Source organism: Gymnoscopelus microlampas (assembly GCF_963454915.1).
Source record: "Gymnoscopelus microlampas genome assembly, chromosome: 17".
Taxonomy (NCBI): Eukaryota; Metazoa; Chordata; class Actinopteri; order Myctophiformes; family Myctophidae; genus Gymnoscopelus; species Gymnoscopelus microlampas.
In genome coordinates, this window is record NC_139954.1 from 9,066,660 (window position 1) to 9,171,659 (window position 105,000).

General features: G+C 41.5%; 4 protein-coding genes across 5 annotated transcripts; 2 read left to right on the forward strand and 2 right to left on the reverse strand.

Moving 5' to 3' along the window:
- Positions 1-11,863: 11,863 nt before the first annotated feature.
- cwc22 (CWC22 spliceosome associated protein homolog) lies at positions 11,864-34,680 on the reverse strand (the record flags this gene model as incomplete). The annotated part of the gene is made up of 21 exons (XM_084084100.1): positions 34,626-34,680; positions 32,853-32,901; positions 31,819-32,048; positions 30,495-30,745; positions 28,828-29,028; positions 28,567-28,695; positions 27,171-27,339; positions 25,792-25,845; positions 25,380-25,515; positions 23,967-24,173; positions 22,890-22,952; positions 22,663-22,767; positions 22,060-22,141; positions 21,467-21,527; positions 18,868-18,945; positions 18,533-18,685; positions 17,547-17,674; positions 17,287-17,388; positions 16,839-17,002; positions 12,185-12,510; positions 11,864-11,884 (listed from the first exon to the last, which is right to left on the reverse strand). Coding segments are annotated over exons 2-21 (2,709 nt in total), but the record flags the coding sequence as incomplete, so codon positions are not given.
- A 1,557-nt stretch (positions 34,681-36,237) lies between these two features.
- fam113 (family with sequence similarity 113) lies at positions 36,238-53,378 on the forward strand. The gene is made up of 12 exons (XM_084083811.1): positions 36,238-36,297; positions 42,872-42,953; positions 43,400-43,479; positions 44,068-44,303; positions 45,732-45,885; positions 47,009-47,240; positions 47,595-47,702; positions 48,853-49,009; positions 50,143-50,213; positions 51,655-51,708; positions 52,289-52,459; positions 52,901-53,378. Exons 2-12 carry the CDS (start codon positions 42,881-42,883, stop codon positions 53,026-53,028), a joined length of 1,464 nt encoding a protein of 487 aa, XP_083939937.1. The 5' UTR covers positions 36,238-36,297; positions 42,872-42,880; the 3' UTR covers positions 53,029-53,378.
- An 8,683-nt stretch (positions 53,379-62,061) lies between these two features.
- nup35 (nucleoporin 35) lies at positions 62,062-75,338 on the reverse strand. Its single transcript, XM_084085029.1, has 9 exons — positions 75,090-75,338; positions 74,401-74,571; positions 74,036-74,157; positions 73,837-73,885; positions 71,890-72,010; positions 71,616-71,685; positions 69,940-70,068; positions 69,115-69,267; positions 62,062-62,425 (listed from the first exon to the last, which is right to left on the reverse strand). Exons 1-9 carry the CDS (start codon positions 75,097-75,099, stop codon positions 62,348-62,350), a joined length of 903 nt encoding a protein of 300 aa, XP_083941155.1. The 5' UTR covers positions 75,100-75,338; the 3' UTR covers positions 62,062-62,347.
- Positions 75,339-75,906: 568 nt separating this feature from the next.
- Positions 75,907-101,120, forward strand: dnajc10 (DnaJ (Hsp40) homolog, subfamily C, member 10). 2 transcript variants are annotated; one of them, XM_084084055.1, is made up of 26 exons: positions 75,907-75,989; positions 76,440-76,779; positions 77,000-77,329; positions 78,515-78,677; positions 80,103-80,153; positions 80,296-80,378; positions 80,602-80,733; positions 81,136-81,229; positions 81,706-81,783; positions 83,019-83,062; positions 83,312-83,377; positions 84,111-84,176; positions 84,376-84,465; positions 84,783-84,893; positions 85,042-85,156; positions 86,186-86,313; positions 87,064-87,180; positions 88,054-88,155; positions 88,477-88,537; positions 89,285-89,379; positions 90,679-90,809; positions 91,456-91,509; positions 93,549-93,696; positions 94,188-94,310; positions 94,775-94,882; positions 100,136-101,120. In XM_084084055.1, exons 3-26 carry the CDS (start codon positions 77,123-77,125, stop codon positions 100,145-100,147), a joined length of 2,379 nt encoding a protein of 792 aa, XP_083940181.1. In that variant the 5' UTR covers positions 75,907-75,989; positions 76,440-76,779; positions 77,000-77,122; the 3' UTR covers positions 100,148-101,120. The 2 variants fall into 2 exon arrangements, with proteins under 2 accessions (XP_083940181.1, XP_083940180.1); XM_084084054.1 differs by having other exon boundaries at positions 76,440-77,329.
- The last annotated feature ends 3,880 nt before the right edge of the window (positions 101,121-105,000 follow it).

Below are 105,000 nucleotides of genomic sequence, written 5' to 3' on the forward strand. Positions count from 1 at the left end.
AAAAAAACATCTTACAAAATCAGTATCAGTATCACATACGAAGAAAATCTATTAAAAGAGAGAAACCAACAGGAATACAGCAGATTTTAAAAATAGCACAGTCAATCCGGTATGTAAGTTAAGATGTTATTGCATGTTTGATACAGCATATCAAGTTTAAGTTTCCTTCTAAAACAAGCCTTTCCCAGACACGCTCCATAATGAAGGCCTCACCTATAGCAGAGAGACTCTAGAGAGCCGTCTTCTCATAGCCAGCTGGTTCTGGGACTGTGTTCACAAACACAGGGCGAAGCCGCCAGACAGAAAAGCCCACTAGACTAAACCAAACGTCTGTATAAGAAAACAAAAACAAAACTGGAAATACCGCACGGCGGTGGCATGCCTTCTGGCAGCCAGTTGCCCTGCACGTCCGTGTCAGACTCATATCGTCTCTGTCGGGGGGGAAGCCTCATTATATCCAAAACTGTTACTTTTCAGGATTCAAATTAAAAAATAGCAAAAATAGCAGATCTGCTATTTTTTTTAATACTTTTATACTTTTTCTATACTTTTGTGTGATGCTGTGGTATGATCAAGCTCAGAGTTCTCAACGGGCCTGAAAATTAAGGCCCGGCCCTAACTGGGCCGGCCCGAACATGGCCCGAACATTTACCATAATGTTAGGCCCGAAAACCCCCCAAAAAACCTGAGAAAAACGTGTATATATATATATCATACATATTTTTTTAATTAGCATACATTTTCGGCCCGTCCGAAAACGTTGGGTCAGGTCGGTTGGGTTCGTAAAGTAGGGCATTAATTTACGAAAAAAACACAAAACGTTAAAATATGGAGATTGCCCGACAGCAACGATATACTCCAGACTCATATACTGACTGTAGTACATTATAATTATGTAGTGACTGAAGACTGTGAAGGAATTTAATGAACGTGTTTTGTGAGGTCAGACAGTGACCTTGACCTTTGACCACCTAACATCTAATCAGTTCATCCTTGGAGATTCCAAGTGGTTGTTTGTGCCCTTTAATGTCATGAAATTCCCTAAAGGCGTTCCTGTAGATATTTCACAAGGTGCATCCTAGCAGAGAGGCGCACTCAACTGTTTCTCGACTTTGCCAGAAAGCCGTTTACCTCCAAAGTCAGAAACTGGCTACCCCCCCCCCCCCCCCCCCAGGAGATCTCTGGTCACCAAACAAGGAACTCAAACACACTGGACATCCCAAGATACCGAACTGAGAGATACAAGAAATCACCAATCATATATACAGTATGTGCAGACTCTTAAATGCCAGTGGACTTTAGATATTTTATTTTATCTTTTAGGTTGTTTGATTCTTAGCTTAGACAACCGCACATTTTAGATTCAGATGTTTAGATTTATGGAGATTGAGGTTTTATATATCGTAATCAGCAAAACAATTCAGTTTTTATTGGCACCTGTCCTTGTAAACACGTGATCATGCTTAAAGCTGAATAAACATAAAACAACATAAAGAAAAAAAGGTTGGAGTGGACGGACAGATAGACAGAAGGACGGTCGGACTATTCAAAGACCTAAATGCCCCCCGGCACGGATTTCCGCCAGCTGAGGCATAATTAGCTGTCACATTGGAAAGAATCAACAAACAAAAACAGAGCAAATTGGGATTTGGCCATGCACAGACAATACATAGTAGCAGAGTACCTGAGCACCGTGACTGATCCAAAACGAAGCAAAGCTTTGGACTATGTACAGACACAGTGAGCACAGTCTCACCATCGCGAAAGGACGCCATAGGCAGACCTGGCTCCCAGGAGGAGACAGACTGTGCATCCACCACACTGCACACAACGATGAGGTGGAAACTGGGCTACTTGTTACCTGCCAACTGTACCAGATCAGAGACACATACTGTACTTCCCACCATTACAAACACCCAGAAAGAGTTTGAAAACATGACTAACAACTAAAACTCCCATATATGCTGCTGGGTGAAGAAGTACAGCGATGTGCAAACACATCTATATCCGTCCGTGGAAGCGAGGGTTGTTGCTGAGGCTGCGGACACACCCACTCCACCAGGTGCTGCATTGATTGATGCAAAAATAGATCTGTCACGTTATTCATATAAATACTAATGGGACTAGGGTAGGGTAACAAAAGGAAATTTTAGAAAATAAATATTCTTAAACTACAGCTTTTTTGTCATTAGTATTGCGAATGCACTGTCCCTCTGTGACTATTACATGTATTATTTATGGGCCACCGTGCACCGATATGGTTGTTAGACATCCCTGTTTGACATCCCACACAGAATTATAAATAGAATGTTAGGCCTAATTCCTTTAGTCAATTTTGTTTTCTGTTAAACAAAGATTACAATTTTAAATGTGTTTTGCTTTTCTCTGCCTACACGAGAGAGAGAAAGAATAATGTGTCGCTATTGCCGGTCTTATTAAAAGCCAAAGCCAAGTATTTCATCATTAAAACTTGGACTGTGTGGGTTTTGTGAGAGCGTCTCAGTCCGCGGTGCATCGACAACTCCCTGGTGGCTCCTGTTCTAACTGCCACAGAAACGGGTAGTGGTCATGGACAGTCAATTGTCCTTCAAGGCACACACTGCAGCGGCTGCACTGCTACAACATTCAGAGGATCGTTCCTCATTAAGGAGTCTGCCCAGCTCCTTGTCCAAGCCTAGGTCATTTCTCCAGGCTTGACTAATGCAACTACATCTATGCTGGACTGCCAGCATGCTCGCTCTAACCTCTTCAACTGATCCAGAATGAAAACAGCAGACCGCTGGTCTTCAACCTCCCTACATTTTCACATCTCTCCCTTTCTGTGCTCCCTTCTGGTTGCTGCCCGCATCCAATTCCAATCACTGGTGATGACCTACAAGGCAATGCAAGGGCACGGCGCCCCTTACCTCCAGGACAAGGACGTGATCCATCCCATACACCGCTTCCCACTTTCATAGATCAGCAAACACGTGACGTCTGACCTTCCCTTCACTGCAACACCCTGGCCAACGCTCCAGGCATCCTAGACCCTTCTCCTTCCTGGCTCCCAAGCTGTGGAAGAAACCACAGATTACTTGTTTATTGTTTATTTCAGATCTCCATTAGTCACTGTCTCAGCAACACTATTCTGGCTGGGGTCACCCAGTACAGTACAATTAAAAAAGCAAAAATAAAAAAAAAAGAACAAATATAATGTAGGCATACACATTCACACACATACCAAAGACAAAAACAGCAATTATCCTAAGCTTGTTGAACTCCATTTAAAAAACTTAAAATGTAGTACTATATGAATTCAATTCAATACAAAGGAGCTTTATTGGCATGACATATGTTTACATTGCCAAAGCAAGTGTCAACACAATAAAAACAGTTTAAGAAAATGGGGAAAGTATATATAGTTGGAGGGGATACAGCATTGTGTTAAACAGAGCTATGCCACATTGTTATATATATGTTATACAGGGTATAAAGCTTTTTGAAACAAATAGCAGCCATCTTTTGCAGTCACTTTGGACACACACACACACACACACACACACACACACACACACACACACACACACACACACACACACACACACACACACACACACACACACACACACACACACACACACACACACACACACACACACACACACACACACACACACACACACACATCAAACAACACCATTATAAAATCACAATAAAGCCAACAAACATACAAATGGTTATACATAGTAGTGCTTGTCTATCTTGAAGCACTACCATATAGGCTCCAACTCCGTGGCCTCACTTGTTTTTGGTCAATCTAATGTTCATTTATTTTCATTTAAATAATGTAAGGATTTTCAAATATGTTCTGAATGCTTCATATTGTTCTTATATTATATCATATCATTATATTTAACCATTTATTGCAACAAATGGAATACAGTTATACTTTGTCACATACTGGAGAGGTGAGAACCCCAAAGCAGGACAGCCGGCAACAGTAGTGCTCAAAACCCATGGCTGTGTGTTTTAATCCAGGTGAACAGAACATATATCACACACAAACAAACTGACATGATGCAACACTAAACAATGACCCGAGAAGGACTGACTCAGGAACAAGACTGCAAGACTAATATACACATGAGGGGTATGTACAAATGAGATACAGCTGGGGAAGACGTGCTCATAGAAATATGAAAACTAGAATATGAACATAACAGAAATACAAGACATGGACAGGACAGTTAAGGTCACCGTCACATACTTGGCGTTGATAGCACCGTTCTTAATATGTTCCATAATTTGAGCTAAGCAGCATGCTAAGTTAAATGTGAAACCCCCCATGGGCATACAAGAGCGAAGCAAGACATTGAGTCAGCTTAACTTGAGTCGTGTGCAAACTTGAATTCCAGTTTAACTTTGAAACCTTGCAACAGCAACATTGAATTTCAGTTTAAATTTAGAGCCATGCAGACGTTGAATTTCAATTTACTGTAAGAGCCATGCAAACATGACTTTCAGTTTAACATTCAGTTTAACTTTAACCCCAGCCAATGAAATGACTGACTATATACCATGTGGGGTAGTCCTGGATTATGAAGTTGTTTCGTAGATGGAAAATCTGGTGGTTTAATGCTGTGATTCTCAAACTATTTAAATTTCAAGGACCTCCAGTTTGACATGCATTAGACCACCCAGACCATGTGATACAGTTTTTATTTCTGGGACCCAAATCTATGTAAAAGTGTTAATTTAACTCAGTTACAGACCCGTAAGGGTACATTTCGTTCCCAACCATAGACCATTTACCTGGGGACCCCCTGGACCCCCTCAAGGACCCCACATTGAGAACCACTGGTGTACTGGCTTGACCATCATGATCATGTTAAAAAATTATCTCTGCCTTTTTTTTTTTATCTCTCTCTCCTCCTATCTGCGCAAACTGATATCAAACATCTGTCTTTTCATTATTTAACCTCCTCCCTCTCTCTAAAAAGACAAATCATAAACCGAATCTATAAAATGTATCAAATAAGGAAGAACTCACCTGATAAATAACCAGAGAGGGGAGAGGAGAGGAATAGAATAGAATACTTGTGTTGGCCATTTTAAAATCACACAGTGTCACCATACAAAAAAAGCCAACATGGATTTATACACAAAAAAGCAAAAGCTTGTTTCCATTGTGGTCCACTTGAGGAGAGGAGAGGAGAGGAGAGGAGACACACAGACCTGACTAAAGGTGGTCTCTCTTTCAGTTCAATTGTAAAACTCTTGATATGAATCATTCATAAGTATAGATGAACACCAGAAGCTGTGTGAGTTTTCACTCAGCATGGTTGCCATGGTTTCATACTTTCCCTTCAAAACACCTCTCCTCTCTCCTTCTCTGTCTCCACACACACACACACACACACACACACACACACACACACACACACACACACACACACACACACACACACACACACACACACACACACACACACACACACACACACACACACACACACACACACACACACACACACACACACACACACACACACACACTCTAGAGGGCCTTGCCGTGACTTCCCAGAATTCCTTGCTGCGCCAGGAGTCCCAATGGAGCCAATCCTTCAATTGCCAGCTTAGAGACCAATCAGGTCCTTCCCCTCCTCTGCATAGCCAACCACTCACAACACAGCACACTGTTATGACCCACTTCTCACACACACACACTTTCTCAACCTTGATGAAACATTCAAGGTCAAGCGGGGTAGCACACACAGAAAGCTGTGTGTGTGTGTGTGTGTGTGTGTGTGTGTGTGTGTGTGTGTGTGTGTGTGTGTGTGTGTGTGTGTGTGTGTGTGCGTGCGCGTGCGCAGTGACAGCCAGTCAAACACAGTTAGAGGTCAACTATGATCTGTCTCTCTACGGTTTTATATTCCCAGATGAGTTCAGGAACATCACACCTTCTAATGAACCTTCCTCCCATCTCCTCTTCTCTCCTCCTTCCATTTCCTCTCTTCTCCTCTCCTTGATGATTGTTCCTGATTTATCTTTTGCCTATAACAAATCTTTTGATGTGAACACCATAAGATGTGCATAGTCGTTTTAAGAATTGTTTAATTTAAAATGAATACAACTATTTTGTTTGCTAGTTTAGGACACTGGTTCTCAAACAAACCTATAAGGGTCCATTTGCAACCCAAGAACCCATGGTTCTCAATGATTTACTGGTTTAGGCCATTGTGTCTGCTGGACTATAAGTGTAAACTGAAAGCTGGGAGCAGCTTATCACCAATTTCAAGACAAGTTGTTTCCATCAACAGGAGAGAGTGACTCAGCAACATGAGCGCTAATGCTAAACCAGTTAGTGTGCTCATGTAAACATCAGTGTGAATGCAGACTACTGTCCACTCCAAATTGCTTAATTCTGAAGCCGAATAAGCCTTTATGTGAAAATGAGAACATTTAATGTTAACTAAAAAATACTTTCTCCCCATTTTCTTACATTTTAATTTGTAATAGATAAAATGCAATGGCATTTGATAGGTTTGTGCAGGGCCCTGGATACTTGCGAGACCCCCTTTTTTTGTTTCAAGCTCTCCCCATAGATATATCTAAAAATAGATTCTCTGAGAGGGCTCAAATTATTTCCAGCATCATATGAGAAGGGGAAAAATCCTAGAGTCAACTTTATAACCCTAGAACTCCCAGAGGAGGAAGGAGATATGGCAGTACCACATTCCTTCTACTTAGCTCAAATGAAGCCATCAATGCAGTGGTTCTCAAACGTTTTCATGTCAAGGACACCCAAATGAATAGGTATTCGGCCGCGGACCCCCATCTGAAAATGTTTTGTCGCAGGGACTCCCGTTCACATGATTTGTGATGTTTCTCTGTTAAACATTTTCAAGCTTGTAGATCTGCTATTTTCAAAGATTTTGATGCTATATCAATATATGCTATATTATTTTGCTGGGGACCCTCTGGATCCCCCTCAAGGACCCCTGGGGGTCCCCGGATCCCACTTTGAGGAGCACTGCATTAATGAATCTGTGCATCCCGGACTACCATGCCAGGTGGAAAGACATTGAATTGTCACTAATTAAGGATCCTTTAATTCAGGCGGTATTAAGCAATAACAATTTTGATCCAATCCATAAAAAGAATGCAAAACCCATCGATAAACTTTAAATAACAAGATTACAAGTGCATCCCATCACAATCACCTACCACGGCCATGCAAGATGGCGTTGCCCTAGTCTCGGACACAGCAGAGAACGTAAGGGAACTACTACTGGCAGAAATGCAGTGCAGGAAGATCGGTTTCAAGCTCAATGCCAAGAAAACCAAGATACATAATGGCATTCAACACGGAGGACAGAACCATCGTTACTGCCAGAAGGACAGTGCTCGAGGTAGTCGAGGATTTCAAATATCTCGGCGCATGGATTGCCTCGAATGGACTGCCTCGTCACTTACAGTACCTGGAATGCCTTAGGAGAGTGTGGAAATCCGAGATGGGAGATGACCTCAAGAGGCGGCTGTTTGTGGCTACAGTAGAATCAGTGCTGCTGCACTGGGCAGAGACATGGACGCTTCACAGCACATCAGAAAAAGGCCCTGGATGCCGTCAACATAAGAATGCTATGAATGGCATTGAAAGGACCGCATCAGAAACGTGGGCCTATACCTCCCGCTGGACAGGCTGGAAGAGGCTCGCAGGGCACTGTTGTCAGACAAATGGAACTGATGGTGAGCCCTCAGCCCACTGACACTGTGGGAGGCTGGAGCTACCCCAAAAGGCAAAGCTAAGAGGGGAAAGGGGCACACTACCTACACGGACACACTGTGGTGCGACTGCGGAGCTATCACTGCAGAGCTCCACACCAGTGTTGATTTCGTCGACTAAAACTATGATGGAAAATGTTCGTCGACTACCTTTTTTCACTGACGAAAACTAAATACAAACTATGCTACGATGACTAAAACGAAGACTAAATATATTGACAATTTCGTATTAATATTGACAAAAAGTCCTTTTATGTTGCGCTCGGGTGTTGCAAATAGCCGATCTACAAGCTTGTAGGGTCGGCTATTTTCAGCATGCAAACAAGTGTAAAATCAGCCAATACGACGCCATCAAGGCACCACCAAAATACATTTTAGTCGACTATAAGCTTATATTTAGTCGACTAAAACTAGACAGAAACAAAACAAACATTTCAGATGACTAAAGTATGACTAAAACTAAATGGCATTTTATTCAAAAGACTATGACTAAAACTAAATCAAAATTTGCTGTTAAAATCAACACTGCTCCACACCCTGATGCTGGATAGGAGGAAGCGGAGGGCAGCTAGTCTGCACCCTCACATTGCATCGTAATAATTAGATGGTGTGCCTATGATGACCCAGACTTTAAGCCGGAAAAAAAAAAGTACCCAAATCCGTGAAATCCGCACAAAAAAATGCACGCGCGCGTGCATGTGCCCATTGCCTGGGGGGCTAAGCCCCCAACCTAGTAGAGACCTAGCGATGCGTCTGCTCTGATGGTTTTATGTATGTCTGTTCCAGTCTTTTTGGTTCATTGTTTTACTCTTATGAGACAAACATTAGGAAAGCTGAGAGGGAGACAGTGTATGACAATCACTAAGAAAGCTGAGAGGGAGAAAGTGTAGGAGAGACAGACCGTAGGAAAAAATGTAAATGTTTATGAAGCACATTTGAAAACAAGTTTTGGCCAAAGTGCTGTAGAAGACAATAAAATAATAAAAGCAATTAGGCCATGAGAAAACTAACAAGAAAACCAACACTTAGAAGACTCTCAGAAGTATTTTAAAAACTGCAAAGAAATAGTGAAAATAGCAGATTTAATTAAAGGCTATTTCTTTGTACAACTAAATAGGACATAAGTGGTTAATTCATAATATATTTTAATACATTTGGGTCCCGATGAGACACAAAAATTAAACTTTTGGGTCTCCGATGAGAAGATTACCAACTACAACAATTGCACAAGAATTGTGTATTCTTTGCAACTTCAAATGTTAATTTACATGTGTCTGAACAGCTCTCGACAGATCCACACCTTCATATAGATGTCCTTTCCTTATGTACATGACCTTATTCAAGTGGGGACACAGAAGCTAGCCAGCCCTCAAGATTCACCTTTCAGGAGGCCAAAGGGGGAGGTAGTACTCCCTTACACAGATGACCGCCCCCTTCCTTTGACTCTCACCCCCCGACCCCCCATTGTTTTTCCGACTCTGTACATAGTGTTTTTTCTGTATTTTGTGATGATATTGAACTGCTTGGTGCTACTTTATATTTTTATGAATTGAATATCAAGGACCTCAATGGAAACAAGACCGCAAGGACTTTTTTGGACAGACCTTTTAGATAAAGTGTTTTAACTGTACTTGTGCCGTTTTTACATTTCTGCCTAATAAAATATTCAATCAATCAATCACAGAGCAGAATAAGGACCTGAGAACGCTATGAACCAGGCTACTGGGACATGTGGTTGTAAAAGGTCAGAGAGATAGGTTGGAAGATAGAAGAGCTTGTAAATCTGCTATTTTTTATATTCTCGCCTACGATGACATGCCCAAAATAGAGACACCAGGTTGAAAAGAGGTTAAAATACGAGCCACGGCAATCCTGACCAACTGTAAGTGTGAGAGAGGGGCCTGGCTAATACCAACATCATGGAACATTACAGTAGTCAAGATGAAAGCATATCGTTGCTGTCGGACAGAAAACACTTGTATCACCATTTTTCAACTTGTGTTTTTTCCCCCCCGTAAATTAATGCCCTACTTCGTCATATGAGTGTGTCGAACAAAAGTAGCAAAAATAGCAAATCTTCAAGCTCACACTTTTTTGAAACATTTTGAAAAGGTTATTCTAAAGGTCATTATAAATGTTGTAACAATGAAAAGCACTTACAATAGCGTTGTGACTAAATAACTACCCGAAAAGTAAGACTTTTGGACAAGGTTTCCACCCGACAGCGATGTTAGGCGACATCATTTGATCTCGGTCCTGCAAGGGGACATGTCTGCCTGACACACAGAACAGAAAACCAGTCAACAGTTTAACAGCGGGAAATAAGTTTAATGTTTACTTTGTTTTTAATTTTCTGCACCAAAACTTTACAATTTATCATCATTACCAAAAAAACATTTATCGACAAAGACAGCAACAAAGTGATGCTGTCAGATACAAAAATGACTGACATACTACTGAGAGAGAGCGAGAGAGAGAGATAGTGTGTGTGTGAGAGAGAAACAAAACAGTCCTTAACCACTTAAACTTTCTAGACATAGTAAACTGGTTTACTTTTTTCCGTCTAAACCAAATCTCGTCACAGAAAAATAGCCAATCTACAAGCTCACAACGTGTCACAACGTAGATCTGCTATTTTTGGCTAATGTTCCCCCCAGAATATAGATGCTGGGGTTAAAGTGGTTAATTCTAGTCTTTGCCTACACTATTATAGTACACTGATTCTATACTACAACTATACTAACAGGCTCTGTGGATAACTGTAGTCCTAGGTTTTCAGAAGGTGGCATACCGTGTTTCCTGTTCCTGATTTGAACATTAAACACATACAACATGACACCTTGACATTGCGTTTCCAGTTCAAATCTGAGCCAATCAAATTAAGCTACGGGAAAAATGAACCGGAACAGGAAACTGACATGCCACCTTCTGGAAACCTGGGAATACTAGTTATGCACAAAGCCTATTCTATACTAAATACTATGTAGAAGGAGCAAGCTCACAACATGGCCACCCCGGCTCGTCCATTGAGTTCAATGGACAGGTGGCGCCATCTTGAGAGGTCCGCGCTATTAAAACAAGACAGTGTGACGTCACGTTCTCTTTCTTGTACACCAGACTACACCTATAACTTATACTACTGTATACCATGGGTTTTCAACGTCAGGTCCGGGGACCACGAGGGGTCCAAAACGGACCCTTACGGGTCTGTAACTCTGAGAGCGAACAGATGGAACCAAATGTGCCCATTTGTTCACTCTCAAGAGTTAAGACCATTTTACAGTATAGATCGGGGGTCCCGGAGATGAACATTTGTATCAAATGGGGGTCCGTAGCCTAATGCACATCAAACTGTGGGTCCTTGAAATGCAAAAGGTTGAGAATCACTGTACTATATACTATACTAAGAGCTATAACTAAAGCTATGCTAGACTAGACCAGGAGGACTGCATGACAGATGGAAAAAGGAGAAACATATAGAGCAGTGGTTCTCAAAGTGTGGTCCAGGGACCCTCGAGGTTCCTTGAGGGCGTTCCAAATGGACCCTTTACAGTTCTGTAACTCTCAGAGTGTACATTGTGTGCACTCTCAGAGTTATGGGCGTTTTTGACATTGAATCGTTTGAGAACCACCATTTAGAAAAGATGAAAGAATAAAAAAACTGATGTTTTCATCTCCTCCGGTGTGGCGACACCTCCCTGCGTCTGTTCCTCTCGCGGTTCTCCTTGTCTCTCTCCTTGTCCTCCCTCCTGTCTCTCTTCTCTCTCCTCTCGTCCTCTCCTTTCTCTCCCTCCTTACATCTCTCTCCCCCGCCTCCTCCTCCTCCTCTCTCCTTCTCCCGGGACCTGTCTCTCTCCCCTCTTCCTCTCTCCTCTGGAGACTGCTCCCTCTCTTTATCTCTGATCTTTGGCCTGTCTCTCTCTCCGTCCCTCCCCCTGTCCCTCTCTCCTCTTCCTCTCTCCTCTGGAGACTGCTCCCTATCTTTATCTCTGATCTTTGGCCTCTCTCTCTCTCCATCCTTGCCTCTGTCTCTCTCTCCGTCCCTCCCCTGGTCTCTCTCTCCGTCCCTCCCCCTGTCTCTCTCTCCGTCCCTCCCCCTGTCTCTCTCTCCATCCCTCCCCTTGTCTCTCTCTCCGTCCCTCCCCTTGTCTCTCTCTCCGTCCCTCCCCTTGTCTCTCTCTTCGTCCCTCCCCCTGTCTTTCTCTCCGTCCCTCCCCTTGTCTCTCTCTCCGTCCCTCCCCCTGTCTCTCTCTCCGTCCCTCCCCTTGTCTCTCTCTTCGTCCCTCCCCCTGTCTTTCTCTCCGTCCCTCCCCTTGTCTCTCTCTCCGTCCCTCCCCCTGTCTCTCTCTCCGTCCCTCCCCTTGTCTCTCTCTCCGTCCCTCCTCCTGTCTTTCTCTCCATCCCTCCCCCCGTCCCTCACTTTCTCTCCGTCTCCGTCCCTCCCTCTGTCTCTCTCTCCGTCCCTCCCCCTGTCTCTCTCTCCGTTCTTTTCCCTCCCCCGAGGGTCCGTTTGTGCGGCCTCACGCTCGTGCTCGTCTGGGTCACGTGCACGCTCCTTCCTCAGGCGGGCCTGGGCCGGCCTCGCACCTTCATCCTCCTCGTCGTTGTCACTGCTGCTGTCGCCGCCGCGGCGGCCGGCCTGCTTCTTCTTCTTGGTCTTTTTGGCCTTCTTGGTCTTCTTGCTCTCAGGGTCTGATTTGCGCTTCGACGGTTTGTCTCGGCGTTTCTTGCGTTTGGAATCCGAGTCTGTAAAATATTAAAATGGTTTATGTTTAATTATTTAAATTCCTATGTTGGATCCTTCGTGTGAATATGTGGATTAATTTTCCTTCGTGGGTCTACCATGTGGATTTTAGTTGTTGCTTTTTCTCCCCAATGTAGTTGTTATGCCATGATTCCTCCCCACACACATTTCTGTGTTGTCACTGCTGTCGTATGCTACTGACTCACCTGCCAGTGAGGAGCCCCCACCAGGAGGAAGTAAAGCCTTCGTCCTACTCAACACTACCTGCTGACAGGTGCCGCCCCGCCCCCAGCCCGTAGGAATACGTGCAGTGACACATACCACCCTCCCCCCCGAACACAGGCCAATTGTGTTTGCATAGACCAGTGGTAGGCAACCCCAAGGCACGGGTGCCAACATTGGCACAGGGGAGGGTGATCACTGGCATAAGTGTGAGAGAGGGGATGATTTTTTGTTTAAATATAGCAAATAAAATCAAGTCCACGCAAATGTAATCCTGCACATAATTCTACATTCATTCAAACTCTGAACACTGACTGGGGGAGGGAGTCTGGGAGATAGGTGAGACTGATTACCATTACACCCTGATATGAAAGAAAATATTTCAAAAGAAGAAGAAATCAGAATATCAGAGCAATCACAATATGTTATTTTACTTTGATGTGGTGTTATAGTTAAACGTAATGTTGATATGGCACACGGACTATCAAGGAAATAAAAACAGGGCACTTCATGTCAAAAAGGGTTGCAGACCCCCGTTATAGGCGCTCAACAAAGACGGAAGCACCACGGCGGATTTGAACCCACGACCTCAGCGGATCGTGTGCAGGCGCTGCGCCACCCGAGCGACCTACCATATGGATCGTTACCTGTGAACGTTTTTTGCCTTATGCAATCTACCTTCTTATGTGGACCTGCCGTTGTGCTGCTACTTTTTGCACCTTACGTCCAACCTCAAGTACATACCTGCTGCTATGTGGACACCGATGCGTTGTCACTCTTATGTCAACCTCATGCACATACCTGCTGCTTATTTATCGTCTCTGTGGGGTGGAAACCTCATATCAGAAAGACTGTTACTTTTGGGATTCAAATAGAATAATTGTAGCAAGCACAAAACGCATCGCTTTGCGCCACGTTTCGAGCTTGTAGATCTGCTACTTTTGATGCTTTTGTGAGACGCTGTAGTATGATCAAGTAGGGCAATAATTTACAAAAAAAACACAAAAAGTTAAAATATGGAGACCAGAGGTGTCTGCCTGACAGTGTATATATAGATATCTTTGAGTTTCTTATCTTTGACATGTTTCTTTTTCTGTTTTTTTCTCATTGTTCTCCCAGAATTCCCCATCTCCTTTAACCAGTAACATGTTATTGATTGTGATTGATTCTAGGAATTAAACAGAAAATAATGGACCTACTGTAAGTTATTGAATCATGTCATTAAAGAAGTTTAGACTAGAGCACTGGTTCGCAATGTGGGGTCCGGGGACCGCCAGGGGTCCAAATTGGACCCATACGGGTTTGTAACTCTGAGTTAAATGATTTTACAGTGTAGATTGGGGTCAAGAGATAAAAAGTGGTATCAAATGGGGGTATTTGGTCTAATTAGGGATACACAATTATTAGAATTTTAATCGGTATCACGATTTTGGCTTCCCGCGATTCAATTAACACAATTGTCCGATTGTTGCCATCTTAAATGTGTGCTCAGCCCGTAGAATGGCTATGCAAGTAAAGCGCTCCCTAAGCTCTTGCCTTCAGGTTCCTGAATCTCAGTGCAGATGCGATGGTGGTGATTATTTTATTGATTCCCGCCGAGTGTAGGGCTTACAGTATGTGGGAGATGCCGCACAAAAAAATAAAATAAAATAACGCCCATCCCCCGTTCCTTGGTGCTGAGCCAAATCGCAAGAACAAAGCAGGGCACGCCACTCACTTGTTGAATGCTCCAAAGGTTTTTTATTTACTCGTGACAAACAGCAGATATATATATATATACGACGTTTTGACCCTTCCGGTCTTTTTATAGTATATGAGGTTTCCAGATGCCCGCACACATTCACAGCAATGTCAGTAATATATTCATCGACGTGAATGCGGACTGGCTTGGAAGCGGTGCTGTATTCAGTTTTCCATCCGTGCGAAGTGTCTCTTCCTCTCTCCCCCTACGCTGGCTAATGTATACTTATATCACGCTAGGCCCGTCACAATTATTACATAATCATCTAATCGCAATTATTTGAGATAATCGCAATTATTTTTGCATAATCGTCATTATCGTTTCCATGTTGAAAAATGTTCATGCATATTCAAACATTTTCCGTTGCGATGCGAGAGTGCGGTCTAGCCAAACATCTTCAAAAAAATTGTTGAAATAGCAGATCTACAAGCTCACAAAGTGTCGCGTCAAGGGGCATTGTGAGCCTGTAGACCGGCTATTTTCTGTGTATTTATTTTGGAATTTAACTTAGTGAGGTTCATGAGTTTACTCACACCCATCATGCAGGTACAATGAATGGAGTGAAATACTTTATAGTTCGCTTATAGATGTGCACTGAAGTAAATACAAACCGTATTTTAAGTCAGTCAAAGATGTGTTAATTAGTAGTAACGTGGCACAATATAAAAGTGAAAGCAGTGATCTGTTGGTTTAATTTAGAGCTAAGTTTTGGTATTTATTCTGGATAAGTCGATTTTATTTTCATTCAAAAATGTGTACATTAGCAGGAATGTACAGTAGCATAATATGAATGTGAAAGCAGTGTTATGTTCATGCCACTAAACTCAATGATTAATCGTGATATCAATATTGATCTCAATAATTATTTGAGCTATAATCGTGCAGTAAGGGTCCATTTAGACCACTGGTGTATGGCAAGTATGGCAGGTAAAAAAAAAAACATTAAGTTAACTGAAATAAAAACTAAAACAAAAAATGACTAACTGAAATTGTATTATGTGTATATAAAACCAACTAAAACAAGATTTTTGACAGAAAATGTCTGTCAAAAATCTTCATAAATAGCATATCGTCTCTGTAGGGTTAATTAATGTACGAGAAAAGGAAAAAAAGTTAGAATATGGAGAAGAGGTTTCTGCCCGACAGCAACGATATCTAAAATCTCACAACACGTCACATAATGACCATCTTTCAGCTATTTTTCTGACCTTATTGAATCTTGCCCCTGGCTAGTCCATATTCCCAAAACATAAAAGAAATAACACTACCAATAAAAACTAACCTAAAAATAAATCCTTAAAATAAAATAATAATTAAAATGATAATAAGCTTAACTAGCAAATCCGCTTTAAAAAACAAATCTAAACTAAACTGAAATTGAAATACTAACGAAATTAAAAGAATAAAAACGAATGAAAATATGCTAAACTATAACCTAGGGTTGCGTCGACGTCGCTGAGGGGGAACTAGGTCGTACAGGCTGTTGTCCAGAAGCGAAAAGTCAAAAGGCTCCTCTGCATCCTCTGCCTGTGTGCCCGTCTGCGTCCATACATGGAGATCAATGTATCTGTCGGTCTGGTTCAGCGTCTTGTCTGAGAGCAGCCATCCTATCTCCTGACTGGTCGTCTGTGGACGTCCTTTGAGTTTCTGACTAGTCTCCGTGTGAGGCCTGTCCATGGCTTCAGGCGCCATTTGAGGCCTGCCCATGGCTCCAGGGAACGTAGGGCTCTCCTCCTCCTCCTCCTCTTCCTCCACTCTGGACAGGCGCAGCAGGCCTGCTCCAGGCTTCATTTGAGCTCTGTTCATGGCTCCAGGGAATGTAGGGTTCTCCTCTTCCTCCTCCTCCTCCTCCTCCTCGTCTGTCTCCACTTTGGACAGGCGCTCTTCTTGTTCCATCTCAAGTAATTTACTCCTTAAATCGTCATGGAAACGTCTGTGGATCGCCCGCCATTTTCGCTCTTTGCCGACCTCCTCTTTATAAACGGCGGTTTCGCGGGCGGTATATAGGGGCCTCGGTTTCCCCCTATCGAGTGCCATTTGAGCTCAGCACACTCTGTTCATCAAATTATAATTTTTGCATTCTGCAGTGTGGCTCTATAAAGGATATTTATGACATCATGCTCTGACATCATCACCAGCACGGCGTGGCACTCATGTGAATATCTGACATTGTATTAATAATTACATTATTCATGCCCAAATATGGAGAGGCACAAGAACGTACTCAGTAGAGGAATGATGTCACTACAATGTCAGTATCAAGTCACATGAAAAGACGTGACTTCTCTCGTGTGTGTGTGTGTGTGTGTGTGTGTGTGTGTGTGTGTGTGTGTGTGTGTGTGTGTGTGTGTGTGTGTGTGTGTTTACCTGAGCTACTACTACTGCTGCTACTGCTGGAGCTGGAGGAATCTGAAGAGTCGGAAGAGTCCGAATCTGATTCGCTAGAGTCAGACGAGTCAGACGAATCCACTTCCTGGTTCTGAGTCATAATCATCTTAGGAGCGTTTTTCAGATGTTCTCTCAACTCATCACTAAGACAGACGGACAGAGACAGACAGACAGGTAGAGAGAGAGACTTTAGACTTAGAAACCTTTAGAATAAAAAAACAAACTGTATCTACAATTGTAATACATAAAAATGTCTAGGTATCCAAATAATTCATGTTGCCAAGATGTGCATATATATGTGTGTGTGTGTGTGTGTGTGTGTGTGTGTGTGTGTGTGTGTGTGTGTGTGTGTGTATTAAGAGAGAGAGTGTGAGTGAGTGAGTGAGTGAGTGAGTGAGTGAGTGTGTTTGAGTTGTGCGTGTCTTACGTCAGTCCTCCCAGGCCGATAGAAGTGAAGAAGTTGATGGCAAAACGAGTGTTTCTGGGATTGTCTCTGGGAAACATGCCTTCAAAAAAACATTGCAGTGTTCTACACACACACACACACACACACACACACACACACACACACACACACACACACACACACACACACACACACACAGTACATTTAGTGAATATATGTAAACAATTTCACACAGATTTTGTTTAATATAACCATCTTATCCATTTGTTTGTGATACATACGGGTCTTTGAGTCTGTCGTTGAGTTTGGGCAGACCCAGATAAGCACAGAGTTCCTGGAAGAGAATCTTGACAAAGATGCGACTGGACGATGTGGTCGTCTCTTCACTGATTTTAATGCACTCCAACACCTGAGAGGGAGACGGAGGGAGACAGAGACTAACTGAGTCACTATAGTCTGCATTTATGCAGCACCTTTTTAAAAGGTGCTACACAATAAACCTTGTATGTCCAAAACCGTTATTTAAGGAAATGGGGAACCTTTGTTATACAAATAAAGAATACACTTTATTTGTATAGCACTTTGCAAAAACAGGTTTACAAAGTGCTTCACTGAGATAACACAAAACACAAGCACATTTTACGAATGAACGCAGTCTAGCTGTCCATTCCTCTAATTATTAGTTTTTGTCTCTGGGGGCACACCACCTAATTTTAGGTGTAGAAACAGGAACTTAGTTTGGCTCCTCCCCTTTCTTAGTCCACTTCCTCCGGGTGCTTCTGTGTTTATTTTACAACAACACTACATGTTTAGGGCAGTGGTGCTGACAGTCTTGAGAGATTAGGTCATTTCAAGCAAGACTTCAAACTTCTTCTTTTTAATTGATAGATCTAGTTCAGCACGACTACTTTCCAGGAAGAGAAAGACTGTAGTTTCTAATAGCTTGGAATTCCCATCGATGAGGTCATTGGTAGGCAGGTTTCTGAACGATCCACAATCCACCAATGAGACAAAGAGTAGACGGAAATGGTGCCATCTACAGGATAATTTGTCCTCGCTAATGCTCATTATAAGATGACCCATCTCAGAATGAGCATTAGCGAGGACAAATTATGAGGATATGGTTGAAAATGGGTGGGCTCCTTCAAGTACAAATATTGTGCTGTGTGTGTGTGTGTGTGTGTGTGTGTGTGTGTGTGTGTGTGTGTGTGTGTGTGTGTGTGTGTGTGTGTGTGTGTGTGTGTGTGTGTGCGTTGTGTGTACATACGCTCCAGGGTACAGAGTCGGTGTAGAGGAGATGAGCGAACATTCTGGCAACGTTGCGAAGTTTGTTGGTTTCCAGACGATGGATGGTTTCATATTGTTCTGAAAATATCATCTCAAAACACTCCATGTAGTCCTTCTTCAACACACAGAACCTCTACGCGCACGCACGCGCACGCACACACACACACACACACACACTCTTATCAGTCATCAAATGACATTCAACAACGTCGGTAACACAACTAGAGATAGAGAGAGTGTGTGTGTGTGTGTGTGTGTGTGTGTGTGTGTGTGTGTGTGTGTGTGTGTGTGTGTGTGTGTGTGTGTGCATCTTACCCCAGCCAGAAGACCAAAGAACTTTTCATAAGTTCTCTGTTGAGCGCAACAGTCCAGGATCATATTACACAACTCTTTCTGTAAATAGACACACAAACACACATGGTTATAATACTAACACACAATACATGCACATTACTCAACTCCTTCTGTAAATTCACACAGTTACAATACTAACACCCACAATACATACATATTACACAACTCCTGCTGTAAATACACACACAAAAACACACATTGTTATAATACTAACACACAATACACACGCTGTAAGTACACAAACACGCTGTTACACTACTAACCAACCAACAAACAATACACCGTTAAACTAATAACCAAACAGACAGACACACACTAAATACACTGTTACACTAATCATAACCAACCAACAGACACACAATACTGTTACACAGCTAACCAATATAAATATAGAGCACACACTGAGTACATATAGAGAGTATACTTTATCTGACCCACATTCAGCCTCTCTCTCACACACACACACACACACGGCTGGGTGCTCAAAGACGTTAAAAGCAACCATTACCGTTACTGGAACACACAGGCCCTCAGGACAACCACACACACACACACACACACACACACACACACAACAGTAACACCTCAGTGAACCTTTTAAATCAACTATATAAAGAAAGAGGGGAGAGACAGAGAGACAGTCAGTCAGTCAGTCAGGCAGACAGACAGACAGACAGACAGACATGCAGGCAGACAGGCAGGCAGAGAGACAGGCAGACACTGGAGGCGGGAGAGAGATAGGGAACACCAACAATAATAATGGTAATAATAACAAGATATTACATTATATATTGATAAAAAGAGAAAGCACATAATTGTGTGTGTGTGTGTGTGTGTGTGTGTGTGTGTGTGTGTGTGTGTGTGTGTGTGTGTGTGTGTGTGTGTGTGTGTGTGTGTGTGTGTGTGTGTGTGTGTGTGTGCGAGACTTTCATTTGGTTTACATTTAGGCCATACAATTACATGATTTATTCATCATAAATTGAATATGAACATAAGCATTGTATGAGACTTTATATATGCTGTTAAAAGTTCAAATATGTGCAAAGCCTGAATTCACAATTCAAACCAATTCGAATGGAGTGTGTGTGAGATAACATCTCCATCTGCTGGTCAATGATGGGCCTAGCAACCAAGACTTGTTAAAAATATTGAAATTAAATAATTGAAAACAGTGTGGTGGTGTGTTGTAGTTTAGTTTAATAAAGATTTTGAGTGCTGCACTTTTAGTTTAATTTGTTTATTGCTATTTTCATTTCTCTTTTTTTTCAGTTGAAGCTACATTATGTAAACATTTTACAATCTGTATGATAGAATATTGTTTCTGTCTTAACCTCTCAACTCCATATATAACTTTTTTGTTTTTTTGTAAATTAACGCCCTACTTGATCATTACAGCGTCACACAAAAGCATCAAAAGTAGCAGATCTACAAGCTCAAAATGTGGCGCGAGGCGACACGTTTTGAGCTTGTAGATCTGGTACTTTTTCTACTTTTGAATGAGTCCTGAATAGTAGACGTTTTGGACATATGAGGTTTCCACCCAGCAGAGATTATATGTCAATACAATATAACTAACAACTGCAGTGGTTACAGTTGGCCTCCCTGCTCTTCTATTGAGACATGGAGATCCTGTCATCCTGTGGTCTGAACGGACTGATTTCGGGGGCAGTTTTTGTCATTTTATATTAATGTAATGGTCTGCCAATTCAACTCAGCAAATAGAGCCTAATTAACTTGCAATGCAAAACATGTGCAAAATGCTAGTCACTTTGGGCCAATATGCACGTTGTCACGCTGATTATCGACGAGTCGATAACATGGGTGACTAGAGCGACTTAAATGGCAATTAGGCCGTCTTCTAGTGGTTGCTGTCTGACCTATTTGTGCTGCTGAAAAGCAGCGATTCATAAATCATTTATGAGAGCTAGACGAAACTGCATGTGAAGTTGTGGATCGCACGAATGAACATTTAATAGCCGAGTTATGAGACAGAATCGACTACGTTTAGACAGCGTGTAGCGCGTTGCAGTCCCTGGTACTGAATGGAGTGGAGCAGTGTCAGCAATTGCGCATGAGAACCAGGTTTGAATCCCCCGGTAAAGTTACAGAGTGCAGCTCTAAGGCAAATAGTTTTTCATGGGGAGCTTTCTTTTTTTCTCTGTGGCACAAATTTTCTATTCAAATATTTGTATTGAGCAAAAAAAAATGGATGAAATACAGTGATTATAAAATAGGTTCAGGTTTATCAACTTTAAATAAGAGAAACTACATTTACTGCAAAACTGTGGTGACTGTGAATGTGTTCAAATTTGATGATTGTGCAGGCTTATGCAAAGGTTAAAATGTAATTTAGATGTCAGGTTCATTTGTAGGACCGGCATCCTATAGTTTGTATAGTTTCAATGTATATATTATACATTCTTTGATATTAGCCTGTTTAGAATGATGATGGTTTACCTATGATCCTAGATCACTATCTCTATGCATTTGATGCATTACCTCGTGTTTAATCGCTCTGGATTAAGCCTGAATTGTAACTGTAGTTGTAAATGTGTCTTACCGTCTGACTGTCAGGAAAATCCATCTTGATCAATTTGTGGGCGCATTCCTCAAAGTCCAAGCTACGAATGAATCAATCAATATTCATCATTGGTGCAAAATGCAATACATTACCACATATTTTACATATATAGAGAACATATTGGTAAATATACAAATCAAGAATGTATTTTGAAAAGGTGTGTATTAAATCATGTTTCCTTCAGGGAATTTGTCTGACTAACATAGTCTTGGTGCACCTCTGTCGCTTACTGCAGACACTAAACGTTAGAAAAATAGAAAAACTAAAGCGTAGACATGGGTCAATGAGCAAAAATACATGGTCCCTGTCATAGTGTTAAGAGACTCACTAACGCTATGGATCAAAGCTACACCTAGACTATGTTTTTTTCTGGGGGGTTAAACCCTGCAAAAAAAAATGCACGAGTCGGGTCGATGAACACCGTCAACCAAAATGCCCAACTTTTAGGACTAACTTCTGATTGTGGTATGGTAAACTGTGCTTTTCGATGTTGATTTAATCTGTGGGCCTATCAGGGCCAAAGCATGTACATGTGTGCGTGTGTGTGTGTGTGTGTGTGTGTGTGTGATTACCTGGACTGGATAGCGAGATAGATAGTTCGTCTAAAAGCCACCAGGTTTACTTCCGTCTGATCAAATATGGTCATCGTCTCTCCTGAACACAGACAAAGAAATGTTGAGTCTTCACGTCCAACATGCATCTAATATCTCTAGCATCTCTATAAAGTCTAATCAACATGTCTAACATAACGTCTCTGTCAAAAGGAGCAAATCTACAAGCTCATAACGTATCTCGCGAATCTGCTATTTTGTGTGACACTGTATTATCAAGTAGGCCGTTAATTTATGGAAAAAACACAGAAAGTTCAAATATGGAAATAAGAGGTCCCGGTCCCCACACAGATTGTAGATGGATTATAAACTAGATCAACGTTTCTCAACGTCTTAAGTGTACAAAGATGGAACCAAATGGACCCTTATGGGTCAGTAACTAAAAGTGTGTACAAATGGACCGTTGAGCTCGTAGATCTGCTATTTTTTAACTATTTCTTTTTTTAATAATTGTCTGTTAATCGTAATCCGAAGCAAAACGTTTGAAATAATTGTGATATTGATTTGCAGTCATACGGCCCAGCCCTAGTTGGGCCAGTTTATCAGTCATCCATAAATACATACCCTCTGTTCCCTCTACCTTCTCCTCATCATCATCGTCATCATCGTCATCATCATCACTGTCGCCTCCGTCCCCACCAGAATCACTGCTGCCTTCATCAAGGATCTCTGGAGAAAAGAAAACGGGGGGAAAAACTCACACAGTCAGATGGACGGACAGACAGACAGACAGCAGTAAGAGTTACAGTTATGATATGAATGTTTTAAGTTGTGATCAAACTTGATCTCACCTCTCTTCAGAGTTTTATATTTCTCCTCATTGGCCAAGAAGTCTGGATCCATCTTAAAAACATCTACACACACACACACACACACACACACACACACACACACACACACACACACACACACACACACACACACACACACACACACACACACACACACACACACACACACACACACACACACACACACACACACACACACACACACACACACACACGTGTTAAGTTAGTTACAATAGATCATAATACATTTGTTTATCAGGAGCTGCAACTAACTAGCCAAATGTCTATAACTTAAGCAACAGTTTCTCCATCAAACAGTATAACAGTATTATCAACACTCTACTAACTAGACAAGTTAGGTGTACAGTTAATCTCAAGGGGGCCCACAACTAACAACCATCTTACTATCTAACTACCCAAATAACAGTCTATTGAGTCTATTGAGTAGCTATATAACTGTCCAACTAATCAATTATATAACTGACCAGTGTAAACAAACGTTTAATTAAACAAACAAACATAAAAAAAACAAATTAACTGCCCAACTAACTAATTAAAGCGGCACTATGTAACTTTTGTCCAATCTGTATGGTAGAGTATGTTAATAACTTTTGGTTAATAACAATTGGGGTGGTTGTATTTTATCTCCCTGCTCTTCTATTGAGACATGGATATCCTGTGGTCTGAACGGACTGATTTGGGGGGCAGTTTTTGTCATTTTATATTAATGTAATGGTCTGCCAATTCAACTCTCAATTTAGATCGTGTCAAAGGTCATGTCTCACCTAGACACAGGATCTGACACGAATTTTGACCTGAAGGCCAATTAATCGCCTGAGCAAGCAGGCAGGCTTTATTAGCTCAATGGTAAAAATGTCAGCACTTGTGCAGGAAACCGGGTTCAAATCCGGGGTAAAAGAGGAAAGTTTAGTGCAGCTTTAAGTAACCATTCAAATAGCATGTCAAACTAAACACCATCAGGTCTAGACAACTAGCTGTGGCTAATTAACTTATCGATTGTGACATTGAACTGAGGTCATATCGCCCCCAGCCCGACAGACCTAAAAGCTAACTTACTGAGTAGGTCATCAGTGTTGTACTCGTCTTCCAGAGGCAGCATGTGGGTGAACTGGTCCTCATCGTCCACTAGGTCCAGTCCATCAGGGATCACGGGGTGGTCCTTGAAGCCGTCCTTCCGGATGGCGAACATGACCTCAATCATGTACTGAACTCTCTTGTCCACAGTCGACTCATGGAGGACGGTACGCAGGCGCTCAAAGATGGCTGCACACACACACACACACACACAGAAGATATTTCAATGACATTAACAGTCATTTAGTTTGCTTATTACTGCAGTATTATTACCAGTTACCGTTACTACTAGCTGGTCTACTTTTACCGTTTGTAATGCTACCGTTACTTAGTCCTCTAAAAATATGACTGTATACTAGGTAGGCATGCAACGGTTCAGTTAGCCCACGGTTCGGTTCAAACCTTGGTTGAAAATATTTCCAAAATGTTCCCTTTATTTGACTTATTAGCAATAAAAAAAGGTTTTCCTATTCAGACATATTCCAGTATTGTTTGCCTTTCAATATTTCCAAGGAAAAAAAACAACCTTATATCGTTGACTATACTTTCAGGCAAAAAAAGAAAATCAGTATGCTTCACATATGTGAGGGGGACAGTAAGCAAGGACAACACAAGGCAATACATCAAATGCATAGAAATAGTAATCTAGGATTATAGGTAAGCCAAGAACCTATCATCAGTCTAACAGTAGAATATCCAAAAAATCTATAATCTGTACATTGAAACTATACATATGCTATAAGATGCCAAGTCAACAATGACCTGGCATCTAAATTACATATTAGCCTTTGCATAAGCCTGCAAGGTCGTCAAGGCTAGGGCAAGTGCCACGGGCTAAGGTGGAGTCTGAAGAGGTGAGTCTTCAGATTACATGGTATATGTATATGGAGGTGATATGAGCCAGGTGTTTCAACATACGTGACTTGGTGTTGTTCTACAGCATTAAATATGCCAGGTCAACAATTACCTGCCATCTGTCTACATAACATGCCATCTAAATTACATATTAGCCTTTGTATAAGCCTGCAAGGTCATGGAGGCCAGGGCAAGTGCTACGGGCTAAGGTGGAGTCTGAAGAGGTGAGTCTTCAGATTACATGGTATATGTATATGACGGTGATATGAGCCAGGTGTTCAACATACATGACTTGATAAATATGATGATGAATATGGTGTAAATGACACTTACGGATTTCTGCGTGTAGGTTTATGAACTCCCTGGGACCGTTATGATAGAAACGTTATAGGAGGACTTGTTCGTCATCTATTTGCGTCTTAACGTGCTAAACCATGAATACAATTATGATTTCTGATGACCATATACCATTAATTCCTGTAATTATAATAATAATAATATTGTATACCACTGGTTCTATAAATAATATTTTGTGCATACCATTAATTCCTCTAGGTGAAACTTCAGTCAGTTTGAGTCCACACTCCTTCAGGAAAGCAATGGAGACTTCAACACTGTCGTCTGTGGGACGCTCCAGCAAGAGGGTTAACATCTCCAAACACAACACTTCATGGGCCTGAGACAGAGACAGAGACAGAGACAGAGAGAGAGATAGACAGAGAGATGGACACGGAGAGAAAACAGAAATAATGTATTTAAGTGTTCAGTGTACTGTAAACTGAACATGCTGTGAAAGCAGAGATTTCATGAGTATAATGAGAGGTAGATAACGTTACGTTATTGTGGTATAATGAATAGGTATTACATGTGTTTCAGTCATACAGTATATGTTTGCCACACAGATCAGACAGTGTGAGCCAATAAATGAAACCAACATTAGTAGATAACGTACCACGTTCTGGTTGACCAGGTGAGCTACGAACTTGGAGGCCGTGAGACACTGTGTCTGTAAACAAAACATCATATTCATCAACATTATTATATTAGAAATCATTACAATATGTCAATAGAGACCGAAGTTTGACATCACTGCCACTGTTTATTTTTGGAACACAGTTCTAATATGATGCGATGCTAAGATGACCCTATGGTATTTTCAATACAAAAAATACTTCTGTGACCCAGGGGATAGCAGAGTGACGTCAGGAGTCAGGACTTTGATACTCTATATACAGAAACTCTACAATATAACTCTACTGAATGTCAACATTACAATGTTGGCAGCCAGTAGAGAAATCCAAATGTCACTGGACTTAGTAGTGAACTTCTTAAGTAGTAACTAGAGTCATGCAGAGAGAGTGTCCCGCCATCTCTTTAGCAGTAACCAGAGCCATGTAGAGAGAGTGCCGCGTCGTCTCCGTGCTTCTCCAATAAACCATTTATTTTTAACGTCAATGGCAGGTCATGGAGACTCAATAGTCCAAGGAAGTTAGCATCAAACACAGGCAGTGCGGTAGATTTCAGTAGAGCAGACCGTTTGTGATGCACTTTTAAAGGGTAAGACATTTAATGACTTGAGTAATCCTTCAAGTTAAATATCCGTGTTTAGGTGACGGGGAGAGAGGGAGGGAGAGGGAGAGAGAGAGAGGTAGAGAGAGAGAATGATGGACAACGTCACAACTTGTCATCTCTATTTCAACCACTGGATGTCCTCAGTCAACAAGTTCTTTTGCATGAAAAAGCCTATACACTCGAGATATAAGTTTCTCCATTTCAGATACATTCACAGGAATTAGGCAGTAAAGAAAGTCATTTCGAGAAAGAAGCATCCCCATTGTGTCCTCTATGCATGGTGATTTCAGGAACCTCATCCAGAAGAGCTGGTAATGTCTACACTCTAGACATGGCATCAAAATGGATAATGGCTGGATGTTTCATCACACTGAACAAGCTTAGTTCTAATAATTCATTGAGACCTTTTTCATTCAGCGGGGGAAATTCAGTTTCACCCAGCTGAGGAGAGGAGTGTGGTGGGGGGGGCAATAGGGGGTTAAGTGTCTTGCTCAGGGACACTTCGACACATTCGCCTGGAATCAAACCTGGAGGCTTCCCAGGCGGGCTTCGTAGCCATTCAGCTATGGCCGCTCCTAAAGTTCATGCCATTAGACTAGATCACATATGATGTGAAAGATAGGCCACAATTATTTCTGAAAACCGGACAGCCCAGGATCAATTCTTTAGAGACCAGATAAATGGATATGGAGAAAGACAGATCAAGACCAAGACAGACAGATGGGTAGACAGGCAGACAGACGTCTGTCAGACATTTACCTTGTCGTTCCTCCTGTAACCCTTCCTGAAGTTAAGTATGAGTCGTTTTAGGATGAGTTCTCCGATCTGAGGGAACTTGGAGTTGATGATTCCAAGTACACCAGCATACACATGAGTGAAGATAGGAGAGGCTGCCTGAGCCTGTAGGACAGACCTGGAAAGCAGACCTCTGCATGGAGGGAGGGAAAGACGGAGAGAGAAAAGGTAAATAATTGAATTACTTATATACACATACAGTATTAGAGCACCTCTCGAACACACACACACACACACACACAGGAAATTATGCAGCCGTTACATATACTGTACATGCCCGTTTTAAACCTGTTGTCCCTATAGTGGGCAAATCTTCCAAAACAAAGGGAAAATACTTCCGAGACTGATTAAGGAAGGACACAACTACTTTAACATCATTGGGACGGAGAAGATCAACTAGCCCATCTGCTGTAAAAGCACTGTACACCCAAGTAACAGGGTGCTGGTGCATGTAAGATATAATGCAGGGTTTCTACAGGTTAAGGCAAGTTGGATTTAATGTGATTTATTTAATACCACTCAGAATTATATTTAAGATTTCTTTTAACATGTTTAAAACCTGTTTAATATCAAACATGTTTGATATCAACCATTAAAACCGGGAAAGCATCTGTGTCATTTTGGATTTTAGCGTGTTTCATTCACTGCATTGACATACTGCTGACAGTTCAGTTGCACAACATACTGTATGATACAGTTGCTGCATGATTTATTTGTATAAATATGACGCCATGCTCGCTAAGTTTAACCACTTGAACCGTTTAACACTCCATGCGTGTGATCACCCACAAACGAGCAGGGGCTGCCTGTGTGCGTCCAACAGCGTCCAAGCTCCAAACCTTGGCAGACAATGCAAGAAAAGTTATCTACATGTAACTTAAGGTTAAAGGCTGCACATCATCGGCAGATGTGGACAAACACGGGTGAGTCGAATGTCAGCCAGACAGCCTCTTGACAGATTGTCTTTATGTATCGTTTATACGCTGGTGCAATCGATGCGGTTACGTAGCCATCGCGCAGGTCTCACTTCTCACTCTCTAGACCAGTGGTTCCCAAACTGTTGTTTTGAGAGTGGTTTGAGTTACCGTATACAGTACTGACTTGGATCTACGGTATGACTGTATTCAGGAGAGAAAGCGTTTGAAGTACGCGAAGGGGGCTTTCTGCAGTGGCACGACTGCACATCCCTCAGTGACGCATGTACATGCATGTACAAGAAAATGCACAAATGTCCATCCGTGTGTGCGTGTGTGTGTGTGTGTGTGTGTGTGTGTGTGTGTGTGTGTGTGTGTGTGTGTGTGTGTGTGTGTGTGTGTGTGTGTGTGTGTGTGTGTGTGTGTGTGTGCATGTAATACGTTACCTTCCTCTCACTATGTTCTCCTGCAGTAACTCCTGGATGATCATGGCGATGTTCGACACGTTCACCTTATTGATCAATCCATTGATTGACTTCTTCAGAGCCTCCCAGCTCATCCTCTGATAGGCCAGGCTGAGGAAGGGGGCGGGGCAAACATGAGTAGGAATTACATCATTGTATTACATACAATAGTACAAACATGATGCATATGTGCAGGTACACACACACACACACACACACACACACACACACACACACACACACCTGCTCTTATCTGTGATTTGTTGTTGCATCAGCCTCAGTTTGGCAGGGGGAATATAGGCCCCGCCCGTCCTCGTTAAGATGGGATCAAGCTCCTCCTTCTTCTTCTTGACGGGCGGCTCTTCTCCCGCCCCCGCTGCCGGGGAGGGCGAGCGATCCCGCCTCCTGTGGTCCCTGTTGTCATAGCGATCGTCATGGCGGTCCCTGAAGACCAAGGACAGGACAAGAAATACTAAGACCTGAGGCCGATTCTACAAATGCCTTCTAAATCAGTATTTGGCCAAAGACCCCCCCCAAGATTTTTTCCTAAATGTCCAAAAATAGCAGATGTACAAGCTCGCAGCACGGCACAAAGTGACACACTGTGAGCTTGCTACTTTTGAGAACCACTGTTCTAAATCCAAACAGTTTTCAGAAAAACGTACAGTATGTTGCTATATATATAGCTAAAATCTAAAATTACACAGATGCTTTCCCGGTTTTAATGGGTTAACAACAGTAGAAAGACATGGGGAAGACTTCAGAGGAGTGTACTACAAAGTAGGGACGTAATGTCGATCATTTTCTTAGTTATTATTCCGTGAATTACTTTTTAGATTCATTGAATAATCGAGAAGCGTGTTATATCAAATATTGTTTAATATTTTTGTAAAAAAAACAAATATTATGATTATTGGTAACGGTCAATGTCAGTCCTTTCTTTGTAATATTTAAGTTTTTCGTCAAATCTGCCTTGTGCACTTTGTGTTCACAAAGCCTAAAAAGGCAAACAAACATGTTATTTTCATGGATGAGTTTTGTGTTTTCAGTGTTTTTTCACCAGATGGTGAAAAAACACTATCCTATGAATGAGGCTTTCACTGCCTGATGACGACAGACCCGGAATTCAATGATTTAAAAAAATATGTATTTCCTATGGGGAAAACTCTGTTCTTCTTGTTTTACTGCTAAATCAAGCCTCATTCAAATTAAAATTCAAAAAGGCGCTCGGGTGGTGCAGTGGTAAAGTCCCTGCCCACCACCACAGAGGTTGTAGGTTCGAATCCACCGTGGTGCATCCGGCTTAGTCGGGCGTCTATGCGAACACTATTGGCCCGTGTTCGGGAGAGGGAAGCAGGGAGGGTGATATTTGTCACTGCATGTAGATGTGCATCCAACAGGCTGGGGCGGCACCTGTGAGCAGGGAGTGTTGGGCGGGAAGAGTAGGACGCAGGCTCTAAGTCCTCCCTGTGGGGGCTCCTCACTGGCAGGTGAGTCAGTAGGATACAACAGCAGTGACAACACAGAAATGTGTGCGGGGAGGAATTAATTGGCATAACGACTAAATTGTGGAGAAAAAGGGGGTCAAAAAATGATTGGCTACTCTAAATTTAAAAAACAAAAGCCTCTTTCAAATGGCTGCAGCTGTGCAATGGATTACCCCATGCAGATAATGTTTCCCCCTATACTACTGGACCCCCGTGCGTGTAATGAGCCGATCTCCGTGAGGACGGCGGTCACGGAGAATATTCCATGATTTTTCAAAGGTACAGTAAAATCTCTCTTTTTCGCTGGCAGCAGTGGCACACTATTACACTATCACTCTGATAGTCAAGGAGTTAATTGAGTGAAAATGTATCGTCAGGTAAAATGAGTGAGTGACAGCCCTAACGTGCGTGCGTGTGTGTTACCAGCGGTCTCTGTAGCCGCCTCTGTCTTGGCTCCTGGAACGAGATCTGGCCCTGAATCTGTCTTGACTCCTGGAACGAGATCTGGCCCTGGATCTGTCTTGGCTCCTGGAACGCGATCTGGCCCTGGATCTGTCTTGGCTCCTGGAACGAGATCTGGCCCTGAATCTGTCTTGGCTCCTGGAACGAGATCTGGCCCTGGATCTGTGTTGTGGAGAACCGTCTCTGGCAATGCTCTGTTCATCTGGAACTCTCTGGAACAAACACAAACGACAAGCTGTGTAAATAACAACAAGGACCAGACAATTTAAGGAAAGCGTGCACCTGCTATGTTAAGATTTTCCATAATTTAACGTTGCATTAGTTGCATGAAGTCGATGAAATGCGTGAAATTCATGCATGAAATGGAATAGAAATATTAGAAGGACAATATAAAAAAAAAACTGAAATTGAAATGTTTTCATCCGTCTATTCTGTGCTGGAAAACATTCAACAACCATAACATAAAAAAAGAAGGACAATATCAGTCACCGGGAGTAGCCAGTCAACAGGTGTTTTCAATGAGTCTAAGGTCACTTCCTACATGTACAAGTGCTCTGACACTAGTAGTCTCGCATAGTCAGACAGTTTTGTGACATCTAAATTCAGTGAATGGCCTAAATCTGTGTGGAAACAATTAGGACATCTTAAAAACAACAGCTTCACAGAACCAATGCAAAGGCCGTCATATTTGGGACAGTATCAAGATTGGTTTTCAAAGCAGCTGGCGTAGGTATTTTTTTACCACTGGTTTCCTTCAGTGTCCAAGCCCGTTCATTGAATTTAGATCATTCCCCCAGATGTATCAGTAGGCGGCGATCTCAGATCGACTGTCTAAGTGAGACTACAATACTAAAGCAGCTGTGTCAAATTCATGGATTAAAGCAAAATAAAACCCTAACCCTAACCGAAAATGTTTGTATGACCAAGTTATAAATGCCTAAATGTGCGATTTGTGAAACAGTATGAAAAGGAGCCCCCTTTGCTTCTGAACATATTGCTAGTTTGAGCACTACAAATGCTTAAAATAAATACTGAAAACAGCCGATCTAAAAGCGACTCATTGAGAGCTTGTAGAGGCATTTTCGCTGCGCAACATGCTTCCACAGAAGACATGCTGGCTTCTATGCCTGAGACCAGTCGTGGCGACTGAGAACTTTAATCCATGCGAAACTGGCGGCCATTTGGAAGGGGGTCCAATCCAGCCCCTGTTCTGACAATTGTTACTTTTTTTTATTACAAACAATTACAGCAGCACATCTACGATGAACAAACCCTGACCTCTCACCTTGATCTGAGCCACACTGCTCCTTATCCTCCTCACCGTCCCCTCATCTTCATCCTCACTGCTGTCACTCTCACTGTCAGAGGAGGACGACGAAGAGGAGGAGGAGCTAGCCTGTCCGGGGCTAGCCTGGGGGGGAGAGGCTTTGGGTGTGTGGTCCGGAGATGGGGTTCCGTCTCGGGGCTTTCCCTGGGGGGAGGCATCCGACTGTGGACTGGCCTCCTCTTCTTTACCTGCAGAGAAAAACATTGTTCATTAATGTGGGTGGAGGAAGACAGGACGCTGACGAAAGTGAGGAGAGAAAAGAGATGGAGGGATAGACAGAGAGGAGAATAAAGATCGGACGGACTTTACAAACTAGTTTGGAAAGTCAGGACATCTGGGAGTGCAGGAGCGTGCGAAAAAAAAAGTATCAGACATTCTGAATGACGTCAAAATGTTATTATCACCTCTCCCTTTTCCGGAAGTTTGGATGTCAGAAGAAGGAGCATGTATTGCACTTAAGTGTTCAGCATGTTTCAGTCTAAAGACGTGCCCTTGAGCAAGGCACTGAACCCCCAAATGATCCAGTGGAGCTGCTCAGTGGCCAGCAGTATAATATAAGACTGTCGTTGTACTGGTCAGCTCCCAGGTTTTAATGTGTGTCCGTTTGTCTACGTATGTACAAAAGGGTAGAGCTCCTCTCCAAAGGTTTAACGGTTTCCAGCTTGAAGCACCCAGAGGCAGGGCGCCGCACCAAAAAATGCTGGGCGTCGGGGAGCGCTGAGGCGTGATGGTCAGGGAGGCGTCCTCCCAGCGGCGTCGGTGGCCTAGCGGTAAGGCGGTAAGGCGCTTACCACATATAGGCTCTAATGCAGCCTGACAGCGAGTCACGGGTTCAATTCCCGAGCCTGACAGCCTTTGCTGCGTGTCTGTCACTCCCTTCTCTCTCTCCCCGTTTCCTGTCATTCTTCACGGTACTATCCAATAAAGGCAGAAAAGTGGACACAGCCCCTTACTATGACCACTAGGATGAGAGAGAGGAACATTATACTGACCAGTGTGTTGTCTGTCAGGACTGGAGTTGCTTTCCTCTGGAGACTCCATCTGCAGTGCAACACAATTAAGCCATCATTAGTAATTATTCTTAATCATTACGCTCATATGTCTTAACAGCGCCAGATCTGCAATTGTCTAAATCTGAATGACTTGTTTAAATGGTGAATGATTAAGCATCTAACGTGTAACATTTGTAAATGATATATTGTTTTTAATTGCTCAATTTTAATTGCTTATACACTTGGAAATATCCTACCAATTGCAGATAACACATAATCAATGTATATTTTGTTTTACTTTTCACACATATTATTCATTAGTTTGGTAGCTACACATTTTTGGAGTGGATTCATGTGTTCAGATGCCTGTCAGATTATGAGATTATGCTGCAATACAAGTCTACAATATTTGCATACATGAGCTGAGGAGCTGACATGAGATTTCAGTGTTGGGTACGCTCATGTCAAAGTGATGACAGATTGATAAATGCCGACAATTTCGGTAAGATCAGCGTACACCCGTTTTTTGGTCTGCGCAAGCTTGATAAATCAGGCCCCTTGTGTCCAACAGTAAATTGTGATCCAAAATAACCCTTTATCACATCTGTAACGGAAGGGTTTTGGCTCAGGAAGCTTACGAGGTCATGTTAGAACCCCATTTGTGCGCCCTCTACAGATCCGGTCAATGGACATTTTCTATTGCCCGGATCTGTAGAGGGCGCAGCGGAAATATTTTACATTTTGGCCAAAAAGTGTATTTTAGATGTGAGGTGGGGGGCTCAGAGTGTTCCCACTTAATAGAGTTGGCTTTCAACTCCATAAAACCGTCTTTGTTTTGGTGAGTAGCGAAAGTGTATTTTTTATTTTTACTGCAGGCAATGCAGCGTCTGGTGCGAGCACAAAGAGGAGAACTCCTTCTCTAGGCTATGGACCAGAACTACATTTAACCGTGGTACACCACCACAGCTTAAATTTGAGCACCACAGTTTAATTTTCCTGTAAATTATTTTTATATTAACGGAAAATGGTTCCATCTTATATGCATTTAATATTTGTGACATAATTTCATAATACACATAATTATTTTCATACATGTTGAGATTTTCATATTTAAAGTAGACAAACTAGTTGAAATATGAATTGTCACAAGATTTATGCAAATAATGATGTGTATTATAAAATTATGTCACAAAAATTAAAGACATAAGATGGAAGATTCCATTGTAAAAAATAAATCTAAATAATAATAATAAAAATAAGATCAAATTTTGAGCACCAATTTTCCCCCCTTTTTTTTGACACACTGCTACGACTTCATCCTAGGGGAAACACTGGACTTTTATTTGTAACAGGAGTATTTCTACATTGCTGTGGTATTGGTACTTTTACTTAAGTACAAAAATGTGAGTAACTTCTTCCACCACTGCCCTCAAGGACCCCTGGGGGTGGCCGCGGACCACACTTTGAGAACCACTGGATTAATTAACCCAAATAACTAACAATCAGGTTTATCTCAGGTTTGACAGCTGGTTAACAGTGAACTTTAAAACAACCGGTTAACATAAAACAACTGTCCAAAACGCCATGTGTCTTTTGTGTAATGCTAATGCTAATGCTAAAGCCATAAGAGTGTGACTTTAATGAATAGCATTAAAGTTAGCGGCTGTCTGCAGGAACGTTATTGTTATTGTTATTAAATGGAAACAGCGGCGGTTGAATGTTTTAAACGCCTTTATGAATGAATATAAGTTTGAGTGTTTCGTGTTTTCTTACCCGAGTAGTTTTAGTTTTGACACCGAGAAGCTACGATCAACTTCCAACTTCCTGATACTGAGTGATTATCTTCCGGGTCGGGTCTTCTTCTCCTGCTTCTGATTGTGGTGGGGTTGTGACCGTTTTTAGGTACATACCGCCACCTATTTTACCGGAGGATTTAGTTGGTACTGCACACATTAAATTCACTTTGGGGGGCATTAAAGGGATATTTCACTTTCAAATAAAATAAACATAAAAAATATATAAAAGAAATGAAAAGAAATAATGGAAAAATCACGGCCCCTTCACGCATTAGAAGGACATTCTAATGCACAAGGAGGCCGTGGTTTTTCCATTACATAAAAGTGATGGAAAAAAAGTGGATACGTTTGAAATAACACACATCTTGTCACAAAATTATAATTCAAAAAGTACACATGATTAGAACATGATTGAACATTTGACATACAATTGCTACAAAACGTGTAAATCCAATAATTTTGGACATAAACAAGAAGATGTAAGTCTGATAAATAGCTTACTGTGTGCATGTTCAAATCCTGTATAGGCCTACTTTACATTACTGAAGACATTTTTCAAATGTTGAATTCTTTAACATTTTGCACAAAATAGCACCACTATGAATTGAGTTCAAAAGGACCCCATTTGAAACAAGCCAATCCATTGGGCTTTCATGGGCTTTTTAATCCTATTAGTTGACCTTGTATTTAAACTGTACTTTCATGTGCTTTTTTATGTAAACTTCTAAATAAAGTATTCAATCAATCAATCAATCAATCAATCAATCAATCAATCAATCAATCAGATCTGGTCATCTGTAGAGGGCGCAGTGGAGTAAATAAAATAATTTCCGTCCGGCGGACATATTTTATTTTCTGCCCCAAAAAAGTGTATTATACAGAGAAGATGGGGTCCCAAGAGGTTTTCCACCTGCCTGGAGAATAGACTTTCAACAACACAAAACAGCCTTTGTTCTGACGAGTAGCGAAATAGTTTTCTTTATTTTTACTACAGTTGAAGACCTCGCACAGTAGTGGAATATTCAGTCCATGGGAGGAGCACCGCTCCTCACAGAGCATAATCAGGGGTCTTCAACGTTTTCAGGCCAAGGACCCCCTCGTCGAGAGAGAGATGAATTGTGTTTCAGATTATACTTTTTTTGTTTACTTGGTCTGCTCTTTTTTCCCTCTACTACACCCATACCTCTTTGCCAAAAATAGCAGATCTACAAGCTCACAACGCCTCATGGCGTTGTGAGCTAGATCTGCTATTTTTGGCTAAAGTTCTCCTCAGAAATGGGATGCTAGGGTTCAAGAGGTTAAGGTAAAAAGAAAAATCATATCACACAAAGATTTGGCGGACCCCCTGTAGTAACTCTGAGGACCCTCTAGGGGTCCCGGACCCCCTGTTGAAGACCCCTGCATTAGAGAACTCGCTAACGCACTGGACCAGATCTAAGCCAAGACTAGCCATGGTTCACATGACGCTTGTGAATGACAGTCATGTTTCAGGGCTAAGCCAAGACAAGACTCAGCAACTCTCCATGGATAGAATGACCAATATGCCATGACGACGATGTGTCTCTAGTTGTGGAGAAGGAACAGTTGTTCCAATATTACAAGGACTGGACAGCCTAATAAACAAGGGAGGACAACAGGGGGATAAAACGGTGAGCTTCTTCAGGTTTATCTTTCATCAGCTGTTTTCAGCTTTTTCCCAACTTGGCTTTTATTGTTCCTCTTTTTCCCAGTGATGTAAAGTAACTAAGTACATTTACTCAACTGTAAGTACAATTTTGAGGTGCTTTACTGAAGTATTTCCAATTTTATATACTTTTACTTCTACTCCACTACGTCTCTGAGGAAAATATTGTGCTTTTACTCCACTACAATTATTTGAAAACAATAAATTACTCATTATTTTGGATTATTATTTTGGAGAAAATACGGAGAAAATGGCCACCAATCGGATTTAAATGCTTTTTATTGAACAATACGTAATATACGGGTACTTATGAGAGCCCATACATAAAAGTAACATCCGTGGCCATGGGCTAAGCACTTTATATTTGAAATGTTATGTAGATGTACAGGCCAAACAGGGAGAAAGTGCAAACACTATTGTGAAGATCAGCCATGGCTGACAGTCATGTATCAGGGCTAGTGTGGACTGGCGTTAAAGGAGTAGTTCACCCAAAAAACACTTATTTTCTATCAATTGCACACCCCATAAAGCCTTGAATTCATGGAGATTTTTTTGTTTTTGTCGCATTCCAAAGCCTATTTTTGGGTGAACTACTCCTTTAAAACTGTTTAGTTGCAAGGAGTTGCGAGTAGTTGCATTGGTGTGGTCTGGCCTCTAATGGACCGTCAATGTTTTTTGTTTAGTTTTTTCATTTTACATTTTAAGAATGAACTCCTGTGCACAAAAATGTATATATTCTTTAGATTTATTTCTCACAGTATATGGGTAAGATGTTATATGGAAAACTGATATTCCATGTATACTGCTAATATGAGTACAGAGTTCTGCGTTGAAGGGATAGCCCTTTAGCCAAGTAGGATCATGTGTAGAGATCAGAATGCTTCAGGTCAGACTGACCCTTTCTTGGCACAGACCAGTGGAAAAGAACATCGGCTATTATTGATATGATATGTGGTAATATGACGCTTTACTAAGGATATGCTTATCCTTGATTGGTCAGACAAACTTTCTTCTAGAACAATGGTTCTCAACCTGTGGGTCCCTGCATGCTTTTGGGGGGGTCCCCAGATGACAGTGAAGTGACAATTCAAGGACTTTTAATACCTTTACAAAATGGGGGGAAAGTCCATTACTGCATCCAAAGTAATCAACAAACTACACTATAAAAACTAGTCAAACATTGGCCAAATTGTCAAATAATATAAAATGTTTTGACAATAGCACATCCACAAGCTCTGAGCTTGTAGATCGGCTATTTTCACAATACTGCATTTATCTGTGGAGCCGAGTCAAACTAAATGTAATGCCTCAACTCCTACAATTCCAAGTGCTTATCAGGGTGGGGGGTCCCCAGTTCAAATATGATTATTTTGGGGGGTCGCGGCCTGAAAAGGTTGAGAACCACTGTTCTAGAAGGAAGGTGGAGTATTTAATGTGGATAAAAGACACTGTTCAATTTAGTCTTCAGCTTCTTCTGCTGCGTCTCGTGTTGTTGCCCGCTCCCGCCGCCTGCTCTTGCACCTGCTAGATTAAACCTAGGATGTTGTAAAGTATACTTCGTGCTGATGTTATATGTATGTTTGTTTGTTTTGTTTTTCGATTCCAATTAACTAATGTAGCCACTAATGTAGCTGGGTTCTGACAGGGCTGGGTTTGAGCCGGGTTCTTCTGACTGGGATTGAACTGGGGCCTGATGTGGCTGGATTTGAGCTGCATGGGCCCTGTAGGGCTGAATCACAATCAGAATCATCTTCTTTATTGTCACGTCACAGCTTTACAGGTCTAAAGTGGGTGCTCCATTGTAGTATTCCGTGGGAACAGAGAGGACAGGTAGAGTGAGCAGAAGAGAAAAGGGAAAGAAACGTGGGATAGAAACAGGTTAAATAAACAAAACAAAAATAGATACAGATCACCCGCTGCGGGTGTACAGATAGCTGTGACAGCAGGTAGTAGGCTACATGATGTTTAGAACATTAGCATAATATGCAGGAGTGTACGCCTAATTTACTAACATTAGCAGCAGCATATGCAAGTGTGCATGTTCTTTTAGAAACAGTAGCATCATATGCAGGTGTGTACAGTACATGTTCTTTTAGAAACAGTAGCATCATATGCAGGTGTGTACAGTACATGTTCTTTTAGAAACAGTAGCATCATATGCAGGTGTTAAGGAAAAAGCAGCTGCCCAGGTACAGTGTTCTTTATAGGTGCAGTTCAATACACCAGTTTGTGCAACAGGAAAGCCAAGGTAAAAAGTAAAACCACATATTTAACATAGTTAAAACCACCTCAGGTGAAACCATGCCAGGTAGAACCCGAAAAGGAAGTGTGAGTGTAATCTACACATGAGGGAAAGTAATCCAGCATAGGGAGACTAGACTGACATAAGGGAAGTATTCCAGCCTGGCATCAGGCAGTGTTCATGCCTTGTTCAACGGTCTGATCTGATGGTAGTACACACACACACACACACACACACACACACACACACACACACACACACACACACACACACACACACACACACACACACACACACACACACACACACACACACACACACACACACACACACACACACACACACTTTTAGTTACAAATGTTCGCTTGAAAATATATATATTCAAAGATTTGCACACATTTTTACTTTTTTTTTTTTTTGCAGATCTACAAGCTCATAGCGCGGCACTCGGTGCCGCACTATGAGCTTGTATATCTACTATTTTTTAATAGCCAAAGAAATCTAAAAATAATACAGTCAGATGCTTCCCCGGTCCAAATGGGTTAAAGAAATGTCACTGACAGAGTCCCTCATTTGTTCCCATCCTGCAAAACACCCAAATACAAAACATTTCACCAGCCGGGTGGAAACTGTACTGCTCAGAACCCAATTTTTAAGTTGAAGTTGCCCGGTTGCCCCGTCACAGTTAATAATTTATAGCAATTAAGTTATGTGTGAAGTGAACCAGACTCTGGTCAGGGTCCTTTGAGGACAAAGTAGCACTACTGTATGTGTACAGATATCTGGCCCACAGTCTAGCATCAGAAAGGAAGGTGATTCCTAAAATGCTATTATGATACTCAGGAAAGATAAACGGCAAACTTTGCGCAACCGTCATGTCTCATCTTACTCGTCCTAATAAGTGACGAGTTCTTTGTCACATGTCACATGGTTTGGTTCACTCCAATCTGGGATTCACCTAATTCTTTGTGTAGAGACAGGAACTTGGTTTGGCTCCTCCCCTTTCATAGTCCACTTCCTCCCGAGTGCTTTAGTGTTTATTGCTACTAAACAACTACATGTTTAAGGCAGTGGTGCTGGCAGATTAGATTAGGTTCACTCTGTCGAGACATCAGAAGCCAGTGGTTATTATTGTGCTACAATACATATTTACAATAACTACTCAAAGTTACATTGTGTAATTTCAAACATAATTATTAGAATCATAACTGCGCTTACTCACACTGTCTTTGACAATAATGTGTGAAGCCCCTCACTCATTATCAGAGAACCAGGGTTGCAAAAGTAACCTTGAATTTCACCCGATACACACGTTAACTGGGGCGAATTTGTTTTGGTTTTACCTTTATTAACCCTGGGGAGGTTGGGACGACTTGCCCTGTAAGCACTGAGATAACTTGCCCCAGAGTGACGTGTGATATTGACAGTTATCGCAAGCTTGCTTTATCAAAACACACCTTTTCCCTCCTCTAAGCTGTGCAAAAATGATATGGGTGAACATACATACTTATCACAGTGTTATTACATAAATAGTGCAGTTTATTTTTTGTACTTTTGTGTTAAAACTGTTCTCACCTGAGATTACAGTGACATAGACTGCATGTCAAGAGCTGAATGTCTAAATGAGCTACAACTGTTAAAAAAAAAAATCTACATTGTAGAAATGTGGGACAACTTAACCATTACAAAAATACAAAAATGACATTTTTGAAACCTTTATCTAACCAATAAAAACACATTTCAAGTGTGAACTGGCCAAGAGGCAGAATAAAATGACACGTCTTTGCCAAACATACACTACAAAACAAACAACAATAGGACATCCATGATACACATGCAGCAAATACCTAAAATACCTCCCCTATTCTGCAGCTGTTAAGTTTCATTTCTCCAGAAGCCCTTGAACAGAGACACACACACACACACACACACACACACACACACACACACACACACACACACACACACACACACACACACACACACACACACACACACACACACACACACACACACAGAGGGAGTGAGCAGAAGAAAGGGCGACAAAATAGAGAAAGAGAGAAGAAGACGATTATTTACAGTTCAACAATAATTTAAGTCATATTAAAAGAAAAAAGGCAGATAGCTGCGGAATCATCTCTCATATTCACTGTTAGGTAAGACCTTACTGTCTTTATCATGTTCATGATTTGTTGTGTTACAGAACATCGGTTTAACCTCTTAAATCCTCTATTCTTAGTAAAACGGATGTGAGTTAAAACTGTACTTGGACTGTACTTTTTTTTCCATCTACACTAAATCTACACCAAGCTCACACGTTGTGAGCTTGTAGATCGGCTATTCTTGGCTAATGCTTCCCCCAGAATATGGATGCTCACAACTCTGGTTTTAATGCTCTGTACTAATGTTTTGGTAAACAACATTGCAACTATCGATTATTTTCTTTGCGATTATTCTATGTATTACTTTTTTGATTAATCTGAAATTACTGCATCTCTATTACGATGATCAGCAGTGGTCAGTGGTGATGTGTGAATCAAATAAAGCACTGGTTCTCAAAATGGGATCCATCCGGGGGCCACCAGGGGGTCCTTATTGAGAGGGTTCCAGGGGGGGTCCCCAGCTAAATTAACATTTGCACACTCTCAGAGTTAATAAATAAGCATTGAGGATTTTAGGCTATATTGTGGTTCCAGTATATTAGTTCAGCTTTTTTAAACCTTTTTAATTTCAAGGACCCCCAGTTTGATACCATTTCTCGGATAGTGTACAAATGGATTTGTTAGGGTCCATTTGGTTCCATTGTGTACGCTCTCAGAGTTACATACCCGTTTGTGTTCATTTGGACCACCGGTGGTCCCCGGACCTGCCGATGAGAACCAGTGTTCTAGACAGTCAAGGTCAAGTTCTTATCTTATGTATCCAACCCTCCTTAAGACCTTCAAAAAGCCTCTCTCCCAGACAGAGATCTGTTGGACAGTTAACATCTCTATCCTGTTTGCAAACATTTATCATAAAAACACAAAGACAGTGGTTGTGATCACCTTTTATTGATTCATCTCACATCTTGGGTATACGAAAAACTAATTTAGAAGCATGCATTGTGGAATTTCCATATGTTTTGACAATCACAATATTATAGAGTTCAGATTTCACAACATGCAGGCCTGGTATGAATTGTTTTTAGTACTGCCTGGCCCTATATGACACAAGCTTCCCGCTTATCTTTGTGTGTAACTATGGTCAAGGTTTGATTTGTAGAAAAGAAAGCCCACAAAAAACAGAGGGGTGACATTTTCTTTTTAACAACTATATGGCATATTATGTCCCACAAAATGTATAAAGTTACTTGTTTAAGCAATAACAATCATCCTTCTATAAATATATAAACTCAGGGCCAGGGGGGTGATTCCCCCCTTGCTAAGGGCTTGACTGTATTACTATGTATAGGGGAGACAAATGACTTTCATTCTGGCATTTGTCAAGGCACCAAGGCGGTAGTAGCTCAGGGGTAGAGTGGCCGGTAGAGCGGCTGGATGGGAACTCTGAGGTTCCCAGTTCGATCCTGGGCTCTCCCAAAGTTAGTGTCGAAGTGTCCTTGAGCAAGACGCTGAACCCCTGTTGAACCTCCCGATGGCAGGTTGGTGCCTTGCATGGTTTCCTTTGCCATCGGTGGGTGAATGTACATACGAGTTCATTTGAGGGTGAAATGAGCTGTACAGTAGGTTCGGAAGTTCAAGCAGATGCTAGACGTCTTCCTGTCTCTCGAAGTTTGAGTTTGTGGCACACAGGAAATAATAGCTCGAAGTTTGAGTTTGTGGCACACAGGAAATAATAGCACAGATGCACCTGTTAATCTGTTCGCACAGCATAAACGGTTATGGTGTGCAAACAGATTAAGAGGTGCATCTGAGCTCGCAAGCATGCAAATAAACCTGAACTAAATGCATATATGCATCTAGACTAAGATAAGGAAGCGAGACAAGACACTTCGAAAGACGCAACACTTCGGCCCCTCTGTCAACCACAGCGTGCCCCCCCCGCAGATAAGGAACATCAAGTTTAAGTTTCATTATGGCAGGGCACCGTTGTCACCGTTGTCTGGACTCTCAGTCTGTTCTCCGATGCATGGTTAACTACTGCTGCTGTTGGACTTCAACTTGGGTGAATTTCCTCTCTTACACACATCATCCTTCAGACTGAGTGACCGATATTAGAGCATTTTCCTGAGAAGAATTATAACATTTGTCAATAACCAATCAAATGTAACGTTCTTTGTCTTTTTTTTGATGAACAGGTGGAGACGATGGAGTTTGTAAACCATGAGCAGGCCAGCCTTCTGTTGCGGGACAAGTTTGTGGTGGTGCTGGGAGACTCCAGTGAGTACAGTCCAACTTTAAATTAGGGTTGCACAATTAATCACATTTTAATCGTGATCACAATTTTGGCCTCCAACAATAAAATGAACATGATAGTCTGATTACTGACATTTATTGATCTGTTAATTAGCAGGAATGTGTAACACAATGTAAAAGTGAAAGCAGTGCATTCTGAGATGCACAGAATTTGCAGTAGGTGAATAAGGACAAAATATGATTTTGGCGTACAGCAGCACAACATGAATGTGAAAGCAGAGTTATGTTTGTGCCATTGCAATAAAAAAATATTTTTGTCACTAAAGTCAATGAATAACTTAATAAATAATCGTGATCTCAATATTGATCCAAATAATCATCTTGGAGGGGGAGGGGGGCACTATTCATAATGAATACTTTTACGTTGGTACTGTATGCATAAGTGGCACCATTGTGCTTGTATTCCTCAGTTCAGAGGTCAGTGTACAAGGACATTGTTCTGCTGCTCCAGAAAGACAAATACCTGAGCTTAGGACAACTGAAGAGCAAGGTAAATGGCAACTGAACTTACATGTAAGTACTGTCTCTCATTTTCTAACTTGGGTTTATTTGGTTAAATTTGTCTGTATATCTGATATAGTGGGTCCGAAAAGTTCTAGATCGGCTAGTTCCACTATTTCTTGAAAATGTCTGAAAATGTCTGAACATTTATCAACATGAAAACGGTTATGACGATTATGTAAAATTGCGATAATCTCAAAATATTGCAATTAGGCGATTATGTAATAATTGTGACAGGCCTAAAACATGCATTCACCCAGTGTGAAGCTGGAATAGATGAACCACCCTAGGGTACCTTTTCTGGGCATGTCACAAATGTCTGACTGTACCTGGTGCTGTTTACATTTCTGACTAATAACGTATTCAATCAATCAATCATGACGGGCGAACGTTTGCCGAAAATAGATCTCTTTGTTTCTCTCTGTTTGTCTCTTTCTCTCTCTGTTGCTCCAGCTGTCTCTCTCTCTGTTTCTCTATTTGTCCCCCCCCCCCCTCTCTCTCTCTCACACACTGCACTGCTCTCCCTCATATAATACGTGTATCTTTTCCGCCCCATGCTGCTGTTATGTGTGTTTAGGGTGAGTTGAGTTTTGAGCAGGACCGCCTGGTGGAGGGGGGCAAGCTGGGCCCAATGCACAACGGCACGGCGTACCACGAGGTCCGAGAGTACCGCTCCCACCGGAACCTGGTCCACTTCTACTTCCTGACCCGGATCTACTCCCGCTACATGCAGTGCATCCTGGAACACTTCCACCAGTCAAGCCACAAGCCCGACGTGGTCATCGTCAACTCCTGCCTCTGGGACATTACTAGGTCAGTGTGGTTCTCCAAGTGGGGTCTCCGGGGACCCCCCCCAGGGGGGGTCTCTATCCTGATTGGATTTGTTTGGTTTCCTGACCTGAAAATACGAAAATCCAAGAGCTGGAGAGACATGGAGACCCCTGTTACCGAACAAACACTTTATAATACACACAAAACCCTGTCTTCTACCCTGAGCCATCCCAGACTAGCAAAGTGTGTTGGAATCAGGTGGGTCATGGGCTTTAGGCCGAAAAGTCGAATCAGTTTCTTTTGGGAGGTCTGAAGCTTTTTTTTTTTCAGAGTTATTGAGATCCAAGAGGTGCAAGCATAGTCAAAACGGCATCGAAGTCAATTTGCGGTTCAGAACGTGGGTAGACGCAATTCTATAACAAATAAAGGTGTCGTTACTGATGGATTGCTAAGTAAATCAGAGGCTACCGGACAGATCCTTGGACACCGGCCAAACATCTGGGCTGCAACAGGGCCCTATACAAACAAAGGGAGATTCCCCCCATGACAAATGGTCTAGCCTGGTGCCATGAGTCAAATGCCAGACCGTCTGGCATCACATAGGACACTATAGGTATAACTTAGAAAATACATGCAAGACAGTTATTAAGACTGTTATGGAATGGTGGGATATTATAGCCTATTCACTTATGATGTTGCGTCACGCTAAGTAGATCAATGTCAGGATGACATTGAAACTGTGAGTCATGGAAATATGGCAAAGTAATAAATAGGACATCAAATGACAATGGGATATGAGTTATGCCAAGAAGTGAAGAAAGCATGTCAAGCACAAGAGTTTGGTCTGGTAATGATTTCTAAGTGGAGATAGCCACTTCACTTGGGGAGAGAGGAGGGGGACATGCGCTATAAGAACGCTTCGTGAAATGAGTTTCATTAGCTAATCTTGCATGTTGTTTTTTTTATATATTTTTTGACTCGCATCCCAGTCCGGGGCCCGCCTCCGGCTGGCCGACGTCCAAGAATTTCATGCAAGAAGAGGATGTAGATCTGATTAAATCAGGGCTCAGCTCAAGTGAATCATGTGAGTGAGTTGTTTTAGGTCTGTCCATGGTGGAAGTGCAAATAGCCTAATTAATTTAGTTTGAAAATGCATCATTATTGTGATTGTGGTTGTGGATTGTGGAAGCAAACCAACTTCAGTCCACACATTTTTGCGGGGGGTGCATATGGGGGCCCCATATGAGCTCTTGAAACGGCCCCCAGATCATTAAGGCCGCCCCTGCTAATCAACACGTTTCGTCTTCCACAGCAAGACATATCAATAATGCAAAAATAATAAAGTTGTGCGTGTTGGTGAGTTCAGGTATAATGCTAACTGTGTGTGTGTGTGTGTGTGTGTGTGTGTGTGTGTGTGTGTGTGTGTGTGTGTGTGTGTGTGTGTGTGTGTGTGTGTGTGTGTGTGTTCAGGTATAATAATGCTAACTGGCTGGAGGAATACAAAGTGAACCTGGACAGGTTCTTTGATAGGCTCACAGAGGTGCTGCCTCAGGAGAGCCTGGTGATGTGGACCCTCACCATGCCTGTCAGCCAGAGGATCAATGCTGGATTCCTGACTCCTCTGGTACAGTACTACCCACGTGTTACAGCAACATTTGACTTGGAAAAGTACAAAAAGTATTGACATCAATATACTTGCAGTAGCAAAGTGGCGTTCCAAGGCCAGTGTGGAGATATAATCCCATCTGGTCCTTGGTCTGCCCGGAGAGTAGGAACTAGTAGGTTACTGTATGTTTTCTTATAATGTAATAATAGATAATTAAGCTGTCAAATAATTGTAGTGGAGTAAAAAGTAGAATGTGTTTGTCTCTTGTAGGGGTGGAGGGGTTTTCTAAAATTTAAGACCCAAGAAATGAACTCCTAGAAGAAGACAATATAGTCAGAACTCAGGGTTCAAAAATGAGAATGGTCTATTACGAGATACACTGCAATGGAGTTGACATACAGTACTGCCCTGTCAGCAGCATACAAAGTCAACTGCCTATTCTTAAAATGCATGTGAAATTATGTGATATATATATATCGCATCATTTCGCATGCATATTGATTATTTTGCTAAAGCAACTCATCAGGAAGCGTCCCTGACAATTGCTTGGCATTAGAGAGAATAAGAGAGAGTAACAAGGATTTTTTGATCATGCGTCTACCATTCTGCCAACGATTCAATAACAACATATTTTACCGTACTTAGTTCTTTGGAAAACAGCTGATTTGGCGATTCCCGTTCCAAATATGCAGAGATACATGTATGGTAATCGAAGTAGTAGCAAAATATCCAGTGGCTTCTGATGTCTCAGTCAGACTGAACCGTGTGATGAACTGACAAACAACTCATCACTTATTAGGACCGTCATTTCCCAATATGACGGTTGCACAACGTTTGCCGTTTATCTTTCATTATCATAACACACCTGGGAATCATCTTCCTTTCTGATGCTAGACTGTGGGACAGATATTGTACATGGCTCTGTACACATAGTGCTCCTTTGTCCTCAAAAGACCCTGAGCAGAGTCCGGTTCACACATCCGTACACATGGTGTCAATAATCATTCACACTGTGTCCACAGGAAACAGGTGCATGTAAATGTCTTTGCCGGCTAATGTTCCCCCCAGCAGAACTCTGGATGCTGGGGTTCAGTACTTGTGTAAGATACTTAGTTACTTTGCACCTCCGCCTGTCCCTCAGGTGGCATACAGGGCTCGTCAGCTGGATCTGGATGTGATCAAGGCCAACTGTTTCAGCTGGGAGCGGGCCATTGTGTACGGGCTGGACGTGTTGGACCTGTACTCCCGCTTCCGCTTGAACCTGCAGCAGCGCATGGAGGACGGTGTGCACTGGGACCACCTGGCCCACCGCTGGATCACCTCCCTGATCCTGCAGCGCGCCGCCGAGGCCTGGGGAGTCCTCACCACTGATGGTGAGCTGGGGGATTTTAAACCCATTACCCAATTCTAAACAGTTTTCTGAAAAACGTATATTGTTATATCAGTGGTTCAAGGATATTCAAGGATTTGCACACATTTTCATGATTTCTTAAAAAAAAAAATAGCAGATCTACAAGCTTGTATATCTGCTATTTTTGAATAGCCAAAGAAATCTAAAGTGACACAGATGCGTCCCCAGTCTTAATGGGTTAAAGGAAGTCACAGGCTTTAATCATCCATTTCCAGCCTCTATTAAGGTGATGGTGATGATGATGATGATGATGATGATGATGATGATGATGATGATGATGACAACGATGATGACAACGATGGCTGTCTATCCTCAGATTACTTTTCTCCCTTCGGAGGCATCCATGGGCATGGTTTCCATGGCAACGCAGGTCCCTATCGTCTTGGCCCCAGTGGATTCTTCTCCTTCCCCTCAGCAGCAGGAGGTAAACAGAGCTTTTCCCATTACTCTATCGCTGTCTAGTTCAGTTGCCATGACTCACTCAATGCTAGTGTAGTGGCAGAAACACCTATGCAGGAGAGTAAGAAAGGCCTCTTGTGTGCAGAAAATTATGATTCATGATGAAAAGCATAAAAAGTAGTAGGAGTACAGATACTTTGTTTACTCTTACTCTGCTTACGTACTTAAAGTAAATGTTCTAAGCACGATTAACAAACAATGAGTTCACGTCTGGAAAAGTGTCCACGAAGGGAGAGAAGATGGCTCTCACAGGAGATTGATCGGACACAAGAGGCAGATCATGAGTTATACACTAGGTCAAAGTGAACTTATGGGGAAATTGATGTATTTGGTTAGATGCAGATAACCATATGGCCTAGTCACAAGATGGTTAATATTGCCTAATATTAAGAAATATAAGAAGAGGAGGAGGAGTCTAGGAGAGACCTATCACCTACTGACAGAAGGGGTATAAATATTACTAATGTGTGTGTAATCGAGGAAATTGAACGGAGGAATGGAACGGAGATGATCTTGAGCATTGCTTGCTTATGCTATGCTATTTGTATTGTAGCCAGCACTAAATAAAGCCTGAGATTGAAGATCCACGACCGACTGGTTTCATATCATTTCTACCGGTGAAAAGAATGCTTGGTCAACAGATATCTACTACTTCACTAGCCAAGCCACAACGGATTTCAGTCATTTGGATTCCACAGAAGTCTACGATGGAATCATGTCGTTCACGGACAATAGACAATCCACAAGCTCACAACGCGTCTGTGGCGCGTTGTGAGCTTGTATTTTAAGATGAAAGAGTAAAGTGTGCACACTAGCAATTGATTAGATTAAAGAGTGTTTGAATTGGTCAATCTAGCTATAGAATACGAATATGAAATGTTCAGAAGCATTGGATATTTCATAAAAGCAAAGGTTAAAGCCTCGATCTGCGATTTCTTCAACTGGAATGTACATACGTAGGTTTAGACAAATATGAACAAAACATCATCATAATTCTACATATTGTGCCAATTGTTTTTAGGAAACACTCAGTTTCACAAATTGGGACTTGGCCTAACAAAAGTTTTCAGTCATGAGATTTGATTTAGCTTTAAACCAATGCAAACTGTCCCCAGTGGAACTCGTCTCTCCTCCAGTGGACTTCGCCTCTTTCTCTTCTTTCTCCTTGAGGAGTATGGATGGGACAGATGGCATGGGAGGAGGGATGGGCAACTCCAAATCCGTTTCCACCTCCACTCGCATCGTCGGCGGCAAATGCACCCCCACCCAAAAGTACAGTTTTCTTCCTTTTTGCCAAAATGAGCTGACCTGGGTCAAGTTGCATATCGTTGCTGTCGGGCAGAAACCTCTTATCTCCGTATTCTGACTTTTTGTGTTTTTTCGTAAATTAACGCCCGACTTGATCATAATACAGCATCACACAAAAAGTAGCAGATCCACAAGCGACACGTTTTTTAGCTTGTAGATTTGCTATTTTTTACCCGACAGAGACGATATAAAGGATCTTTGCTCAATGTACAGTATGTGGTTAGCTGTCACGAATAGTGGTGGCTATTGACTTTTTGTGTTTTTTTGTAAGAAACAAGAAGTACAGTCACAAGAAACAAGAAGTACAGTCACAGTAAAACTTTCAGTGAACTTGGGTTCACTGAAAGTTTTACTGTGACTGTACTTCTTGTTTCTTGTGAGTCATTTTGAGTCTCATGCAGTAGTAGTTATGACCCATCTGGTACATCATGTGGCCAGATAGATAGATCGATAGATAGATAGATAGATAGATAGATAGATAGATAGATAGATAGATAGATAGATAGATAGATAGATAGATAGATAGATAGATAGATAGATAGATAGATAGATAGATAGATAGATAGATAGATAGATTGATTGATTGAATATTGTATTAGACAGAAATGCAAAACAGCGTGGATACAGTCAAACACTTGGTCTAAAAGGATAACACCAAAAAAGTCCTTGCAGTCTTGTTTCCATTGTGGTCCTATGGATATATAAATAAAACTACACCTGTTTTTTATAGCCCGGCCATAAGCGATGTTTTAACCCAGTTGTTCTCAAACTTTTTCATGTCAAGGACCACCCAAATTGATATATAGTGGCAGCAGTGAATTGAAAAGCAAGATGAAGTGATGTTTTTCTTCATTCGATTTAACTGTGTGTGTGTGTGTGTGCGTGTGTGTGTGTGTGTGCGTGTGTGTGTGTGTGTGTGTGTGTGTGTGTGTGCGTGTGTGTGTGTCTGTGTGTGTGTGTGTGTGTGTGTGTGTGTGTGTGTGTGTGTGTGTGTGTGTGTGTGTGTGTGTGTGTGTGTGTGTGCGTGCGTGCGTGCGTGCGTGTGTGCGTGTGTGCGTGTGTGTGTGTGTGTGTGTGTCTGTGTGTGTGGTCTACAGGATCAAGGAGAACGGGGCAGAGAGAATACAGAATGAGGAGAATGGGGTGCTGAAAACAGTCCTTATCAATGGTAAACACACCCACAGTGAAGATCCTCTACTGGCAAATGAGTTTTAGGCACTGTACCTAACCTCCAATGCTATATCGAACTTCTTGAGTTTCAGTCTTCTCTGATTAAAGCAAATCACACCGTATTTATAGTACAGGTACATGTGGGTGCACATGAAGAGTTGCACAATCAAATAGTCACATGCGCCTGACCATAGATGCATAAATTCTTGTTAAACAGGTGAAAGTCACAAGATTATGTTTTCTTTACAGTGAAAGAAATAGGCCTGTGGTTGGGTTGATGGGTTTCACACCATGGCTTGTTTATTATATTGAGGATTTCTCAATGATGACAGATAGAAGAGTTGAATTAATGGTCTTTATTATTGCCGTACAAAAGCTGTCGGGAATACTGTACATGCCCACCTGTACCTGAGGCATATCGTTGCTGTCATATTTCAACTTTTAATGTTTTTTTTTCACCTTTTGATTTTGGTTTCATAAATCAATTCCCTACTTTTTCCTACAAGAGTGTTGCACAAAAGTAGTGAAAATAGCAGATCTACAAGCTGACAAGCAGGTACAACGGTGCGATGCAACACGTTGTCAGCTTGTAGATCTGCTATTTTTAAAATGTTTTTTAATCATAATAAAAACGGTTTTGGACATACAAGGTTTCCACCCGACAGAGACGATTATGTTGTCTGACACTTTAGGCTCTCAAGCTTATCTTTCATTTTATCACACCCCGCCACTTACTGTATGTTGGTGAAGCGGTACAAACGCGACACAAAACCCAGCCAATCAGTGAAGCCGGCACCCAGATCCCTCCCAAACACACAGAGATTCGATGCGTCCTCTGGAGACCCACAGACAGGCAGATATTCATGGTTTTCCGCTCTGCACTGCACACCCCCGGGTCATACTCATATGGGACACACACGCCAAGTTATGCCTGGGACAGACAGACAGACGGACGGTCGGACGGACGGACGGACAGACAGACAGACAGTGCATTTTGAGAATTAATAGATAGTTTATTCTTACTACTTGGGTCGTTACATTCAAGTGTTACTGTGTAACACCCATTTTAGTATAGTCTTCTTGACGACACGTCCGCTAGCTCTGTGGTCCGCTAGAACTGCAATTCCCAGAATTCAGTTTGAAACAATATCATGAAAGTACCGCTCCAAAACAAATGCTGCGGGGTCCTAGCGCCGAGGATATTGGCATGGGATGCTAAGTTTTCTAAGTATTTTAGAAAGCTAAGTATGTTTTTATCGACTTCAAAAACATAATTAATGATCCCTGCGTACTTTTTGATGCGAGTGTCGGGGAAATGGCACTCACAACTAAAGAAATTGAGTTTTGAGAAGATGATATCAAAAATAACTTTTGTTTAATTGAAAGAAATTCCACTGTATGACTTTAACTATGTCATTTGACTTTACATGCACCTTCAGAGCCCATTAAACCAAAGCCGAAGCCATCCTGTGGAAATGGTGCACAAAAAGCAGGTAAGAAATGGCACCTCCAAGACAGTGGAACTTATCCCTAAGGGTGCGGTCACACCGAACATTAATTCTGCCTATGAGGGCGGATTCAACCAATGCTTTTTAATGGGAACAGAGCGTTTTGTTTTGCAGAAATCCGCAAATGGCAACAAACCGCTCCGTTCCCATTGACAGAATCCGCCCTCATAGACAGAATCAAAGTTAGCTTTGACTGCATCTTAAAGAAGCACAGTACTTCACCCATTTTCAATATGTCCTCACTAATTCTCATTCTAAGATGACACTACTGAGACACATTCGACACAGAGTGAGTCTGTCACTCTGTGTCTGTGGGTCCCCAGCAAAATTAGTTAACATAGCGTCACAAACATTTTAACCACTTTAACCATTATCTTATACTTGGCTATAAGTAGCAGATATACAAGCTCATAGATCTGCCACAAATCTTTGCTACTGAAGGTCCCGGGTCCGTGGCCAAAATACATTTTAGGGTCCATGACTTGAAAAAGTTTGAGAACCACTGCATTAAGGCATCATACTTTCACTGCCAGAGTTGTACTGATCGAACACTGTTCTCTTTTAGCAGAGACTTACCAGTCACACTACTATGACTATGAACAGTTCGCTGAAGACTCCGTCACCACAAACCATGAGTTCATCCCAGGCTACATGAGCTTTGACGGGGGTGAGCAGCGGCCGCCACACCCCCCCCACAGACCCCCCCAGCCTGCACACAGCATGGCGGCCATGTATGGTAAGTTTGCAGGCTGAGCACAGCAGTAGGACAAAAGGTTGAACATCGTTGTTGTCGGGCAGAAACCTCCTATCTCCATATTCTAACTTTTTTATTTACTTTTATAAATGAACGCCCTACTTGATCATACTACAGCGTCACACAAAAGCATCAAAAGTAGTGGATCCACAAGCTTGAAGCGTGGGGCGAAGCACGCGCGTTTTGAGCTTGTAGATCTGCTACTTTTGCTATTTTTGAATTTGAATCAGTAACAGTTTTGGACTTGAGGTTTCCAACCGACAGAGACAGATCTAGCTTGTATGCTGATGCTGCTATTTCTGAATAGCCAAAGTATAAAATATGGATAAAGAGGTGGTTACACATATGCGTTCCCGGTCTGAATGGGTTAAAAGGTGCGTGCCGCTCTTTCTCATCCTCTTGTCCACTTGGTTTTGTCCTCAGGTGTTCTCAGATACAGACCGTACAGCCTGCCACCTCACAGCTACGACATCACGTCTGCTTCCCAGGAAGGGCGGAACGAACAATACCACTCCTCTGTGACCAGGAACCGGCGAGCCAAGAGACACTAATGCAAGATGCAAGATGTCATACCGTCTCTGTCGGGTGGAAATCTCAATATGTCCAAAACTGTTACTTTTTAGGATTCAAATTCAAAAGCATCAAAAGTAGCAGATCGACAAGCTCGAAACGCGTCGCTTCGCGCCGCGTTTCGAGCTTGCGGATCAGCTACATGTGATGCATTTCTGTGACACTGTTGTATAATGAAGTAGGGAAGTAATTTCCGAAAAAAACAAAACACATAGTTAACTCACTGAGTGCCATTAACGTGTTTCACGCGTTTTTACCGCTATGGCGCTGGGTGCCATTAACGTGTTTGACGTGTTTTTGAAAAAATTGTAAAAAAATAAATAAAGTAAACTGTTTTTTTTTGTTTTGAAAAACATGTTCAGAACCCAAGAAATCGTCATCTGAAGATGTGCAGCTCCATCCACTCCTTGTTTAACTTAGAACTGAAAAAGGCTGTATCTCGCTTCCTAAGCACTTTTTGTTTTCTGTGAAAAAAACTCTGGCACTTTTCAGAATCAATTCTGAAATAATTCTGGCAATCCTGGCACTCAATGAGTTGTAAAATATGTTCTAACTTCTTACTTTGCCTTCCACCAGAGGTATCATTTCAGAAGAAAGAAATTGGGGGGTGGCAAAAATAAGTTACCACTTAATGAGATATTTCACTTTCAAACATGTTTGGGGACATTTTAACGTCTACTCTGGCTTTTGTGAACACCCCAGATAGTCAAATGTCTTGATTCAGTATTTAGTATTTTTTACCCCAGACAAACACCCTTCCTACACAAACCTATTGTAACTTCAAACTTAATTTTAACCATGATAGATTCATCACAAACACCCGTCTGTCCGTCAATTTACATTTTTACATTTTATTTAAAAATGTAAATTTTCCCAAAAAATATAAAAATAGATGAAAAAAGTAGGCTAATCGAAAAGCCACGGCCCCTCAGGCATTAGAAGGCCAATGTCAGTCACCAGAAACAAGGACGGGTGTTTTTGATTATTCTACAACATAAAAACTGTCTGGGGTGCTCACAAAAGCCAGAGTAGACGTTAAAATGACCCCAAACATGTTTGAAAGTAAAATATCCCTTCAAACCACATTTCCAGAATAGCAAAAATAGTGGATGTACAAGTTGTAACAATTTGAGTACTTTCATTTGTTACTGCAAGTACATTTAGATGCCAAGTAAAAGACTTTTACTTCCTTATTTCCTTTTTATATAGTGGTAATTGGTAGTTTTACTTAGGTAAAACAAAATCTTCCACCTTTTGTGAAGGGTCATTTTGGTAAAACATTTTGTCAAATGACATATTAAAAAAAACACACACACACACACACACACACACACACACACACACACACACACACACACACACACACACACACACACACACACACACACACACACACACACACACAGTTACATTGAATTACATTACAATGAATAGAAACATCAGTATTAGCGTCTATAGCCCATGTTTGTAGAACATTTTCCTTGCTAATAAATGGTTGATTATCATGAATTAATTAATAGTGGGGCATTCTGAAAACCTGTGCCTTTTCTCTTTATTAATTGTTTTACTTTAGACAATCTACCTCTAATCTACTTCTATCAGGTGTAATCATACTTGAGACAAGAATGTAATCATTGTCTTCAAACAATTGTGTTTGTAATAGCAACACAGACTGCTGTAATATTTTTTATACTGTTTGTCTTTTTGTCTCCTGAGCTCACACCAAAACAAATTCCAATCAAGGTCTCATCGAAATGCAGTGGGGAAAGTAACTACATACAAGTACAATATTTAGGTACTTTTTTCCCACCGTTGTGCCACACTGGGATTACTGTATCATCTCTTTTTTGGATGTTTTTATATTTTTTATTGAAACATGTTTCTCTGTGAGCCTTTTCTGTTTTATTGTGGTCGCACACACCCTGCTCTACTGTATCTTATGTAAGCTAGAGGGCAAACCTTAATATTTTATTGGATTTGTCTTTTTTGTTTACATTTCTTTCATTGCCAGAGGAAAAGGTTGCTTGTTTTTTTTATTTGATTGAATACTTTATTTGTCAGAAAGGTAAACAGCACATTTAGGCTAAAAGGATAACACAAGAAAAGTCCTGGGGACTTGTTTCCATTGTGGTCTCTTAATAAAGAAAATAGAATAAAAAAAGGTTTTGTGTTAAACTAAAACTTAGTGTATCTTACTGTATCGTATTGTCTCCTTTGTTATTATACAATCCTTATCACAGAATGTAAATAGATTAAAACATTTATATAATTCATATAAGAAAGGAGAACATTTGAGAGATTGGAAGGGTTTTAAATTGTGATGTTCATCTATTACAGACTTCTAATGCGCTCTGTGAGGCTATTTCTTTGTATTTGGTGAAATGTACTCATCTGTCGAGTAAATAAGTAATAAGTAATTGTCTATAAAGTTACAGGTGTGCAGAGACCACTGGAGGTCCAGGTGCTCAAAGGTCACAAAAGGGCACATTAAGTGCCCGTTTTTTGGGGGGAACCTTTTTTTTGTGGGGGGGGGTTCTCGTGCCAGTTCACACCAGATATGTAATACAGGGTGATCCCTCTGTACCAGGCCGGCGGGGGTCGGGCTCCTGACCGATGGGGATCTGATTTCCGCTTCCTGTCACTCTTTGCAAGTACAACCTGTTTTCAGACTCTACTAGAATTAGCCTATCACAAAGCCTTTTATTTTTAGTGTAAAAAAAATGTTCACCCAAACAATTGACTGTTTGTTGGTATTTGTCTGTTTTTTATTTTATTTTCTATGATTAATATTATTTTGGGCACTACTGTCACAAATATTATTGTTATTATTTGCCTACTGGTGGAGTAGCTGGGAAGGGGGGAGAGGGAATGTTTTATGTAGACAAAAAGATGTATTTCTAAATTTCTTTTTTGATGTGCATCCTCTGTAATGAAACTACAGTGCTCAATAAACATAACATAAAAAAAGAAATGTTGTACATAATGGAATAATGTTCTACAGTAACTTGGCCCATGCCATGTCATTCCTGCTATCAACCCCTTAATCTCTTCTGCCTCCTGTATCTCTACCACAAACAACCTAACATGTTAACTGTAAGATGCGGGCAAACCAACGCCAGGAGCCAGTTTACTTAAAAATCACATTGATTGGAAATAGGGGAAAGCTATTAGCCTGACTGTACAAACCAAGCTAACAAAAGCTCATGGAATGAACACACCTCAGTTTTGTGGCTAATCTCATTTGCGCAGAACGTGAAGTGTAAAAGCAACAATGTATTTATGGGGGAGTGAACTCACCATGCTTGCTGAGTGCCTATCTCTCGTTGTTTGCAATGCAGCTGCCAGATTAATTATGATAGTGAAATCATTATGATTTGTCAAATGTTCCTCTTGATAAGGGCCACGTGTTGAGCAGGCCATTACAAACTAAATATTTTCTTTTTAAAAAGCACTTTGGGCATCAGAGGCAAAGGGCCACCCAAAGAAAACTGTCAGTCTGTCTGTCTGTCTCTCTCTCTCTCTCTCTCTCTCCCCCCCTCTTTCTCTGCAGTTGAATGGTTTTTGATGCTTAATGAAGTATTAATGACTTAATTAACTTGGAGACTAGTTTATTTCATTCTTTCAATTTCAGGTTACAGTTTAATCAGAAATAAAATATTTTTTTGTTTTCACACGCAAAACATTTAACTGGGATATAACAATACAAGAATAGAATAAAAATATTTAATATTAAACATACACGCTGATAAAACATTAGGTTTTTATAGTTCAACAGACACAGTACCAAGAGGATAATATAGATTCACACACTTTTACAATGATCTAAGCCAGGGGTCTTAAACAGGGGGTCCGGACCCCTAGGGGGTCCTCAGAGTTACTACAAGGGGGCAGACAAATCTTTGTGTGATAGAACTTTTTTATTTTTTTATTAACCACTTCAACCCTATAGTATTAACCTGACTTTGCCAAATGGAAGAAGCTTGCGACACACATTTTGTTTCGCCCTCATCTGGCTGAGTCAGGTTACTATAGTATAGCATTTCTATTCTGAGGGGAACATTGCCCGAAAATAGCAGATCGGCTATTTTCGGCGAAGAGATTGGTGTAGAGGGCCAAAAAGAGCATACCAAGTACAGAGCCAAAGGTCAAGTTTACAAAGCATTGAGGGTTTTGGTTAAATGTATGAAAATACACACTAACTAGCTCTGGTCCATAGTGTTAGGAGTTCTCCTTAACTCCTAACTATGTGGACCAGAGCTACACATTAACATGAATCCAACATATTAATAGAAAAGATTTTTTTTTAATCAATAATTGACACAACACTGATGATTTTGCTGTCAAACAAATCTATGAAGCTGTCTATGAAATCTATGAAGAAAAAAAGATCTGCCACACAATTTTATGTAGTCGGAAGGTCCCTGCTTCATCGCCCTCTCAGCTAAGGGGTCCTTGGGCTGAAAAACGTTGATCTAAGACCCCTGATCTAAGCAATGGCAAACTACATTTCATAGCACATATACACCGGAAACAAATCACAAGATACATCATTTCTTAACTGTTGGACGGAAACCTTGCTACCACTCATGGTATTAGCCTTGGACCAAGACAAAAATAGCAGATGCACAAGCTCACAGCACTTTATACAGGTGTTGTGAGCTTGTAGATTGGCTATTTCCATAAATGACACACACCAAGGTATATAGCCTACTAAGCCTAGGGTTTAATAGATATACCGTACATTTGCACAGCTGACAGATGTCATTCAGATGCTGACTTCCACATCAGCTGCATAACTTAGCTTTTATCAAATATCCAAATTAGCAATGTATAACATATTATACTACACTATATTATAAAGGATCATTATAATGCATCATAAATAATACCATAGCATACGTACAGTATATACTTTTATATATCAAATTCAAATTGCTGCTGTATATAATTAATGGATACACTATAATTAATGGATCATTAAATTATATTCATTATCCCATAAATACCACATTCTATTATATTATTATTGTAAGTTATGACATGTCACGCTTTTGCCATCTTAGCCCCAATAAAATGAATCATTTTATTACATTGTATTGGGAGTATGCAAAAATATACAGAGCAATGTTACAGCACCATGTAGACATGTATATGTCTGTATATGGTTAGGTGCGTATACACTGTATATGTGGGTGTAGATATGTGAAGGTACATGTGTATAATATGTAGGTATATGTTTACATAATTATGTAAGTATAACCAGAGGTAGGCTAGGGCCCGACACGCTCAATGCTTCTCCCTGTCCCTTTTTCGGACACTTGGACAATGCTGTAGTAGCAGCATGTGAATGTTATGTGTCCAAAATCCGAAAATAGAAACAAACTGAACTGAACTGACCATAACTGTTGATGCCGATGCTTTCGAAAAAGTCAAATAATGGCCAATATATCTGCCAAACAGTGTAGCTCAGTGCACACAGAGGGACTTTGACTTTCTTTCTGTTGAAAACTGTTCCAAAAAAAGAAAAAATACCAATAACAATAGCTGGGCTTCTCTCCAGTTAGATTCTCTGGAGGTTCTTCAAAGTGTCAGATTAGTTCAAAACCATTCCACACTGTTCATTCAAGTGTGCATTCTTTGAATGTTTCTTTAAGGAACTGTGATGTCTGAAAAATTTCTTACACCGGTCACAGCAGTAGTAGTTTTCTGTGTGGATTTTCTGGTGAGAAGCTAGACCTTGTGAACTGCTGAACTTTTTCTCACACTGGTTACAGTGGTAGGGTTTTTCTCCTGTATGAATCCTCTGATGAACTTTGAGATCTGTTCTCCTTGCAAACTTTTTCCCACACTGGTCACAGTGGTAGGGCTTCTCTCCTGTATGAATTATCTGGTGACGTTTGAGATGACCTCTATGGCCGAACTTCATCCCACACAGGTCACAGTGGTAGGGCTTCTGTCCTGTATGAATTATCTGGTGACTTTTGAGATAACGTCTATGGCTGAACTTCATCCCACACAGGTCACAGTGGTAGGGCTTCTCTCCTGTATGAATTCTCTGGTGACGTTTGAGACAACTTCCATGGCTGAACGTTTTTCCACACAGGTCACAGTGGTAGGGCTTCTCTCCTGTATGAATTCTCTGGTGAATTTTGAGTTGACCTCTTTGGTTGAACTTCGACTCACACAGGTCACAGTGGTAGGGCTTCTCTCCTCTATGACTTATCTGGTGACTTTTGAGATAACCTCTATGGCTGAGCGTCATCCCACGCAGGTCACAGTGGTAGGGCTTCTCTCCTGTATGAATTATCTGGTGACGTTTGAGACAACTTCCACGGCTGAACGTTTTTCCACACAGGTCACAGAGGTAGGGCTTCTCTCCTGTATGAATTCTCTGGTGAATTTTGAGTTGACCTCTTTGGTTGAACTTCGACTCGCACAGGTCACAGTGGAAGGGCTTCTCTCCTGTATGAATTCTCTGGTGACGTTTGAGATTATCTCTATGGCTGAACATTTTTCCACACTGGTCACAGTGGTAGGGCTGTTCTCCTGTATGAATTATCTGGTGAATTTTGAGAGGACCTCTATTGATGAACGTTTTTCCACACAGGTCACAGTGGTAGGGCCTCTCTCCCGTATGAATTATCTTGGGACGTTTGAGACGACTGCTTTTCCTGAACTTCTTCCCACCCGGGTAACAGTGGCTATGTTTCTTCACATGTATTTGTGCAGGAAAGGCATCTGGGATAGAGAATGGGCGATAAAGAAACCATAAAATGATTAGAAATAGCATGCAAGCTGTGTTGTAATACCAACTGAATAACAACTGAATTCTTCTGATTGATAGGGCTCCAGTCTGTTTCATAGACTATAAATTTAACCAGTTAATACAGCCCAGCGTCCCTGTTGGGCAGAAACCTCCATGTTTCAACGTCGTTTTTTTTGTAAATGAATGCCCTACTTCGTTACTCTACAGTGTCACACGAAAGTAGCAAAAATTGCCGAGCTACAAGCTCACAACGCATCATGATGATGGCGTTTGAGCTTGTAGATCTGCTATTTTTGCTACTTTTGAAAATTCTTAAGTAGGTTTAATTGAGTATTTTGACATGAGTGTTGTACTATAAATAAATCACAATAGATTACATTTGCTCGTTTCTTTATGGTGGCTACTGCCTGATGTCTGCTTTGTGTTGCATTTTGTCTATTGTTTTTTCTGTTATATATTGTAAATATTCCTTGGCCCAGAATAGCCATTGGGCAATGATGCTGTTCTAACTAGTAAACGCTCTCTCTCTCTCTCTCTCTCGTCAAAGAGGAATCTCACACTCTCTCTCTTTCACACACACACAAAAATCTCTCAAGACAGAGTCTGCTAAAAACAAAGGGAAAAAATCTTTTTACAGAATGGGTTCCCAGATTTTGCACGCGCACGCATGCACACGCACACCAATACTCCCTTCACATTCCTTCTCTCCTGTATGAATTCTTTGGTCAGAGGCCATTCTCACTGCAGTCACACTGGTCTGTTTTATCCTCGTTTCATTTTATTCATGGCCGCTTTTTAAACTGCTATGTGAGTATGAAACAACCTCAATTCTGTGGTCTGCACGGCCAACCCTTGATGCTGAGTGCCAAGCAGGGAGACATTGGGCACCATTTTTTTTTTTGGTATGACCCTGGCGGGGGATTGAACCCCGACCTCCCAGTCTCAGAGCAAACACTAACCACAAAGCAGCTGAGATGGCTGCAGCTCTTATCTACAGTTGATTTTCAGCTAGAAGGAAGCACCATGACGGCCCACAAGGTTGGGAATTGCTGTTGTAGCCTATTGACAATAAAAGAAAACTTGAAAGTGACAAAAAAAGTACATACCTGTTCTGTGTAACTTTATTTCGGGGTTCAGCATTGCTTCCAGCAGCCTGCGTCCATGGTACAGTAGACCTGTTCTTCTCCTGACACCACTGAAAAGCTTCTGGAGACCATCTCTCTTTTTTAAACCCCTGACCAGCTCATCTTCAGTCCATTTGGATAGTCGGTATTTGAGGCACGGTTCAACCAGTTGGGACCAGAATTTACTCGACATTTTATCTAGTTCAGTACGGTAATGACGAGACAATTTGTTCGTACTACACTCACTCCCACTTGACTAAGACCTCCTGGACGCCCCACAGAGCAGCACATACTGTCACCCACTGTCAACCTCTGCTCCAGCCTCACCCCTCACCTGCCCACCTACAGCGCCACACGCACCCACATGATTGGCAGAGGAGACAGACAGACAGGCTTACCCACAAACCAGAGCTCACAACACCCCCCCCCCCCCCCCCATCATGGATGAACAGTCTCATCACGAACAATAGTCCAACAGTTTGATTCATTCCAAGGACAAACACAGCCTGATGTAGCAACATGAAGAATGTGAGTCAAAAGCCAGGCACCATTTCGACTTTGTGGTGTGTTCGACTTTGTGGTGTGTCAATAAGAAATAGAAGTTTGATTCATCAAATGATATCTTTACAGCCAAAATCCAAAAATCTGATCCACTCGTACAGGGATTAAATGTGTTGAACTCTTGGGCCCAGCTGGGGATATGTTCTTACAATCCTTTTGGTTATTTCAAAAGGTATAGCAGTGGTTCTCAAATGTGTACATTTCAAGGCTCCCCATAACTCTGAGAGCTTACAAATAGAACCGAATGGACCACATCTACAAGCTCACAACGTGTGTAAGGCTCCATTTGGTTCCATGTATACCCTCTCAGAGTTACAGCTCTGTAAGTGTCAATGTGGGCACTTACATTAGCTACACTTGTTGTCCGTTTACCTGAATTCATTTCATTTGACATCTGAAATAATAGTATGCCTCCACAAACAGTTTTAATTGACAATCTACTACAGGTGCAATACAGTAAGTGAAGTGAAATCTGGTGGGTGTCTGATACCCCCTTCTTCCCACTCTACTAGTACGAATAGAAGTATGTAGGGCAAAGTAAACACAAATACACACACTGTAGCTGAGTTTTACATGAAACTTTATTCTTAACAGATTTGATACAATAACAGAATAGGAAAAAAAACTAATTGACAAACACCGTACAGTTAGAAAATTCAACCATTAGAAACAAACATTTTGTCATGATTTGTACAAATAACATGCATGCACGCAAGCACACACACACACACACACACACACACACACACACACACACACACACACGCACACACACACACACACACACACACACACACACACACTAACAGGTCAGACATGGCAGGTATCCCAGGATGCACTGGGGTAAGGTCACCAGCCGAACATATAGGTCATGGCCTTGGAGACCACGCTGTCTTCTTTCCGTGGCGTCTGTCTGTCTGTCAGCACCTAGTGGCGAAAAGTAACCAAGCACATTTAGAAAATAGCAGATCGACAAGCTCAGAACGCTCATCACGGTGCAACACGTTCTGAGCTTGTAGATCACATTTTGAAAGAGTGTGTGAGAAATGGGATATTCTGAATAATGAGTACAGGCTTTTAATGTGAAACAGTTGTATTGCTACTTATACTTCAGTTAAGTAAAAAAAACATTATAATATCTGAGTACTTCTTCCACCACTGGTGGTTGTGTGCGTGTGATGTGGTTCTCAAGGTGGGGTCCTTAGGGGGAGGTTCAGGTGGGTCCCCAGCCAAATTAATTAATAATATAGCATCACAATCAGTTTAACCACTTTAAACCCATTATACATACAAGGTCACAACACGAAGCGATGTGCTTGTAGATCTATTCACAAGAAAATCTTGCGGCCAAATACATATTAACCCATTGTAGTGATTATCATATAGTGAGTGTGCGTTATACATTAGGTCATGGATAGACTTGCATGAAATATTAGGTAATGGAATGGCCTGCATGAAAACATGCTATAACTCATAACTGTATGCGTGTGACTTTGGCTAACCTAAACATGTCTTTAAAGGCCCTAGCACCTTTAACACATTGCCTGCCAGAGTTTTTCTAGAGCAGTCTGTAGCCTCTGCCAGGGTTTTTCAGTATTCTGACTAATCTTTGAAGAATATTTTGAATATGTTGTGCTATGACTATGATCACATGGAATATCTCAAAACAAAGATTAGAATCTCTTCTTTCAACAGAAAAAAAAGTGAGTTTGTAGCATGTTCCGTTCTTTTGCTATTGGTAGTTGAATATAGCTTGCTTTCACCAAAAACAGCTGTTTGGGAACAGAAACCAGAGAAAACAGCGTTTTAGTGAAAAAGACTCTTTCAGGCAGAAAATTGATTTGACCCTTTTATTTTGGCCTCCAGTGGCACATCACTGACATCAGACATCTGCACAGACTAACAACACTCAGAAAGTGCTTTTGAATAGAATTTTATATAGCTTTTTCACATTTCCACAATTCAAGTGCAAGCTTAGTTGTGTGTGTTGCTTGGCCCTGAAACTGAAACAGTCTGTAAAGTAAAACATGACACACAACATTGTGTGTGTGTGTGTGTGTGTGTGTGTGTGTGTGTGTGTGTGTGTGTGTGTGTGTGTGTGTGTGTGTGTGTGTGTGTGTGTGTGTGTGTGTGTGTGTGTGTGTGTGTGTGTGTGCGCGCAATACAATACAATACAATGAAATTATTTGGCATATGCCAGCTTTGAGTGGTACACTGTGTAGCATTTCCCAGCATGCATCGGGATCAGACAGCCTTTACACATGTACCTTGTGTCTTTACGCTCCCCCTTTACAGCACAAACCCTGCATCTTTTTTGGGCGTTCTTTTTCTTGCGGGAGGGGGGGATCGGGACAATTTCATGGCCAGCGACATTTTGATTCAACCTGTTTGCAGGGTCTAAGTATGGTGCCCTAGGAGTGCGTGGTGGTAGGTCTGGGGCAGGTGGGCCATCACTGGCTTGCACATGTCCCACGTTGGCCCAGGATTTGAGGACACTTAGAATGAAGGAAAACATGCATTTACAGCTGCCCTCCTCTCCCCACTTTTTCTTGTACAGGACAAACGCATTGAACAAACTGACCTGAAAAAGATAAACAACATATTTGCTGGTCCACTTGGCCGTCTTCCTGACAAAAGGATAATAACTGGTGTTTTGGTCAAGTTTGTCCACGCCATTCATGTGTTGGTTGTATTGTATGACACATACAGGCTTCTCCAGACCCACTTTTTCTTTATGGCCTTTCTGCCACACATAACATGTGTCCATCTCGTCCTTGTGGAGAGTGGTGAGCATACGAACAATCCGCTTGTCCCTCCAAGCCATCACCATCATTTCTCCATTGTTGAGCACCTTCCGTTCGCCTGCTTTCAGGCTGGCATTTGTTAGCTCCCTAATGGCTTTTGGTTCGCCTCTGTTCTTTCTCAGGGTACCACAGGCATGTATTTTCTTACGGAGAAGAAAGTGAAACATCTTTACGGAATTGTAAAAATTGTCCATATAGAGCCTGTACCCAAACCCTTCCAAACCATCGATCAGGAAGGTGATCGTGTCTTCTAGAGAAGAATATGTTCCACAGTATGGCTTCATATTGAAGCAGTAGCCTGTCTGGGAGTCACACAAGATGTATGATTTGATGCCATACTTTATTGGTTTTAGTGGGTTGTACACTTTGAAGGAAAGTCGCCCTCGCCACAGAAGCATACCTTCATCAATGCTGATGTTTTCTGATGGCATAAACATGTCTCGGAATTTGTTGGTGAGATAGGTCAAAACTGGACGAATTTTACACAGCTTGTCAGAAGCATCAATCATACTATTGTCAGTGAAGTGCAGAAAGCGCCAAATGAGTTGGTACCTGTTCCGAGGCATGGTTTTGGAAAAGTAGGGTGAATACAAAGCCTCATCAGTGGACCAATAAAGTACTAGGTCAGGTTTGCGTATAAGCCCAGTGAGGAACTGCAAGGCCAAAAAGTTCTTCATTTCCCCCACTGTGACAGGTTTCCACGAATGTGCTCTGCCATACGGATGCTCCACGTCCGGGATGAACTGCTCGGCGTACAAATTGGTTTGTTTGCATATCATCTCAAGCAGCTCATCAGATATGAAGAGCTCCAGAAAGTCCACTGGTTTGTCCGACTGAAGCTCAGCTGCACCATTGCGAGGACCCGGCGAAGCAGAGAATGGGATGTCCTCCCTCGGCTGCCAGTCTGTCTCAGACCACACATGAGCTTCAGCTGGAACACTCTTGCGGGGCCTACCACCACCTGTAAATTATAAAAATACCCAATTACCATAAAATACACAACAAGCTTGTAGATCTGCTATTTTTAGTGCACCACACAATACATGCAGAGAGAGTTAGCCAACTGCATCTACTGACATAGTAAATGCATAGGCTACATCGTCATCATAATCAAATACATCACATGCAAAGATAGATACAGAATAAATACATCATTTCATTTTATCAGTATTGTCCATAATGGGAAAACCAGGAATGGAAAGCTACTTGGATGGTCAGTGGAGACAACAGGGCAGATATCTACCGTGTGTGTGTGTGTGTGTGTGTGTGTGTGTGTGTGTGTGTGTGTGTGTGTGTGTGTGTGTGTGTGTGTGTGTGTGTGTGTGTGTGTGTGTGTGTGTGTGTGTGTGTAAAAATTATAGAAATATGTAATTACCACTTCTTTTACCACTGACAGGTGGTGGTACTGCGGTAGAAGAAGGCTCTGCCTCATCCAACTCCATGTCTGCAATCACAGTAAAATAAATAGTTTGGTGGTGGTGCATGACTTTATGGCACTTAGAATGAATGAGAGAAGACATTACATTTACAAAAAAGGTTCTTACCTCTGCTAAGGCTAACAGCAGACATAGGAGATGTGGGCTCGCCAGGAGATGTGGGCTCAGCACCAGCACACGCATCCTCCTCTGAAATCAAATCAATTTACAATTTAGGCATTAGCAAATACTCTTATACAGACTCAGAGCGACACATATACCATGCAGCTAGTGTCACAGTAAAATTACATCAAAGGGAATTTTGAAAATGCTTGTTGACACAACATGATGTTGAACCACAACAGGATGAAAACGTTTTGTTGACATGGCCTATTGTTGAACCATAACATAATGAAAACTATTGTTGACATGACCTGATGGTGAACCTCAACATGATCAAAACCTGTTTAGATAACCTGACCTTAGTTCCCTTTGATGTACATAGATCAGGCGGGGGGGGGTGTTGCACCTGGCCTTCCACCCCCCAAAAAAAAAGCCAGATCTACAAGCTCACAACAAGCTTGTAGATCTGCTACTTTTAGTCCACACAATACATGCAGAGATAGTTAGCTTACTGCATCTACTCTCATCATCATAATCAAATACATTACATGCATAGAGAGTTACAATAAATACATCATTTCATCAGGAAAACAAGGAATGGAAAGCTGCTTGGATGGTCAGTGGAGAAAAAAAAAGGCAACGGGGCACGGGGGCAGATAGATAGCTACCATGAGCGCGTGTGTGTGTGTGTGTGTGTGTGTGTGTGTGTGTGTGTGTGTGTGTGTGTGCGTTTTCACACAGATCTCTCCCACCCTGGTTCTCTCCATTGAATATTGAAGTATTAGTGTGACACACATACTGTAAACGAATCCAAGCGGCTGCCCTCCGCACCACAACATGCGCTACAGGTTGCGCATCTGTGAATTAGTCTATATGTCCGACCCTGTTTAGCTGTAGAGCCCCACACATACTTTCTACACATATCAAGGTGAAGCATGATAAAACAAAGTATGTATTCTTACCACTGGTAAATGGAGAAGTCGATCCCCTTGGAATTGGCTCCCAGTCAGAGCCCTGATCTCCGTCGGAGAAATCCAAACTCGCGTCACTCCCGTCCTCACTCCCGTCCTCGCCCTCGGTTTCAACCGGGCGACAATGGCTGTTGATTCGGGTACTTGAACGGAGCACCCGGCCCCCGGTGTAGACCTCCTCATCATCATGTCCCTCAAACACACACGGGGGTATCTCCTCGCGATCCTCGCGATCCTCGCGCTTCTCGTTTCGCTTCTCCTCTCGCTTCTCCTCGCCTTCGTCCACCTCGGAGTCCGTCTCGTCCTGTCGTGGAGGGGGGGGGGGTCCAGTAAAGTGCATTGTCTCATCCAGCGTTCGCTGGCGCGGACCAGGCTTTGGACCTCCTCGCTTCTTGCGGTTTTTTTTCCCAGCCATGTCTCAAGTGGTGGAGTACTTTCGCCTACTCCTCGCATGTGTGTCTCTCTTGCTGCTACACTCTCTCTCTCTGTCTACAACACGGTCGGTCACGCGGTTGATCACACAACTTTTCTCTGCTCTCCTGTTTGTTTTGGTTTATACAACTCCTCCCACTCCTGTGTGTGTGTGTGTGTGTGTGTGTGTGTGTGTTTGTTACTCCGATCGTACTGGTACAACTCCTCCCACTCCTCCCACTCCTCTGTGTGTGTGTGTGTGTGTGTGTGTGTGTGTGTGTGTGTGTGTGTGTGTGTGTGTGTGTGTGTGTGTGTGTGTGTGTGTGTGTGTGTGTGTGTGTGTGTGTGTGTGTGTGTGTGTGTGTGTGTGTGTGTGTGTGTGTGTGTGTGTGCCAATAAAGCCCATTGAATTGTGTGTGTGTGTGAGAGGGGCGGAGCAAGTCTCCTGCTGCGCTCTCTGGCTACAACAGGGCCAGGCCACTCGCTTGATCACCCAACTTGTCTCTCCTCTTCTCCTGTGTGTTTTGGTTTGCACAATCACTTGATTTTCAGGGCTGTTTTGAGCTGTTTGATTAATTCACATGATTTTTCTGGTTCTCTATCATCTAGAGGTCCTATATAAACGGACAGGTTGGGGAAGAGTGCCATATTTTGTAATCCACTGAAAAGACCTAAAGACGTATATATACGTCATTGGCACGCAACAGCTGATTTCTAAATGACGTATATATACGTCTTAGGCAGGCAATGTGTTAACATAGAGTAAATCATGTATTGCACTATGCTGAGGGTGCAAGGCTCTCACTGACAGAGGTACTTCAGAAGGTTAATTTCCTGTCTTATCTTGGTTTATATCAATTAGCGTTAAGACATAGTTTAGGAACATTAACATGTTCGCAGAAAGAACACAATTATCTACAAGGACCATCTGCTCAACTTCCGGTGGAGTCAGGGGGGCTTCCAATGCAGTTCCCAGATGCACATCGCTCCTTTTGCTGCTAGACCTAACTCTCACTTTGTGATCTCCACTCACTTCTTCTTGACCACACTGATCTGACCACATTTTGAAAGACTTGAAAGACCTTTGAGAAAGAAAATCATAACTATCAAAAATAGAAGATCTACAAGCTCACAGCACGTCACTTCATGCTGAGCTGTGAGCTTGTACATCTGCTATTTTTGAGAAAAACTTGAAAGAGTGAATCATTTTCTCTTCTGGGGGGACCCTGGCACCAAACATTTTCACATGGGGGCCCGCGTCCAAATACATATCATTTTGGGGGGTCCTTGACATGAAAACGTTTGAGAACCACTGATTTACAAGGCATTTGTAGAATCGGCCTCAGGTCTTAACACATCCACTGCCAGGCCCGTAGTCCTACGGGCCGTTAAATCCAACCGTTAACTGCCGTTCCCGTAGTCCTACGGGGCGGGTGTTTTCCCATGTTAAATCGTGCAGGTGCAGATTCCAGATTTTTTTTGCACTTCCGGTTTCGAAGGGGGCGGACCGGAAACGAAATAATACTGTTTCCGGTTTTTGTCCCGCCTCCGTTTCCTGTCTAGCGATCAACTTTGGACGCCATTATCTCGGCTTGTTGTTTTTCTCTCCGCATCCCCCATTGTAACGTTTTGCTCTCGTTCTCCAAAATGGCTGGTCGGATCGCGGCACGGTTTTCAGCGTTTTGTTCCGTCGGGTCCCGTGTTTGTGTCGAACCAAATGAACGCGGATTTTAAACGGATTTAGCGGGGCCTATGACGGAATCAAAAAAACAAAAAAGGTAAGAAATAGCTTGGCACTACGATGGACGTTCTGAGATTAGCCGTTGGCAGTGGATTAACGGGTCAATGTAGGGGGGGGGGGGGGGGGGTTGAGAATGGGTGATGTGGATTACCTGGTAGTCATCGCTGGAGGCTTTGTAAGCAGCGCTGAGCGGTCTCATGGAGGAGCGAGGAGTCGAGGGCAGAATGTGAGCAGGAGAGAGGAGAGCCGAGGGAGTGGGGCTGCAGATGGAGGAGTTCACTGCTTCTGAAGACTCCATCACACTCTAGAAACACACACACACACACACACACACACACACACACACGTTTGTATTAATAAACTTGTGCGGACTTCAACAATTCAAAACAGCAATGTTTATTATTTATTTAATATTTTCTAATACTCGATTTAATTATCTCAAGCCTGATTAATGCTCCGTCGTCGTGCGATGGCGTTGCACGCCGAGAATGGCAGAAAATAGCAGAACTACAATATCTGCTATTCTCTGCACGCCAATCATTAACCTAAAACTAACACAAAATAAACTAAACTAAAACTTTGCAAAAACACATTATTATTTTATATACCCGGTATATATATATATATATATATAAAATAATCTAGTAAACCCACTTTAAAAAACAATTCAAACTAAACTGAAATTGAAAACCGATTTTGAGCTCATCCAGACACTGATTAACTCAATGTAGCATGGTGTCAAAAGCTAAAGTAATTTCTTCTCTTACAATTTCACGCATTGCAATAGCCATTTGAGCAGTAAAGGTTTTACACTAGCGCGAGTGTGAGCCATGCCGAGCAGGGGTATGAACGGCTCATGATGGTCAGGTGGAAGCAATTCAGATTGCCTCGTTTCAGGAAAAAAAGAAGGTACAAATGAAATATAAATGAAAAGGAATGGAAAAAATGCTTAACTATAATAAGCTTGGACACTCACCTTGTCGATGCAGGGCTTCACTCCCACCATGAGCCAGTCTCCAAACACTTTGCCATCTTTAGACAGAGCCTTCCTGGCCTGCAGCACCGACTGGTACTGCAGATGCATCCAGTTACCTGGACTGGACATCTGCACACACACACACACACACACACACACACACACACATACAAGAGACATACACATACAGATTTTATGTTTTTTGTTCTTTTTACAAAAGCATTTTACAAAAATACCAGATCTATAATCTCTAGATCTAATATCCTCTTTAAGGATTTTAACGATTTCGATTCGGTTCCTATGTTTGAAAAAAAAAAATCGATATACTTTCGGCCTTCATTAAAAACATTTTATGAAGAAAAATGTAATCGTACTACATACAGTATTGCATACATATTATTGTAGTGGTTCTCAAAGTGGGGTCCAGGGACCATCTGGGTTACTTGAGGGGGGTTCCAAATGGACCCCTATACAGCTCTGTAACTGTGAGTGTACAAATGGAACCAAATGTACCCTTACGGGTCCATTTGGTTCCATTTGTACACTCTCACAGTTATGGTGGTGCTTGAAATTAAAAAGTTTGAGAAACACTGGTATTATAATTGTACAGCAGACGTGAAGTCCACATACCAGCTCTGACAGTGTGATGAAACCGGTTCCGGACACTAACCCTAATAATCTCACCACACTCACACAAGTGCTGATCTTGTAGATCTGCTGTTTTTCGATGAATGCTCTTCTGATTATGATGTGCCCAGACTAGGGAGAACACCTAGGGTTGTTGTTGGGCCCCAGAATAGGGATGCTAGGGTTGGTGTGGTTAAGGAATGCTGAACACATTAAGATAAGGACTGAGGCCCGTGGACCATAATTCTCTCTCATAACCTTGACTGTCTGGATGAAGTGTGAGTTCATGAGATCACAATGCAATGAACAAAGGTTCTGTTGTTGAACACGGTTTAAACTCCTTAAAAAAAGGTCCTGTACGGGATTTTGTGTGTGTTTTAAAATAAGTGTTAAATAGCTCTATATTGTGATAGTAATCATTTCTATGGAGTGTTTTGTCAGTACCGGGTCTCTCCAGTTTATTTTAGACCTGAGGTTGATTCTAAAAACACCTTCTAAACCCTGACATAAGTTTTCTGAAAAACATCAAATCTTTATCCCAAAAGTGTAAATAAATGTTAGCCAACAGCTAATGTGACACAGATGCTGTACCGGATTGAAAAAAGGTTTAACAACGTATAGGTTTAATAGGTCTAAATGGGTTAATAAACAGAAAATACATTTTCAGGTCGGGATACCAACTTCATCCAACCAGGAGAGAGAACTCATACAGGATGCAGGATAAAAAAACCTGATTGGCCAACCCGACCCGTCGGCTTAACCGATTGGCCAAGCTTCGCGCCAATGGAACAGAAAGTACTTCCACCGCGGAAGTTGTGGGTTCAAAAATGCACCGTCCGCGGTGCGTCCGGCTTTGTCGAGAGTCTATACGAACACCATTGGCTCGAGTTCAGGGGAGGGAAGCCGGGCAGGGAGGGTGATAATATCATTGCACGTACTCCTACGAGTGTTGGGTGGGAGGAGTAGGACGAAGGCTCTACATTACGTCTACGTCGTTACTTTACACCACCTGTTTCATGTGAAGAAAGCGTGTTTTGTGTGTTTCTTACCGTATGTTTGAGAACGTTTCCATACTGAGCAAACTGCAGCAAGATGTAGGAGGCAGACGCTGGTGGGAACCTAATGCACATGCACACACACACACAATCATTTTAATTACATTGTTTCCAATTGAAAAGTTCCATAATTAAAACGTATTTGAAAGAGTACAAGTAGTATAATCCTATAGCACTAGTAGTGGTAATAGTACAAAAAGCAGTGATATAGTAGCAGACTCAGAGAGTAATATATTATTATTATTATCTGTGGTAGTAGTATTTGTACCCAAACACAGTAACCCAGGTCTGGTCCAAATGGTCGTCGGACGACAGCGCCTCCCCCTGGCTGTAGAAGGGATCGACCTGAGCTGGAGACAGTATTGCCTGTCTGCATGAACTACTGGACACTACACACACACACACACACACAGGAAAAAACAGCTGATTAACAACGACCAGTACAGTTAGAATAAATTCACCCATTACAAACAAATATTTTGTCATGACTGGTACAACTAGGGATATTTTTGGGCTAAAGGTTTTGTTAAAATGTTAAAGCTCTGTATTGTGAATGATAGTATTCATAGCTTCGGTTTATCAACTTGTATCAAAATGTTGCTCATTTCTTTTGCTTTCATCATATCTTTATGGAAAATTCAACACTAGAATACGCACAAATGTTTATGGCTTTCATAATCCCATGAGCCTTAAAAACATAATCTTCAAATGTAATACCTACGGTCAGATTTGGTCAAATTTAAGACAAATTAAGACCTTAAATTCCCGATATTTTTTTTAAGACAATTGAAGACTTTTTAAGGACCCGCGAGATAATTCCACTTGTTTTTCCTGTGTCCTGTAAGGGTTCCCCTTGTGTTTACTAAAGAGCTGGAGAGACAGGGAGACCCCCGTTAGCAAATGAGCAAATACTTTATAGCAATGATTACTATGGTAATATAGTAGCCTCAAATCCAGACCGCTGCGCTTGTTAATTTTTTTCCTTTCACTTCTCCGTCTGGCTATTATCCTGCTTGAGCATGTTTATCACCTGCTTATTACACGGCCACTTAATAAAGAAATGTATAAATTGATCCAAAAGTAACAACGAAACAAAGGATTTCATTGCTTACGGTAATGAAAGCAGTCCATTAATTTATGCCAGGTGCCTCCACATGCAACGTGTCGCCTATAGCTTTATACGCTTTAAAAAACACATTCTTGAGGGTTATGTTTAGCTGTAAATGACATTGTGCGTTTGTTTACATGGCTGCCATGTTGGATACGGCACAAAATCAAGCAGCGCAGCAGGAGTCTCTGATTAGTCAGCGGCCTGGTGTTGAGCTCAGCGGTCATTACTCCAAAAAATAACACACCGCTGAATTCAGCGATTGACCAATCAGAATCAAGCATTCAACCAAGCCCTGTAGTAATGAGAAATAAAACTCCTTCAGGGTTGATTCAGTCGCCTCACTGTTCATTACAGCAAGGGTTCCCAACTTTTCAGTGCCGCGAACCCCCCAAAAAAAACATATTTGAACTGGACCCTACCCCCACGCTGACAAGCACTTGGGATTGTAGGCATCACATTTAGTTTGACTCGGTTCCACAGATAAATATTGTGAAAATAGCCGATTTACAAGCTCACAACGCCTTAGGCAGCTTGTAGATCGGCTATAATTTTGTTTTGCCTCCTTCTTATATTATATATCCACAAGTTTCCTAGGGTGTGTGGGCATCACTTCCTGTCGATTTGATCCAATCAAATCCAATCAAATCCAAAGACATCCAATGAAATCGACAGGAAGTGATGCCCACACAACCTAGGAAACTTGTGGATATATTAGACAATTTGGCTGATGTTTGACCAGTTACGAGGAGGGAAGTTTAGTTACTAGTTACTTTGCAGATATATATTATGTTATAAAACATACTTTAACCACTTTAGGCCTATTTTCTAAATAGCCGATCTACAAGCTCACAACACGTCGCATCGCGACGCTATTTTCAAACATTTTAGTACTTTTACTTTTAGTACTATTTTATGTTTTGATGCCAATACTTGTATACTTTTACTCAAGTAACATTTTGAACACAGGTCTTTTTATATATTCTTATACTGTGGTATTGATACTTTTACTTAAGTAAAATATCTGAGTACTTCTTCCACCACTGATATGTAGTGCCGGTAAGTACTTCTACTAGTAGGATTAGTACCGTAATAGAGTAGTATTACCTGTTCCTGGAGTTGATCCCAACAAAGGAGACTGGAAGACTGAGAAAGGCTGGAGAGACAAATAAGACAGTTTATTAAAATGTTGGACTACCTCCATAGAAACAAGCCCCCCCCCCCCTCCCCCTTGTCCCCCAAGGGGGCCCTGGACCTCAGGTTGAGAAACACTGCGCTAAACCATGTCTGAGTCTGCTGTTCTTACCTGTTTGTGTGAGCTGAGAGGTGTGGTCGGTGTGGCAGTAGAGGTCAGGTCATCATAGATACTGCGGATGGGCGGTGCTCCACTCTTGTCTTTGGGGGCGGGGACAACAGGCTGAGGGCCTCCTGAAGAAAAAAAAACAATAGTATAATAAATATAAAAACTATGACTTTCTTCTCTACATAAACAGACTATTACTATTCGTACTAAAACTAGTTATTTTAGTTGGTTACACGCTTAGTTATTATTACTAAGGATAGGAATAATTGTGCCTGTCACATTATAATTGTGACAGGCCTGTCTATTCATACTATTATTATTATTATTATTATTGTCATAATGAGATGTACAGTTGTTATGGTTGTTACCAGTGTGCTGAAAGCTCCTGTGTTCTGTGGTGGGTGTGGACAGGTTGAATGCTCGTGGTTGGGGGCTGGCGGGGGCGGGCAGGTCCCCCATCAGAAAGCCCGGCAGGAACTGGGCTCCGGGGCCCGGTTTAGGGGAGGTGGGGGAGCCCAGGGTCATGGGTTCAGAAGACGCTGCGGAGACAAACACCTCCTGTTAGCAGTGAGTGGTTTCTCTACTGACTCTCTACTAGGGCTGTCACTATTACACATTTAAGTCGACTATTAATTGATAATTGTCAATCAAATAATTGCGATTAACGATTTAATTGTGTGACTTTTAGGCCTTGCCAGTTGCACGGGCAGATATGACAAAAAAAACGTAAATACACAAAGAAATGACTGACAATGACCGATAAAAATATCAGAATATAGCCTATATTTAATATTGTATCACAATTTGTTCGTATAGTTAGTAATAGCCAATCTACAAGCTCACAACGCATCGAGCTTGTAGATCTGCTATTTTCAAACATTTTAGTACTTTTAATATAAGGTACTTAGTACATTTTGATACCAATACTTTTGTACTTTTACTCAAGTACATTTTGAATACTGGACTTTTACTTGTAACAGAGTAAAACATGAGTACTTCTTCCATCACTGTGAACAATATAAAACAATCTAAAAGTAATAAAGAGATGAAGACACACCTATGTCCATGGATGAGCCGTTAGCAGACTGGTGACAGTAAAACAATAATATCTGATGCTCGGTTATATCGGTTAAAACTTACATTAATCTAATCTCACACTGTCTGTCTGTTTGTTTGTTTAGTTTGTCTGACAACAGATGAAGAGTGTTTAAATCATAAAACGTCAGTAGAGAGAGAGAGAGAGGACTAATAGAGGACTGTAACTACTCGGCAAAAAAACAGATTTTTCAAACCAAACATGAGCGGCTTGGCGGCACCGCAATATGACGTCACCTCCGTCGCCTCTAGCGTGCGTAGCGTTCTAAAGTGTGTTCAGGGAAGCTCGTAAATTCAGGAGAGAGACACAAATAATACGTTATAAGGTAAATGATTTCTATCACAATATGCTTTAACCTTTTAAACCTTTTTAAAAAACAGGTATCAATATGAATACGCACAATGTGGAAATACTCTGTTGCAAGCAAACGTCCTGTATTCAAAATTAAAAAAGTAGGATTAAAAGTGTTGGCATTGGCATCAAAACATACTTAGCCAGCCTATAAGTAGCCTACTAAAAGTAAAAGTAATCGTTATGCACAATGTCTCATGATCTGCCATTTTCAAATAGCCAAAGTATATATAGGGCATGCTTTACAAAGAAACTAGTAACTAAAGTTTATTGTTAATTGCAATGAAGTAAAAGCGTATCATTTCCCGAGGGGTCGTGAACGTACCATTGTCTTACGTCACCACTTGTGCATTGCGTGCACACGTCATCACGTATCCATTGCGTGCATACGTCATCACGTGTGCATTGCGTGCATACGTCATGATGCCGGTGAGCCGGACACAGAGGCGGACACCAAGCTGCTGCAGCTGCTCTTGATTTCATCGTGATGCAACTTTACACAACACAATGGTAATTATTATGCTTCTAATTAGCGCAATTAACTCTTGCTGTTCAGAGTTTGTACCATAGAGTTGGTTTGTGCGCTTTAAATGTTATATCTGCCAAATAAACAGTTGTAAAAGTAGTTTGTATTAGCTTCATTTTTGCCAAAGTTCACTTTACATTTCTACTTACACTGTTCACTGTTTATTGTCAACTTTGTTTTATTTCACCATTCGGACTGTAAGATTGCGTAGCTAATGAGCTCATTAGGCAAATGTTTTTATTTTCTTTCCTCTTGTTTTTTTTAGTTATGCTACAATAAAACTGACTGTCTCTCTGTCTCCCTGTCTCTCTGTCTGTCTGTCTCTATCTCTGTCTCTCTGTCTCCTTCTGTGTCTGTCTGTCTGTCTGTCTGTCTGTCTGTCTGTCTGTCTCCTTCTGTCTGTCTCTCTGTGTCTCTGTCTGTCTCTCTGCCAGGTCTGTCACACCCACTTAACATACTGAACGCACCCATTTAATACACTGAACACAGTACATGACAGTGAATCATAGACTGAATGTAGATTACAAGTAGTATTCAGCAGGGTTATAGTTATTTGTTTTGTCTTAAACCAGGTTCAAGTATTCAATAGGTCCAGGTATTGCCAGGGTTAAGTATTCCCTACCTTTACCCAGTGTCAGGTATTTTACCAGGGTTATGAGGGTATTTATTTACCAGGGCAAAGGTATTCACCAGGGTCAGGTAAATACCATGATAGTCACCAGTGTTTCCAGGGTTTGGTAGTTAGTATTTATATTAAGTATTTACCAGGCTTAGGTAGTTATTATTTACCAGGCTTAGGTAGTTAGTATTTACCAGGCTTAGGTAGTTAGTATTTACCAGGCTTAGGTAGTTATTATTTACCAGGCTTAGGTAGTTAGTATTTACCAGGCTTAGGTAGTTATTATTTACCAGGCTTAGGTAGTTATTATTTACCAGGCTTAGGTAGTTAGTATTTACCAGGCTTAGGTAGTTATTATTTACCAGGCTTAGGTAGTTAGTATTTACCAGGCTTAGGTAGTTAGTATTTACCAGGCTTAGGTAGTTAGTATTTGTGTTTGGTTGTTAGTCGTTACCAGGGTTAGCTAGTTAGTAGTTACAGAGGTTAGTACTAGTGATAATGCCCTCCGGCATGGCAGACAGTGGGCATTGTGTTGCCCAGCTCCGAGTGCTGTTGCTGGGCTTGCTGTTGGTGGTGGTGGTGGTGTGGGCAGCGGACAGCCAGGATTACTACGCCTTACTGGGAGTCAGCAGAGATGCAACCACCAGAGAGATCAGGAAAGCCTTCAAGAAGCTGGCTCTGAAGATTCACCCCGATAAAAACCCAGTGAGTGAACCGTAAACTGCGACTCCTTTCTCTTTAAAAAGTTTGTGCTAATGTGTGTGTGTGTTATGTTTGTTGTCTGTGTGCCCGGATTATGTGGACAGCCTGATGTCACAGCACTGTAAGTCAGTGATTCTCAACCTTTTTTCTCATTCTCTTTTCCCTCCAAAATAACCTTGGTTCTAGAACTGGTTCCGTTGCAGATTCTTGGTGCTTTCACGGAACCAGCCGCGAACCGGCCCGCGTTTGCACCAGTTTTAAGCAGAACCATTGTAGTGGGGGGGGGGGGGAAGCAGGGGTCCCCAGTTGCCTTTTTTCGCTGGCTTTTGCCATTGTTTACATCCCATCTGCATCTTCCAACCTGTAGAATAGTGACACGTCAAACATTTTGTGGGAAAAAGTAACGGAACCGGTTCAACCACGGTGGAAAAGGGCTCACTGTAAATTCTTCAGTGTTCATTTAACTCTGAGAGTGTGCAAATGGACCAATACGGGTCCATTTGGTTTCATTTGTTCTCTGTCAGTGTTACAGACCTGTAACGGTACATTTGGACCCCTTGTGGTCCCCGGACCTCAGGTTGTGAACCATGAAGTTGTCTCACTGTGTGTGTCTGTGTGCTCGAATGTCATAGCGCTGAACTCACTGTGCTGATGTCACCTGATTGTCTGATAACCAGATGCTGATATTGTGGAGTTGTGCACTCAGTCTAATGTTTCTACCTCTGATTTATCATGGTGAGAGACTAAGAGCTGAATCATCAGCAAAAAGGAACAGGTTACCATCACAGGCCTGACTTCATATAATGATAATAATGCATGTAATTTATATAGCGCTGTTCTTGGTACTCAAAAGACAGAACAAACAAAAAAACTACTGAATTAAGATAATAACTAGCAAAATAAACATTACATTGAAAGGCAAAAAGTTCATGTCATTAACATACTTTATGCGTCTGTATGTGGCATTTAACCTAGTTATGATGACCATGCAGACTTACCTTGGTCATTTATTATCATGTTTTTGTTACTTAGGCTTGTTCTTTTCTTTACCACAATGTTTAAAAATAATAATTTGATTTTATATAAGCTGTGTTTGCCTTGCTTATTTGTGTAAGTCGCTCTGGATAAGAGCGTCTGCTAAATGCCTACATTGTAAATTGTCTTTCTGTCTGTCTATCTCTGTCTCAGAACGACCCATCCGCTCACGACAAGTTTGTGAAAATGAACCGAGTTTACGAGGTTCTGAAGGACGAAGATTTGAGGAAGAAATATGACAAATATGGAGAGAAGGGTCTGGACGAATCTGAGGGCCAGCGCTACGAAAGCTGGAACTATTACCGCTATGACTTTGGTGCGTGAGTATGGTAACGAATTACTACCCCCTTATGTCTGGTACATAACTATGGAGGAAGCACAATCTTTTGACCTTTTGACCTTTTGTCAAGAGTGCCTCATATTTGTCACTCAAAACAGCTCGGTGCACTTGTCATCTTTAGCAGGCTATGAGCTAACGGCCACAAACTATTTATAACACTGTGACAAGACCCCGCAAACCATAACACCGTGACAGCTATTTTCAGGTGGAGCGAACAAGACCCCCGTCAAAGGGAGGGAGGAGAGCTAATATAAGAGCGGCACTCTGAGTGAGCCCATGGATTAAAGTTGTCAGTCGCCACGACTGCTTTCAGTCATTTGGATTCTATAGAAGTGAGCGTGTCTTCTGTGGAAGCATGTTGCGCAGCATGCTTTTATTTAGTTATTATTCTAAGATTAGAGCAGGGGTCTTGAACTTTTTTCAGGCCAAGGACACCTTAGCTAAGGCAAAGATGAAGCAGGGACCCCCACCACATATTGTATAACATTATCTTGTAGATTCAACTTTTTCATAGATTTCATAGATTTCATAGATAGTCTGATTCATGCTAATGTGTATTTCCAGACAATTAACATTTTAAACCTTCAATATTTAGTCAACCTGACCATTGGCTCTGTACTTGGTTTGCTCTTTTTCCCTCTACACCAACTCTCTGAAAATAGCAGATCTACAAGCTCACAACGCCTCGCAGTTGTGAGCTTGTAGATCTGCTATGTTCCCTATCACAGAAATATTTGGCGGACCCCCTTTTGTAACTCTGAGGACCCCTTTAGGGGTCACAGACCCCCTTTTGAAGACCCCTGGATTAGAGTATTTAAAGTGGTCAAACTAGTAAATTATGTTGAGAAACATCTTCCATAAAACGCTAATGTCTCGGATATTTCATAAAAACAAAGGTTAAAGCTTATTTCTGGTTGGCATTATGTAAAACAGCAGCCAGGGACAATATTACTAAAACATCATAATTTGACATATATTCTATTAGGAAACAGCACTGCTGTAGGGGGCTCCTTTCACAGTGTTTTCACAAAGCGCATGTTAGGACGTGTTGGCCATACAAAAGGTTTCCGTCGTGACATTTTATTTAGCTTGAAGCCATGTGAGCGGAGGGGAGTAGTTAACTCCGCTCGGAGTAGTTTTTAAAGGAGTAGTTCACCTAGATGTTTGTAGCGCCACGTGGCACGGCAACAAGTGGCAAGCGTTGATCGGATTAATCTCGTATTAAAAAGTGCATGTGACGTGCTCTTCTGGACGTGATATCCAATAAGTCATTTTCTTTGGGTGAACTACCCATTTGATTGTTTTAATATAACCACACTATGATGACAATGCTGGATTCCGTTTGTGGTACACTGTCCTTTTAAACATGATGACTGAGTGTCTGTCTGTCTGTCTGTCTAGGTATCTATGATGATGATGAGGACATCATCACTTTGGACAGAGGCGACTTTGGTAAGGAGAGAGAGAATGACGTTATAATATGATTATGTTGATATTTGAGACGTGCATGAGTTTTATATTATATTATGTACTGTAGCTGTGGTTCTGATAGATAGATAGATGGATAATGAAAGTATGATGTTATTTGTTTCAGATGCGGCAGTAAACTCTGGAGAGATCTGGTTCATCAACTTCTATTACCCACGATGCTCTCACTGCCATGAACTGGCACCCACGGTACTACACTCACACTTACAATAAACACATACACACACACACACACACACACACACACACACACACACACACACACACACACACACACACACACACACACACACACACACACACACACACACACACACACTTACAATAAACACATATATACACATATGTTTCACACAAACATATGACGTTTGTGTGTGCGTGCGTGTGTGTGTGTGTGCATATGTGTGTGTAGTGGAGGGACTTTTCTAAGGACATGGCAGGAGTCATCAGGATTGGAGCGGTGAACTGTGGAGACAACAATCGATTGTGTCGCAGTAAAGGAATCAACAGCTACCCCAGTCTGTACATCTACACCTCTGGACAGGTAACTAACTCAGTGCTTCTCGAAGTACCCACCCAAATTGATATGTATTTGGCCGCAGACCCCCCCATCTGAAAATGTTTTGTGCCAGGGACTCCTCCCAGAAGCGAACATGGTAGAACAATTGACAATTATAGTCTAATATTTCTACAATTGCTAGAAAACCTGTATATCCAGTTATTTTGGGCATAAACAAGAAGGGTAAAGTTAACAATGATAATGATGTACTGTGCATGTTCAAATCATGCATACTTTACATTACTTAAGACAATTTTTCGAATATATATATATGTCTTTTTAACATTTTGGGGACCCACTATTCCTAAGTGCTCAATCTTGTTGTATCCGTTACTTTCCACCACTGGTTTTAATTGGTGTTCCTCTTGTCTCGGCATGATGTCACAGAAATCAGAGAAGTACTTTGGGGACCGATCCATGAAAAGTCTGGTCCAGTTCTCCATGCAGTTTGTTAAAACTACTGTCACGGAACTGTGGCAAGGTAAGGACTGCAATACTACTATACAGTATTACACGCACACACACACACAATTCAGGCATTTAGCGGATGCTCTTATCCAGAGCGACTTACATTAAGCAAGTTAAACACATCAAATGCAGAGAGACAGTGTAGTGCCTCAAGAAACTGGGATCACAGGAAAACCAAGATCCTAGCATTAGTCTAAACAATATACTGTCCAAATAATATTTGTACATTCAAACTATAGGATACCAGGTAACCAATAAACCTAGCATCTGCCTAAATAACATGCTACTGTATCTAAAATGCATTCTTAACATTGTGGTGAAGAAAAACAAGCTTATGTAACAAAAACATGAGAACGAATCACCAAGATATGTCTGCATGGTAGCACGCACGCACATCCACGTAAAGTGTTATGCTGTGCCTAGTAAATGCTGCTCCTTCTATTATAGTGTTCATTTGGTTCTGCTTTGTTGTATTGTTTATGTTTCTAGGCAACGTGTTCACTGAGATAGAACGAGCGTTTTCATCAGGAATTGGCTGGGTCATTACCTTCTGCTCTGACTCTGGAGGTAATACACACGCACGCAAGCACGCAAGCAAGCGCGTGTGCGCAAAATAGTGCCACCTACTGCTTATCTCATGAACTCTTAATAATCCCATAATATTAGTAGATGGAAACGTGCATAAATACACATTTAGTTTTGCCAACGTTTTGAAAATGTGCTTCATATTTGCGACTTGAATGGAAACCCAGTTACTGAGTGAGTAGACAGAAATGGGGCCAACTTTTTGGTCTACCCAAGTGCTTCTTTAAGAGAATAAAAAGAGTGTAAAAATGTCCTTTCAATACAAGTGTGTTTTAAACCATTTAGACCTGGAATACGTTGTTATACCTTTCAACCCAGGAACACCTCTGTGTGTAGTTGTTGCTATATCGTCTCAGTCGGGTGGAAACATCTAAAAAATGTTACTTTTCAGGATTCAAATTAAAAAATAGCAGATCTACAAGCTCAGAACGCGTCACTTCGTGCCACGTTTCGAGCTTGTAGATGCTTTTGCTACCTTTTGATGCTTTTGTGTGACGCTGTAGTATGATCAAGTAGGGCATTAATTTACGAAAAAAACACAAAATGTTAAAATATGGAGACGAGGTTTCTGCCTGACAACAACCATATTTAGTATATAGCAACATTGCCATTGCCAATGTTGACAGCCAAGGCACGTTCACCGTTTTGTCTTCCACCTCCACTCAGGGACCTCAGACTGTTCACAGGCTCATACGGGGTTAATTAGTCTAACATTGAATAGGATTCTTATTTGTAACAAGTATTACAAGTATTTCCACATTGTGGTATTGCTAATATTTTTTTTCTGAACCCATTTAGACCTGTGGCCGATTCTACAAATGCCTTCTAAATCAGCAGTTCTCAAACTATTTCCCAATTCAAAATTATTCCAAATGTTTCAAACACTTTCAAAATGTTTCAAATTTGACGCGCTGTGAGCTTGTTGATCTTCTATTTTTGAATAGCCAACGCTAAAATATAAATTCACACAGATGTTTTCCCGGTGTTATTAAGTTAAAAAAATGGAGTCCTTCTTAAACCACTGATTAAAGGTAATAGATACAAAGAACCTATAATGTGTGAAATATGATGTAAACGACTCAGATATGCCAACCCACCGCTGTATTCTATTGATAAGAATAACTATGATCAATGTTGTCAAATGCTACACACACATTCACACACCACACTGTCTATAATGTTTCATTCAGATAATGTCTGATCTGTCTGTCTGTCAGATTGTCTGGAGTCTTCAACCAGACAGAAGCTGGCTGGCATGTTGGTAAGGGTACATTTTAATTGATGTAGGTCATTATAAAAAGTAAACAGTAAGTAAATGATATGTAACAACTAAACTCCAACTGTGTGTGTGTGTGTGTGTGTGTGTGTGTGTGTGTGTGTGTGTGTGTGTGTGTGTGTGTGTGTGTGTGTGTGTGTGTGTGTGTGTGTGTGTGTGTGTGTGTGTGTGTGTGTGTGTGTGTGTGTGTGTGTGTGTGTGTGTGTGTGTGTGTGTGTGTGTGTGCGTGCGCAGGACGGTCTTGTTAAAGTTGGCTGGATAGATTGCGGTACTCAAGCAAACCTTTGTGACAGTTTCCAGGTAAGCGTAAACCATAAAGAACCTTGGGAAATAGATAGTCTTTTTTCACCATTATTATTATGTACAAGTAATTGCAATTACAGAACAGGACAATAATGTCTTATTTTGATCAGAGTTTAGCTGTTATTGCGATATCTATAGTTGCATAGATGGATAGTAAAGGAATTGTATACCAAATGACACATCACATCAGACTAAATCATTTCTTATGTTCTTAGAATTGGGTCCCAGAGATAAAAATGGTATCAAATAGGTGTCCGGTGGCCTAATGCATATCGTAGTTGTCTGTCGGAAACCTTGTATGTCCAAAACCGACATACAGGACATTAAAAAAAAACCTGTGTTCCAATGAATCCAATGTAGTTATTACTTAATTACAAGCTCTTGTTAATAATTACTGCAGCTGAGACAATGTATGTGCAGTGGATATGTTATATATTCGTCTCTGTCGGGTGGAAAGCTCATATGTCCAAAACTGTTACTTTTCAGGATTCAAATTCAAAGCCAAAGTAGCAGATCTACAAGCTCGAAACGCGTCGCTTCGCGCCGCGTTTCGAGTTTGTAGATCTGCTACTTTTCATGCTTTTGTGTGACGCTGTAGTATGATCAAGTAGGGCGTTAATTTACGAAGAAAACACAAAAATTTAGAATTATGGAGATGAGAGGTTTTTGCCCGACAGCAGCAACGATATATAATGTAACATGTATTTCCATGTACTATTATGTTTACAAGGTAACCGGTGGCTCTACAGCATTCTTCCCCCCTGGAAGCTCCATGGAGAAACAAGGCAGTGTACTGGTAACACACACACACACACACACACACACACACACACACACACACACACACACATACACATATACATACACACACATACACATACACATACACATACACATACACATACACATACACACACACACACACACACACACACACACACACACACACACGTTTCCATGTGTAATGTATTGTGTATTATTGTTGTATGTTCAAGTGGCTCCAAAGTCTGGACAGCAAAGAAATATACAGCCAGGTCATAGATCACCTGCCTGACCTGGAACTGCTGACCGCAGACAACTTCAAGGTACTACTATTGTACCATTGTATTGCATCTTACTGTACTGCACTAATGCATTCTGATTCAGCTTCAAGGTACTACTTCATTACCACGTGATTTATCATCTTAAATAATTATACTGTATTATATTGGCACTGGGTGAAAAATGGGTTACAAAATTGTGGGATAAAAATGCTGAAACAAAAGTTTATTCTGTATAATAATTTAATGAAATAACTAAACTAATTGGATGATTATGACACTATTCTACTCTTCATTATGCTATACTACATATTGGTGGATGTGTGTTATAATGTGTTGATGTGTGTGTGCTTGCGTTGCAGAACAAGCTCACTGGTCATCGCTGGCTGGTCAGTTTCACGTTTGGACAGAAGAGTCTGGCTTCTAACGAGTACAAGAAACTACAGGCTCTACTCAGAAATGACCACATACAGGTATCTGTCTGTCTAACTGACTGACTGACTGACTGGTTGTCTGTCTGTCTGACTGTCTGACTGTCTGACTGACTGTCTGACTGTCTGACTGTCTGACTGTCTGTCTGACTGTCTGTCTGTCTGACTGTCTGTCTGTCTGTCTCTCTAGGTTGGCAGAGTGGACTGTATGGCTGATGCAGAGTTGTGTCAGTCTCTATACATCTACACTGCTTGTGTTGCAGTCTTCAAAGGCCTGGGCATTCACCACTTTGAAATACATCACGGTCAGTTTACCTTTACTATTACTAAACCAGTGGTTCTCAACCTGCACTCACACTGGCAGCTACAACGCTACAGCTATACCATTCATTTTCAATGGAAGCCAGCGACATGAAGATACAAAGTGATGCCCGACGTTTGCACAGTAGCTACAAAAAAATTGACAATCCAAGTTGAGCTGGCTTCAACTGCAGCTGCATTACAAAGATATACAAGTGTTGTCTGACCTTCTCTCTTCACACAATTCCTGCTTGTAATGGCTCGGGGGGGGAAACTAATTATTTATGTCAGGCAGTTCCGTGTTCTTTTTAACCTTTACCTCGTTGGCAGTGGTGTAGTGGCAATTTCTTTATTGACGTGCACGCCGGCTCATGTGCGTGCGGGTGCTCCTGCTCAAAAGACTGGTGGGACGCTGTGGTGGCACTACACCCCTACTCGTCGGACACGTGATACATGTCGGGTGTGTCAACACTTCAAGCATCGTGATCTTGTCGCTCAACATTTTTTTGCTACTTTCGCTCGACACTCTTGTACGTGGAAGTAGGGCATTAATTTATGAAAAAAATACCCATAAATGAGTTAAAGAGTTAAAGGTAGGGTAAGTGATTTACTTTGGTTAAAATAAGTGTTAAATAGCTCTATAGTCGGATAGTACTCATTGCTATAGAGTGTTTGTTCAGTAAAAGGAGTCTCCCATGTCTCTTCAGCTCTTTACTAAACAGAAAATGCATTTTCAGTGCTCTCTCCTGATTGGCTTAAATTGTGTCACCTACCTGAAAATGTCCTATATTCTGTTTACTAAAGAGCTGGAGAGACCCCTGTGACGAACAAACGCTCTGTAGCAATGATTACTATCAGAATATAGTACTTTAACCTTTTTACCAAAAAAAAACTTTTTACCAAAAAATATCACTTACTCTACCTTTAATATTTAAAAATGAGTAATATGAAGATACTAGGTTTCTGCCCGACAACAACAATATATACTATACCATATTATACTGATATGTCTCTGTGTCTGTCCGTCCGTCCAGGTAAAGATGTGTTGTACAACATTGTGGGCTTCGCCAGAGACAGTGTCAAAGGTCACGTGACCACTCTGCTTCCTGACAACTTCCCGACTGACAGGCAGGAGCCCTGGCTGGTGGACTTCTTTGCTCCGGTCAGTCAACTACTACAGTATCTGCATCTGTCATTTTACTCTTTACATATTTCTGTTTTTATTTTGTACTTACTTTTTAGCCACTTGAACCTCAGCGTCCATATTCCGGGGGCGAACATTAGCCAATTTGTTTTTAGCTTAGATCAGGGGTCTTCAACGTTTTCAGGCCAAGGACCCCCTAGCTGAGAGAGAGATGAAGCAGGGACCCCCTCTATATTGAATAAAATTGTGTTGCAGATTAAAAAAAAGAATACAATCTTGGTCCGCTCTTTTTTTCCCTTCACACCAAACCTCTTTGCCAAAAATAGCCGATCTACAAGCTCACAACGCCTCGCGCTGCGAGGCGTTGTGAGCTTGTAGATCTGCTATTTTTGGCTAAAGTTCTCCTCAGAAAAGGGATGCTAGTGGTTAATGTAAAAAAATCACATATCACACAAAGATTTGGCGGCCCCCCTGTAGTAACTCTGAGGACCCCCTAGGGGTCCCGTACCCCCTGTTGAAGACCCCGGACTTAGATAGATCGTAGATCTGTTACTTTTGGCTACTAGTGTCAAAAGTAGCAGATCTGCAAGCTTGTAGATCTGCTACTTTTGCTGTTTTTGAATTTGAATCCGGTTTTGGACATATGAGGTTTCCACCCGACAGAGACGACATTCCTCTTATTTGAATGTATTTTATTTATAGTGCTGTTTCTACAGGTTGGTATAATATTCTTAACATGTTATTATTTTAAATGTGTTTTGTCTACAGTGGTGCCCGCCGTGTCGAGCGTTGCTCCCTGAGCTGAGAAAAGCTTCCATCGTATTGGCCGGCCAGATGAAGTTTGGCACGCTGGACTGTACCATTCACCAGGACCTCTGTAGCACGGTACCTGTCTTTATCTCTACATCAGGGGTCTTCAACGTTTTTCAGGCCAAGGACCCCCTAGCTGAGAGAGAGATGAAGCAGGGACCCCCATGTCATATTGTATAACATTGTGTTGCAGATTAAAAATGTTCATAGATTTCATAGATAGCTGGATTCATGTTAATGTGTATTTTCAGACAGTTAACCTTTAAACGCTCAATATTTAGTCAGCTTGATCGTTGCCTCTGTACACCAACTCTCCGAAAATACAATCGGCTATTTTTGGGAGCCCCTGTTGTAACTCTGTGGACCCCCTAGGGGTCCCGGACCCCCTGTTGAAGACCCCTGGTCTACATGTCTGTTTACCTGTCTGTCTGTATGCCTGTCTGTCTGTCTTTACTGTCTAGTGTCTACATGTCTGTTTACCTGTCTGTATGCCTGTCTGTCTGTCTTTACTGTCTACATGTCTGTTTACCTGTCCACATACCTGTCTGTCTCTCTTAACACATCCAGTGCCAGCGTTTCTTACCGTTTACGCCAATCGTTTTAGAGATGCTGAAGCCACCACGAGGACCCCGGATGTAAACAAAGGGTGTCTGGGCGATGGCCGAGGGTCCCGTCTAACGACTAATAATATTTCTACCGCAAATTTGGACCCCCAAATTGATATTTATTTGGCCGCGGTCTCCCATCTGAAAATGTGTTGTGCCATGTTAATAACAATTCAAAATGATTCAACATTTTTCAAACATTTGCAAAAAACTTTCAAAAGTAGCAGATCATATGTACAGCTTTCACAGCTCTGTATATCTGCCTACTTCTCTGTGCCTGTGGGAGCTCGCCTTGACAAATGCTGGAACACCACTAATGCTGTTTTTGTGTGTGTGTGTGCAGTACAATATTCAGGCCTACCCGACAACTGTCATCTTCAACCGTTCCTCCATCTATGAGTATGAAGGCCATCATTCTGCTGACGCAATACTAGAATTTATACAGGTAAAACACACACACACGCACACGCACCCTTACAGTTGATCACTGATAACGGTTGATACCAGGCTGGATTGAATTGAAACCACACATACTGTATGCATATCAATATACATCATAGTCTCTCTGTCTGTCCTTTTGTCTCTCTGTCTCTCTGTCTGTGTGTATCTGTCTGTCTGCATGTCTGTCTGTCTGTCTGTCTGTCTGTCTGTCTGTCTGTCTGTCTCTGTCTCTGTCTCTCTGTCTGTCCTTTATCTCTCTCTGTCTCTCTCTCTCTCTCTCTCTCTCTCTCTCTCTGTGTGTGTCTCTGTCTGTCTGTCTGTCTAGGATCTGGTCAGTCCAACGGTGGTGGTGTTGGATGCTGATAGCTTCAGAGACAGAGTTAAAGGTAAGACTATTACTTCTATAGTAGTTCAAGTGATGGAGAATATTAGGGGTCGTGTCCACAGAAAGCATATTTAGGGCGACAGAGAACTTTGGATATGATTTCGAGAGCGTTACACGTGCGCTGAGCGACACTCAAAGGTTGCTCAATGCTTGAGGGCGTAGTAATAATATCAATAATAAACTTTATTTGTATAGCACCTTTCATGACATGAAATAGCCCAAAGTATAAACTCTAAAATGACACAATATGCGTTCCCGGATTGAATGGGTTAGGTGTAATGTTCCAAGCAGGAAGCTAACATAGTAAAGTGACATTGATGAGCGGCACTCCTCTCCCAAAAATGTAAGTATTTTCTGCTTGAGGCGCCCACAGTGCTCCACCAAAAAGCCCTGGACGGCCATAGAGCGCAATTCCAAGTGCTTGTCAGGGTGGGGGGGGTTGGTTCAAATACGATTAGTTCAAATACGATTATTTTGGGGGGTCACGGCCTAAAAAGTTTGGGAACCCTTGATCTAGAGAGAAAAGTTAAAAAAGAATAATTTAATACCACTTCTTGTGTGAACAAATACTTTTTTTTCTTTTTCTTAAAACTTAATGCATTACTTTCTGACATGGCCCCTTAAACTATACAGTCTCTGTCTGGTGGAAACCTCATATGTCCAAAACTGTTACTACAAGTTAATTTAAGTTAATTTAATTTACACATTTTCTGCCCGACAGCAACAACATTGTGTGTTGTGTTTGCAGGCGGATCTGGAGGTGAGCTGTGGATGGTTGATTTCTACGCTCCATGGTGTGGACCCTGTCAGGCCCTGAAGCCTGAATGGAGACGGATGGCCAGGGTATTGAATATTAATCATTATTACACACATACGTCATGCTATACTATTTTAATTTATAATCCATACATTGTACATGTGTAACTAAAGGCAACATGAAGGGGTTAGGTGGAAGAAGTGATGTGGTGTAGGGGTACAATGGTTTATCAAATAAATAGATTTTTTTTTATCAATGGTGAAGAATAATCGATAATTTTATAAAATGATCGATTAATAATCAATCCCTATCCCTGATACTAGGTGGTGTAGATATCAGAGTAGGTGGTGGTTCAGTGAGTTCTGCTCATAATTTGATTTACGAAACAACTTATTTGGCACTCGGTAACCACAACAAGCCACTGACTAGTTTGTTACCTTCGCCAATGGAGTTGGATGGATGTTTTTGCCCCATTCCGTTTGGCTGGCTGGCAGGCACGTTTGTCATGGGGTAAGGACAAACTGATTTAAAGGAGTGAGTGATATGTTTTCATTCAAATAAATGTTAAATAGCTCTATATTGTGATAGTACTCATTGCTATAGACTAGTGTTTGTTCAGTAATAGGGGTTTCCCCATCTCTCCAGCTCTTTATTAAACAGAAAATTCATTTTCAGCTCAAGATGCCAATTTTATCAGGAGAGAGAACTCCGTCAGGATACAGATTAAACAAGTGAAAGTGGAAGTGATGACACAAAGAAATGAGCAGACAGAATTGGAACTGGAACACTATAACATTTAAGCTGATAACTGGGTACTCTCTCCTGATTGGCTGAAACTTGTTCACCTATCTGAAAATGTATGTCTCGAGTAAAGAGTAGCTATGAGTTACTCCCTTTCTGGCCACAAGGTGGCAGGCTTTTATAACAAATGACTATGTCAAACACATCACAGTTGCTACCTGTCTCTTCAACATACAATATAACAGTGGTTCTCAAAGTGGGATCTGGGGACCCCCAGGGGTCCTTGGGCGGTCTTCATCCGTATTTTATATTATACGGTAGGCTATTCAAAAATAGCAGATGCAATAGCAGAAAAAACTTGAACGTGTTCACTTCTGGGGGCCCCTGGCACAACATTTTCAGATGGGTGGGGGGCGTGGACAAATGTATATCATTTGGCATGTAAAGGTTTTATCAAGTATGTTGAACTACTGCAATATCATTTTGAGGTTGTCTAGCTGAAATGCTATGTTATGCACACTTCCTGCATTTGTAGGATATTCTTGCTTTATTTGCAATAATTGAAGCAACATTAAAGAGCTAATGTGCTCACGCAGACAATTGTGTGTGTGTGTGTGTGTGTGTGTGTGTGTGTGTGTGTGTAGCTGCTGACAGATGTGGTGTCGGTGGGCTCGGTGGACTGTCAGCTGCATCAGTCTCTGTGTCGCTCTGAGGGAGTGAGAGCGTACCCCGAGATCAGACTGTACCCCAACAAACGCTCCCCTGAACACTACCTGTAAGTACACACACACACACACACACACACACCTGTAACTGTCTCACTGTACATGATCTCGTATATTACATATGTCATTAAGTATCTTATTATTATACAGACATAGAATCCATGGTGTTTGGTTCAGCATGAACACAAATGAACAAATTAAAACCAGGGAAGAATCCGTGTCATTTTAGATTTTTGCGTTGGCTATTAACTCATTCACTGCCTGAATTATTTCTGGCCGCGTTTGCCCACTGCCAAGATTTTTCATTGAAAAAGAAAAGTACTCGGGAGCCGAGATACAGCATTTTTAAGTTTTAAGTTAACAAGGAAGTGGATGGGAGTCTAAATCTTCGAAAAATCATATCTCCTTGGTCTTTGGGTCAAATTTAAAAAAAAAAAATGTAAAAAAAAATTAAAAAGTCGTTTTAGCCGTTCTAGGCAGGCATGGCTTATGGGACAGAAGTCGTTTTAGTCGTTCTAGGCAGGGAATGAGTTAAGAAATAGCAGATATACAAGCTCATGGCGCATCACTTCGTGCCGCGCTATGAGCTTGTAAAAAGTCAGCTATTTTTTCAAAATTAGCTGACTTCGCTGGAACAAAATATTTTCTCTCTCTCACTGTGTCTCTCTCTCTTCCACTCTGTGTGTGTGTGGCTAGGAGTTATAACGGTTGGCATCGAGATGCACAGTCACTGAGGATGTGGGCTTTGGGGTAAGTGTTGTACCAATCACACAGTCCATGTCTAATCATTTCATTTGGTGTAATCTACTTCCATAGTATCCAGACTAATTGAATGTAGTCTAATCTGTTATATTCCCCGCCTGGCCAATTGTGTTCGTATAGAGTCTATCCGGCTTTGTCAAGCGTCTATACTATAGAGACGCTTGACAAAGCCAGATGCACCATGGTGGATTCAAACCCACAACCTCCGCTGTGGTGGGCAGGCACTTTACCACTGCTCCACCGGAGAACCCTATATATTATTATTTTTTTCCAAATCATGGGGATAACATCACATTGTTTCGTCCACACACGGTTATTATTATTAATATTATTATCATCATTATACATACATGGCACAGTCCAGTCCAGTCCACCCAACATGACCATTGGCACAAGACCCATGTGCACTCATCACCTTGGCCACACAGACAGAGTCATGGTTTTAACAGCATGTAAACCATCCACATCCAGCCTCACCTCATAGTATCAGACATAAGACATAAATAATACACAATACTGTACCTAATATATAAACATCCATGTCTCTGCGCAGAGCCACCATGAGTCAATCTGTCACTTGTTTTCATTTTAATACTGTGTTGTTGTTGTTTTTTTCGCTCTCTCTCTCTTCAAAACAAATGAAAGTATCTGAACCCGGTTCCATAAATATCAGGTTGTTTACATATTTTATGAACGGGGGGAACCACGTGAGATCACATTTCTTTCATGTCCCAAGTGCAGTGTACAGTATCTGATCTTCTCAAGTGGCAGTAATCTCATCATCCCCCTCAACACACTAGAGAAAAGGAAGGAAGGGGAAGAGGTGGGGGGTGTTGCCCAATTTCCATTTAGAGAGGATGAGACTGTCGGGGCGAGGCCATTTGACAATTATTACAGAATCGACTAATCGCAATTATTTGAGATAATCGCAATTTTGCATAATCACTTCCATGTTGAGAAATGTTCATAAATGTTCAAACATTTTCCAACAATTGCAGAAATAGCAGAAGTGAAGCGTTGTGAGCTTGCTGCTATATTTGCTATTTGTAATTTTAATATCAAATTATTAAATATGTCACGTCAGTAATTTATTTGTATATTTAAGTTATTTGTCTTATCTGCCCTGTGCAATGTTTGATGATTAAGAAGCCAAAAAATATGTATTTTTATTCATATGTTCCAATGTTCAATGCCAAAAACACAATTAAATCGTTAATTGCAATTATTTGTGAGACAATTAACACATCGGGTGCCAGCATTTTTTCATAACTTACCGTGGGTGCCAGCATTCTCCCCATTGACTGCGCTTTGCTGTTTAAAGCTTCCGCATGCGTTACAAGCAAATCCACGAAAAAAAAAAAGCATCGATTCATGTTGTGCCATGAGCCTGGCTACAGCCTGGAACCATAACATTTCCCTCGCGGGTTACAACGGGGGGGGATCGCGCATCGCGCATGACCGGTTTTCCCCACAGGAAACAGATTTGGAGATATAGGCGTTTCAAAGTAGGAAATAGACAGGAAGCGGATGGGAAAAAAAAATGTGTTTCCGGTGAGCGATCTGGCACTTCCTTCGCAGGATTACAATGGGTGCTCCCAGAGCTGCTCTAGCCCCGCCCGCGCGGAGAAAAACAAAAAAAACAAAAAGACTAAAGTCACGGTTCAGACCGTGTTCGGCACCGGAGCGCTACTATGTAAACACACGGTTCAGACCGTGTTCGGCACCCGATGTGTTAATAGTCAATGCTTCCAACAACTTGGAATGCCCCCCCCCCCCCCCCCCAAAAAAAAGCAGCCAAACGGCTTGCAAACAAATTATGTGCTGTTGTCTCTTCTATTATTGGTAGCCGCCAAATATGGCGAAGACATTGTTACCGCTATACCCCTGAGGGGTGTTGTGCACTTGTTCCTGGATTTGCTGACTGTACCCTTTTAACAGCACCTTATAATGTGTGTGTGTGTGTGTGTGTGTGTGTGTGTGTGTGTGTGTGTGTGTGTGTGTGTGTGTGTGTGTGTGTGTGTGTGTAGTTCTTTACCCAGGCAGTCAGTGGATTTGGCTCCGGACACGTTCAAGTCTTTGGTTATGTCGGGTTCAGACCACTGGGTCATCGACTTCTACGCCCCCTGGTGTCAGCCCTGTCTACACTTCAGCCCCGAGTTTGAACTCCTGGCCAGGGTAACTACTACTTAACCCATTACAGAAAGCATCTGTGTCATTTTAGATTTTAGCTATATATACTATATAGTACTTGAGGGGCCGGTTCCAGGGGGTACCCAGAAAAAGTAGTTGATACAGCATCACAATCATTTTAACCACTTTAACCATTATTTTATACTAAAATAAATAGCAGATATACAAGCTCGTAGCATGTCACCTCATGCCACACTATGAGCTTGTAGATTTGCTATTTTTGAAAAATCGTGAAATATATATATATTTTTTCAGAAATAACACACTGCTGAATTCAGTGATTGACCAATTAGAATCACGCATTCAACCAAACTGTAATACATTGTATTAACATACTTTACCATACAGATTGGCCAAAATTACATTTTGTTCATTAAAAAAAAAGTTACATATTTCCAAGTGGGAGTTTGTGGTTGTATGATAAATCAGAAGTTGTGTGCTGTATAATACTTAAAAGTTATGGCGTCTGTTGTCAGATAATTAAAGGGGAGGTGCGTGCGGGGAAGGTGGACTGCCAGGCTCATCACCAGATCTGCCAATCAGCGGGCGTCACGGCCTACCCCACTGTCAGGTTCTACCCCTACCTGCCCACCAGGACGGTGAGACACACACACACACACACACACACACACACACACACACACACACACACCCACACCCACAATATATGTATCGTCTCTGTCGGGTGGAAACCTCATATGTCTAAAACTGTTACTTTTCAGGATTCAAATTCAAAAGCATGAAAAATAAAACACAAAAGTTAGAATATGAAGATGAGAGGTTTCTGCCCGACAGAAACGATATATTTCAACTATTATACTGTAGATTATGTCTTGGTTAGGTTAGGTTTAGGAGTTGGAATGAGAGTTAATCATGACTTATATGACTGTCGTCATCCACCGAAATAATAGCCGATCTATTGTGGGCTTGTAGATCTGCTTGTTTTTCGGCTTTAGGCTTACGCTTAAAAATGGCGAAAAGTTGTAACAATTGCATTCATAAGATGTTGATGTCCTCACAAGTATAGTAACCTGTGTGTGTGTGTGTGTGTGTGTTCTGACAGCGTGATCGTACCGGTGAACACGTAAACAGCCGTGAGGCCAACACCATCGCCGAGCTCCTCAGACAGAGACTGAAACAAATGGCGCCGTGGTTACAAAACACATCCAAGGTAGGACAACCATGTGTTTTACCACTTTTACTACACAAGAGCTCTTAACTGTTGAGACATGCACTGTTTCTGTTCAGGGATCGAAATGACTGCAGATATGGTGCTGATTGATTGATTGAATACTTTATTAGTCAGAAATGTAAAGCATGTGGTACAGTTTATTTGTTTATTTGTCAGGATCCCCATTAGTTGTGCCCTAAACTAAGCACAGCTAGTCTTCCTGGGGTCTACATATACAAACAATACATACATTTAAAAACAAAACATAAAGACAAAAAAAGAAAAATAAACTACAACATGACGTCACTGAGTGGTGATAAGCGAGTTACCACTCAACCCCAACACTGGAAGTTAAAAAAAAAGAAGCTTTCTCTGGACACGGCCGCTTATACTGCACTTTAGAACAGTAGTTCTCAAGTTCTCAAACTCTTTTTGTGCCAAGGACCACCCAAATTGATATATATTTGGCCGCGGACCCCCATCGGAAAATGTTCTGTGCCAGGGGCCTCCAGAAGCAAAGATTTGAGTTAAAAAATGTTCGCTTTATATTAAAAGATTTGCAAAAATGTACACAAATTGCAGATCTACAAGCTCATAGCGCGCCGCGAAGTGTCTCGCTATGAGCTTGTAGATCTGCTATTTTTGAATAGCAAAGTATAAAATACGGATTAAGTGGCGCTATGTTAACTCATTTTACTGGGGACCCCCTGGTACCCTCCCAAGGACCCTCTTCCCCCTGTCCTATTCTTTGAGAACCATTGCTTTTTAGAATGTTCACTTTACTGTCAGCACGGCCAGCCGTTTATCTGATTTATCTTTTATCTATTTATATACATGGCTATTTATATATCTATATATTACAGACTTTACAGGACTGTTGATAGTAGGATATAAACTGTATATAGTGATGTAACGAGAGACTGTGAGCTTTGCTATTACTGGCACTTAACCCATTTAGACCGGGAAAGCATCTTGTGTTATTTTAGATTTCTTTGACTATTAAAAAAAATGCAGATATACAAGCTCATAGTGAGGCACTGATTGCCGCACTATGAGCTTGTAGTTCTGCATTTTTTTTTAAACATTTGGAAAATTTGAATCTTTGAATATATATTTGTTTTAAAGCAAACATTTTCAACTCCGATCTGTGCTTCTGGGGGTCCCTGGAACAACATATTTTGAGATGGGAGTCCATGGCCAAATACATCATCATTTTGGGGGTCCTTGACATGAAAAAGTTGGAGCACCACTGACATAGCAACATACTATTAGGATTTAGAAAAGAAACATATTTTAGATATGTATTTGGCCGCGGACCCCCCCATCTCAAAATATTTTGAGATGGGGGGTCCCAGAAGCAAAGATTTGAGTTAAAAAATGTTCGCTTGAAAAATACATACATCAAAGATTTGCACCAATTTTCACGATAAAAAAAAAAAAATAGCAGATCTACAAGTTCATAACTTGTATATCTGCTATTTTTTTGTATAGCCAAAGTATAAAATAATGGATAACACAGATGCGTTCCCGGGTTTGAATGGGTTAACTGGTTGTATGGTGTGGGTGCGAGGAGAGGAGGACAGCCCAGGCGTTTCAGGCTGGTGTTTGTTTGGGGTCCACCATCTAGCAGAGTAACACACGTTTACAGAAAACAAAACTTAAGACGGCTACACAAACATAATGAGTTGTTTGGAAAAATAATTTACGACCCTAGTTTTCCCATCTCATGCTCTCTTTTTCTTTTCCTCCTCTTGGTCCTCCCCCTTTTGTAGAGCAGTGGTTCTCAACCAGTGGTCCGGGGACCACCCAGTGGTCCTGGGGGGGGGGGGGAGGGGGTACCAGGGGGTCCCCAGCAAAATGAGTTAACATAGCGTCCAAATCATTTTAACCACTTAGCTTTGGCTATTCAAAAATAGCAGATGTATTATAATAATAATAGCAATAAGGATAAAAAAAAGGATAATTCCTTTTAACAGGTTGTTCATGAAAGTCCTTGCGGTCTTGTTTCCAATGAGAACCTGTGAGCAATTAGGGGTTAAGAGTCTTGCTCAGGGACAAATTTCATTTCATCGACACATATGCTGACATGGCCTGGAATCGAACCTGGGGCAACTAGGGCCTCTAGCTCCCTAGGCGGGCTCACTAACCATTCAGCTATGGCCTGCAATGTGTTTTATAGCAAACATTTTTAACTCCGATCTGTGCTTCTGGGGGTCCCTGGAACGACATATTTTTAGATTGGAGTCTGCGGCCAAATACATATCATTTTGGGGGTCCTTGACATGGAAAATCAGTACCACTGATATAGCAACATACTGTCAGGAATTAGAAATTGTCTTTAGATATGTATTTGGCCGCGGACCCCCATCCCCCCCCGAAATTTACAAATGTTCACTTTAAAAAATATACATATTCAGAGATTTGCACACATTTTCACGATAAAAAAAAACAACAGATCTACAAGCTTGTATATCGTCGGTGTCCAGGACGAACCAGCTAACTCCATTTTCATCTTTTTTTTTTTTTTCATAAATCGACGCTATTGAACACCCTTCACATCTGTGTAAAAAATCTAAACATTTGAACCAATGAAAAGTATTAAAAAGCGCCTCAGACGAAAACTCCCAACTCCATTGGATCCTCAAACTGTCCGTCAAAAACAAACAACTCCCCCCTCTCCTCTACACAGTGCTACAGCACAGCATTAGCAGTGCGCAGTGAACGAGGAGGAACAACACGTAAACAGACTCCCCGTAGTCTGTTAAAACTATGCAGTGTACCTGTTTATCAAACAGCACTGACGCTAATGTTATGAAAACAAGTAATTATATTTCTAAAATCTATGAAGTGTTTAATGAGGAGAGCATTGTGATTAGAAGAAAGACGTTCATAGCATTTCTGTCGCGCTAGTGTTCTACTACCTCTTAGCAGAAGTTATTGTAATATTTAAAGTCCTGTTTATTGTTGTAGGCCTATATAATAAGTGTCATGAAGCATCAGGGCATTAATTCACATGTTGTTGTGATGCATTGTGAGCTTGGAGATCCATTGTTAGCTTTTGGGAATCTGTACCCTTTTGAAACCTCTCTCAGCAGCGAGTGGAGCTACTGTTTGTTTGGACACCTAACTCCATTTCAGCTTGATTTCTGCTCGTCTGAAACTTCTAACTCCACTCGCGCTGGGTAAAGTGTTGATTTACCCGCGATTTGGGTAAAGTGTTGATAATATAATGACACATGCAAGTATCTCACAATATATACAGTCACTATACCAACTTTGATGAGGTAGTATTGCTTTGTTTTAAAAATATAAGGTTTTCTTCGTTTTCTGAAAAACGTATATTTTGTTTTTTCGTTTCCTGAACAATGAGCGTTTTGGAGTTAGCAGTTTCGCGCTGGATAGCAGAGATATCTGCTATTTTTTTGAATAGCCAAATAAATCTAAAAATGACACGGATGCGTTCCCGGATTGAATGGCCTTAATGGGGGGGGGGGGGGGGGGGACACTCCACAGCCCTAAGGGCACGGTGACCTAACCCTAACCCGTGGTTTAGGGGGGATTTGCCCTTCTTGGTGGTGTTGCTGTTTTGCAGCAAAAAGCTTTTTCTCTCCAAAACAACTTGAAGTCAACGTGGGCCCAAGCCCTGCGTTTTCCAAAAAAGACCATAAAACGCTTCTAACCACTTGAGCAGCATAATCTCCTGTCTTGTGAAGCCAAAGGATCAGTAAAAAGCAGTTGTTTTCACAGACGCTCATGCGTGCACACACCCTGGCCTCGCGCGGCGTTTCCCATCAAGCCGAGCGTGAACGCCTGATCGTTTTGGCCTCGGAAAATGTCGATTATGCTGCATAAGCTGTATGTGCAGTCATTACAGGGCGCTGGTCATCACCGGTGATGGAAGGAAAGTGCTTGGGTTTCTGTACTTAAGTAAAAGTATCCACAATGTAGAAACACCGTTACCAGTAAAAGGCCTGTATTCAACATGTTTACTAGAGTAAAGATCGTCTCTTGTCGGGACAGAACCCTCTTATCTCCATATTCTAACTTTGTGTGTTTTTTCGTAAATTAACGCCCTACTTGATCATACTACAGCATCACACAAAAGCATCAAAAGTGGCAGATCTACAAGCTCGAAATGCTGCGTGATTTTTTTTATTTGAATCCTGAAAAGTAATAGTTTCGGACATAATGAGGTTTCCACCCGACAGAGACGAAATGGCGTCAAAAAATGCTTTAAAGTACTAAAAGTAAAAGTACTCATTATGTGGAATGTCCCATTAAACGTGCCTTCTTCAAAACCTTTCAAAAATCCTTGGGAAATAGCCGATTTACGAGCTCACAGTTCTGAGCTTGTAGATCAGCTATTTTCGAATAGATGAAGTATAGAATAGGGCTCAATTGGTTAACATAAGTTTTGCTATAACAAATCTAAATCTACAAAGTAACTTTAAGTAAAAAAAGTACAATATTTGCCTCTGGGGTGTGGTGGAGTATAAAAGTATTGTCAAATGGACGTACTACTCGTCGGGTGAAGAAAAAAAAGTACCTTAAAGTTGTACTTAAATACAGTACTTGAGTAAATGTACTTAGCCACTTTCCACCACTGGTCATCACTGAGTCAGTTGTTTTAGGGAAAGCAGTTTGAGGTTTTGCTGGGAAACCCCTCTTGTCAGTCGAGCGAACAAAGAAACTTTATTCATGTTTGAACTGGCACGAGGCTGAGTGGATGTTGGCTCAACGTTTTTTGGGTGAACTAATCCTTTAATTAATTAATTGGGAAAAAAACTGATTTAATAAATGGGTTGGACTGACCGGAGACTCTGTCTGTCTGTCTCTCTGTCCGCCTGTCTGTCTGTCTCTAGGCCCGTCACAATTATTACATAACCGTGTCATCGCAATTATTCGAGATAATCGCAATCATTTTTGCATAATCGTCATAATCGTTTCCATGTTGAAAATGTTCCACACATTTTCAGATATAAAAAAAGCAGAAATGGCAGATCTACAAGCTTACAATGCGTCACGAAGTGACGCATTGTAAGCTTAAAGATCAGCCATTTCTGCTTTTTTTACATGTATAAAATGATGTCAATAATATTTTTTTTCTTTCTTTGTCATCTGCCCTGTGCAATTTTTGATTACGAAACATAAGGCAAACAGAAATGATTTGTATTCATGTGTTGACAATTAATGGTCAACTTAAATGTGTAATTTACAGCCCCGTGACAGCCCTATGTGTCTCTCTTTCTCAAGGATGAGCTGTGAGTTCAGAGGGGGGAGGAGCCATGGTGCCGGGAGCCTGTCCTGATTGGGCGAGGAGAGGCGCAAAAGAGTTGATCTGTGATTCGTTGACACTGACGGATGGAATGAACTGCATACATACATATACTGTACATAGTGTACGTGCACACTGACACACACACATCATGTAGTGATGTTTCGCCAACACTTTACTTAAAGGTCAGGTCTATAATGCATTATAATGCACTCATAAGGCTTAAAGGGATAGTTCACGGCCAAAATGACTTTTTTTTCCTATCGATTAGTCACCCCATGGAGACTTGAATTCATGGATATTTTGTAGTTTTTGTCGCATTCCTATGCCAATAATTTGATGACCGGCAGCGGTGCCGGTAGGAGACACAAAGAGTCTCTTTTGTCTCTCCTACCAGAACCGCTGCCTACCGGTCCGCTGGTCATCAAGTTATTGCCTTAGGAATGCGACAAAAACAAAACAATATCCATGAATTCATGTCTCCATGGGTCATTTTGGGGGGGTCTGCGGCCAAATATGTATATCAATTTGGGAGTCCTTGGCATGAAAAAGTTTGAGAACTACTGCCATAAACCTTGTGTTATGCATAATTATAAACAGTGTTATGAAGCCTTATGAATGCGATTATGATGCATTACAGAACCGACCTTTTTAAGTAAAGTGTTACCCAACGTTTCCATCCCATAATAGTCCTCTAGTCCAGCTCACGTTGGCTGGACGACTGCAGTACTACTGTAAGTTAATGATTTATACATCTATTGTCTGTTACTGGTTGTGAACTGGTGGTGGTGCATTTTAACACACACGCACACACACACACACACACACACACACACACACACACACACACACACACACACACACACACACACACACACACACACACACACACATACACATACACATACACATACACATACACACGCACACACACCACACAGCTGTCATATGGTTTTTAAACTGTTGTGAATAAACATGTTCTTTTTTTTTATTGACTGTTTCACTGTTTGTTTCTCAGATATTTAACCACTTATAACCCAGCTTGGTGACTCATATTTTTGGCGAAAACATTTGGTGTAGAGGGGGGAAAAAGCGGTCCAAGTACAGTTGCAACTCGGGTCAGTTTTTTTTTTACTAAAAGTTAAAGCTCTATATTCCCATAGTATTCATTGTTTGTTCAGTAACTGGGGTCTCCCTCTCTCTCCAGCTCTGACAAGTGCTTGGAATCGTAGGAGTTGGGGCATTACGTTTAGTTTCACTCGGTTCCACAGATAAATATTGTGAAAATAGCTGATCTACAAGCTCGGAGGTTGTGGATCGGCTATTTTCAATTAATTAATATTTGACAATTTGGCTAATGTTTAACATTTCCGAGCTTAGGGGCGTTAATTTTTACCAAAAAAACTTGGAGATAAGAGGTTTCTGCCCGACTGCAACAAATTCTAAATTGCAGGGCGGATCACGTCCTGCAAGTATTAATCTCTCAAGAACAGATTCCGACCTGCGGTGGAATCTGTCGGAGCGGTTCGTCCTAACCAGTGCGCATTGGCTACAAGTGGGCGTGCCTTCAGATCAGGAAGTGGGCCGCGCTTTACCCAATCAAATGTAGTGGGCGGGATTCACGTGTCCATCCACCATGATCCACCCTCCCCCCCTCGAAACTAGCCGAAACTAATTTAACAATAGCGTCCTCGGAGCGGACAAAACCACGGAAAGATATTCACATTTTAAATTACTCTTTCATCATAGAAACAAGTGGGCTTATAACCAAAACCATCCATGTTCTCTGGGAGAAGTGGTGTTAGTGTTCCGTGTAGAAATATTGTTAGTGGGAATGAAAACATGGTCGCACCAACCGGAAGTGATGCGCTATAGGCAGACATGAAACCGGTGTTTCCCTGCGCTCTAGTCTAACATTATACTCCTGCCAGACTCCACAGAATATCAGAAAAGCAGAGGTCGCTGTTTTTCATTTTCTGTGGGGTCTGGCTACGCGAGACTATGCAAGTATAGAGGGGTGTTTTGAATTGGATGCGGGCAGCAACCGGGAAGCCAGGGAAGAGAGCGCACGAGTTGGGGATGTGAAAATGTAGGGAGGGTGAACAGTTCAGTTCAGTTTTATTTTCAGATCCTTTGGACAAGTATACAAATACAAAAAAATACATAAATATAAAACTATGTGTATATGTACATACAATTCATTCATTTGGTTTATATATTTACAATAATATTCATAATCATCATAATCATAGTATCAATCATAATAATTGTCCAAGTCCCCGAAAAAGGGTTAGGGAGAAGTATTACGCTTGTCGCGCCCTACCCTGGTAATATTTTAAAAAATAACAATAATAACAAAAATAAATAATAAATGTAATTTTTTTTCCCTTCATGAATCATTAATTTACACGCCTCGCATCCATCATCCAGACTGCACACAGTCTCTCTCTCTCTCTCTCTCTCTCTTTCTCTCTCTCCACACACATAACTACAGAGAAAATATATATATATATAATATATATGTGCCGTTTTCATTGTGGATCAGTGCATGCTGGGCTGGGCTGGCATAGACCAGGAAGGAGATACAGCAGTTTGCATTAGTCAAGCCTGGAGAGATGACCGTGGCCTGCATAAGGAGCCCAGCAGACTCACTTATGTGAGGAAAGTCTAATCCTCTGGATCCAAGTGTTCTGGACTTTAAATAACCCATCCCAATGGATCAGATATGGATTTTGTGTGTTAACCCATTAAGACCTGAGGCCGATTTTTACTAAATGTCTTCTAAATCAAACAGTTTTGGAAAAAAAAACATGTTGCTACATGGGCTACAAACTTTTTCATGTCAAGGACCCCCAAAATCATATGTATTTGGCCGTGGACACCCATCTCAAAATATGTTGTTACAGGGACCCCCCCCCCCGCCAGAAACAAAGATTTTAGTTACAAATGATCGCTTTAAAAAACATATATATATTCAAAGATTTGCACAAACATTCACGATTTTTCAAAAATAGGCAGATCTACAAGCTTGTGAGCTATGGGCTTGTAGATCTGCTATTTTTGAATAGCCAAAGTAATCAAAGAAATGACACGGATGTGTGCGAGGTGTAGCTCGAAGCGGCTCTACAGTATGTCTTCCCGGTGGGGGCTCCTCACTGGCAGAGTTGCCAGATTCTCTGAGAGAAACAAGCAACCAGGTCTAGGAAAACCAGCCCGAAAGAAGCGACTATATTGGCCACATGAGCACTTTAACACATACATCAGCTGTTTGAAAATAGCCGATCTACAAGCTCACAACGTTGTGAGCTTGTAGATCGGCTATTTTCAAATAAAATATTGCGGGGAAATTATAATAAGCAGATCTGGCAACCCCATCAGTAGGATACAACAGCGGTGACAACACACAGATGTGTGTGGAGAGGAATCGGTTGGCGTACTGACTAAATAGGGGAGAAAGACAACAAAACAAAACAAAAAACAAAAACAAAAAAGTGTATAAGGTTGAAATGGTATACATGGTTTTAACAGTATGTTTTTTTGTGTGTGCAACACTAAGGAGCCACCAGTTGGAGGCAGCACACTGATGAACACAAGCATCTGTTCATTTGGACTTTAATGAAGAAAAGAGGAGAAAGGAGGTGAAACACACACACACACACACACACACACACATAGGCCTACGTACACACACACACACACACACACACACACACACACACACACACAAAGTATGTTTTACGAGGAGCAGCAGAGGTCAGAACACTGACGTACTACAGTTCCATAAAACAAGATGTGTGTGTGTGCGTGCGTGCGTGCAAGTGTGTGTGTGTGTGTGTGTGTGTGTGTGTGTGTGTTTTGGTAACTTTTCCACTATTCCATAATATGATGTTAAATGATGCAGAAACAAAAGTTGTGCAATCTCACACACGCACGCACGCACGCACGCACGCACGCACGCACGCACGCACGCACGCACGCACGCACGCACGCACGCACGCACGCACGCACGCACGCACGCACGCACACACACACACACACACACACACACACACACACACACACACACACACACACACACACACACACACACACACACACACAGTGCAAATTGGTTCCCAGGCTGACGGACGGACAGTTTGAGTCATAAAGTTGTCTGACATCATCACGTCAGTGACCAATCACATCGTAGAGTCCTGCCTAACCCTTTTTAATTTCAAGGACCCCCAGTTTGATATATATATTTTTTTTGTAAGACTGTATATTATGGTCGGGTCTACAATGCATAATCACATATAATGCATTATAATGTGCTTCTAAGCCATTATAACAAGGTTTATGAGGTATATTATAAGTGCTGGTCATAATGCAATATAAGCTGAGTGGAACAGCACATTATAACTTAGTCAGTTATGAAGTGTCTTTGTTATAAGTTGTTATGCATAATTATAAACGATTTAAACAAGTGTTATGAAGCATTATAAGTGTGTTATAATTAGTGCTGTAAAGTAACTAAGTACATTTACTCAAGTACTGTACTTAAGTATCATTTTGAGGTATTTTTACTTTACTTGAGTATTTGCAATCTTCAGTACTTTTACTTCTACTCCACTACATCTCTGAGGCAAGTATTGTACTTTTACTTTTACTATTGCAATTATTAGAAAACTTTAGTTACTAAATAATTTGTAGATTTTGATTATTATTACAAAACATATATTAACCACTTCAGCCCTATTTACATTTTGGCCTTTTGAAAATAGCCGATCTACAAGATATGCTATTTTCAAACGATTTTTATACTTTTTATGCATTTGAAAACGTGTGAAATGGGACATTCTGCACA

Bases quoted from the DNA above. Each gene is read 5' to 3' on its own strand.
- nup35 (XM_084085029.1), bottom strand. The intron at 74,158-74,400 runs GTAACAACCATA...TTTTTTCTTCAG, and splicing joins CAGGAGCTTTCAGCACACTG to GAGGCCCTCAGCCTGTTGTC. The intron at 69,268-69,939 runs GTGAGTGTCCAA...GTGTGTTTCTAG, and splicing joins TGAAGCCCTGCATCGACAAG to AGTGTGATGGAGTCTTCAGA.
- fam113 (XM_084083811.1), top strand. From the start codon at position 42,881: ATGGAGTTTGTAAACCATGAGCAGGCCAGCCTTCTGTTGCGGGACAAG. The intron at 44,304-45,731 runs GTCAGTGTGGTT...GTGTGTGTTCAG, and splicing joins TGCCTCTGGGACATTACTAG to GTATAATAATGCTAACTGGC. The intron at 52,460-52,900 runs GTAAGTTTGCAG...TTTTGTCCTCAG, and splicing joins CAGCATGGCGGCCATGTATG to GTGTTCTCAGATACAGACCG.
- dnajc10 (XM_084084054.1), top strand. From the start codon at position 77,123: ATGCCCTCCGGCATGGCAGACAGTGGGCATTGTGTTGCCCAGCTCCGA. The intron at 81,230-81,705 runs GTAAGGACTGCA...TTATGTTTCTAG, and splicing joins TGTCACGGAACTGTGGCAAG to GCAACGTGTTCACTGAGATA. The intron at 86,314-87,063 runs GTCAGTCAACTA...TTTTGTCTACAG, and splicing joins TGGTGGACTTCTTTGCTCCG to TGGTGCCCGCCGTGTCGAGC.